Below are 136,072 nucleotides of genomic sequence, written 5' to 3'. Positions count from 1 at the left end.
CTTTCGCTTTCCTTTCACTATATTTCTAAGCTTGGCTTATACCAGCTCATGGATCCCTTCGATTTGGTGCAAAAAGGTATTGCTCCGCTTCGGATCTTTCACTTGGCTTTGGGATTGATTTCGGTTAATCTTCGTTTTGGATTTTGTGCGTGGTTTTGTGATTTTTGGCATTGAATTTGATGAGATCTATTGAATTTGATTGGTTTTATGGCTGCGGATTTGGTTTCTGTGCTGCTCTTGTTTTTTTTAGCTTGATTTTGTTTGGATTTTCGGTGGAAAATTGGACTTGTTTTAATGAAGTTGGGAATTAAATTTTTCTGTTACCGTATCTAGCTTTGTTTGTTTGAAAATTAATATGTATTTTTTGTTTCAACTTCGGGGGGTTTAATCGGATTTGGAACTTTGCTTCTGTGGAGATTGTCTTATCTCTTTTGCACAGAATCTTGAAAAATGGATTGGTTTTCGGATAATTGTACTGGTGAAAGAATAAAAGGAATTTCGAAAGTGCTTTTGAAATTTGGTTTCATTTTTGCTATTTATCTCTTGAAGGTCAGTAGCTAATTATGCATTCAATACTGTCGAAATTTGATCATGCTTAGTAGCTTTAGCTGAGAAATTTTGGTTGAGAAATTCTGAGGGTCAGTACCTTTAGCCTCATGTTGTCACAGGTTTTGGCATGGGTAAGCTATAATGACCTTGTGTTGTTTATTTGTTTTGCAATTTGGTGGAGCTGTACTGATCCTAATTTGTTTGTTATTTCTGCAGGGCTCAGCAACATTTTGTTTGTAGGTCAGTAGCTATAGTATGATTATTAGTTTTGTATTGAGGGTCAGTAGCTTTAGTTTGTGTTTATGTTAGTTTTTTATGGTTCTTTGTTCTTGCAAGTTCATGGATTAGTTGCAAATTTTTCTGCTTGTATCTTCTACTTCCTTTCGTTTTTTTCTTTTCCAATTTTTATCTTGGAAAGAAATAGAAGAAACTATAGAGATTAGGCTCTAAGTTTAGTGACAGTTTTTATGTGTTTGAATGCTGTGATTTTTGAAGTGAAAGGATTAGAGTTGTAATCGCCAAAGCATTTTTGGGCACACTTTGTCATCCCTTATGCTCTGTGTTGCCGGTTGACTTGCACGATGGAGCTAATGAAAGCAATGCTGATGTGAGCAAACGCAAGAAGGTCAGGCTAGTATACTACTGGGGGTCAGTATACTACTGGGGATCAGTACACTACTGAGGGTCAGTATACTACTGGGGCTAGTATACTACTGGGGGTCAATATACTACTGAGGGTCAGTACTCCAGGAAATCCTGCTGGAGAAACTTCTTCACCATGAGAAGATGTGAAATTCAATGCAACTTGTATGTGCAAGCAGCAAAGCCAGAAATAAATGATATATTGTTCAAGTTTCATATTGTAATATTTATAAATAGTTTTTGGAATTATTAAATAAATGAGTTTTTATAAGAAAAACAAAGATGGAATATAGAAATATTATTTCTTCACAATGCTACTGACATTCAGCAATGTTAATTCACATTATCAAACTCAGAAGGGCAGATTCGTATATTACTTACCAATAGAAATAATTTCAAAAGTGAAGGAGTCTGACCGCATGTGCCATGAACAGTACCGCATGAGAATTTAAAAAAATAGGCCTGTTAATGGTAATTTATGAACTAAAAGTGTAGGTAGTGGTAATTTGCTATAATATAAACCATGGTACAACGAGTAATATGATAGAATCGGATGCCTAAAAAATCTAGCTAGCAATTATTATTCAAGTGAGGGACGGATTTACAATCAAAATATGGGATAAGTCAAATTATTTTTTGTTAAAATCTTTCGATGATTAGGCTGTAAGCGATCTGGGGACTGAGAAAAATAGGGATTGATATAGAGAAATGGAAGGTCAATGAGAGTTAGATTGAAGGTGGGAGAAACAAAAATTGAGCTACTGAAAAACATTTTTCTTTTATATGTTTGAAGTTGTCGAAGACTCGAAGATCTAAATATGTTTAATATATCTTTTATGTGGTGAGTAATATAGTAAGAGGTTCTGTACTTTAAATAAATTTTTTTAACCAAATTCAGCCCGCTACATTTGCACTCTCTTTTTCTTTTCTTTTATGTGGTCATTTGCACCGTCGGTGCATAGAATAATTTCCAGCTACATAAATCCGGCACTTTTACTTGGAACACTCGTTGCAACCACGCTTGCTTCTCAATAATAGTTTTGTCGAGCCAGCCACAAAATCCGCATGAAAAACTTGTAACGCCACCTATAGTACGAAAGTAGCACAATTTAGAGACATCATCATTGGACTTGCATGAAGAGTAAGACCCTCAAAACATAGAGCAAACAATACATGCATCGTCCTCATAGGCAATTAGGCGTTACTTTAAAAGAGTCACTATATAAGAAACCTCACATAAACTCGAACGACGGGCCTTAGGACCCAAAGTAAACTTGGGCCTCAGAGTTCAGAAAACCAATTGAATTAGGCCCAAATCCCAACCTGCATCGCGTCGTATTTTTATCTTCTAATCGAAACGATTTTAGGGCAAAGTCGTTCGATTTCCCGGATTCAAACTCGGAGCCCAAAATCCCAACCGGAGCTCGGAATTCTCAGCCTGAATTTGCCCGGCGAAGGTTAGTGCTTCCACCACTTTATTACTTCAACAAAATCACTCTCAGCTTTCTCCAATCTGATTTGCGAAGCCAACTCGGGGGGGGGGGGGGGGGGGGGGTTGCAGACATGGACCACCGCAAAGAGAGAATGAAGAGCGACTGCAAGAAGATCATGGACAGCATAAACGCAATGTGCTTCGAAAACCTAAACGACGAGCAGGTGCACTCGCTCGTGATGATGAGGGAAATCGCGCGCGGAGTTGTGGACAATCGAGTCGGGAAGGTCTCCAACAGCGACGTCAAGAAGGCTCTGTCTTCCAGCATTGAGAAGATGGTGAGTGCTTTTGATTTTGATTTCGATTTCGATTTCGAGAGTTGTTGTTAGGATTTGTGTTGAATTGGAATTGTGGTGCGGTGCGGTGCAGGTGGAGTCGTGTAGGGATGTGGTGAACATATTGGGGAGGATTTCGTGTGAGGGATTAGGTGAGGAGGAGTTTCAGAAGCTGGTGAGGATGAAGGAGATTGCAATGGGGATTGTGTTGAAACGATCCACGGCCGTGGCCGCCTTGGGTGGTGAAGAACAGGTATGAGTGTATGATATTGAGCTATAATGTGAGTTTCGCGTTTGGAATTTGTTGGTTTTCGTGGTTGTTGCTTATTTGATGAGTTTCGCAGGCTGATGGAGGCGATGATGTTGGAAGCGAGAAGGATATGTACAGTGGAGGAGTGGAAGTTGAGTCGAGGAGTGAAGATGATCAGAATGAGGTGCGGCAGGGCGTTGTGGATGGGGAGACACACACGTGGAATGGGTATGTACCGATTATTGAAGGGGCGGGAGAAGAGAGGAAGATGGTGGTGGATTATCATGAAGTGGTTTTGAGAGATGAAGATGCTTGGAATGTGGGGCGGGGAAGTGTGGTTGAGGGGATGAGGGATGCTGGCCATCAGGAGCAGAGTAGGAGGGTAGAAGGGTTGATGTTTGAAGATGACTGCCTCGTGGTGGTATCGGAGTTTGAAACTCAAGATGTGAAAAGTGAGGTGCAAAAATCTTGGTCACCGGAAACCCCTCAGATCCCTATTTCATGGCCTTCAGATGACGTGATAAACTTACAGTGGGTGCAGGACATGATGTTTAATATTGAGCAGTCTTCGTATGGTGGTGAGTCACCAATGAGATTTTGTGATTTAATTCCAGTTCCTTTGGTGGATAAATTAATCGACACAGCTACAAGTATCCTTTGCAAGGAGCCAAATTGTGTGCAAGTTGATTGCCAAGGAGAGGATTCAAGAGTTGTTGTAGTTGGCGACATTTATGGACAGTTTCATGATTTACTGCATCTCTTTGAACATGCCGGGTTGCCCTCTGACAACCAGTTGTATGTTTTTAATGGAAATTATGTTGACAGAGGAGCACGGGGCTTGGATGTCTTTCTCGTCTTACTGGCTTGGAAGGTAATATGAGGATAGTGATATGTGTAACTTTTTGGTTTCTTTTACTATACTTTTATAGGATGTTGTTAGTTAATCTTCGACGTAGAAGAATTCATGTATGACTTGTCATATGCTCATGGGCCTGCTATGATGGCTAAGTTGCATGGTATTTTCATTTCTTTTACGTTTTCTTTGCTATATGGTGATCTCGAGAGAGTTGCATGTGATCTTTATTTGAGATTTTTGAAGCATCTTACTGCACTTACTCTTGGAAAACAGTTAAGCAAAAGATTGTTTTCTTATGAATATCAGGAGCATGACTTTAATAGCATAGTTGACTTTATGTTCAAATGATTCATTTTCTTTTGTTTTATATTAGGTCTTGATGCCCAGTAGAGTATATCTACTCCGTGGAAACCATGAATCTAGATATTGTACATTTCTGTATGGTTTTGAGGAGGAGGTCAAGACTAAATTCGGTGAACATGGTGAATATGTCTATAATAAATGCCTCGACTGCTTTAAAGAGCTTCCTCTGGCTTCAGTCATAGCCAATTCTGCATATACCACACATGGAGGTCTTTTCCGGAGTATTACCTCTTCGAGAAAGTCGAAAAGAAAGAGGGAGGAAAGCCTTGAACTGGGTTCTCTAGAAGATTTATCTAAAGTTAAAAGATCTCTTATAGATGCGCCTGATGTAGGTCCGAATGTATTACTCACTGACGTACTATGGTCAGATCCATCAAAGCAAGATGGTCTAGTTGAAAAGACATTTCGAGAACGAGGTCTTTGGTGGGGTCCTGACTGCACTGAGGCTTTTCTAAAACAATCCAACTTGAAGGTAATATTTTCATTTACTTGCTTGTGAGTTCAGCCTACTTATTTTGTTACTTGCCAGTCTGCAATTGGCATTTCTCATTTTGTCATCATAGTTTCATACTAGATGTTATCTATTCACCAATTAATACTGCAGATTCAGAATTGGAAACTTAATGATATATCATGATACAAAGTATCATAACCGAATGCCATCCTCTACGATTAAGACATTCTTTTGCCATGCTTATTTTCTGGTTATTATGATCAGTTAGTTGTGCTTTTGTAACTTATATGCACTTATAGATCAATTATTAGCTAGTACTATGCATACATTATTAATATGGAAGTAAGTCAATATTTGACTTGAATTAGCACCTTTTAATATATCTTTTTGTTTATTTTCGGGAATAACGTCTGCATCTAGGCAAATTTTTTATTTTTTACTATCTTCGCTTCATTTTGGGAAAAGGATCACTTGCTACTTTCAGAAGGTTTAAAGATGAATATACTTCATTCTAAGATTTGATATTCTGGCCTTGTTGCTACAGCTGATCATACGATCACATGAAGGTCCAGATGTAAGGGAAGATCAAGATGACTTTGGTGACATGCTAAGTGGTTATAGTGTGGATCATGTAGGAGATTCAGGGAAGCTATACACTTTGTTTAGTGCTCCGGATTACCCACAGGTTACAGTTCCTTGCCGTTAGACTATTAATTTTCTTCTCTTCTCTAATAAGCTTAAGAAGTTGTGGACCTAAGTCATTAAATTTTCTAATATGCAGTGTGGTGAAAAGAGATATAACAACAAAGGAGTCTATGCTGTATTGAAACCTCCTAATTTTGAAAGTCCTTCATTCCACTCATTCAAGGATGTAGGAAGGCCACAGGTATGGGTTAGACTATTTTTTAATATTTATTAGTTTTCTTTGTTTTCTGAGAGAGAAAAGGAGGGAGAAGAGATTAAAATTAGAGAACAGTAAATACTAAATAACTCTGGTTTTCAGTGACACGTCATAAAACATGGGATCTTAGAAGTGAAGTGCTATATCATACTAGGACATTTGTGTCACTTAGGATTTAAGAGGCTACTTGAGCTGTTTACAAGTGCTTGACTCTAGCTTGCTTAGAACATGTTCATTGGGCACAGGCCTGGGTGAGGACCAATACGTTTTTCTAAAACCCAAAAATGTTTATTACTTTCATTTATATCTCTTCTACAATTGATTTGGTGGAATTTGTTCTCAGGCCGATGCTGATGGAGATAATGATCTGGTCATTGTTGATAAACCAAGCTCAGTAACATCGGTAAGTTGGTTATAAATTTATAGCTAGTGGAAATTTTTCTTTCTTTTTCTTTTTCCACATTAATATGTCATTGTGATCACTATGAGTTTGCTGCTGCGTGTTCAAATAATGTTATTTCAATTGCGCTTGTTATTGGTAGAAATAGACAATGAAGGGATGTGTATGGTCAAATACTATCTTACATTCTCATTCCTTCTTTCAACTGATCTAGAGAACAGTTTTAGTGATATGCATCTTATAACATAGAAATATCCACCGTGTTACTTTGTCTAGAACATATTTTCAGTGTAGAATCCACCTAGAAGTAAAGGTTTTTTGTGCCCTTGGTTGTAATAGTCAGTTTCAAATTGACCAAGACCTTAGAAAGGCCCTTCAATAAAACATCGTGTGCGTCCCTCTCCTGGTTCATCTGATTAAGCACTTCTATAAATATCAGCTATGTTCATGTGCTCGAGTGAGATTTTGATATCCATTAATAGGTTTCATAGCTCTAAATAACGTTTAACATATACAATGTCTATTTGTTTTTATTGTATTGCATCGGCAGCCTGCAACTGGTGCCGCTTCTTTGTCTCTAGCTTCTGTTAGTTCTGAGGTTGACTTCAAGACGTTAGGCATTTCTAACCCCCCTTCTTCAAGTGTTATGATGGGGGATGGTGCAGGCGGCACTGAACTTGTCCAAGTTCCGAAGGCTCCTGTGGTAGAAGGATTGCCTCTGCCTTCGGAGTTACAGGTGGTGGATGTTTCAGGTTGCGATTCTTCCTTTATTAGCAGAGGTCTAAATTAATGGTTCTCACGCAGGAGCCTCACAAGGCTGCTTACAAGTACTTCTTGGAGCTTATTGCTGGCCTGAAGCATATGGTTTCAACAAGGGTGAGTAAGCTGCAATTCACCCTTTGTGCTTCTTTCACTTAGAAACTGACGTTATTTTATCAAGCAGGAGGTTCAGACCCGGCCCATGAATGAGCCATGCAAAAGTGAGCTCGACATATAGAGGGGATGTAACGGGTTGAGGTAAACTTGAAGCCAGGAAGTAGACATGACATGCTATGAATGAATAAAGAGAACAGTCACTATGAACAAGAGCTTGTATCCAATATTATTTCTGAAAGAGAAATGCACAGGAAGGAGATATGATTAACATATTGGCTGCCGACGCTTGAGAATTGTATTTAGATTTCCTAGCTTTCAGAAAGAGGTCCCTAAGCAGGTTCTAGCCTACCAGTTACAGTTACTAAAAGTGCAATATATGGATGAGAGATCAAGCAAGCCATGCTGGTGCAAAGGTCCACCATGTTCTAGTGGGTGAATCAAGAAGCTACTAGACGTTGAGAGGCAGGTCGAGGGATTGAAGTTTGCCTTTACTGGTGCACTGGTGTCATATGGTATTGGTATCCAAGCATTGCACCCACCATTGCTCGTGAAGATCTCATCGAATTGGAAATCTTCCACGCCTATTGAAGTCTCCTGCAACAACAAAACAGAACTCGTTTTAAACTCTTCAAATCTTAGTTAACTTGGTCCCTCTTGGAGGATGTAAGATGTTGAATACAGGTTGACTACCTTTCTTTGCATGGTCAAATGTGGTTATCCAAACAATTGCTTACCAGATTGATGCGAACAATTGTGATTGTTTAAAGTTAAATTCAGTCTCAAAATGTCATCACTCAGTTTCTTGAATCCGCTCCCTCTCTCTCTCTCCAATTTTTTTTTTCTCAATGTTTTGGTCAATGTTCCAAGGATCATTGAACTTCACAACTAAATGCACTGAAAAAAAAGAAGGCAAAATCAAAGAAAAGTGGAAGTAACCCCATCAATTAGACCTTTGGTCTGTGTTCAATATTTTCCTTCTTCCAAAAAACATTTAGTATTCAACAGTTCTAACATCCATCAATAATTCTCTAGCAACACCCAAAATTTACCAATCACAATGCTCAAAGATCTACTCATATAAATATGAATATGAATATAGATATAACTTGAGAAAACCTAATGACAACCAAATTAATACTGTTATAGTCCATCTATCTAACACTAATGAGAGCACTTCCTTGCAACCAAATGCATTTGCCAGAGATCCCGAAGAGCATGTTTCATCTGATTGCCAAAGCTGCTACATCTTGTGTCACTTACTTTGGCCGCCCACTCAGGTTAGATTATCCTCCCTCCCTCTTTCGCTTTACAGGATTCTTACACCTACCCTTTTTTGAATTTCCAACGACATCATTAAAACATGTTTGCAATGTGCTCTTGACTTCAGCAAGCAACTTCCTATCTTGGGAAACCATCTCTGCCATTGGCAATGAATCAGCTATATTTTCCATGTCTCTCATAGCACTAACCTGTAAAATAATTAATAGTGAAACGTGAGTATGATTTTAATGATTATTAAACATTATTGGATAAATACGCTATGCTTACCATTCTCTGAAACTCGGATTCTAAAGATTCAGGCCTTCCAACATATTTACGAGTAATATTCTCATACCACTCCATGTACTCGCTTTCATCCGCACCTTCCTCGTCTTCCAGAATATAGAAACCACGCTCTAACCATTCCCTAATTTCTGAGCGTATTTTCCCTTTCAGTTCCACCTCCATCTCCTTTGAAAAGTCTAATCCCTGATCAAGAGCAGGAATCTTCCTCTCCCATTTCTGAGGATGCTCTGGGATAGGTTGAAGCATGCCAAACTGCCTAAGGCAACGATCAGGGAGGTGCCTTTCTGCCTTACCAAAGCATATCAACATAGTTTTTGATGTCCGTAAAATTAGATTACTGTTTATATCTTCAGGTATAACTGTAGAATCCAAATCTTTGTATGGATACCACTTAACCTGTATGTCAACACCATATCAGTTTTCATCATCACTATCCAAGAAAATAATACTTCCTACAAAATTACAACAGACAAACATGTATATGGACTTACATCATAATGTTGAAGGGAATCCAAGGCCTTGCGGTAGGCAATTATGTTAGTTTTCGATCTTGTTCCACTAGATCGTCCTTTCCACCTAAGAGCAAATGGAAAACAACCCTGGTTTGGCTCTTCATTGAACTTTGGTTGGCCAACATTCAGATGATAATAACTCCAACACTGCAATGGAAATTTCTAATCAGTTGATCCAATACTTTATCTGAAAGTCATTGTGGCAGAGAAAGCTGTCCATATCTCCCTAGGAGAAAAAAGCATTTTATATATGTTACCTGCAGTAGTGTCAAAGAGCCACTAATTGTGCCTTGAGATTTAAGGGAAGCGTTACCAAGAGCTCTATAGAGGAACGCCAATGCTGCTGCACCCCATGCAAATCTTCCAGCTTCATCAAAATTCTCAAATAGTGTGAGAAATGAAACAGAGACTTTATTCCCAGTAGTTGTGGAAAATATTGTACATCCCACAAGATATAGGAGGTAAGCCCGCGTATGGCGCGCCGTCTCTTCAACTGATGCATTGTCAGGACATTTGGAAAAGAATTCTCTCAACCAATTTAGCTTCAACATTCCCCCATTTAGGTCCTTTGGTACTTTCCCCAGTAACTGTTCACACACTATGCTGGGTGTCCTCACTGTAGGGCCTATAACAGGATTTCCGTCAACTGGTAGCCCCAGTATAAGTGCAACATCTTCAAGTGTTATAGTCATTTCTCCAACAGGCAAATGAAACGTATTTGTTTCTCTCCTCCACCTCTCAACAAGGGCCGAGATAAGTGAATTGTCAAGAATAATTGTCGGAATTGATCTGAAGTACCCAAATCCAGCCTTCTCCACCAACTCAATTTGTTGAGGCGTGAGTTTCCAGTGCTCAAGCATTGAAGTGTGTTCATGACATCTAAGCACACCACGCTCCTATAAAGTTTCAATTGATTTATCAGCATACATGATGATCATACAAGTACCCAAGAAAAAAAGACAAGTTTCAGAAACATCAATGACAGAAGTACTTGTGTAACCTGTCCATCCCAAATTGCTGAACTGATATGATTGTCTTGATCGTAAAGTAAAGACTTATCAATTGGTCCAGGATCCACATGTGACTCCATTTGGGTCACTACTACGAACAACCCTAAATTCAGGAAAGGTAAACATCAACTTAAATTGTACAAATAACCAAGTTTTTAACAGCAATAAATTTTGTGGGATGTAGAAAATAACAATTGGAATGGAAAGGTTTGCAACTAAATTACTACAAATGAGTTCAAAGTTTGGCTTTGTGGCTTCAACTCAGGTCATTTGCCTAAGGTTCTTTACCCCTCTGTTCTCCATTTCAAACTTTATGCTCTACTACTTCAAAATTGCTGGGCAAATTCATTTATAAGAAAACAAAGGGCTGCTGCTTGCATTAAAAAAAAAAAAAAAAAAAAAGTGGTGGAGCCAACTATAAGATTCAACTATATCACAAGTAAGGCTATTTGGACACAAAACGACAAAAACAAAAGTAGTATGTCAACAAAAGGAAAAGATTGATCAAAATGGATAATGTCACCAAAAGTTGAAGGTTCATTGATATTGAACAAATGGGAGCCATAGGAACTCCTCAACTCCTTTACTCTCCTTTTCTTCTAGGGAACAAAAGCTTTTTGATAAATATTGTGGCTTGGAGACACCAATGTGAATTTTTCTGATTGCAAAATGAAAAGAATAAGTCGTTTCTCTTCAAACAAATAGTGCAGGGCAATTATATTCAAACTCCAAAGCTCATGACTTTAGAGAATTCTTAAATTAAAAAAAAAAAAATAGTAGAAATTGAAAACTTGAAAGCTTAAGCCATCAACATAAGCATCAACCCAGATTATCACTGACTCTAAACTCAACAAACCCAAAAATTTTCAGCCAAAATAGGAAAAATTTATTGCTCTTCATGAAATATGATAAAAATGAAATCTTCACGAAACAAACAGAAACAGTGGGAAATTGTAAACAGAAATTACAGCAAAAATTTCCTGACCTGAGATTGATTGTGTGGCGAAATTAGGGTTTTCTGATTGGATCAGAAATCATAGGAGGAAGAAGATGAAGAAACCCAGAAAACGACGACGGTGAAGGTGTCGTCCAGGTTCAAAGAAGCTTGGAGATGGGGGGATGTATCGACCAGAGTAGAGTCGTTTTCGTAATGTTTGTGAGGCTTCACGGCGATGGCTGTCGTAGTCTGCTCAAAACCATCCGACGGTGATAATTAAGGAGTCGTGTGTGTCATTTATGTTAGGTTATAATAAACGACAATCGAAATTCTGTTTTTTTTTTTTTTTTTTTTTGAGATGAATGAGAAATTTATGGGACTAAGTTGAATTTACCTTATTAGTAAAAGTAAGTTTATAGGCGGTGATGGTTATATTTTGCAACTTTTCATAGAGAAAATTTTAGGAATTACTTTTGAACAGTAAAAGAGAAAATAAACATGTTTCAAGAAAAAAAAAACAAACAAACAAACATTTTCCCCTGAAGGTAAGCAAAACACATCAATAGCATTTTGCACCTTGTTGAAAATTGAATTTGAGCTCTAAAACTGAAAGTAATTAATCACCTCAATCACCATTTAGATATTTACGTACACGTATGAAAATAAAAGAAATGACGTTTCGTGGTGTTTATTAACACAAAAGGAACAAGTAGTTAAATGAGTTCACATTAAAGTAATTATTTAAGTTTTTATGTGGTGGAGAGGAAAAGTGCACCACATTGGGTGTACCATATTGAAGCCACTAAAACCACTTGACGTAGCATTTTATGTGCTAGTTAGACATTGAAATGGTGAAAAGAGCAAATCATACATCACTATTTAACCATGACAAGTACATCAGTTCTCATATGATGTGGTTTAGACATGCTTCAACAAAATATAATTCATCTACTGAACTATCCAATAGACTAATACGCCATATCATGAATTCTTAATAAACACAAATAGGGATAACCTTTTTTTTATAAAAGATAAAAGATAAAAGAGGCTTGTTTTCCCGGAAACGGCAATAGATAACTTCTCGTGCTCCATCACAGAGAAAAAGAACCAGAAATGCTTTTGAAACTCTCCCTAAAATCGGCTCTTGGCGTACATTGTTGCGGAGAAAGAGAAATTCATAAAGGCCTAGGGCAATAATTATACATCCATGGATTAGGATTACAAAATTGTGACGAGAGCCAGATTAATTGAACGTAATTTACATCCTTTCGGAAAATGAGGATGCCAATTGGAAGCAGACTGGAAGTGCATGCACATCCCAGGGGGTTTTGGTATTCCAAACAAACTAGTTAAGAATTTGCAATATGAGCTAAATTCTTTACCATAACCATGGGGAAACAACATATATAGGAAATAAATATTTATGATGGTAAGCACACACATCCACATTTCATTTTAGGGTGGCAATACGTGTTAGCTAGCAAGTCTTTTATGTGGCGTGTTATTTTGTATCTTAGACTACATATATAGGATGGATCTAGAGTTGATGTTTCATAAATTTGAAAAAGTTAATCCATCGTCTACACGTATATGATGTCTATAGCATCAAAGGGAAAGGAAAAAAAGGAACTGTTAAATGGTATATGAATGAAGTTGATGCTCAAAGTTAGCATGATGCTGACCATTATATATTTCGCATGACATTTCTTTTGAGAGTATTTCATGACTTTGTAATTTAAGTAAGGTCATCCATGACATATATAGATGTAAATGGCAGTTCTGTGTCGAGATTTTGTATGTAGGTATTAGGCATCGTTATAGTTCCTTATGGTTACAGTTGATTGTCATCACACTAATACATACGCATTATTTTGTTATGAAGATATTGAAGTAAATTAATATGTGAAATTATAAAAGCTAAATTTAGTTGTGACTGAATGGTTAGAAATTCTGCATAGTTTTATCATTGTTGAGGTTTAAAAGTCACATCTTCCAGCTAATTAGAAATGCTGTAGCTGTTCCTGTTTCACTTACATTGGTGTAAGCATTAGGTTTGGCTTATAGGTGTTCTGTACATGTGCTTGTTTCACGTACATTGGGGTAAGTATTAGGTTTGGCATATAGGACTTTTGCTGGTGAGGATTCCTTGTTTGACCTACCCAAAGAAATGCATTTCCTAACATCCGAAGATGGAATTATGTCTAACGCTGAATTTTTTCATTGTTAAAAAGTTTCAAAGATTCTGTAACTGATTCTTTCTTAATCGTCTTTAAATGATGCATATCTTTTGTGATAATATCATTAAAATGCTACTGCATTCAATTTGATTCGTGGTTGATTTATTCTATAAACATGATTTTACCTTTGAAATAAAAAACATGTGATTAGTCATCAACACAAACACAAATGGAATGGAAAGATTAAAAAATTCATGATAAGTCGCAAAAGTTTTTCTTACAACTGTGACCAGAAAGGAGGAAAATGGCTGCTTGAAATATGCAATAATATAGATTTTTTCTTTGTTGGATCTCCTCTTGTCCTTTCAAAATTTCAAAAACAAACTAAACAAAACCATATTTATTGAAATTTCTTGAGATATCTCGAATTAAAAAACTAGAAAGAAGAAGTGCCATCAAGTTTGGAGATAAGGGGTGACTAATACACCAAGGTTGGTCGGAAATTAAAATTGAAAGTGACTCTATCCTGTTACTTGTTGTCCTTAATAGAGGATTTGAGGATCTCTCTGAAGTTGGTCGAGTTCTAGAAGATTGTAAAGCATATATGTTTGCTTTTCAATTTATCCGTCCATATATTCTGTGGTTTCATTAATCTAGGTTTGAGGGCAGTCGCACCGACCCTTATTTCACAAAAAAAAAAAAAAAAAGCGCCAATTCTGAGTACAAAACTGAAGCAGGGGGTAGAATATAGTTTTGGTGCCACGTGCCTAACACGTGGGTTGGAACTAAACAGGCAAAGCAAAGCTCAAAGCTCAAAGCCTCGAAGTTGCCTTCGAATTTCAATTTCCCACTCTGAGAGCCTAGGCTATGGAAATCGAAGTTGAAGACCGCTCAAAACTTGTAGTGGAGAAAGGTCAAAAGGCCGTGTTTGGAAGAGGAAATGGGTTCAACACCACAGACCGAACAGTTTCTCGCCGTCATGTTTTGTTCGAACTCCAGCACATAAACGCGACCCAAACAGAGCCCAGAATCTCATTCGAGGTTCTGGGGAGGAACCCCGTCTGGGTCCGGAGCCAGAAAGACGGGGAAGTCAGGGTTTTCAGAAGGTCGGAGAAGGGTGAGCTGGCCGCCGGTGATTGGCTCTGCGTGTCTGGGAAGAGACCCATTTGGTTTAAAGTGAGAAATGTTGGGGTTGAAGAGGAAGTTAAGAGGGTTTTGGAGAGTGAGAGTGAAATGGCTGAGGGTTTGCTAAATGGGTCTGAATGGGAAGGCGTTGATGTTTCAGGCATTGACCCTGTTAAAGGTTTGGCTCTAAATTGCTTCATGGTCTTGCTTGTTTGAGAAAAATGATATATTGAATCAGATGAATGTTTTAGATAGCTTTGTTTCTTTGGATTCTTTGTTTATTATAATGATTAAAGAATTGTGCAATTACTTTGAGGGACTGTTTTAGGTGGGAGACTGGTGGAGAGATGAAATCTTGAATTTGTGAACTGTCACTGTTTTGGGAACTTTTGGTGTTTATATGTATCTCTACAAGATTCTTGTTGTTCTGTGTTTAATTAGTTATGAGGCAGTAAGGCACTGCTGATTTGTAATGAAATCTGATGGATTACGGAACAGAATTCTTGCGTAATTTCATGCATTTATTTTGAGCACTCTGCCACTCTGGCATTTGGAAGCGCTTAGTTAGTTAGTTTATCAAGTATTGAAGAATTGTGTTCAGTTTAGCTTTTGGAAACATGAAATGTGCATTATTGTCTAGGAAATGAAGCCTGGATTAAGTTTTTCAATCTCCTGTACTATCTTTGTTAATGTCACTGTGACAAAGATCCACACTTCTACAGAGTACAGACTTTGCTGTAGACTATAATGAGTACTGTAGCTGTTAGTTTTTTCCTTGATAAATTGATAGTAGCTAAGACTTGGATTTCAGTTGTTGTGTTTTTCTTCTTTATTGCTCGTGATATTGAGAATTCTCAATTATGCTTATGACGATATCGTACTCTTTATGGGATGCAGAGTTTGGTTTCGTTGTAATGGGGAATGAGTTTGATCAGTATCCCAAGCAAATGATTTGCGATGTAAAGAACTGGAACTGGTTTCTTGAGGAACCTAGAAAAGAAAGCGACGATGATGAATATGAGGGAAAGGAAAGGAGGGGTGGGAGGAGAAAGAGGAAAAAAGGTGAAGAAAACGATAATGAAGAGTGGACAGGGGATGGTGAAGCTGATGAAGAGCTTGTTGCAAAACTTAGAAAGGTAAATAAGCCAAAATATTCTACAAGATCGAAGGCCCATAGTGAACCTCAGAAGAAAGCAAAAGGTAGTAAACATTCTGATCAAAAGAAGACGGCTGCTGTGGATGAAGAGGGCATAAAAGACGATGACAAAGATGAAGACGAAGATGATGAAACACTTGGAGGCTTCATTGTCGGTGAGGACGACTTGGAAGAAGAAGAAGACCCTGAAGGAACTGATGAATATGAAGAAGAGGAGGAATTTGTTGAAGAAGAAGATGATGATGATGATGAATGAATGAATGAAGTAGATGATTGATGCATGCAGCAAAACAGTTTTGATTTCTGAATGTTGCATAAGATGTGTAGCTGCTGACACTTTTTGGTGAATACTTATTTTAACTTCCAACTTCTTGTAATTAGTAGCTGTGTCTGTGTAGTACAGTAAATCTGCTTTTGCTTTCTGTAGTCAAAATAGGAAAATATAGCATCATGTACCTTATGTTTTCTAGCTGGTAACTTTTTATGTTGTTTGTGTTCTGTTGGGGTTGTGTTGCACACTATGTTAAGCAGACACTAGTTAGTGTTGTATTAAGCAAAATCTTTTTTTGGCCAAGTATTAAGCAAAACCCTCAATATCAAGGTTAGTAGCTAAACTTAGGTCAAACAATATACTTGGCCCTAAACCCTAATGATAACTAAGATCATTTTAATGTGTTATTTTAGATCAAGTCAAACAATATAATTTATGTTAATTCAGTCCATCTCTTAGCAACATGACATTAAAAATAACATATATTACATTATGCCATTGTTTCTCTCCAATTTGACACCAAAATCTCTCCCTCTCTGAGGAGAGAATCTTGCGTAGGGCACCCGCACGGGACACGTGGTAGGGAGGACCAATCATTGCCCAGCAGGGGGTGTTTTGGGTATTTCACTTTAGGGAGCACGGGCAGTTTCGGAAAAGATGGAAAATTTGCTTGCTTCTGATTGGATGGCCGTAAGGCCACGTGGTGGGGAAACCCCCACCTAAGTATTTGTCCTCTCTGGGACCACCTCGCTCGACACCATGTCCTTCATCACCGATACCGAGAAGGATAAGGAGTAGTGGATCTACTCAATCAGATGCAGAAGCATCACTAGAACCAAACCTAGGTTGCTCGCCATACCTCCCCCCATTAGCAATGATAGGGTCGCCGGATCCGCTTAACTTATTTTCCTCTTGACGGCGTCGTCTTGGAGCGAGCGCTTTAGAGATGTGGTCATGTGGGTGTTCTACCTGATCTCGCTGCCCCTGACCTTGTAGGTGTTCTACCCTGATACGAGACATTACAGAGTTCGTAGTATTTGTGAGGCGAAAGCCTTGAGGTTTGGAGGTCGAAGAGCATTTGAGAGCGTCTCTGAGATTGTTCGAATCTTGATAAAAAATGATATTGAATTAGGTTTCGGAGATTATGAATTGTATGAATCTAATAGAAATAGGATTAGGAAATGGGAGTACCAAAGCTCAGATGCATGTAGAAGGCGTGGTGTTGAATGCCGAAGATTTCTTTTACCAGCCATTTGTCCTTGTCTCTGATTCCTTTTAGTATCAGTTGATAGGAGCATAAAATGCGACGAATTTATAGTTTAATCCTTTACACTTTTGCTTAGTTATTTCGTTAAAAAGATCAAACTAACTTTGTTATTTTCTTAGGAGGTTTGTGGATCAACCATGGAAAAATAGGAGCTCAATTGTGGCAAGTTAAGGCTCAGATGTATAATACTGATGCAAAAGATGAAGGACAACCATTTATGTGGTCAGAAACAAGAAGGGAAGCTTGTGGAAAACTTCGTGCAAAACAGTTGCTGAGAAGCAAAATATGAAAACTGGAATCTGCCTTATTTTCTTCTATATTTGGACCCCATTTTGAAGATATTTTGAGTGCACCATGGCAGCAATTCTTGACTACATGTGAAAACCAGATATTTCACTACAATAAAGCCAAATCAAGTGATCATAATAGTCAAGGATCAAGTCAGAAACGTTGCACAAAGTAGGCATCCTGATCAGCTTTCCACCTTCAGTCTTATCTATGAAGCATATTGGAGCTGTCTTTTGGAGACTTTGTTGGAAAGTCTTTTGGAAGGATATTGTTTGGACGTCAATAAATGATATCATAGGGCATTATAGGCCTAAGAAACGTTCAGAAAGATAGCTACAAGGTCGGTGTACAAGCCCATAAAATTGACCAGAAGATAAGGAAAATCTGGAAATTTCTGACAGACCTTATCTTGAAGGTTTTTCAAGGCTGCTTTTGGGCAGCAAGTTGAGGGAATTTTTAGAAGATCTTTATACACTCTTAAAGATCAACATCAAGGCTGTTATCTTGTTAAAAATCACATTCAAAGCTGAAATGAAACCGAGTTAAAAGAAGGGCTAAAAAGGCAATCCTAAGTGAGGCAGATAAGGAAGTCACCTTCCTTATCTCTTGGCAGTTGTTTTGAGGCTTCTTGGGGATCCTTTGCTGAGTTATACACGTTTTATATGAGCTGTTAGCATGTTTTATATCAGCTGTAAAGGATCTACAAGTCAAAGAATTCAGCCTAAGAAGAGAAAATCAAATAGAACAAGTAAACAAGCTTGGCCTAATTGCAAGAGTGCCCTTGAAACTTGCAACTCCTACATAAAGGGGCCTCCTTCCATGTTTTATAAATAGAGTGACCAACCACATACAGACCAGATCACATAAAAAAGAACCAGAGACACACCAAAGAAGAAGAAGAAGAAGAAGAAGCAAGACTGCAAAATCACACCAGAGACGATCGATCACTGTTTCTCAAAGATCGATCATTGATCGTATTTTTCCCAATTTCTGATTTTTGTTGTCTTCCTTTCTCATGAACTCCTTTGTGTTTTTGATTCCAATTATGTGTAACTAAATTTCCAGTAGCTAGGGAGCTGTTGAAGCCCCTAGACATGATCCATAACATGCTTTGATTTTCGGTTTGTTTTCAATTAATAAAGTTGAGGTTTTGTTTACCAATTTCTCATTGATGAATTCTATGTTTGTATGCTTTGGAGGACTACTTAGTATGCATGCTAGGGTTCTAATACTTTGATGGTTTGATGCCTGGATCAATAGTTGGATTCCTCAAATTATCTAGAGAAGTAATTGGTAGTTTTCACTAGCAAGTAAACAAAATCCTAGGTTTAGCAAGGCTCTAAGTTATTTGCGATGCCTAGTGATTGCTCAAACTCTTTTCAAACTTAATGATCTCTGCATGTTTAATCTAATAAACGTACCTTTAGGTTGCATTGCTTGGGAATAGTCTAGGTGTAGAGCACTTCCTGCCTTGCGTACAAGGTAAGAAAGAGTAATAGGTTGTGTTCAAGCGTACCGAGCCAATCTGAGTATCTTCAACTAAGTTAATTGGTGATAAATTGGACAAAGTGTGTTGTGTGTTATTGTTGGGGGTGGATACTTCCTTCCTAGCTAGTTTCATTATCTTGATCTCAACCAACTTCAAATCTGCTTCAATTTCATTTTTCTTTCTGTTCTCTGTTTTTCTGTATTTTATTTCCATAGCAAATCAACTCCAAAATTCACCAAATTTTGTGTGCTAGACTCTTTACGTGTCTAGTATATCTCTGTAAATTTTCGTATTTTTCTGGGTTGTTTTAGTTAGGTTTTTAGTTTGTTTTTCTACTGCGGTTCAGTAGGAGCTGCAGTCACGTTTTTGTGACTTTTGTTGAAGCCTTTAGTTTATCTTAATCCTCTGCGGGAGACCCTTATTTCCCTATATTACAATCGACATATTTGCAGGAGAATAAGGAAAATCAATAGCTTTAAAAAGAGCTATCATCAGTCTCTCTCTTCTTTCTCTTGGTAAATGAAGGTTGAATTTTGGATCTGTGAGATGAGTTTTAGTCTATGATCTAGCTTCATAGACTGATAGTTGATACAATCACAAATTCATTTTATCTTCTCTTAATTCTCTAAGGGCTTCATCATTTCTCTCTAGTTCAGTATGTGATCTTCTTTTCTCTTCTTCCGAACTGAGTTTGCCTTCCCTTAGTTTTCTAAGTCAATGACTTTAACTGTGACATGCAATATGACATGTACTGTAACATCAACTGTCACTTCAAATTACACAATATGAATTCACAGTTCATGTCATAGTTTATTAGTTCATGTCACAGTTCATGTCATAGTACATATATGTCATGTCATAGTATGTCGTTGACCATGTCACTTTTCGATGCCCCATATGTCAACTTCAATAAAGAAAGCAAAACTTTCATTCGATGATCAAATGAAACAAGGCAAGTGTTTGGGCATGGATTCCATGATGGAACTCAAACAGAAAGACTTGGGCATGGATTCGTTTTCTTGCTTGGAGGTAAGGAATGGATTTGAGAGTGATGACGGTGGACATGGTTGGGCTGTGCCGGAGGTGAAGGAGAGTATAGGTGGTTTTGGTTGTGGGATAAGAAGCCACGAAAAAGAAGAGAGGGATTGATTTGAAAAAGGGTAAAATTGGAATGAAAATTTTGACAAATATATAAAAATGACCTGATTTAACATTATTTTTAAAATGTACGTTGTGGACTATTTTAACATGGAGAAGTTTGAGAGTCTGCTAAAAAGAGAACCAACAAGACCAAGATAGCAACTACCTCTGAGGAGGCCAGTTGAAAAGAACATGTGAGATCCAGCAAAGGACCAAAGAGAGGTACTGATAGGAAACACACTATCTTGTTGCATCACCAAGGCTCCGTTTGGATAGCAGGAAATCATCATATGTAATAAGAATTAATTTCATTTTCCATTTAGAGATGCCGTTTGGTTGTAATTAGAGATTAAAAAGGAAATAAAAAATGAGGATCTGACTGGCAATTGACTCCCTCATAAAGCCTTAATAGAATTACCTAGTCAGGGGTGGTATTCTAATTATATTTTCCATTGTCAAAGGAAAAATTGCATAAATTATCCCTCTAAAAAAATTATATTCCCCCGCCAATATTACTTATAAGTTGAGGCCATATTTGTACTTTAATTTTTTTTTTTTTTTTTTGAAGAATATCATGTCGATATATTAATATTACTTAGGCCAGAAATGACCATTACATATCCTCCCTCTACCATCTCTGGGCAGATAAAGAGTTTGTGGTAAAACCACAGCGATACATAGATTAGGTCCGATCATTTGACGGTACCCATGCTCACTTATTCAAGAAAACCTATTTAACTATGGACAGTAATGCATAGTAATAGGCAAGCAAATTCGAAAAAAGACTAACTAAATAATGGGTAAAGAAACCCATTAGTTATTCTGGACCCAAGAGAGAGCAGACCCAAAATCAGTTCCATAGCCCTAGGCCCAACCATCAGCCCACAAAGCCCATCAAGAACAAACCCTAGCTGCCTCCAAGTTGTTCTTGCCGCCATCAGCAACATTGGCGCTGTCCGACCAAGCATCCATGTCGACCAATTCGAGGGTAGCCACACATCCACCTCCTTCGTCGAACTTCCCAAGGTCTGGGCTTGGATTTGAGCCCAAAGACATCCTGACCACATGCTCTTTGATCTGGATACCCAAACTCTTTTGCGCTCTATTTGCAGCTTCAGCAGTATCTGCAACTCCGGCCACGACCAATCCGCAAGCGCAGCATGATGACCAATAATGTCGCCACTCATGGACATCGCAGAGGAGACCCTATCATTGCCAAGAAGAATCGACCTGATAGATGGAGTACAGGCAGCTGCAGCGACGAGATTGATGGCCTCCACGGGGAGAGTACGAGCGGCAATGAAGTCTCCGATGGAATGAATAGTATCCCCCTTGGGTTTGGCTTCGTTGGCTATATCAGATGATTCTGTCAAGAAACGCAGGCCATCGTCTGGGTTTAGGAGAAACCAAGCAATCTGTCGGCCATTGACGGGCAAGAGACTCGGCCATGGCCAAAGCCGACCATCACAGTCGCTAGAAGATGCAGGGGACCATGTATGCCTAGGACGATCAGAGGAAGGTGATAAACGAAGTTGTTCGGAATTGGGATGGCCAGATCCATCATTGTTGTCACCGTAGGACGGTGGCGATGCTAGGATGAGCGCAAGTGTGAGCGCCGCTAGGGGGAATAGAGTGCTAGGGTTTCTCATGGGAAGATTGTAGGGTTTACCCCTCTAATACATTTATTTGTACTTTAATTAGTAAAAGGGTGTTCTTAAAAATTATAATTTTATATTTCATTCTTACGACTTATCAATTAAGAATGGAAAATAAGATCACGCAACTAAAAAAGGAGGCCTCCAGGGAATTCGGAGCGACCTCGATAGTGAAACCTAGGGTTTCGATTGCTGGCGGCGGTGATCTCTCGGTCCCTAGACTAGGCAGCGACGGCAAGGGCACGGAGCGGCGGTGTAATCCTCTGGATTCGTCGGCGGAGCTGTTTTCAGATCGATTTTTCGGCGGAAAGTTTGAGACGCTAAGGGCTCCGATTTGGGGCGGGTTCGACTTCGATAGTTGAGGGTGCAGACTGGGGGGTGGAGAGATCCTTCTCGTATCTGGTTTTGAGTCGTCGAAGGTCTTTTGCGACAGCTGCAACAGAGGTTGTTTTGTGCATTGGGGCGGCCGTTTCTTGGTTTTGTAGAGGTCCAGGAGATTCCTCTCTAGATTCGACAATGGTAGAGAAGCGTAGCTGGCCACCGGACTGGTGATCAGAGGCTAGTCCCTCGACAGGTTGCTGTAGGCGGGTCTGGGGAGGAGGGGGAAGGAGATGGGCTATGGCTTTGGGCCTTCGTCTGCCCGGGCTGCCACTTGTGGCCTAGCTGGGCTAGCCCACTCTCTTTCCTCTTTCCTTGGTTGGATTGGGCCTGTTTGTGGGCTTTTGGGAGAGTAATTCTCTAATTTTGTTTTAGTTTTGAATAACTGAGCTTGGCTCAGCTCTTACTCTATTCTGCTTTGGATCGTTGCTGTGTGCCGACTTATGAGTAATGATGTACACCATTGTAGGTCTTAGGCGTCTTTGCTTGTCATGTTAGTTGCTTTGATTTAGGGTTGGATAGCTGTAGGGTTTTTTTACTTTCTGCATTTTCTTTTTTAGTTTGGTTGCTCTGCGCTATGCAAGCCGATTTGTACTTCGAGATGTAATATGAGGGATTTTCGAATCCCTCTAGCTTGAGCGAGTGAGGTCGTTATTATTAATGGAACCTGATTCCATTCCCCTAAAAAAAAAAATTAGCAATGAAAAATTAATTTCAAAATTTAATTTTTAGTAATGTTCCAAACACCCACATGAAAATACCAAATCCTATTCCATTCCATATTGGTCTGGAAAGGAAATAAATCCTTTCTCTATTTTGACACTCCTGCCAACTAAACGGGGCGAAAGTGCAATAGTGGGCAAATCCCACTTTGAACGAGGCTTCAAGGAGCATAGAAGCCAAACATGACAGAGTAGCTAAACAACCTAGTAGGGAGGATGAAGACAAAAGGATTTGAAAAAAGAGAAATCAAGAAGAAGAGGAACCAAATAGGGCCGGATCGGAGAGGAACTCCGGGCAAAACTGGCCAAAATGGTAGGTGGGGAGAAAACGGAAAGGAGAAAAACGATAATAGATACATAAAGCTTCAAACAGAGTTAAAACTAAAATCAAAGGCTCCCCTGACTCTTAGGCCGAAGATCCACATAAAAAATGATCGAGATTTGGCGAGAGAGGCGGGAAGAGGAGGATGAGGAAAACTGTTTCGATGAGTTTTCTAGAGAAAAGGGGGTCTTTCTCTCACTAGGAATTGGGAAAGCTGTTTGAACTGTTTGATAGTTGGAGGATACAAAAAACAACAAGTTTTCAATTTTGAAAATAGACCTTGGTTAAGCTTGCGGCAAGACACAACAGTGGTTTTCACTTGATTAATAACTGATTAAGGAAATCATAAATTATCTTTAGATTTACATCCAAGAAAAATGAAAAACAAAACAAATCAATTTAAAAATATCTTTCCACTGATCATGTGAACATTATTATGTGAAACAAATACGAATAATCCGGGGTCACACAAACTTAGGCCTAACTCAAACATTTGACCAACAACAGAGTTAGGTTTGACCCGTAAAAAAATACAGGGTTTGGACCAAGACCCAAGACCATCCGATGTACGCCGCCACAACGAATTGTCTTTCTTTTTATCACTGTTTGACACAAAAACCAGTTGGCTTGCAAACTGTCTCTTTTGCTGCTGTGATTGCGCGGGCGTGCCAGCACCGTGGGGTGCAGTCATTGGGGAATCCCTTGACCTGACTTCTTCTTCAAGCGTTGTGGACGAGGAGAGCACCAACCTCGTCACAAGGCTCTTTTCTATGCCTTCAGGAAAAGGACTTCTTTCCTTACTGATAAGGGCTTTGGTTGTGATCTATTCGCGTCACCGAATCGATACTCAACGTTGTAGGTTGAGCAGAGCAATCACTGGGAAGTTCTGAGAAAACACGGGTTTTGCTAAAGCTTGACTTTAGCTTCGCTGGGTTGCGAGGGCGTTACCCTTGCTTCGCTGGTAGTATCGGTGGCAGTAGCACTAGTAGTCGGCTCTTGGAGAGACTAGGACTGGAAGTACGGTCGCTGGGTTTCAACGAGGTTGAAGGTTTGCTCCGGGGAGGCTTGATAATCTGTGCGATTAGTTGATTGAGAGAGTCGTCCTTGATTCGTCCTTGAAACTTGGTATTTATACCTAGGGTTTCGACTGTTCCTTGCCATAGAAGGATTATTGATTGAAGTTTCCTATTCAATCTCTGCTATTTGATTCCAATAAGGTTTCGTTTTCCTTATGGATCACGGAATGGGCGAAGCTGTAACCCAAACCCAAGTAGGCTTATTTTTGGGCCGCAGGTATCGGCCCGCTGTGCTAAATCCATTAAAAGATCTTGCCAAAATTACTTTTGGGCTCAAACAATCACCACCCCACATATCACCATATGCCGGCATTAACTGCCTACCAAGTTGGCCAACAGACCACTAAATTACCTTACCAAGTCGGTCGGAAACTTGGAACAAACTTTTTGCATGCCATGTTACAAAGGAAACTAAATTTATAGTTTGCGAAAGAACCAAATTAAGAAGCTATTAAGCAGCCACAAAACCACACAGCTAAGAGCTTGCCGGCTAGCTGCCAGTACTGTCCGCCATAACAAAGCCGCATGAACCCATTGCCATCCATTCGACCACACTGATAGGCATATTGGTTGGAGAAGAGCCTCAACACAACTCCCACCCTATCGAGCCCAAAACCAATCCAAACCCTCGCTCTCCGCCCCAATAACCATTCAAAACTGCCACTGTCCGAAGATCAACCAACTGAGCATAGGTCTCAGAGACTGGGTACTACAACAGAAATATAAATTTGGCCCTGCACAAAACTAGGTACCGTTACATTTAATATTCTAAGAGACTAAGAGCGTGAATAACATTTTTTCTTTTTTTTCTTTTCCGTTGTAACATTAAAAGAATTGTTATTAATGAAGTCAAGAAACATTAATATTCTTATTTTCTTAGCTCCACTTTTTCCCATAAAAAAAAAAGAAAAAAAAGAACTAGACATAGACATAGACATACTATTTTGATTTTCCTTCTCACGAGGCTTTTGCTGCGGTAGCGTTTGCATGAGGAGCACCACCACCAAAAGAAGCTTCAGGCTCAACCCTCAATATAAATACCCCAAAATGCGAAATTGAACTTTTAAAACCAGCCCCCACGGCGCCGTTTCAGACTTAGGGTTTCTGCAACTTCACTCTCGCTGTCGCTCTCTCCGTCCTAGCTTGATAAGGTAAATCATTCACCCGAATCCTAGGGTTCATCACAGTTATTGATTCCCTCTTGGACTTTTATGCCAATCCAATTTTGTGATTCCAGACCTAGGTTAGGGCTCATCACCCACATAATAATGTTGATTTCTTTGCAGGTTTATAGGTGTTGTTAAGATTGAGAGGTGATAGATTCTCAGGAATGGAAGATTTCTCGGAGCAGAGTGGATTTGATGACAACCAAATCGGTTATGATGGGGAGGAGGAACAATTTGAACAGCCGCAAGAGCAGCAGCAATTCGATTCCGGGCGTGAGTTTGAGGCGAACCATAACGTAGTCGTAGATAGTGAAGGCAATGAGTTTAGGGAGTCTTCATTCAGGGCTGATTCGGCTGCGGGGTTAGTTAGGTTTTTCTTTGTTAATTGTTCGATTTTTGTTGATAATTGAGGTTTAGGATGAGAGAGTAACATTTGGGTTTTGTTTTTTTTTTTTGATGTGGTAGAAAACTATTTGTAGGAGGCGTTTCATGGGAGACCACTGAAGGTACTTGGTTAAGCTCTTGATTTTGTATTGGAATGGATTTAGCGTAAAATTGGCAGCCGACCTGTTTTGTGTATAAGTTGTTGCAATTTAAATGATATTGGATTTATTTGTTTGGATTATCCAAAAGTTGAAGCTTGTTATTGTTGCTTAATGTCATGTCTGTAGACTTAGTTCTGCGTAAAACATATACTCACTTAGTTGTGTTGAAAACGGTGTTCTGGTGTACTTTAGTGTGCACAATTGCTATGTTAGGATTGCAGTCATTTGCTACTATCTTTATTCTTTGTCATCTGGAGGCATGTTTGAGCTCTTTGAAGATAGATTGAGGTTCTAATCCTTCGAGTGCTAGGTTAATTGATAGCAGTATCCTTTTTAAGGGCTCTGGTAAAACTAGGCTAAACTTCAATAACTTTGTGGCTAGAGTTTTCCAGGGAAATTGTGAGAATGTACAAAGTTGTAGCCCTTTTATTAATTTCTATTAACTATGGAAATGTTCCGATACACTTGACGGATATGATCGCCATAGGTTAAAGCATGCCATTGATATGTCCTCTGTTTTCTGTTCCTATTAAGGCTGTTTATTAGTCACCCCTCAACCTAATTGCTGCCTTGCTGCTAATGTACATCATAGAACCTGGCCATGTTGGTTATGTATGGTATAATATTTTACTAGTTTCATTGAGCTGTTGCATTTCAATTTCTTTCTTAAACCACGATTTTCTTTTATGAAAGAAAAGCAGCTGCAATCTGATCACCTTCATTTAGTTGCTCGGTGTTCATAATACTGTTATCAGCCCCCTTTAACCTTACCATACTATACAAATATGGAGCAGGCACTTGTTTTCATCATGACTGAATTAATTTCTGGCTAGCACTCACCAAAATTTATGATGATTTTCTTTACAGAAACCTTTACTAATTACTTCAGCAAATATGGAGAAATAGCAGATTCTGTTATAATGTTAGACAAACATACTGGGAGGCCAAGGGGGTTTGGATTCGTAACATTTTCTGATCCAGTGGCTGCTGATGCAGTTTTGGAGGAAGAACATGTCATAGATGGCAGAGTGGTAACATTCAATATCCTATTGCCATAAGGCATTTGTCACCGCAAAAGTTCAGATAGATTCATAGATAGTTATTTCACTCAGCTCCCTGATTGCTGGTGAAATTTTTGTATGTTAGGTGGAGGTGAAGAGGACCGTTCCCAGGGAGGATATGGGATTTAAGGGGGGATCAAAAAGAAAGAAGATTTTTGTTGGTGGGATACCAACGTCTTTGAATGATGGTATGGTAAATCCTACTCTTTATAGTATTACAGCTAAGTTAGTTTTTGTTTTCTTCTTTGACACTATGTAAAACTTTGTAGAGGAATTGGGGGAATATTTCTCTACATTTGGTAGCATTGTTGAACACCAGATTATGGTAGATCACAAAACTGGGAGGTCTAGAGGATTTGGATTTGTCACTTTTGAGAATGAAGATGCTCTTGACAAGGTATTCTCAGAAGGAAAAATACATGAACTTGGAGGCAAACAGGTAAAATTGAAAGAATGTTTTATATTCTGCTGATTTCTTCAAATGAAATGTTTATGAACTCTGGACTTTGATTTTAAATGTAGGTGGAAATAAAAAGGGCTGAACCTAAAAGGCCTGGTGGTGATTTTAGTGGTAGTGCTGCAAGGTCGTATGGTGGCTTAGGTGGCCCTGCAGCTGGATATGGTGGATATAATTCTGGAGGTCGTTTCAACGGAAAAATGGGCAGGGGCTATGGCGGACCTGGTGGTTATGGTGCTGCCTATGGGAATTACAACAATTATGCTGGAAATTATGCTGCGAACTATGCAGGTTTCTATGGTGGCTATGGTGGATATGGATATGGTTTTGGGTATGGCGGACCCATGTATGGCAATGCTGGATATGGAGCGGGTGGTTATGGCATGCCTGGTGGTTATGGTGCTCCTACTGGTTATGGTGGTGGTAAAGGGTATGGAAGTGGTTCTGCTGGTCGGGGTCAAGGTAGGGGTCGGGGGCGTGGTGGTAGTAGTTATGATGCTGGTAGAGGATATGATAGGAGTGGTGATTCCACAACTGGAAGATATCATCCTTATCAAAATTGAGGAAAGATTTTGTTGACTGCATTCTTAATCAATGCCTGCCGACTGTTGGAGCATAGTGAACTTTCCTCGGGCACTGCATGAGAGCATCAACAAAGTTTGCTGTAATGTGAAAAAGAATTCTGATCGTATTTATTAAGATTTGCAGTACTTTGCCTACCTCAACGGTTACTTTGGAAGAGAAGCAAATGACGACTTAGCAAAGCATCCATGCGTCTCCAACAGGAGGTTTTTAGTTCTTTACACATACTCTGTAGAGAAAATGAAGTGCAGATCAACTTTTTGCTAGCCGCTTACAATTGCTACTCCCTTATTTATGACTCACTTTTAAATCCAGGGATTTGAAAGAGATGTGTTTGATTGAAATGTCTTAGCAGTTGCTTGTAGTTATAAACATCCTTTCTACAATAGAAACATATAGGGTTGGTCTGTTTTATCTGTTGCCTCTTTTTTCTTTTGGAGCTGAACAGAAAGTTAGAATAGCAAAGTGTAGATCAGCACTTGAGAACTATAGGCTCAGGATTTTGGTTACCTATGAACAAGTCACAATTGTCATCTACATTTTGCTCTCTGACCTGTACGAAAATGGCAATGAAATTTTCCATATTGTGAGAGGTGAATGATGAATCATTACTGTGTAGTCTCTCCACACCTATTATGTTTTGATAGATTCATGAAGCATGGTCTACAAACTCAATAGTCATTTTGGAATTTGGAGGAAATAAACATGAAAATTGTCGACATATCGTATGTTAGACATTGTTTCAAAGAACATCTTTGAAATAGCTCGAGCAGATATTAATCGAGTTAGCTAATTGTGATAAAACAAATGGACAAAAACAATATTTTTACTAAATCATTGAAATGAATATTATTTTGAATAACTAATTTTCCAGTCATAATCTAGAAGTACAAATGTTATATTAGACTGTAGTTTGTTATGTAACTGAGTGAATTAGAGCTTACCGCCAATAATTATATAAGTGTAATTTAAATGATAAATCTCTTGTTTGTATTAGGAAATCTTAACTATATAAGTGTAACTTGAATGATAAATCTCTTGTTTGTAATAGGGAATCTTGAGTTTGATACAATAATTAGTTGTTATAGAATAAATAATATTTTTTTATGGTTCAAAAATCTTAGAGTGGGCCTCTCTAAATGAGATCTTGTTTTATAATTGAGTGAATAATTAATTATGTATTACGAAACTAACTAGTTCATTAATTATGTGACTTAAATGATAAATTTTTCGTCTGTAATAAGAAATCTTGAGTTTCAATCTTGAAGTGGGCCTTAGATATTCTCATATTGTCTCATGTCTCAACTAAAACAAGTTTCCAATGTGCCCAAAACCCTGCCATGCCTCTCTTCTCTTTTTTTTATCCAAACACCTGGACGATACGAAGCATAGAAATGCGAGCTTTCCCAGAAGTGGTCTAGTTTCTAGTGAGCATGTCCTTCTTGGTCAAGCCTAGTAACTGTCACCACTTATCTTTAACTGCCATGGCAATGTCCTCAAGCTTCTGCCCTCATATCCCAAACCACTTGAGAAGTAGACCCATTTGCTCATTCCCTACAAAACCTCTCTCTCTTTCTCTCAAGGCCTTCTCTTCCCAACCATCCAAGGCTTCATCCACAGGTAACTTTGTCCGCATTTCTTACTGTTATTGTTCTGGGTATCCCATATTTTTTCCATTTATAGTTTTCAATGGGTTTTTGATTATAAGCATAAACCACAAAACCAGCAACTTGAATTGAGCATGCTAATGGGTCATGGAAGATAAGGATTTTTACTGATCCAATAAAATGTAAAGGATAGAACTTTTTCCCAGTTTAGTCTCAAACAGAATACTGCAGAATCACTGGTGTAGTAGATACTATTTAGTTTCTCCATATATCTTATGCTGAGGTATCAGGTATGATTTCATGGGCTTCATGCAGATGAATTGCCAGCACGTGTGGGTTTCCTTGGTCTTGGAATTATGGGTTCTCCGATGGCACAGAACCTTATAAAATCTGGGTATGGATTGAACATTTCCAAGATTGATGATGATGTTCATTCATTGAAGTATCTATCTCATATGAATGGTTAGGATGAGGTTACCTTTTAAGGTTGTATGATTCATATACTATGGAGTATGGAAAGACTTTGTGTCTAGGATTCTTAGGATGAAGTATCTAAGTTGTCTGCTTCAGTTCAATCCCCTGTTAACTATTGACATTTTATAGGTGTGATGTGACTGTTTGGAATAGGACGAAGAGCAAATGTGATCCACTCATCAGCTTAGGTGCAAAGTAAGTACTTAATGTACATCATGTACTTAATTACATATCACAATTGCTTTGTGCTCTTGCTCTTTTAGAATACCCTTGTAAATATGATTTAGGTATTGGCCAGATTTGAACAACAGTCTTCAGACCTTTGACGCCTTTAAATTCACTGCATTGCTCTCATTAGTAGTAGAATTCACCCCTGCACAGTTTATATCTCATTCAAATTTGATATACTTGGGAATTAGCTGTTTATTTGTAGTTTTGTTGCTGTGTTCTATGCCATTCAAAAGCCAAAAGTGGAAAAGTTCAACTTAGAGCTCTGATTAATTGCAATGATTATGCAGATATAAACCCTCTCCTGCAGAAGTAGCTGCATCTTGTGATGTCACATTTGCTATGCTTGCTGACCCTGAAAGTGCTGTGCGTATGTTTTTAATTAGGGTTTCACTTGCTTACTCTGCTATGACAGTTAGAGGAACTTATATTTGCTTTAATTCAGGTTGACGTTGCCCTTGGGAAGCATGGAGCTGCTAGTGGAATGAGTTCAGGAAAAGGGTAATGTTTTTATGTATGCATCCCTTGATGTAAGGATTTATATAGTCCCATATTTTGAATTGGTGCTTATGGCACCATAAACACCAAATCTTTTGAATGGTTTGAGATCATTGTTTACTAATATCTATGCAACAGTTTCTACTTCTCATTTCAAAGTTTAAGTGCATTCTGTTTGTTTAGGCATCCTTAAATTCTTGGTTCACCTTCTGAAAATTACTTATTCTGGTACAAATGAGATCAGATGTATACTTCCATCATATATGTTCTTCGTAAGCTGATCAACAACATTTATATTACCCTATATGGACATCTGCAGGTATGTGGATGTTTCAACTGTTGATGGTGAAACTTCTAAACTGATTGGTGGTCATATCAAAGCTACTGGGGCATTATTTTTGGAGGCAAGTTACTTTCAATTTTTTTTTTCCAAAATCTGTATAATCATGTATACAATTTCATGTTAAATGTGTTAATTTAAGTTTATTTTTCCTGTAGGCTCCAGTTTCAGGCTCAAAAAAACCAGCAGAAGATGGGCAACTAATATTTCTTACTGCAGGCATGCAACCTTGTCCTTTACTTTATGTTCATATACTTTCGGGTTACCATTCATTTACTTGTTCCTGTCACCAATATGAATTAAAGATGTAATAAGCACATTGAAAATTTGGGATGATTGTATTCCCTTTGGAATAACAAGCAAAAGGAACCTCAGAGAACTGAATCAAGTTGAAATCTTTTAGGTGACAAATCTTTGTATGAAATAGCAGCACCGCTTTTGGACATCATGGGGAAGGTATTGGCTCTTCTTCACCTAGCCATCCAGTTACCTGTCTCTATTCTATGCTTATGTTAACAATTTCATTCAGTCAAGATTTTACCTTGGAGAGGTTGGAAATGGTGCTGCCATGAAACTTGTTGTCAACATGATCATGGGAAGGTTGTGCTCTATTTTATTCTAGTTAATTCCTCCTAGTTCAGTTGAGTTGATTGATATTCTGACTATCCTTTAACGTTTTCCTACAAATTCCAGTATGATGGCATCATTTTCAGAAGGGTTGGTTCTCACTGAGAAAATAGGACTGGACCCAAAAGTACTAGTTGAGGTAATCTCCACAACATACACTATCTCCCTACCTTACTTTTTCTCTATCTGACCTATGAAGCTCCTCATGATTCATGAATCAATATTATTCTTTAATTGGGAATTCTGGATTGCAATTGCTTAAATGTCTCCTGCTCCTGAGATTTTTGCGTCCTATAATAGTGATGAAAGATTTCTTGGGTTAGAAGGGATGCTTGATCTGAGAGAACTAATGAGAGATTGTTCTTTCTATACAATGTCTTCTTTCAGCAATAATTTAATTTCATAGTATTATTGTATGTCCCTGATAGAGACAAGTTATTGTTCTAAAATTTCAAGTCTTTGCATCCCCATGGTACTGCAGGTGGTCTCACAGGGTGCCATTAGCGCACCAATGTACTCACTCAAAGGCCCGTCAATGATTCAATCTCTCTACCCTACTGCATTTCCCTTGAAGCATCAACAAAAGGTTTGTCAAGTTGCCTTCATTGCCTTGCACACTATATAACCCCTTAAGCCCTAGACCTTAAGCTGCACGGTTATGACTGGTTGCAGGACATGAGGCTTGCTCTGGGATTAGCAGAATCTGTTTCCCAATCTACGCCGATTGCAGCAGCTGCAAATGAACTTTACAAGGTTGCAAAGTCACATGGCCTTAGCGATGAGGACTTTTCAGCAGTCATTGAAGCATTGAAACCGAAGTTGAAGCAATAGGCAATGTAGATGATAGCCAATTTTCAAAATAAAGTGATTAACAAGTGCATGATTTGATTGGAATTTGAGATAGAAAGGAGTCATTATCTTACAATTCTCCCAATTGTTCTGTTAAATCAATTTCAATGGTTAAGCGCATGTTGGGCATTAGGTGTCCAATCAAAAAGATTACTCAGGGGCGCACGGTTTCTTTCGAATTTTACTTCCAAATGGTGCATTGCTAATTTGGTAAACACTTGAATCAAACAAGAATTTTAGGCTATTGGTATTTCTCCCAACATTATCCAATTGCGGTAATTGGAAATGTACATCATACATTTCTCCCAACATTATTTAATTGTCAATGATTAAGCAGCATGTTGGGCATTAGGTGTGCAGTTTAAATGATTAGTCAGGCACAAGATTTGTTCCATTTTTACTTCATCAAATATTAATGCATTGGTTTCTTCTAAAAAAAAAAATTTAATGCATTGGTTATTTGGTATATAATCGAATCAAGGAAGGAAAGTAAATAATAAAAAGCCAAAGAATTGGAATGTTATTTTGGAGAGGTGTACTTGACATAAATAATTTCTATCGATTTAAAAAGCCAAAGAAATGTTCAATTTGACACGCAGCATTTTCAAAGTTCACTTCTTTCCCTCACTCTGTTCTTCATTTTTCTAGCTAGCTTTCCCTTCAAAATGAGTTCCTCTAGATCTGGCTTCATTGGCTCCGACCACAACCTCAATTCCGGTAACACCCTATCAAAGTCTCATGGTTAATATTGGTTCATAATCTCATTTTCCATCTACAATTTTGCTTTCATTGGCTGCTGCTATTCCATTTTTTCTTAACTAGACAGACATGAAGGTCTGATTTGAATTTGATATTGGAACCATAAAACCATATTATAAGACCCTCTGAAAGTATGAATATGTATTGTGTGCCGGACGTAATACATTTATCATTACTTCATTAGTATTGAATTACATTAAATTTGAACTCATTGCTTGTTTTTGATCAACAGAGGGAAGAGATCCTGGTCTTACTGCTCAGAAGCAGGTAAGTTTCTTATGGAAATTGTAATAGAAACTAATTGGATACAGGTTATGGGAAGCAATTTAAGCCAAAGGGTTGAGGTCTCTTTTCATTTTAACTCTTATTTTGAATTTGTCCAACGACATGCTTCTTCTATGGTCCTATTTTTGTGTTGATAAACTTTTCAATCACTCTGTTTTTCCTTTTTCTTTTTTCTAGATTAAGTCTCGGATTACACCCAAGATAGTGAAGCGCGTTCATGTTTTGAGACAGATGGAGGTTGGCCTGATTTCAAAACTTATCTTTCTCAAGTTTCAGTGTGTTCAGAACTTGATTTATTCTTTCTACATTTAGCCTATTTTTCAGATACAATTTCTATGCTTACTGTGAGAATTAACCAGAGTATGTGCTTAAGGCTAGTTGCTACCCCTACACGTTGTTGTTTTGCAGGGGCAGCATAAGAAGCTGGAACAACAATTTTTTGAGGACAGAGCTGCACTGGTAGATAAATACCATCAGCTTTACAAACCTCTCTACGAAAAGGTTTGTACGTACGATCTTAACAACTTGTTATTTTGGTCTGATACGATTATATGCCTTGGCAGCCTTGCCATCTCGGAGTTCACAAACTTAAAGAATCGGCTTGAATGTGTTGTTGATATTGATATTTAGTGTACGTATTGATTTCTTTCTGATTAACGTGTGACGATTGCAGAGATATGAGATTGTTAATGGTATCACTGAAGTGGAAGGAGTGAAAACTCCAGACCAAGGACAAGAAGCCACTGAAGGTAGTTGTCAAAATCTCAATTCTTTTATGACTCTCATGCATTACACTTGATTTTGATGGTGGATAATCTTTTGTCATGCAGAGAAAGGAGTGCCTAACTTTTGGCTGTCCGCACTGAAGAACAATAAGGAACTTCTGGTGGGGGATTTGATAACCTTTTTTTTTTTTTTTTTTTGGTGCTCGTTTTCTCAAGTTAAATGTGGAATTCTGATCGATAAGTTGTTTCCTGGAATAGATAATGGAGCATGACGAACACGCTCTCCAGTATCTCAAAGATATCAAGTGGTCCAGGATACATGATCCTAAAGGATTTAGGCTGGAATTCTTATTTGATCCTAATCCTTACTTTCGAAACTCCGTCCTGACAAAAACATATTACATGATTGAAGAACATGAGCCCATATGGAGCAAAGAAATCGGGTAATACAAATTTCTGCGGTGTAGTGATTTTCGCCCCTTCTTTTGTTTTATTCTGAAGTTCAGAATTGGGATGCTTTGTAGGACGGAGATTGATTGGTATCCCGGGCAAAGCTTGACAATCAGTCCAAGAAAGGACCCAAAGAATGCCAAGTCCATGACTGCAGCTGATATTTGTTACAGCTTCTTTACGTTCTTCAAACCTCCCCAACATGATGATTATACCGGCGGGGCAGATATGGTAAGTTTGGTTTCATTTGAGATCTCAAGGCTATTGACCTGGCCTTGGTCAATAATCATGATAAAGACTTTTTTAATCTCTCTGATGCATCTGTTGACAGGTTTCTATGTTCAAGACTAGGATAGAAAACGACCGTGAAATGGGGTATGTAATGATTACCTTTGCTTTGCTTCTCTAATTCATTTAGTGTAGCTCAATTAACCATTTATAGGCAGTACAATTTGTTGAAACAAGGAATTTTATATTGTGGATAAATTATAAGTACGGAGTGGATATGAAAGTGGCCAATGATGAGATTTGTGAGGTGATCTTGTCAAACAAGTCATGGACAGCTCGATTAATATATTCTTAACATTTCATTCGGAAGTCTGAATACTCATAGTTGATTATGCATGGGAATCTGTTTGTCATCTCTATCTAATGTCACTACGTACAATGTTTCTGGTGGAATGTATAGCTTAACAATTCGTCACTACGTACAATGTTTCTGGTGGAATGTATAGCTTAACAATTCGAGACAAGATCATCCCTTACGCGGTGTCATGGTTCACTGGGGAATTAAGCTGTTAAAGGATTCGAGTTTGAGGATGACGATGACAGTGACTATTATTTTTACTCTGATAGGTGATGATGAGGACGAGGAGGGTGCTGCTGCTGATGACAAAAACAAAGAGGAGGAAGATGGCAAAAGAAAGGTATATATATGTATATATTTCTTCCTGGTTTCCAGCCCCTTAGTTCTATATCACAATGTTGTATAAGTCTCAAGTTGTCAAGCACTCAAGCATGCCTAGATGAGATGAGTTAGCAGTGGTATGCACTTTTATTTGTATCCTTTTTTTCATTACACATGTATGATGTATCTAGCCAGGTTAATGAACTATATCGTTCATCAATTGCAGGAATTAAGTGGCTGGACTAATGCTGAGAGAGCAATGGCTGGGCTAACGCTGCAATAGCAGTACCTGAATTAGAAGAATCCGCGTCCCAATCTATGCCAAGTGCAGCAGCTGCAAGTGATTCATAGTGACGAGGCTCGACCAGAGGCTGTTGAGGCATTGGAACCACAGTTGCAGCACTAGGCATAGTCGTAGTCAATTCTTAAAACACAGTAATTTTCCAATTGTATAACTAATGGATATTTTAAAAATAAAAATAAAAATAAAAATAAAAATAAAAATAAAAATAAAAATAAAAACTCACAAAATCAAAATTAAAATAAATAAATTAAGCCAAAGGTGTTCAAGTAAATCCAAAATATGTGTTTAGCCCAAACTCTAGGTTACTTGACCTAGTTGTAATAGAGTTTTGAATTAGAGATATTATCGGAGATATTCATAGATATCCGATTAATTGTACGATTATCTTTCCTTGTACAACTCTGATTCTATGTCTTGTAATCCTCTCTATAAAGATGTGCCCCTATTATCAATGAAAGTACGACTCAATTCTCTCCTAATTTCGGTTGTTCTTAAACACGTTATCAGCACGAAGCCCTAACCCTGAAACCCTAAAATCGTAGCCTTCAAACCCTAGCAACCACCGACCCCCGCCTTGGAGTTCTCGATCTCAGGAGCCCAGAACTGCCGGCGACATCACCGGAACCGGCCGGAAAAGCACCGAATCGGCCCCCAGAAGAAAACAAAGTTTCCTGCCCGGTTCGCATTTTTCTAGACCGCCTTCCACTGTCATATTTGGCTACCACCGACTCCCTAACTCCAGATTCCGGGAACCAGAAACGCAACCCCCGGAATTGGCGAGAAAGTTGCCGGACCGATTTGCTGAAAAGCTGCACGACCTTGAGCCACCAACTCTCATATTTGCCACCACCTGCGCTTGTCCTCTAATCCTGCCAGCCCAGCCCAAGAAAAATAAAGGAGTGGCCCATGTCAAAAAAAAAAAGAGGCGGGTCCATAAGAAGAAAAAAAAAGGAAGAAAAAAGGAAAGAGGCGGGCCCAGCAGAAAAGAAGAAAAGAAAGAGAAGAAAAAAAGGGGAAGATGCGGGCCCAGCAGAAAAGAAAAGAAAAGAGAAAAAAAAGAGGAAGACCAGCATAGTGACAATGTCCACTGACGCGACGCGGATAAGAAGAAGTCAGGGCCCAGAAGTAGAAGAGGAATAGGGTCGAGAAAAAAAAAAAAAAAAAAGAATAGGGCCTGGGCCGCAGCTAAAAGAAAAAAAAAAAGGGAAAGGAAGGGCAGCCCACCGTCAAATCAATTCCGGCCAACCATTGTCAAGCTCCGGCCACTTTTTCCGGCCAAATTTTCCGGCGACTTGTTTCAATGCATTTTTTACTAAAAGTTCCCGTTTTTTGAGTTTTTATTCAATTTCTCTTCTTTTTCTCGGGGACTTGTAAACTCCCTTCTTCTACCCCCCTTTCTTCATCATAGGGGAGACTTAATTAAGCCGAACTGTGGGGGTTCGTGCTCACTCCAAGCTTGGATCCAAGCTTGGAGCTCTTAGAGTCCTCCAAACTTAGAGTTTGTTAAGAAGTTATGATCGACCACAAACACATCATTGTTTCGATCTAATCAAATTCCTATTGGAATCGGATTTCTTGGAAGCGACTACGCTCAGAAATCCCTAATTTCTTGGAAGCGACTACGCTCAGAAATTCTATTGTTTTCGTGGTAGCCTTTTTTCGCTCCGAAACTAACCCTAATTTCTTGTTCTCTTTCAGGATGAGTAACCTGAACAAACTAGACTTCGTTCCATTGGGAACAACTAGCTGTGGATATTACAAGTGGGTTCGTGATGTCCGGCAGCATCTCAAGGCCAATGGAATCTTGGATATGATTCTCAAGCCTAGCCAGGACATGCTAATTGTTGAGCAAGCTCAAGCTTTGGAAGCAAATGGAGCAGCCTTGGAGGCAAATAAGGCGAAAGCCATCATCCTAATGACTCGTCATATGGATGATTCGCTCAAGTACGAGTATATGAATGAAGAAGACCCCAGAAGGTTGTGGGTCTCACTCGATGAAAGATTTGGCAACGTCTGTGACTCCCTGCTTCCTGACCTAGAAGTGAGATAGCATAGCCTCTGCTTGTGTGATTTCAAGACAGTTTTTGACTACATCTCGGAAGCACTTCGAATTAAATCCTTAATGGAATTCTGTGGAAAAGATATCACAGATGCGATGTTGATTGAGAGGACTCTCTCTACCTTCCCCATCTCTGCTTTGATGGTTGCAAAGAATTATCGAATCGATGTTACTGCAAGACGGATCACAAGGTTTCATGAGCTCATTGAAGCTATGAATGTCGCTGAAAAGTATGACAACATCCTTGTGAAGAACTATAATTTGAGACCCGTTGGAACAGAGCATATTTCGGAGCCCAATTATAGTCGCACCCCTAAGGGAGGGCACTAAGAGCGAAACCCTAAATCTAGGGACAATTCTGGACGTTCTGGTCCATATTCTCGCTCTAATGAGGAAGGTAACCGCCAAAATAGACGGACACGGAACCGAAGAGGTCAACGTGAAAAGAGAGAGAGGCAACGCCTCTGGCCATGTTGGTGGTGCCACCAACACTAAGAGTCATCCTAATGACGCTTTCAAAGCGCCTCAATCAATGGAGTTTAAGCACAGAGATGTATGTTCCCGATGTGGAGTGTCCGGTCATTGGGCACACATTTGTAGAGCTAGTGGAAATCGTCATCGCCTACAAAGCATATTGTGAAGCAAGAGAAGCTTACTATGTGGAACAAGAAGATCAAGAAGATGATCTAGAGTGAAGGGTTGAAGATTTCAAATCTGGCTGGGATCAATAGATCACCAATTCTGTTTAAGTCTTTATTTTTTCAAGAGATGTAATAGGCAATTGCCATATACTTTGTAGTAAATGCCATTGGTTTACTTTTTCTTCACATAGGCTCATCCAAAATGAGTATGATGTCTATGAAGGTTTTGAGATAAGTGGTACTTAAGCGAGCTTTGCTCCACCGACATCTCTCAACTCACCTGGTCATATTTATTTTGGAGTTACCGAAAGAAGTCAAACGACTACCTTTGTTTTGCATTAGCTAGCATTTGGATTAGATTCTCCTAATGGTTAACAGACAATGATGTACTCCATTGGCTTATGAATAAAATTTCGAGTTCTTTTCATTATGACTTCATTTTGATTCTGAGCATATTACTTTGTGACTACGATGGTTGGGTCATCAATATTAATTCAAGGACATGGAATAGCCCAAGTTCCCCTTGCCAAAAGGCACCTTAATTACTGTCACAGAAACTCTCTACGCTCCTAGGGAAAATCGCACCTATGAATAGCCAACGGATTCCATGCAGAACGCATGTAGAGAACTAAAATGAGTTCCTTTGTAGTACCTCTAATGATTGCATCTTAGAGAAGTTTATGTGTCTCTCTAGTAGATTCTATGTCACTATTCGAGCCATTAAATCCAACAAAGTTATGAGAAAAGATCTCTTGGATTTAGACACATATTGGTTTTGTCACGACAGGATAGGTCATCTTGGTCATGATATGATGATCTGTCTGCTAAAGACTTCACACGGACATCCATTCTCTCGAGCGAAACGAAGCATGAATAAAAAGTTGATTCCTGGACTAAGTGTGACTGTCGCCGTCCACCACCAGCCTAGGGCTGACACAGTCCCTATCCATGACGCCATGGATGACATCCATCATGGTGATGCTGCAATCACCAACTTTGCTTCAAATAGCGTTTCAAACGCTCAGGCCCAACCAAAATCCTCATTGGTTGCTTCTAAAGTCTCTCGCTCGTTTTACAAAGCATGTTCCTTAGGGAAATTAAAACTGAGACCATCCTATGCAAAGGATATGAAAATACTCATTCTGTTCTTACATAGAGTCCGTGGGGATTCTGTGGACTAGTTTAACCAACTTGCGGACGTTTAATTATCTTATGATGTTGGCTAACAAGCAAACACGCTAGTCACGTGTTGTGCTATTGTCCATTTTTAATGCTATTTATGCTACATTCCTAGCACATATCATATGACAACGGGCTCACTCCCCGGATCATCCTATTTAGTCAATTGGATTTGACGATGCTAGAGAGTTTACATCGAATACTTTCGATGGTTATTGCAATGAGACTGTTGTTTCACATCATATTCCCATGAACACACCTAAATGGACTCACAGAAACGAGTACGATGGTAGCCTGTATATTGGTAATGCGCACAAATCTCCTTATATCCGCTTGGGGTGATGCAATATCGCATGCATCTATGTTAATTCGTCTACGACCCACTGCCACTCAATCTATCTCTGCGTTACAGCTAGTGACTGGGTACAAGTATTTCGTACTTACGCACATTTGAGTGAGCCATTTATGTGTCAATTGCGCCGCCACAGCGCACTATGATAGGTCCTGACAGACGAATGAGCAACTACGTTGGATTTGAGATTCTAACAATCGTCCCCCACTTAATGCCCTTGCTAGGCGTTCTCTTGACCGCATGTCTTGCAGATTGTCACTTTGATGAGACAGTCTTCCCGTCGTTAGGGGGAGATAAGAACACGAATGTTCAGCAGGAACGACAGGAATTGTCGTGGTTTGTCCCCACTATGTCTCATCTCGATCCCTGTTAAAGTGACGAGATCACACATCTGCTGCAAATATGCCTGCAAGGAAGGACGTCCCTACGAAAGGACGTAGCACCACCCTACACGGAGGTAGGCATGGCGCCAACGCCATAGAGAGTGGCACTTTGGCATTACAGGCCATGGCCCCAGCTAGGATGCGTGGGAGGCCCGTGGGTTCGAAGGATGCTTTGGCACAACCCAATCCTTGGATCATCGATACTCAAAATCTGTCTCATGAGAATCTTCCGGATTATGGTTATCGTTGGGGGACGCCTCAACGTCAAAACCTATTCTTGAGAATATAGAGCTCTATGAAAATTACACTGGTGTACATGAGACGTGGGATAGAAACTCCATCATAATTGATGATGTAGTCACGCATTTCGTTGCGCATAAGTTTGTTGAATCCGATGATATCGAACCACGCTCCGTTGATGAATGAATGCTAATGTACAGAAATTTGGCCTAAACGGAAAGATGCGATCCCGGTTAAGTTGGATTCTCTAACGAAAAGGAATGTTTTTGAGCCAGTGATGCCAACATCTCCTGACATAAAACCTGTTGACTAATGGGTCTTCGTTAGAAGCGTGTTGAGAAAAAAGATAGTAATCTCCCCTTATGGTGCAAGACTTCTCACAAAACGCCCTAGAATCAACTACGATGAGACATATTCTCTCGTAATGGATGTCATTGCACTCCACTACCCTGTCAGTTTGGTAGTTTCTGAATAACTGAACATGCAGCTTACAAATGTGGTCACTACGTATCTCTATAGGGATCTAGATATGGAATATACATGTAGGTTCTTGGTGAACTTCATTTACCCAAGTTAAGTGGCTCTAGACCACGGAGCGCGTTTTACAAAGAGGTTGAAACGCTCACTAAAGTGACTAATTGATTGGGAAGGGATATGCCCACGCATTTCCATAACAAGTTTCGGACTTTATCGCGTTTCATGTTGGACATGATCTTCATTAGAAGCCCTTAAAGAGTTAAGGTAAACCGCTGAACACTTGAAATCCGAGTTTGAGATGAAGGATTTTGGGAGAACACGATTATGTCTCGGTTTGGAACTTAAGCATCGTATTGATAGATGCTTAGGCATTTTGACAACGTCAAGCCTTCAAGCACTCCCATGATCGTCCATAGTCATGATCCTGAAAAGGATCCTCTTCGTCTAAAGAATGATGACGAAGACGTGTTAAAGGCAAAAGTGTCATGCTTAAGTACAATAGGCGCATTATTGTACTTAGCTCAATGCGCAAGACCGGACATCTCATTTGCAGCGAACTTGTTAGCTAGATATAGCTTTGTGCCAACGCGACGCCATTGGATTGGTGTAAAAGATATCTTTCGGTAATTGAGATGTACGATTGATATGTGCTTGTTCTATCCCTACAGAGAGACGATGGATTCAGAGCCATCACACACCAGGAACGCCACCAACACTGGCCCGCGTCCTCTATCCCCATCCCAAAACGATAAGTTTTTTAGATGGTTTTGCTAATGTTGGGTATCTCTCTGACCCACACAATAGTCATTTCCAAACTGGTTAAGTGTTCACCATGGGTAAGACCGCGATATCTTGGAGGTCTACAGAATAGGCCCTAGTCGCTATATCTTCGAACAATGCAGAGATTATTGCTCTTCACAAAGTGTTTTATGAATGTATATGGATTGGATACATAATTACTCATGTTCGAACAATTGTGGTTTGAAGTCTATCACAGATGAGCCTACGAGAATTTAGGATAATGCTACTTGTTTTGAGCAAATTAAGTAAGGCTATATCAAATGCAACAACACCAAACATTATCAGCAAGAACAGACTCTCCTCAAGATCAAAGTGAATTAGTTTCGATCGATCTGAGGACCGTATGGTAGACTTGCTCACTAAGTCATTTCCTAAATTTCACTTTCGAGAACACATGTTGGTAGCATCATTTGCGGAAGTTATCCGAACTCCCATGACCGTAGTCATCAGGGGGAGATGAAGACATCAGGGGGAGATGTCTACATGTATGGTTTCGAAACGTGAAGGGTGTGTTGTGCTCTTTTTCCCCTTCGACCGAGGTTATTTTTGTCACACTGGGTTTTTGTTACTCGGCAAGGTTTTTAATGAGACAACGAGAGGAGCACCACATTTGGGCTACACAAAGGGGAGTGTTCAAGTAAATCCAGAATATGTGTCTGGCCCAAACTCTAGGTTACTTCTAGTTGTAACAGGATTTTGAATTAGAGATACTCTCGGAGATATTCATAGATATCCGATTAATTGTACGATTATCTTTCCTTGTATAACTCTAATTCTATGTCTTGTAATCCTCTATATAAAGAGGCTCCTATTATCAATGAAAGTACGACTCAATTCTCTCCCAATTTTGATTTTCCTTAAACAAGTACATTTTAATACTTATTCAATTCCCCTCGAATATTCCTATATTCCAGCCGTTAATATTGTTCATAAACGTCTCCTCGTTTATTCATGTAATATTCCATTGGACTCCTAATCTCTATAGACCTGGACTTGCTTTCTCCCCCTATAAATACCGTCCACTTTTTCGTCCATTTGCATTAACAACAACAACCACTACTTGCATCGCTAGAGACTATCTACAGTTCATATATAAAACCAAGAGCTTGTTTTTGTGCTTCTTGTTCTTGATAAATGGCCGGAATTGTGGTGGTTTTCGACTTTGATAATACCATCATCGACAGCGACAGCGACAATTTGGTGGTCGACGGGTTGGGTGCCACCGACTTGTTCAATGAACTCCTCCTCACCATGCCATGGAACTCTCTCATGGATAGGATGATGAAGGAGCTTCATTCACAAGGAAAAACTTACGAGGACATTGTGGAGGTGCTCAAAACGACTCCAATTCATCACAGAATTATGGCAGCCATTAAAGCAGCTCATGCTTTAGGATGTGATTTGAGGATAGTGAGTGATGCAAATGTGTTTTTCATTGACAAGATTTTGAAGCATCTTGGTCTGGAGGAATATTTCACAGAAATCAACACTAACCCAGGTTATGTTGATGAAAAAGGAAGGTTAGGATTTCACCTTTTTGTGATTTCACCAGTTCCCCTCATGGGTGTAACCTCTACCCTCCTAACATGTGCAAGAGTAAGATAATTGAGAGAATCCATGTGAGATCCCGAATTTTGAAGTTAGTCAAATTTTGTTTTTGAGGTTGGAAATGGAAAGTAGACATCGCCACGAGTTCGCGGCATTTTTCGGTGAATTTTTCGGGTTTCCGAGCTATTTTTAAGAAAATTTTGAAGTTTGGATAGAAATTACAATAATTGGCGATGTGGCGCGTTGCTATTGGTGGATATGTATTACTTGGAGACCAAGTACCAGCAGCCAAACGTGTCTTGCATGTGCAAGATCAGATTGACATATGTCAAATGGTGGCATCATGTCTTTGTGAGCTTGACAAGTGGCATGGGCTTGTTGGTGTTTGATTTAGAAGTTGACAAGTGGCACCAAACCAACCATTCATGTCTTGACACGTGGCAGTTCTCTCCCTATAAATAGGAACTCAGCCACCCCATTCTTCCGTACCCATTTTTTCGGAGAGAGCTTCTCTCTCCTCATTTCCTCTCTCTAACTTTCTCTCTCTAAAACTTCGGTAGATCATAACTTTTGATCCGTAAGTCCGATTTAGGATCCGTTTTCGCCTACGGATTCGTCTTGACGAGTTCTTTCTATTGGTGGAAAGAAAATTCAGATTTGGTGAAACTATTTTTTGACAACCTAGGAGGCTTGATTTTATTTTGTATTGTCCACGATTATCGGAAATAAGGTAGGGGATCTCGGGGAAACTTTTTATGATTGGATGTTGATTTTATGTGCTTCGTGTATATGTTATTCTTGTTAATATTATTTTTGAATGATTTATTTGATGATATTTGAATTACATGTACTAAATGTACGCTGATCGATGTATGTGCATGTTTTCATGAAGATTGTTATTTATCTAGTATAAAGGAGTTAGGGAGAAATTATGGTTATTTGGTGATTTTGGGAATTATTCTTTGTGTAGTTGAGTCTCAACATTGTAGGGATCAAACTCAGGCGAGCCCGGGTGCACAATTAGGTTTAGAATATCAGCGGTATAATTGTCGATATATTTGGGTGATTTGGGCTTGGAGATCAATGTTTCGGACAAGATGACTAGCAAAAGGGGTTTTGGGGGATTTGATTGAGTCAGGGGATTAATTTATATGTTTGGATATTCAAGTCACAGTTGCAAAACTGTAAAGTACATGGTATGGGACGTGTAGGCTTGCGTATTCTGACATATGAATTAACGGGTATATAAATGGAGTTGGATTGCATCATTGTTTGATATGCATGTTATAATTGAAATATATGATGGTATTATCTTTGGTAAATTATCCATGAGGAAGTTTTATGTCCCTACTGAGCCGCTGGTTGAGCTCGTGATTACACGCATTTCGATGCATGTAATTATATCTAAAACACTAGAAATAAGTTAATCCTCAAGTTAATTATTATGTAATTAATTCATTTTTATTTATTGTGTAGGAAATAAGCGGAATTGCGGAAACGAGAGAAAATCGAAGGAAATTGGAGTCCCGACAAAATGACGAAATGGGCAACGTCGGTCAATGACAACAAAAGTGTGATATCCGACATCATGACGGGACTAAGGAATAATTTCGGCTTTTGGAAAAGAAAAGAAAAATGGTAATAGAAGAAGAAGTAAAAAGTGGTTGTTTAATTAATTAATCAATATTGATTGATTAATTAAACAAGTTAGGAAAGAGTATGGTGTTGCACGTTTAGCCTAGTTGATGGGCTCAATTAAACATTGTGGTTAATTAAGCAAGAATGGGAAGTTGGAAACCCACATGCCAGAGCCATACCACTTTCTCTTCTTTTCCTTTTTCTCCCCAGCCAGTCACACGCTGACACCTCACCATACCTATCTATCATTCTCTCTTCTTGGCATCGCCGCAACGCAAAAAGGGAAAGAGCTTTATCAGACCCATTCCTTCCCTTCTTCCCACAACAGACCACCACCATTATTTCTCTTCTCCTATACCCATCAAGACCACAATCTCACACCCAATCAATTTTCATCATCTTCTCCAAGATTTGGGGTTTAGGTATAGAGAAAGTATAATTCCAAGCTAGTCATGCTCACTCTCTAGTGTTGTTGTGACTAGTGTTGGTTTCTCTCTCTTTTCTCAACTCTATACTCTCTTAATTTATTGTAATTTGATGAATTTTGTTGTGGGTTTGTTGATGGGTTGTGAGTAGTGTATTTGGTAACTAGGATTTGAGCCCTAGCATGGATTTAATGTAATAAATATGTTTTGATTTAATGGTTTTCAATTTCGTGTTTAGCATATGTTCTATTCTATAATATTTGGCTTAGATGCATGCTTAGGAGCTTGATTAACTCTTGAATGTGTAGATGAGCATGTCTAGAGCAAGTTAGGGGACCTAATCACTTCTCTAATTTATGGCTAGGACACTAGTTTAGAACATGGTTAGTTACAATACCAATTTCGATTGCCGTATTGGCTAGCTTGGGAACCTTGATTCTAGGACTCTTCACCTTTTGGTGCAACTAGAGGCCCTAACAAGGCTCTAGATTGTCCCAATTGAGTTTCTACGGCTCTTGATCCGGAGTAGGAATACCCTTTAAGGAATCTAATGATCCATGAGCCTTGAAAAGCCTTGGGTACGGTTCTTGATGCTATTATGAATTGAATGACCATTGTCGGAATATATTTGTGCATTGAATTTGGTTAGGAGGATACCCTAGTAACCTAATTTCCATTTCTCACTTTTCTTTTCTTTATTTAATTTAGTTGTTAGCTAAGGCTTTCATTTAAATTCTTGCAATTTAGTTATTAGAAAATTACAATCACAATTTTGAATGACAATTTCTACCTCATTGTAAATAGCCACCACTAGGCTCTTAGTTTTGATTAGGCTTTGGTGAAAACCAAAGCCGAGCATTGCTAGGGCTTGGTGCCTTAGATTAGCATTTTTATTTATTTTCCTTTTCTTTTGCTTTTGTTTGCTTAGTGACTTTAGTTCCGACCACCCAATGATTGTGGGTTAGCCACTAATCCCCATGGTACGATAATCTTGGGTACAATTCTTCCTTATCTTAACAATGATACGTACGCTTGCGTAAATGTGTATCAAGTCAATGGCGCCGTTGCCGGGGATTAGGGTTTAATAGCCTTAATCCCTTGGTGAATCGGTTCTTTAGGTCACTTTAGCATATTTTTGTTTCTTTTGAAAAAAAAAAAAAAAAGGGAATATTTGTTGATCTAAATAGTTTATTATGTTTTGTGTAGTTATTTTTCTATTTTCTTTTTATGTTTTGGTTACTTATCTCATTCTTGGGAATCCATAGGTACTTATTTTCTATTACATTGAGCTATGGATCGGTGGAACTATGGATGGGAAGACCTATGGGGATATGAGCAAGAAAGTTTATATGGTGGAGGTTATCAAGCTTATGAGCCTATGAAGGAATTCGTTGACGGACTACTAGCTCAAATGCAAGCCTCCCAAGCTAGGATTTCACAAGAAACCACGGTTCCCGAAGCATATCCTCATGAGCAAGCATATGAGTCTAGGAAGCCTTCCCTTGAAGAAATACTAGCTCAATTGCAAGCCTCTCAAGCTCTATTGCAAGCCTCCCAAGCTCGATTGCAAGCTTCTCAAGAGATGCTTATACATTCCAATGAGCAACTTAAGGCTAGTCTTGCACAAGAGCCACCCTTCACCATTTATGAGCATGAATCTTTCTTTGACCAAATGGAGCCTAATTCAAGAGAAGAAGTATATTATGAGCATCATGAGCAAGAGTTTCCTATTCAAGATCGAGATGGTGATGTTCATGAACAAGAAAGTGAGCTTGGTTATGAAAGTTTCAATGCAAGTGGGGTGAGAGACTACACTTCGTAGGAATGGGTGCAATATTGGAAATCTAAGCTTCCTAATGGAGGGGAGATATTTGAAGATGATTTTGAGGAAGAAGATGTCTTTTCTAGTGAGGAGTATGCGGCGTTCAAAGTCATACACCATAATCCTTTGTTCATTGAGGAGGATGCGGAGCTTGAAGCCATACATCATAATCCCTTATTCATTGAGGCCGAAATTCCCATGGAGGATGATAGTCCTTCAATACCTTGTAATGATGAAGAAGTTGAAGAGCCGAGGACTTTCTCTCCTCCCACATCCAAAGTGATCCATCATGAGCTTCCCAAGGTGGAGAGTAGGACATTGAGCACTTACATTCTTAATGAGAGGATTGGGATCAAGGTACTTTTACCTCCCAACCCACCATTAAGTGGTCAATGTTTCTACAATGAGGTGATGGATTGGAAAGGAAATGGAGCACTTGCACTCACCCTTCCCCATCACTCTCAAAAGCTTCTACCACCTATTGTTCCTATGAGCATCATTTCTACACCACTTGAGAAGGAGAAGGCAAGGAGATTGATTCATAGAAGAAAAATCGAGAAGAAGAGGAAGATTAAGAAGCTACCCTTTTGGCCACCAATTGGAGTATTCTTATGTAGCTCTTGGTCTTGCCTATATGACACGTCAAGGAGTCCCTTAGCCCCAAACAATAGGGTGGTAGCACTTGAGAAGTATCCACCTTAACAAAGATCACAATCTACGGACCGGCAATGAAGTCCTTAAACAAAACGCTCGCTAGGGAGGCAACTCTAGCACATCATCGGTACTATTTCTTCTTTAGTAGTTTGTTTTCGTAGTGAATAAAGCTTTTTGGTTATTTTTGGGAGGAATGGAGGTGTACGGAGTTTGAAATGTGAAGGAGAATTAATTTGGTAGTGAGCAGTTTCTATCCAGAAATTTTAGTTTACTTTGGGTGACTAAGATTTCAGATCTACATTCTATTTTGAGCTGAATTTTTCTGGAGACATTTCTCTGTGTGCCTGCAATGTACCGCCCAAATTTCAGTCCCTTTAAGTCTCTGGAATTCAAGTTACTTAGTGGTCAATGAAAGGAGGTCAGAACAGAGATAGCTACTGTAGAGTGATTTTGGGAAGCTACACCCTCTACATATTAAGTTATTTGGAGCCCAAACTTTTCAGAGATGTATCTTCACATGTCCTCTATATATTGGTACAACATTTTTTGATTTGAGCCTCTCTAGCTTCAGATATGGTGTTCCAACCAACAGGGGCCAGAAACAGGGCACAGCAGAAACTGCAGAACAGATCAGTGAGTTTGGAGGCCAACGATTTTTGACTCAGAATTTATTTTTCAGTGAAATTTTAATAGAAGGTAGCTTCATGATTCTAGTTTTATATCCATTTGGTCTCACCCTCTTTGCACCTATGGAGCTTCAGATATTGTAGTTTTGGTGACTGAGGGTCAGCAGAAGACTTCATGACAGATCATCAACTTTGACCAACTATAGTTTTCATCTCAATTGGAGATAGGTGGCTTCCTTTATATGGATAGAAATCTCTCTGAGTCTACTCTCTATTCCATGAAGTCTCACTTACTTATCTATTTCTGAGTATGAGATATGGGCATTTGAAGACAGAAAGGTCATTGCTGAAAGTTATCTGCACTCACTAGTTTTGTTCACTCGGGTTGGTTGAACTTCTTGCACTTCAATTCTTCAATGGATAGTAATATATGGGCATTTTTGAGGTGTGTTGGATGTGGTCAAGGCCATGTGCTTAATGGATGACTCTTTTCCTTATCCTTTGAAGTGGTTGTAGTGTGATGCATTGCTCAAGGACATTATATCTTTCTCGATGGAGGTGATCTTTATATGAGCACCTAGAGCTATTATGGAGCATATGTTAAGGAAGTCAAGGCCTTGTGCCTTGAAGTTGGTGTCTTATTTTAGTCTTCTCCGAAGGTCGTGAGCAATGGAGGTTCAACAAAGGGGGTTTTCCGTATCTTTTCTCCGCATTTAGATTTTCATTTTCATAGTTAGTTTTTGTGCCTTCGCCCAGACTTCACTCTCATGCCTAAATTCAACGTGGATTTAGCTTTCGAGCTCACTTTGCAACATTGAGGACAATGTTGATTTTAAGTGTGGGGGTGAGGGCTTGGGCGCCTATGAAAAAAAAAATTAGATTAGCTTTATGTAATTATATTTTAGTGGTTAATGTCTTTTCCAACCCCAATGACGAGACATGGACTTAACTTGTTAAGATTGTGGATAGATTAAGCATGATCTAGGACTTTGAATTTGTTTTGTGATTAAGTGTATATGTGATCTATGCTTGACTATATGTGTGCACATAGCCTATGGTTAGGTTGGTTCATCATAATTAGAGAAGCATATAGATGATTTGATTGACTTGCATGCCCTTATTTGTGAGCTTTTGTGCCTATATCTATAGTGTATGCATCGTTCATTCACTTATTCTTTCATGTATGTACAATTTCATGACATTGCGTATCTAGAACTTGCTTGAGACCTCTTGAGGCTACTTTTAGCTTGCGACATGATAGAAATGATTGAGGCAATTAGGTTAATACCACCATGGCCAAAGAAGCATGTGCCCAAAAATATTTACCACTAGATTGCCACTTTGAGCCTATTTATTTTATTTAGCCTTTTTATTCATTTGCACCACAAATTCCTACCTAGCCTATACACTTATATCCTACCCTTCCATGGTAGTTGGTGAAGCGATTCGAGAGAATGATTTTATGTTTGAGTGCTTCAAAAGAAAAGAAAAGTCAAAAGTGTGAGGTTACAAAAGAATAAGTGTGGGGGTGAGTGATTTTGTATAGAAAAGAAAGTTTCGAAAGAGTTCCGAAAAAAAAGAAAAAAAAAAGAAGAAGTTGTGAAAATAAAAAGAAAGTTCAAGGAAAAGAAAAGTACAAAAGGAGAAGAAAAAAAAAAGGTTCAAAAAAGTAAAAAAGGAAAGTATTACGTAGTTTAGTTAGTGGGTTGTACATTGGGATTAGAGTGAGTGACTTAGCATTTGAAAGCAAAAGTCTTAAATCTCTACAAGAGAGAGTTGCTTCATCGATTTCTATGGACTTTGTATTTCCTTATCCTTCATTTCTTATAGCCACTCGCCCTTAGCCCAATTACAACCAAATAAAAGACCTCTTAATCTTAAATGTTGTGGGTTACCTAGCGGAGATGAGATCGAAGAGCAAGCCTATGGCGACGCATGTTGTGAAATTGTTTTTTTGAGTGAAACACATATAGCCCCTAAACACTTGAGTGGTAATATTTAGTGAACCTTTGTGAGTTTAGTGGGTTATATCGGGTCTTCTATATGCCTATTTGATTGTGGTGGATTGATTTGACACATGGTCAATACATGAATATACTTTAGCATTTCTCACATGTGCATCTTAATTGCCTAACAAATTCAAAAATCTTATGTTGTGCTTTGTCAACCTCATGGTCATATACATAATTAGTTCTCCGAGGGTTGTGGTTGGAAAGGCTAATACTACACTATCTTTATGTTTGTGAGTTAGTAGGTTTTCGAATTTGATTCAATTTAGTTTGCTTGAGGACAAGCAAAGTTAAGTGTGGGGATGTGATTACACGCATTTCGATGCATGTAATTATATCTAAAACACTAGAAATAAGTTAATCCTCAAGTTAATTATTATGTAATTAATTCATTTTTATTTATTGTGTAGGAAATAAGCGGAATTGCGGAAACGAGAGAAAATCGAAGGAAATTGGAGTCCCGACAAAATGACGAAATGGTCAACGCCGGTCAATGACAACAAAAGTGTGATATCCGACATCATGACGGGACTAAGGAATAATTTCGGATTTTGGAAAAGAAAAGAAAAATGGTAATAGAAGAAGAAGTAAAAAGTGGTTGTTTAATTAATTAATCAATATTGATTGATTAATTAAACAAGTTAGGAAAGAGTATGGTGCTGCACGTAGGCCTAGGCCTCATCATATGGCCCTTGGGCCCTAAGCCCGCCCGGCCCGACCCTTCCATTAGGGCGGGCCGGCCCGACCCTTTTTATTTAGGGTAGGGTATGGGTCACACAAATAAAGCCCGGCCCTACCCTACGGCCCGGCCCGATTGAGCCCGTAAGGGCTAGGCCCGGCCCGGCCCTAACCCGGCCCTAAAATTTATATTTTATTTTTGTTATTTTCTATTACATGTGTTATATGTATAAAACTATGGAAGTGTAGAAAATTATTTCAATCTGCCATATTAGGAAATGAGTCTTTTAAATTGAGCCATATTTTGAGAAGAAAAAAATAATTTTTTTTAAAGAATTAACCGTTAATTCGGCAAAAACGCCGCCGTTTTAATATAATCTTATGGGTATTTTAATATTTACCAATAATTACTGTTAACTAATTAACTGTAATAATTACAAAGCTATTATTTCAAATTGGACAATATATTCATGTAATACCAATTTTGAAATAAATCAAGTAATCAACATAACTAAAAATAATCAATTGGTCGAGTTGAAACCATTTTATCAATGTAATGTTAACTTCTTAATGAGCAAAATGGGGGACGAAATGGAATTTTTTAAAATGCACCGCTGGATGTTATTTGCATATGAATATATGTTAGTGGTAGAAATTTCAGCAATTTCCGCCTTCGTTTGGACCTCGATCTACCCGGTCAACTCAATACCCTAAATAGAACATAAAACAAATATGCTCTTAACCGGTCCTTGGCAATTCACTTTTTTCGATCTTTCAGCTCCCACACTCTCATGGGTAGGGGGTCTACTTATGGATGTCAAAATTCCGCAACGTTTGTCCGCGCATGGTGCCGCTCCCCTTAGGGAAGTTTGCTTGTGCAAAGCGTTGACCGCTCCGTTAGGTGCCTTATTCACGGCGGATCGGCCTAATTTCTTTACACAATACCTATCACTATTGTATAAACATATAAGAATTTTCCGATTGATCGATTTTCATTTCAAAATTTTTGGATCGCACATACTCCTTATATGCCTATTAATGTAGTATAACTAGTTTATTAGGCTTGTTACCCTCCATGAGCAAAATGGGGGACGAAATGGAATTTTTTAAAATGAACCGCTGGATGTTGTTTTCATATGAATATATGTTAGTGGTAGAAATTTCAACAATTTCCACATTCGGTTGGACCTCGATCTACCCGGTCAACTCAATACCCTAAATAGAACATAAAACAAATATGCTCTTAACCGGTCCTTGGCAATTCACTTTTTCCGATCTTTCAGATCCCACACTCTCATGGGTAGGGGGTCTACTTATGGATGTCAAAATTCCGCAACGTTTGTCCGCGCATGGTGCCGCTCCCCTTAGGGAAGTTTGCTTGTGCAAAGCGTTGACCGCTCCGTTAGGTGCCTTATTCACGGCGGATCGGCCTAATTTCTTTACAAAATACCTATCACTATTGTATAAACATATGAGAATTTTCCGATTGATCGATTTTCATTTCAAAATTTTTGGATCGCACATAATCCTTATATGTCTTGTAATGTAGTATAACTAGTTTATTAGGCTTGTTACCCTCCATGAGAAAAATGGGGGACGAAATGGAATTTTTTAAAATGAACCGCTGGATGTTGTTTGCATATGAATATATGTTAGTGGTAGAAATTTCAACAATTTCCACATTCGGTTGGACCTCGATCTACCCGGTCAACTCAATACCCTAAATAGAACATAAAACAAATATGCTCTTAACCGGTCCTTGGCAATTCAATGTTTTCGATCTTTCAGCTCCCACACTCTCATGAGTAGGGGGTCTACTTACGGATGTCAAAATTCCGCAACGTTTGTCCGCGCATGGTGCCGCTCCCCTTAGGGAAGTTTGCTTGTGCAAAGCGTTGACCGCTACGTTGGACGCCTTATTCATGGCAGATCGGCCTAATTTTTTTACACAATACCTATCAATGTTGTATAAACATGTGAGAATTTTCAGATTGGTCGATTTCCATTTCAAAATTTTTGGATCGCACATAATCCTTATATGCCTATTAATGTAGTATAACTCGTTTATTAGGCTTGTTATCCTCCATGAGCAAAATGGGGGACAAAATGGAATTTTTTAAAATGCACCGTTGGATGTCGTCCGTATATGAATATATGGTAGTGGTAAAAATTTCAGTGACTTCCACCTTCGGTGTGTGTATTAAATATGTTCAATAAAAAACAATGAGTCTTTTATTACCAATATATACCATTAAGCCATATTTTGAGAAGAAAAAAATAATGTTTTTTTTTTGTTAAACAAAATAAGGCCTTTTTTTGGCCCATTTCGGCCCTATTTGAGGGCCGGCCCGACCCGGCCCTTTCGGCCCTAACGGATCGGGCTTTTCGGGCGGGTAAGGGTTAGCATATTTAAGCCCTGGCCCGACCCTACCCGGCCCTAAATTTTGTTGACTTTGACTAGGCCCGGCCCGGCCCGACCCTAAGCCCTAAAATTTAGGGTAGGGCCGGCCCTAGCCCGGCCCATGATGACCCCTAGTTGCACGTTTAGCCTAGTTAATGGGCTCAATTATACATTGTGGTTAATTAAGCAAGAATGGGAAGTTGGAAACCCACGTGCCAGCTCTTTCTCTTCTTTTCCTTTTTCTCCCCAGCCAGTCACACGCCATACCCTATGACCCTATCTATCATTCTCTCTTCTTTGCATCAACGCCTCCATATATATTGCTAGACCATTCTATTCGCACGGGGAGACAGAGCGCCGCACTACACCAAAACAGGGGGCAGCCTTTGGGCTGCTCCCATTCTCTTCTCCCATCATCTTCTCCTTCATTTTCCATATTTTCTTTAGTTTTATTTTAGGGATTTGAAAGATTTACTCACCCAAAGCTTCAAAAATTCATCAAAGACTTCTCCTCTATAAGATTCAAGACTTGGGTAATTGTGGGAGTTGTAAATCAAAACTAGTCATGCTAGCTTTTTAGCTATTTGTGACTATTCTTGTTTTCTCCTACACTTCTCTTCTCTTTTGTATTTGAATTTTGTAATTTTGATGTCTATAATTATGAGTTGTGAGTAATTTCCTTGTTGGAGGTTAGGGTTGTGTCCCTAACTCAAATTTTGTGTAAAAGATGTTTAATTTAATGTAATGATGCAATTTTCATATGATGGATGCTTATATCTATTTTTGTTGGGTTAAAATGCATGTCTAGGAGCCTAGTCAACTCTAGGGTGTGTATTTTGAGCATGTTTAGGACAGAGTTAGAGGCTTGACCCCCTCTAATTCCTAAGCTAGAAACCTTCAATTTCGTATTCAAGGGGTTATAAGCATGGTGATTTACACCCGTTGCATGATTGCGCGGGCGGGTCGCTTAGTAGTCTAATTCCTCGATCTCTACGCCTCTTGATGTGAATTAGTGACCCTTGAACCGGCTCTAATTCATGCCAAGTGAGTTCCTACGGCCCTTGAACCAGAGTAGGAATACCATGAAAGGGAATTTCGGTCCTTGAGCCTTGAACCGCCTTGGATACGACTACCGCCAAAGTAGGAATTTGCATCTACATTAGATTAGCTTCCGACACATAGAATTTGGGTGAACGAGCCTCCCTAACACCCGACATTCCCATTTATTTGGTTACACTTTTATTAATTTATTTGCATTTTTATTAATTGCTTTACATTTCATTATATTTTTTGTTAATCTAAAATCATCTCTCAAAATATTGAATTTCGACTCATTGTAAATATTCATCACTAGGCTCTTAGTTTTGATTAGGCTTTGGTGAAAATCAAAGCTGAGCATTGCTAAGGCTTGGTGCCTTAGATTAGCATTTTTATTTGTTTTACTTTCCTTTATTTTATTTGCTTAGTGACTTTAGCACCGACTACCCAAGGATTGTGGGCTAGCCACTAATCCCCGTGGTACGATAAACTTTGGGCATAATACTTCCCTATCTTGACAATGATACGTACGCTTGCGTAAATGTGTATCAAGTCAGCTCACCCCTTAACAGATTTTGCAGGTATGGAATCAAGATACTAGAGCAAGAAGTTCCGATATGTATATAATGTCAAATGGGTTGTGAAACTTGTGTTTTCTTTATGTTTGTTTCAAATAAAGAATGGGTACTAGTGTACTATGTATGATAGAGATTATGTAATATATGTTTCCGCTGGAATTTTGAGATCTTGTTATCTAGTTGTTTGTTCACGATTTATTTATTTATTTATTTTGGTCACATTTTGATTATAGAGATTTTGGTTCTATAATTAAGATGTGATTCACACCTTAACTCGAGATTATAAGAATAGCTCGAGTCAGGGCGTGACAATCCAAGCTTCAACTGAAGGAAGGAAAATGATGATCTACTTGGGTGATGAAGTTGGTGATTATTGCCCAAGCTTGAAGCTGAGGGAAGGAGATTTTGTGATGCCAAGGAAGAATTTCCCTCTTTTCAATAAGATTTCCCAGAACACTCTAACTCTTAAGGCTGAGATTCAAGGATGGACTGATGGGGAAGAGTTTGAGCACATCTTGCTAAACTTGATCCGCACAATCACCATCGAAGAGAATGCTGCTGCTCAGTTCAATAAGACTGATTGCGTGTTACAGACCACCTCTGTTTTTGGTCATGAGCCCTTCCTTAAAGCTCTCCTAGTTTAGCAGTAGTGGATTAGAATGGTCATTTCGTATTGTTTAATTTTTCTGGAAAATTGTTGCAGTAAGCTAGCAAAATGTTGCAAATTCAGAGAATCCCTTGTTTTCTTGGTCTAGAAATAAGCTAGCCTTCCAAGTTTGTGATTTCTAATTGATCAAGAAAATTGGATCATTAAAGAAGAAAAACCGTATGTTAAGGGAAGGGAACCACTTTGCACATCAAGAGTCGAGATAATGGTCTCTCTGTGATGCACTGATGCCAAGTTTGTCTACCCAAGTAGATGCAGGGTTTCTCCTTGCTGACCACTTGGCCTGAAATTCCACCATATGCCACTTTTGATGACTTGATTCTGATTCCCACTTGGAAAGAATTAAGGTTTGTTTGGCCAAATAAAATAGGCTGTCCAGGAAGGAATCCATGAAGTAGTAGCGTATCCCTGAATTTCAAGGTAGGGGGGAACCAATATGAGCATTCTGTCACTAATCAGACCCACTACTTTGACCACTTTTGGTTAAACCAAATGGGTGATACATATTTTCGTCCAAACAGAGAGCAAAGCAAGCTGCATTGGTAGTAGCTGCTGTTGTTGCAGGGCCGGTCCTGACTTCTTAGAGGCCGCACAATGAAAATGTAGTTTCACATGAAACTAAAAACTACTATTTAGACTTTTGTTTTTCAAATAAACATATAAAATCTATCAAAAAGGTTGAAAATAATGAGAATAAAAAGTGCCGAATAGCAAAAGAAAACAAGTAGTAATGTAATAAAAAATAATTTATGTAAAAAGAAGAATACAAGGAGTCAACTACCAAAAGAAATAGAAGAAAACAAGTCAGAATGCAAAATACACCCGCGAGAATCGAACTTGGGAATTCTAAGAGACCAAAAATAGCTCTAACCACTAATGCTGCATTTGGGGCAGAAATTAGATAAAGTGTTGCCAAATTAAGAAAAATCCAGATCGGAGCCTCGCCGGAGATCCGTGGCCTGAGGCAGCTGTGTCAGGTTGCAAAATTCAGGGCCGGCTCTATGTTGTTGATTATTCTGAGTCCCTCCTTAGTAAGAAAAAACATTGGTTTGGCCAAGTAAGACAAGGCTCTCCACAAAATAATCCATGATCGAAGAGGTAGTAATACCCCGGATTTCCAAAATCTCTAAACTGTTTGTCCTTAGGGTCATAAGACTTGAAGGAATTGAACTTAATTTCCGTCACGACCCATTCTGACCACCACCTAACCACTCTTTGTAAAACCAAATGGCTTGATACAAGGTTCTTCTTCCGGAGATCCTAGCAGACGCACATTGAATAATTTAGTCCATGATTCGGCCACACCGTACTCTTTCATCACCCACAAGTCAAAGCAAGAGTTTCCCTGCATCTTAAATAAGGCAAGCCATCACTGATCCCGATCACCATGGTACCTTGAAATCATGGATAGACAGTCGCTTCGTAAACATTGGCGAATCTCGACATTGCGAAATGATTCATCAACCATGTCCAATGCCACAACGGAAACAGTAAGCTCATGATCATCCTCCTAGTAGGCGGGGTGGGGGGCTGTATTGAACCCAGTGAAACGCACCGTTGACAAAAGCATGATGACTTGTAATAGGGTCAAAAATTCCTCAAGTAAAGAAGGCTTACTTAGAGGCTACACAAGTAGTAAAAAACTAAAAACTAACTACAATCTCCGGTTTTTAAAAAACACAGCAACACATATAATGCAAACCAATAGAGGACGACAAAATATACATGCAAGCCCAGATTGAAGAAAAATACATGAACAATGTTTAATAAAGGACGCTTAGAAAACAATAGTTGGGTAAGTGCTAAAGGAAGTAGAATATCAAGTTACTATGCGTAGCTGGTTGAATATAAAATCAAACAAACATTCAAAAGTTCAATGAATATGCAAAACACGTCAGTTGGTATACCCACATTTTGTAACAGTAATATTAATGTTAAGTTCTTTCTATCTCTTTCTCATAAAGATTTCATTTTTCATGTACGGAACACTTCCATTGGCAGACGTACTATCTATTAATTCTACTGGGGCAAGAAGTTGGCTCATCTCTCTCTCTCTCTCTATATATATATATATATATATATATATATATATATATATATATATATGTTAAAGTAAAATGCCAATTGGAATTGGTCTACTCATTTCATTTCATAGTCCCTTTATATAGGGATAGAATTACAACGGAAATATCGATTACATTAATGATACTAAATGCTGATTGATCCGTAATTGTGCTGATTGATGGTAATCACTGATTCCTTGATTCCCTCTCCGTCAGTTGCTTTGATGAAGGCACACAATATGTTTTTCCTTTAACACTCCCCCTTGTGCCAAGTCAAAGCGAAATGGTGCATGAGTTGTTGCCTCACTAAAAACCTTGCCAAGTAACAATAAAAACCCTGTGGGACAAAAAATACGCCTTGGTCGAAGGAAAAGAGCACAACGCACATTTTACATTTGAGGATGACATGTGTGTGTTAGACTCCCCCTGACGTCTACACCTCCCCCCTGATACTTACATTAATCAGGGGAGCTTGGAAAGTCTTCACATTCCTATGCTTTTCACATGTTTCTCAAATATGGCCTCAGGCAATGATTTGGTGAACAAATCTGCCACATTCTCCTCAGATCTTACTTGATTCACTTGAATCTTGAGGAGGGCCTGTTGTTGCTGATTGTAGAAAAACTTTGGTGATATGTGTTTTGTATTATCACTCTTGATATGCCCTAGCTTCATCTGTTCGATGCAAGCTGCATTATCTTTATTAATGCAAGTAGGCTCTTTAGTGGTAGAACTCAAACCACTAGTCCCTCGAATATGTGTGATGATAGCTCTTAACCATACACACTCACGAACCACCTCATGTAGAGTAATGATCTCTGAGTGGTTCGAGAAGGTAGCCACAAGGGTTTGCTTGGTTGATCTCTAAGATATCGTCGTGTTCCCACTGGTAAATACATAACCAGTTTGGGAACGACCTTTATGTGGGTCAGAGAGGTACCCAGTATCAGCAAAACCAACCAAAACGTCATTTGGCGTTTCGGTGTAGGGAGTGGCGCTTTCGCCATCAACATTTCCTTTAGGGATTCCAGTTCCATCTGCGGTCCCTCTTGTCTCTCTGTAGGGAAAGAACAGTCCCAAGTCAATGGTTCCTTTTAGGTATCGAAGATGTTCTTGATACCATTCCAGTGACGCTGCGTTGGCGCTGAGCTAAATCTAGCTAACAAGTTCACTGAGAATGCAATCTCTGGTCGAGTACATTGGGTTAAGTACAATAATGCGCCTATTGCACTTAGATAGAGAATTTCAGCTCCCAACACTTCTTCGTCATCTTCCTTTGGACGAAATGGATCTTTCCTTGCATCCAAACTTCGACCGATCATGGGAGTGCTAGCAGGATGTGCTTTGTCCATGTTATATCGCCTGACTTTTGGACATATGCAGACTGGTGGATTAGTATTCCACAAACTCGGTGTTCTAGTTCAAGGCCTAGATAGGATCGAGTTTTCCCAAGATCCTTCATCTCAAATTCAGATTTCAAGTAGCTCGCGGTTTCTCTTATTTCATCAAGAGTACCTGTTATGTTCATATCATCGACATATACAGCTACAGTTGCAAATCCGGAACTTGTTTTCTTTATGAATACGCAGGGGCATAATTCATCGTTCTTATATCCCTTCCCAATCAAGTAGTCACTTAGACGGGTATACCATGTCCGTCTGGATTGTTTTAATCCGTAAAGTGAGCGTTTAATTACAAACGCACTCCGTGGTTTAGAGTCACTTGACTTGGGTAATGTAAGGCCATCAGGCACTTTCATATATATCTCTGAATCTAGATCCCCATAGAGATATGCAGTAACCACATCTATGAGCTGCATTTCCAGTCCTTTGGAAACTACTAAGCTAACTAAGTAGCGGAACGTTATAACGTCCATTACGGGAGAGTATGTCTCCTCGTAGTCAATTCCAGGGCGTTGTGAGAAACCTTGCGCCACAAGGCGAGCCTTGTACCTCAGGACTTCATTCTTCTCATTACGCTTTCTGATAAAGACCCATTTATGTCCTACAGGCTTTACACTTGGTGGGGTTAGCACTACCGGACCAAATACCTGTCTCTTTGTCAGAGAATCTAATTCTGCCTGGATTGCTTCTTTCCATTTAGGCCAATCTGCTCTTTGCTGACATTTTGCAACAGAGCGTGGTTCGATATCATCGTGCTCTATGATTCCTTGAGCGACAGTATATATCATCAATGTGTATGGAAGATCTTTCTATCAACTCATACGCACTCTCATAATCCTTTGAGATTTCTTTGTTCTCTGGAATCATTTTTAACATCGGAGCGTCCTCCAGTATTGATTCATGGACATAACTATAATCAGAGACAATCTCATGAGAGGGATTCTGTACATTGATGATTGGTTTGTGCCTTACTCACCCTCTTCTTCCTTGGGTGAGTGTCAATCGAACCAAGTGGCCTCCCCCTCTTCCTTGGGGAGCCACGGCCTCAACCACACCTCCACTAAGTGTGGTTGCAGTGCCTCTATCTGCGGCACCGTGCCCCTTGTTGGGGACTTCTAACCTTGCAGACACATTTGCAGCTGGTATATGTGATCTCGTCACTTTTACGATATCAGTAAACGCATCAGGCATCGAATCTGCTACGTTCTGAAGATCGATTATTCTTTTCACTTCACTTTCACTTTGTGAAGTGCGGGGATCAAAATGAGACAGAGTGGGGACAAACCACGACAATTCCTGTCGTTCCCTTGGAAAATCCTTTTTCCTATCTCCCCCTAACGACGGGAAGACTGTCTCATCAAAGTGACAAACCGCAAATCTAGCGGTAAAGAGATCGCCTGTCAAGGGTTTCCAAATAGCGGATAGTTGTTGGGGATTCGTATCCAACATAAATACTTAATCGTCTCTGATGACCCATTCTGGTGCGCTGTGGGGGCGCAATAGGCACATATACTGCTCAACCAAATATGCGTAAGTGTGAAATGTCAGGCTCATATCCAGTTACCAACTGGTACGCAGAAAATGGTTGGCTAGCTGTGGGTCTTAAACGAATAAGTAAAGCTGCGTGCAATATTGCATAACCCCATGCAGATATAGGCAGGTTGGTGCGCATAACCAATGCCCTAGCCACCATCTGTAGCCTTTTGATGGTGGCTTCTGCGAGACCATTTTGTGTATGCACATGGGGTACAGGATGCTCTACATCGATCCAAATAGATATGCAATAATCATCAAATGCTTTTGATGTAAACTCTCCAGCATTATCAAGCCTTATAGACTTGATAGGGTGATCAGGGTGGTGAGCCCTTAAACGTATAATCTATGCTAGGAGTTTTGCAGCATTTCTTGTGGACACTAAAGCGACATGTGACCAGTGTGTCGAAGTATCCACCAGAACCATAAAGTACTTAAAATGGTCCGCATTCTGGATGGATAGGTCCACAGATATCTCCTTGTATCCTTTGTAAGAATGGAATGTTTTGTTTTGTATCTTTAGCATAGGAAGGTCTCGATCCTGTTTTTGCTAAAGAGCAGGCTTTGCAAAACGAGTGATATGCCTTTGAAATAGTCAATGAGGCATAATGGGAGGGAGGTAGTGCTTCTGGTACTTCAGAAGGCAATGACTGCATTTGAGCAATACTAGAACCGACACCTTGCAGTGTGACGGATTTTTGTCCCATTTTATGTTTCACTCGAAAGAAGGGATGTCCATATGAGTTCTTTAAAATACGGATCATCATGTCACGACCGGGGTGCCCTAGGCGGTCATGCCAAAGCCTGTATGAGTCAGTGTCCCACATTTCATTGTTGGTGACAGCATAGGATTCAATGATCCGAATCGTAGTGAGGTACAGTCCACTAGATTGACTCATAAGTTTCTCTAAAATGCGTTTCCTTCCACATTCATTAGAGGTAATATAAAAGTATTCAGTTCCATTCTCACAGTTTGTTTTTACATGATAATCGTTGGCATGAATATCTTTGATACTTAACAAGGTTCGATTAGCTCTTGGTGCATATAGAGCTTCTTTAAATATATCTCATATTCTTTAGAGTATTTCTATTTTAGTAGAATGATAATCTTTTCATTCTAATAATTTTTCTCTAGATGTATTGCTTTACATCTTTATAATGCTATTTCGAACCATGTAAATATGTGTATAGTAAATAAATTTGAATAAATTCAGTGCTTCAGAATAAAATTCAAAATTTATTAATAAGCCAACGATGATCAAATTAAGGTCTTGTTCTAATTCATCAAACCAGTATTGAAATAAACTTTAAGACCAAGTAGTAGTCTAATTAAAAATGAGGCATTATGCCTTCACAACTGTCTTTGGAAAATAAAATGAATAAAGCAGATCAGTCAAGATTGAGAGCATCCATTGACTTAGCAAGTTCCTCTTTGCCATTGAAGTCTGCAATTGTAAGGTTGACGTCTAGGTCATGACCTCCTTCTTCCATATAGTGAGCCTCTTGTTCTTTAGACTCTCTATACCTCTTGTAATTGGCTGCTACTCTGTTTTGGCAGTTCTTGTACCAATGCCCAATGAATCCACACCTATAGCATGGTTCATTGTCAACTCTTTCCTTTGGCATCTTGTTTCCATGATCCCCATGTCCCTTTCCACGTGGTGCATTGTTGCCACGTGGGTAGGGATCAGCACGTCTAAACCCCCTTGCATTGGAGTTATTTCCACCTTTCATTTTTCCATAATTAGCCTCGGGAATTTTCTTTGTCCCAGTGGGCCTGGCATTGTTATTCAAGAGAATCTTATTTTGTCTCTCAGCCACTTGCAGTAGGCTTATCAACTTATTGAAGGTTGTGATTCTTTTGTTGTCATAATCCAACTGATACTGGTTCGCTAGTATAAAAGCTGAATTAGGAAAGGTGGTAAGAGTCTTGTAGATCATATCATCTTCTGTGATTTCCCTTCCACAGAAATTGAGACGTGCCTTTAAGCGCAACATGTCCTTGTTGAAGTCATTGACCTTTTTATAGTCAAGAAAGCGGATTCCATTCCACTGAACAGCCAGTCCTGGGAGCAAAGTATCGTGAATGTTCCCAAAACGTCCTTTAAGGGCATCCCACAGTGCTTTGGGTGTCTTCAACTGAAGGTACTCCCAGCGTAGGCTAGGATCAATATGTCGCCTCAGAAACATTAAGGCATCTGCTTTCACCTTATTAGATAGTTCATCATCTTTGGGGTCAGTAATGGTGGCAGTGTAGTCTTTTGCCACAAATGCAGTTTCCATATCGGAAACCCAACGATGGTACTCAAGTCCTTCTGAGTCCAAAATGTCAAACTCAGGTCGAGTTGGATCAGCCATCTACATAAACAAGAGAGAAGAAATAAATTACGCAGTCATAAAGACATCCACGTGAATTATTTTCCAAACGTATGAATTAGATTTCAAGACCAAGATTCGTAATGGTCACATTTTTTTTCGATGCTATGTGAAAATACTTTATCACAGTAAGTGAGTGTATAATGCGCATGAATTTTCATTATCATGGCCAAACGGTATTGATATGTTGCATTAAAAATAATCATAGTACATTTAAATATATCATATAAAAATAAGCTTCATGCTCAAATTTCACAAATATACAACAAATTATATACTACACATAATAATAGCAATAATATATCATGCATAAAATAAAATGTAAATAATAGCATAATATAAAGCATGCGTAGGCACAATTTATATAAGTGTAAAATAAAATAAAACATAAGCAATAAAACATAAAGCATGCTTAAACATAATTCTAAATCATGCTTAAAAATAATCATATAAAACATAAATAACAAAACATGCTTAAAATGATTAATATAATCTAACTAAACATGCTCGAGAATTTTATAATAAAAGCGTATATAATAAAATCTAAAGCATGCTTAAAAATAGAAAAGATAAATCAAATTCACATGCTTGGTTAAAAAAAAAAAAATAAAGAAAACATACTTGATTTCGATAAAACAATCCTAGCGCACGCGCGTGTTGATGCAGGCGTGCGTAGCGATGTTTTTGTGCTTGAGAAAAAAAAAACTGGGCCGCTTTCTTTTCTTTTCAGCAGTAGGCCTTATTTTTTTTTTACGTTTGTTTTATTTTTTTTCTCTGGGCCGGGTCTCTTTGGGCCTTTTTTTTTCTGTCTTCTTTTCTGGGCCACAGGGGCCTTGTTTTCTTTGTCTGTTCCTCTTTTTTCTGGGCTTCAAGGCCTGCTTCTTTTTTTTTTTTTTTTTTGTTAGGCCGGGTCCTTTTCTTTGGGCCGGGTCAGACCTTTTTTTTTTCTCTTTCTTTTTTTTCTTTTCTTCTTCCTTTTCGCGTCTTCTTCCTCTGGATTTCTGCTGCGTGTTTTTTTCTGGTTTACAGATAGGCAGCGGCGAGTCAAGGTGGGCAGGGGCCGTGCGAGGCTAGGCAGCGGCTAGGCGAGCGCTGGGATCGGCGCAAGCGGGGCTGTAGTCCGGAAGATCGATCTGGCTGTCCGGCAGCGGTGGTGAGATCAGAGCAGTAGGCGACCGACTGGGCTTAGGTGTGGCCTGTGGGCTGGAGGCCGGTGGCGCTGGGCTAGAGGCAGCGATGCCGGGAACTGAAGGCAGGCTGCTGCTGGGTTGTGCAGGTCGGTGTATTGCAGGCGGCGATGCAGTGCGGGGGCACGGGGCTGCTGATGCAGGTCGGGTCGGAGTGTGAGAAGCAGGTGCAGATCGGATCGCCGAAAAAACCTGCTGGTCGTCTGAAGATGAATGCCGGTGAGGTCGAGATCGAGATCGGGTCTGGTTCTGGACGTGGTCGATCTGCTGCTGCTGGGAAGAGATTTTTTTTAATTATTTTTTTTTGGTTGTTGGTGGCGGCAGAAACAGAAGAAAATATTGTTTTCTTCTAGGGTTTGTTTCTTTTCGTTTAGAAAGAAAACTAGAAAATTAAGATTTTTTTTTTTTTTATTGGCTATTTGCTCTGAGCGTGCTGATAACGTGTTAAAGTAAAATGCCAATTGGAATTGGTCTACTCATTTCATTTCATAGTCCCTTTATATAGGGATAGAATTACAACGGAAATATCGATTACATTAATGATACTAAATGCTGATTGATCCGTAATTGTGCTGATTGATGGTAATCATTGATTCCTTGATTCCCTCTCCGTCAGTTGCTTTGATGAAGGCACACAATATGTTTTTCCTTTAACAATATATATATATATATATATATATATATATAGATCCTATTTTTTCATGTACGGAACACTTCCATTGGCAGACGTACTATCTATTAATTCTACTGGGGCAAGAAGTTGGCTCATATATATATATATATATATATATATAGGATTTTTCTCAGGTAAGGATGTCCTTAGTTTTTCTTATGGAACGGATTTACTGTTTTCACCCACTTTCCGATCACATTTTCACATCTTAACCGTTCAATTTTTAGGTCCTAATGTATGGATCACCTCTGCAAAATTTCAGCCAATTTGGTGATCGTTAAGGCGTCCAAAACTGCAATTTACACGAACGAACCGAATCTGTCGAACCGGAACCGTTCGTTTACATTGTTGTAATTTGCAGTTTTGGATGCCTTAATGATCACCAATTTGGCTGAAATTTTGCAGAGGTGATCTATACATTAGGACCTAAAAACTGAACGGTTAAGATGTGAAAATTTGATCGGAAAGTGGGTGAAAACTGGAAATTCGTACCTAAGAAAAACTAAGGACATCCTTAGTGTAGCCGGACTGTATATATATATATATATATATACAGATCCTATCCAGAGTGGAGCTCCGCTTTGAAAATTAATGTGTGAAGTTCGAGTTTTCGGTCGCATATCCACATCTCGCAGGTCGTCTAGTGATTTCTCTTCATCTTCTGCAAATCTTGATGGAGGCGAGCAGATTTCTCAATGGATTTGTATTTATACCTAGGCCCTAAAAATCCTCCATAATCCAACATTCAATAAAATCCTTGAGAATCTTTAGAGTTTTGAATATCTCCAGATTTCGATGGATATTTTCAAATCTTGATTGAATACATCAGGATTTTAAAGTCCAAAAAAATCCTACAAACTCTCAATTGAATACACCCCCCTAAGACTCTTCCAAGCACTTGCTGAGGCTAAGGACCAAATGCAAATCGTCTGATTCGCAGGAGATGAGTAGGAGGAGCTTCGAAACTCCGTCGTCGGTTTGGTTCTTGAGGTGGGTTTGAATGAAGTTAGGGTCTTTGATGAGAGGGTTCCATAACTTGCACACGGCGCTGCATCTGATTACGTCTTTGACTGGCAACTTCAACAGGATTTTGTCTATGATTTCTTCAGGAAAGTATTTTTCGACTCCCCATTGTTGTTTCTGGATCTTCATGGTTGGAACCGCTACGCCAATGGGACTCTGGGCTTGTATCTGATCGGATTTGCGGATAAAGGACGCTGTCGAGTTTGAGATGTAGTTGGGTTCAGTTCCTCCTCTCTGAGTCTCTGACTACTTCAAAACCGAATCCAAGTTGATCTTTATCTACGCCTTCCAGAGGTCTTTGAAGCATTGAAACCAAAGTTGCAGCGCTGCACGACAATAACTAGCACTAGGCAACTTTTAAATTGAAGTAGAGTAATTTTCCAGTTGTGTTTTAACTGTTGATTATTTGTTTTTCCTACTAGCAGCGATGATCGTCTATATTACAAATTTTCCGATTGATTTAATTTTTAATGATTTGTCACATAATTTTATCGGTAATATTAACAAATAATCTCATACAATTTGGCGCATAATAAATGCATTGTGCAATTTGGCCCAAGTAACTAGTTATTGTCGTGCAGTATGTCATATTACCGTTATCCAATTATTTTGGCGCGTGAAACGTCTCATACAATTTGGCGGGTCTTCTTGTTTTGGACCGTTACATTATCAGATAGTCTCATATGATTTGGTGCATAATGCAGTATTATGGTTGTACAATTTGATGCGCATAATAAGTTGCCGTACAATCTGTTATTTTACCGCTATCCAATTGCGGTAATTGGAAAGTACATCTTATATTTCTCCCAACTGATCTGTTATTTCATTTTCAATGATTAAGCAGCATGTTGGAAATTAGGTGTGCAGTTTAAATGATTAGTTAGGCACAAGATTTAATACAATTTTTACTTGATCATATATTAATGCATTGGTTATTTGGTATAAAATCGAATCAACGAAGGAAAGTGACGGCAACAATTTTAGGCTGACGGGAAAAAAAATGGAATGTTATTTTGGAGAGGTGTACTTAGCATATAAACTGGCGCGTGAATAATTTCTATCGATTTAAAAAGCCAAAGAAATGTTCAATTTGACACACACCAGTTACTCGAGGATTTTCAAAGTGACTCACTTCCTTCCCTCACTCTGTTCTTAATTTTTTTAGCTTCCCTTCCAAATGAGTTCCTATGGATGTGGCTTCAATGGCAATGACCGCAATCTCGATTCCGGTAACACCCTATCAAAATTCTCATGCTTAATATTGGTTCATAATCTTATTTTCCATGTACAATTTTGCTTAACTAGCCAGACATGAAGGTCTGTTTTGAATGTGATATTGGAACCATAAAATAAGACCCTTTGATATTGGCACCCTTTGTAGTGTGTGCCGGACGTAATACATTTTACTAGTTATTGAAACACGTTAAATTTGAACTCATTGCTTGTTTTTGATCCACAGAACGAAGAGATCCTGGTCTTACTGCTCAGAAGCAGGTAAGTTTCTAATGGAAATTGTAAGAGCAGAAACAAGTTTTTATAATACATCACTAGATCATTTGAAGTATGAAGTTTGGGGGGTAATGTAATAGAAACTAATTGGATACAGGTTCTGGCAAGCAATGTAAGCCAAAGGGTGACATGTTTGATCTATAGTCCTATTTTTTGTGTTGATAAACTTTTCAATCACTCTGTTTTTTGTTTTTCTTCTTTTCTAGAATAAGGATCGTGTCTTCATAAGAAAGCCTTCCCTCACAACCAAGATCGTGAGGCGCATACAGGTTTTGAGGGGGTTGGAGGTTGGCCTGATTTCAAAACTTATCTCAGTCCAGTTTCAGTTTGTTCAGAACTTGATTTTTTTCTTGTACATTATAGCCTATTTTTCAGATACAATTTCTATACTTCTACTGAGAATTAACCAGAGTATGTGTGCTTAAGACTACCCTTACACGTTGTTGTTTTGCAGGCCCAGCATAAGCAGTTGGAGAAGAAATTTTTCAAGGACAGAGCTGCACTGGTAGACAAATACCATCAGCTCTACAAACCTCTGTACGAAAAGGTTTGTAGGAACTTAACAACTTGTTGAATTGGTCTTATACGATTATTTTCTCGGAGTTCACAAACTCAAAGAATTGGCTTGAATGTGTTGTTGATATTGATATTCAGTGTATTGGTTTCTTTCTGATTAATGTGTGACGCTTGCAGAGATATGAAATTGTTAATGGTATATCTGAAGTCGGAGTAAAAACTCAAGAACTGTTAGAAGATGAATTGGTCTTATACGATTATTTTCTCGGAGTTCACAAACTCAACAACTTGTTGAATTGGTCTTATACGATTATTTTCTCGGAGTTCACAAACTCAAAGAATTGGCTTGAATGTGTTGTTGATATTGATATTCAGTGTATTGGTTTCTTTCTGATTAATGTGTGACGCTTGCAGAGATATGAAATTGTTAATGGTATATCTGAAGTCGGAGTAAAAACTCAAGAACTGTTAGAAGATGACGAAGCCAATGGAGGTAGCTTTTGAATCTCAAATCTTTTATGACTCTCATGCATTACACTTGATTGTGACGGTGGATAATCTCTTGTTATGCAGAGAAAGGAGTGCCTAACTTTTGGTTGTCTGCGCTGAAGAATAATAAGAAACTTTTGGTGGGGGATTTGATAATCTTTTTTTCTTTCTTTTTTTCTTTTTGGTGCTCATTTTCTCAAGTTAAATGTGGTATTTTGATCAGTTGTTTTCTGGAATAGATTATGAACCATGACGAACGCGCTCTCCAGTATCTGAACGATATCAAGTGGTCCAGGATACATGATCCTAAGGGATTCAGGCTGGAATTCTTATTTGATCCTAATCCTTACTTTCGAAACTCCGTCCTGACAAAAACATATTACATGGTTGAAGAACATGAACCGATATGGAGCAAGGAAATCGGGTAATACAAATTTCTGTGGTGTAGTGATTTTTCCCCCTTCTTTTGTTTTATTCTGAAGTTCAGAATTGGGATGCTTTGTAGGACGGAGATTGATTGGTATCCCGGGCAATGCTTGACAATCAATCCAAGAAAGGATCCAAAGAGTGCCAAGTCTTTGAGTACTCCAGCTGATATTTGTTCCAGCTTCTTTACGTTTTTCAAACTTCCCCAGCTTGATGATTATACTGGTGCAGATATGGTAAATCTGGTTTCATTTAATTGAGATCTCAAGGCTATTGACCTTCTCAATAATCATAATAATAAACAAGTCTTTTTAATCTCTCTTATGCATCTGTTGACAGGTTTCTATGTTCAAGACTAGGATAGAAAACGACCGTGAAATGGTGTAAGTTATGGATTACCTTTGCTTTGCTTCTTTGATGCATACAGTGTACGTAGCTCCGATTAACTATTTATAGGCAGTACACTTTGTTGAAACAAGAATTTTGTATTGTGGATAAATTAATAGTAGTACGGAGCTGGAAGTCTACCATAGGTAAGTGGATATGAAAATGGCCAATGATGACAGTTGTGAGGTGATACATTAATTCATATTCTTGTCAAACAAGTCATGGACTGCTCAATTAATTTTAACATTTCATTGGGATATCTTAGTAGTACCCATAGTTGATTATGCATGGGAATCTGTCTTTTTTATCTCTATCTAATGTCATTAATTCCAATGTTTCTGGTGGAATGTATAGCTTAACAATTCGAGACAAGATCATCCCTCACGCAGTGTCATGGTTCGCTGTTAATATAGACGAGCTTGATGATAGTGAAGACGACGATGACAGTGACTATCATTTTGACTTTGATAGTGATGATGAAGATGACACGTACAAGAAGTATGCTGCTGCTTATAACAACAACAAAGAAGAGGAAGATCGCAAAAGAAAGGTATATTTGTGTATTATATATTTCTTCCTGGTCTCCAGCCCCCTAGTACTATATCACAATGTTGAAACAAGTTTTAAGTTGTCAAGCGCTAGATAATATGATTTAGCAGTTGTTTACTCTTTTATTTCTCTCTCTGTGTTTTTTTTTTTTTCATTATACATGTGTCAATTGTCAAGCTTCACACGTGGTTAATGAACTATATCTGAACTGATCGACTTCATCAATTGCAGAGAGAGAGTGACTGGACTAATGCTGAGAGAGCAATGGCTAGGCTAACGCTGCGAGAGCAGTAACCGAATTAGAAGATCCGCGTCCCAATCTATGTCAAGTGCAGCAGCTGCATGTGATTCGTAGTGACGAGGCTCGTTTAGAGGTCATTCAAGCGCAGACGCCAAAGTTGCAGCACTAGGCATAGTCATATTCAATTCTTATAACACAGTAATTTTCAAATTGAATTACTATGGGATATTTTGTTTTTCCCTAAAAGCGGAGATTATATTTTACGATTTGCCAATTGTTTTATTTTCAATAATGAACAAGGGTTCAATCTCAACATAGACTTTGGTAGCTTAGATTTATATAAATTTTGGATGTCGATAGAAATTTTGATATAGTTCCGTCAATATAGAGGTGGATTTGATAGGGCTCGAGTAAGGCATCTTATATCTAAACCTTGCTTAAATTGTCAAAGCAAGACTTTTCAAAAAGCACAAACTTTTAGTGGAAGAACCACCCTCAAATGTGCTTCAATATTCCTTTTTAAAGGTGGAGAAGTCGAATACAGTTTGAAGCGATATACAATGTGGTATAGATTAGTCCGATAGTCTAATACAATTTGGAGTGTTATATGGTTTATCGCATTGTCCAATATGGAGTAATAAGTTGTTGCCGTATGTCTGTTAGATTTGCTATGGGCTAAAGTCTGTTTAGTCCCTGTATTATGTCTCTCTCATCGTTTTAGTCCCTGACATTCCAATTTAATCTGAACAGTCCCTGATGTCTCAATTTCCGTCTAATAGGTCCTTTCCGCGGGAAATTAGGAATTGGTCTTGGTTGAAATGTCTAATATACCCCTCAGTTATTTCTTTTTTCTTTTTTTTCCTTTTTAATTTATTTTTTTCCTTTTTTCCTTTTTCCATTTTAATTTCCTTTTTTTTTTCTTTTTTCTTTTTCCTTTTTAATTTCTTTTTTTTCTTGTTTCTTTTTTCTTTTTCCTTTTTAATTTCTTTTTTTTTTCTTTTTCCTTTTTTTTTTCTTTTTTTCCTTTTTCCATTTTAATTTTTTTTCTTTTTCCTTTTTAATTTCTTTTTCCTTTTATTTTTCTTTTTTTCCTTTTTCCATTTTAATTTCTTTTTTCTTTTTAATTTCTTTTTTCCTTTTTTTTATTTTTCTTTTTTCCTTTTTAATTTCTTTTTTCCTTTTTTTTTTTCCTTTTTAATGACCATCGTATTCTGCTGCATCAGTAGCGCCACGTCAGCGAACCAATCAAGATCAACCCGAAACCCCAATTCTTGTTCTCCACGCGAGCGGCCATTTTTCTTTTCCATCACTATTCTTCTTCTTCACTTCTAGTTTTTGTCAACTTGGCCATCAAAAACCACCATTCAACCAAACCCAAAATCCAAATCACGATTTTGAGCAAGACCCAAAAACCTCAGAGTTTGAAAAAATGGTAGTTTTAAGTGAAAAGTTAAAAAATGGTAATTTTTAGTGAAAAGTTTCCAAATTGAGGCTTGATGTGGAGAGAGAAAGTGGGATTTGAGTGGGAAGAGAGAGAAGTAGGCTGTGAAAACAAGAGGGAAGTGGTTTAGCGGCGAATTTCAGAGCTGATTGGGAAACAGATGGGTTGTGGAGTTTGATCGGAATGAGATTGGTGGGTTGAGGAAGTAGAAAGTAGGCAAAACGAAAAAGAAAAAAGAACTTAAAAAGGAAAAAAAATTAAAAAGGAACAAGAAAAAAAAAGAAGAAATAGCAAAAAAGAAATTAAAAAGGAAAAATAAAAAAGGAAAAAAAGAAATTAAAAAGCAAAAAAGAAATGAAAAAGAAAAAAGAAAAAAGGAAAAAAAGAAATTAAAAAGGAAAAAAAATGAAAAAAAAAGAAATTAAAAATGAAAAATGAAAAAAAAGGAAAAAAGAAATTAAAAAGGAAAAAGAAAAAAATGAAAAAAAGAAATTAAAAAGGAAAAAGAAAAAAGAAAAAAAAAAGAAATTAAAATGGAAAAAGGAAAAAATAAAAAGAAAAAAAAGGAAAAATGAAATTAAAAAGGAAAAAGAAAAAAGAAAAAAAAGAAATTAAAAAGGAAAAAGAAAAAAAGGAAAAAAATAAATTAAAAAGAAAAAAAAAAGGAAAAAGAAATAACTGAGGGGTATATTGGACATTTCACCCAAGACCAATTCCTAATTTCCCGCGGAAATGACCTATTAGACTGAAATTGAGACCTCAGGGACTTTTCAGATTAAATTGGAATGTCAGGGACTGAAACGATGAGAGAGACATAGTACAGGGACTAAACAGACTTTAGCCAATTTACTATTATTTAATCATTTTGGCACATGACATCTCTCATACAGTTTTGACAAGTAAACATAATTTATTGCGTTATTTAATTGGAGATCACGTTACATATTTCATATAATTATTGTGTAATTTTGACGCGATACATTATGGTACAGTCTCATACTATTTGACGCATATATATGTCGCCTAATTTAACGCGCTTAACAAGTAATATAGTCTGTTATATTACCGTTATCCAATCGCTTTATGTATTAAGATAATTAATAATCATCATTTAAATTTTATTTAGCACATAGCTTTCTTCCCTTCTTCTCCACTGTAACTGGCCACGCCCAACTGGCCGAGACGAGTTTCAAATTTCGAGTACAGCGACGTGAGTTGTCACCTATAAGGTGGTTCGTTTTCAAAACTCAAGCTCCCCCGCGGGTCCAACTGACCCACGACTTTCCCTTCCCCCCAATTGGTGCGTGCACTCCACTCTCCCCACCGGAGCGTGACACCGCACATCCACGCTCGCAGTATAAAAACCCGAAAGTCCTTTAGGTTTCGGCCTCTTAAGGAGGAGAGAGGGATAAACACAAATCGTCCACTCGCTTTCTGAATCTCCCTCCCTTTTTCTTCTTCTTCTTCTTCGTTTTAGGGTTTTGAATATTCTCGCCCTCGGAAAATGAGTAGCAACAAAGATAACTTCGACATGTCCGACCTCGGCACCTCCCTTCCGGCCGCCGCCGCCGGTAATACTCTATTTCCACTACTCTTGATTTGAGTTTCTGATTAGGTTGAGCGAGAGCTCCGGTGTGGTTGATTTTGTTTGCTGTTTCATCTCTGCAATTGCGATTTGATGTGTTTTTCTGTGGTTTTATTTCGAATTGTTTAGCATTTTGTTACTGAAATTGTGTTGATTTTGAAGTCGTTTGTTTGGTGTTTTGTGTGTAGCTCTTAGTGCGGAGGATCGCGCTGGTCTTGTTAATGCGCTCAAGGTAAGTTTGAGTTGCTAATTTTACTTTTGAAGTAGAAAGGAGAGCTGGTTTAGGTTTTTGGTAGTTCTGATGATGGTCATGATGTGATTAGGTTCAGTTTGGTAGTGGAAATTGGAAGAAATTTTGTGTATAAGCTTATTGGATAATTGCATGGTAGATTTGAAGTTTTTGTTGTATTTGAACTGAATTGAATTTAGGACAAGGAACAATGTGCCAGAAGATACAGTTTTCTTTCCAGGGTTCTTTGAGTTTTTTATTTTTTATCTTTCATTCACTTGTTAGTGGTGTATGCTAATGTACTTGTGCTACTGTGATATTTTGCAGGATAAGCTTCAGAGCTTGGCTGGACAGCATTCCGACATATTGGAAACTTTGTCACCAACGGTCAGGAAACGTGTTGATGTATTGAGAGAGATGCAGGTTGGTCTGCTTTCAAACTTACAGTCCTGCTTCTAATTTAATTTTCATAAGCAATTCATATTGTTGCTTTGCGAATGAATCATAGGGTCAATAGTAGTGATTTTGTGCTTAATCAAAGAGCTTAAGGGTACCTGCACACTTTTTCGTATTTTGCAGAGCCAACATGATGAGTTGGAAAAGAAGTTTTTTGAAGAAAGGGCTGCATTGGAAGCAAAATACCAGAAGCTCTATGAACCTCTCTACACAAAGGTATTGTAGGCACTCAACAGGCACTAAGTTATGCTTTGACATTTTGTCATCATAGTATATGCTCTATGATGTCTTTACAGATCGCTGTTCAAAATTAAACTGAAATTGGTGTTTCTGAATTGGTTGAATGTGATATGCAATGATGATGTTTGCCTGTCTGATTAATATGATGGTTGATTGCAGAGATACGAAATTGTCAACGGTGTAACCGAAGTTGAAGGAGTGAAAAATGAATCTGCAGTGGACCAAGGAGATGATGCCACTGAAGGTACCTCTCAAAAGTCAAATCTTTAATGACTCATTCATTACTCTCAGAGTGTGATACTGATTGTGTCTGTTATTGTAGAGAAAGGAGTGCCTGACTTCTGGCTTACAGCAATGAAGACCAATGAAGTTCTTTCTGAGGAGGTGGGGAAACTTTTTAATACCTTCTCTGTGCATTCTTCTTTGAAAAAAAAAAATTGCAGAAATTTGACCAAATGTGTACTGGAACAGATTTCAGAGCGTGATGAAGGGGCTCTGAAGTACCTCAAGGATATCAAGTGGTATAGGATAGAAGAACCGAAAGGATTCAAGCTTGAGTTTTTCTTCAATGCCAATCCTTATTTCAAAAATTCTGTCCTGACAAAAACGTATCACATGATTGATGACGATGAACCTATTTTGGAGAAGGCAATTGGGTAATTCTAATTACTGCTGCTGTAAATTATTTGCTCCCTCTCTTATTTTCTTTTTTAAATTTATTTTTCATGGATTATCTTGTAGGACGGAGATTGAATGGTATCCTGGGAAAAGCTTGACACAGAAGATCTTGAAGAAGAAGCCAAGAAAGGGATCAAAAAATTCTAAACCCATAACCAAAACTGAAGATTGTGAAAGCTTCTTTAACTTCTTCAACCCTCCTGAGATCCCTGATACTGATGATGGATTTGATGAGGAAACTGTAAGTTTGGCTTCAAGCACAAACGAGTTTTTTGCTTGATTAATATTGATGTGACCAAATGTTCTGATTCTCTTTGATGTAAATAATGTCAGGCTGAAGAACTTCAAGGTCAGATGGAGCAGGATTATGACATTGGGTACGTTGGCGATTTCTTTTACTTTTGTCTAATGAATATACTCTGTTTACTGTGGCCTTCCGCAAGATAAATTGGTGAAACAATGAGATATATATATATATATATATATATATATATATATATATATATATATATATGTCTGATCAGTTGGTTGGATAAGTGTTTTATTATTGCAGTTCATTTGCAAGTGACAAACATATGCAAATAGAGATGTAGATAAATTGTCTATTTTGTTTTTAGAACCCTTGCAGAATGAGGTTTATGTCACATTCTGTATAGTATTTATAACTTGTCTAGTTCTACATTGTATTCAGATGTGTCAAATGCTTGTAGTTGATTATTTATGGAATTTTGTATGCCATCTCTATCTATTGTTCTTCCAATAACATGTTGCTGGTGTCATGTGTAGTTCAACAATAAGAGACAAAATCATTCCCCATGCGGTGTCATGGTTTACTGGGGAGGCTGTTAAGGATGAATTTGAAGATATAGAAGATGATGATGATGATGTAGATGAGAATGAAGACGAAGACGAGGAGGAAGATGAAGAAGACGATGAGGATGATGATGATGATGATGACGATGAGGAAGAGGAAGAGAAAGGAAGGAAAAAGGTATTTGTATTCTATACAGTCTATATTCATTTTTTATGATATACGAATATTATATATTATTTTAACTTGCCAGTAAGTCTAATAATATCCTCTTTCCATCGATTTCGTGGATTTCTGCAGCCATCTGCTGGAGCTAAGGTGAGATGATTTTACAGTGCTATGTTCTTTTATTTGTGTTTGTTACAATCTTTTTCACCGCATGGTGTTGATAAGTTGTATCTGAATTAACTTGATCAATTACAGAAAAGTGGTAAGGCACAAGGAGCAGAAGGTGGCGAGCGTCCTCCAGAGTGCAAGCAGCAGTAGTGGCAATCGATTTGCATAGATGAGCTTCTGTAGGTGTCCTGTTTCTCGGGAGTTCAGTGTTTGATATTCAGCCTTGCTAGTGTTGGGGAAAATCATTGTTCATTACCTCCGAGTGAATCGATTTTATTGATTTTGTTGGGATGTTTTGGGTTGGCCAGTGCTGTCTTATGTGTATCGAAACCAACCGAAGTATATTGATATTTATTTTCATCATGTTTTCATAATCTTGTCAAATTTCTTTGGATCCAATTACGTTTTATGCATATTTGCATATTATTATATTACACTGTACGGTATCATAAAGGCAGATTATTGGTCCATGACATCAAAGGTTAGTAACTTGCTCTATTTTGTTAACATACTATAGGGTGTTATAATCTAACAATGATGGAAACTGGTTCCCTAAAATTAGAGATCTGAACATATTCACTCCATATATAAACGAGGGTCCGGTTACCTGGATGCAAACCAAGTTTGAGCTTTTGGGAGTGCAACTACAATGCTTCCTTTCTGTCGTGAACCAAATATTGATGGTGCTCTCTCTATAGATGCTTTCAATGTGACTCCAGGTTAGGCGGGGTTGCTGAAATTTAAGCACATAATAAGCCGAGGGAAAGTAACTTATAAGATTCCCCTACAAGTGAATCTCTTAGTAATGGCAATGTCAATCTGATTCAAAGTTTAAAAGTGCATGATCTTTGGAATGCAGCTGGATGAAACTTGCATAAACAGCAAGCTGTTCTTCCTAGCTGATCATAATGCAAACTCTTGAGTGCAGCTCTGACACTTTCAAGCTTGTTGTTTACATATCCGTGTAGTTGAGAGCTTATATGAAATGCGTTGATCAATGATCGACGAAGGTATAGTATTTTCTGCAATTGTGGCAATTCATAAGCGAAATAAGTGGACTTAGTATGAAGTTACATGCAGTTCCAGCTTTCTGAGTGCTAGCTGATGTGAGTATTTGCTATCCTCATTAAGCTTTTCATAGCCAAAACCAGAAAATGTGGCATTGAAATCCTTATCAAGCCTTTGATTCAATCATTATTAATTCTGATCTCTAAGCACGCCACCGTCACAAAGTTTACCAGATTTACTTACTCGATCTAGCTCCCTCCATCCACATTTAACTTTGCAACACTTGTAGTAGGTATCTTCCAGTAGAGAATATTTTAACTATAACTATCCACCAACTCCATTTTGGCTTGAGCACACTTCCATTCAACAGAAGCATTGGGTAACTAGAGCTGTTTTATAAAAAACTGGCATCAAACACATGTTTTCCACACACGCGTATCATATATAAAAAAACCTACATATCTTTGCTCTCTCAAGCTTTAGTTACAGCTAATTTATGAGTTACTGAGAAATCTGGTTATGGTTGATCATGAGTTATTTCAAAAATCATCTCAAGCAAATCCATTGATTATGAAATGTCAATCCGGTATGCAGATGTGGTAACTTCTCAAGTTATATGCAAGCATAGCGATTATGTTTTCACAAAGGTGCCTAAATGTGAATCATGAAAGGGTAGCTTGTTTTTCTGCTAATGACTACAAAACTGGTTTTAGCTGTTCTTATTTGACTACAGTTGCATGATTAATGACTCAAAATGATTCTTTATCCTCCTAATCCCATTGTTTTCAGATAAATGACAATATATTCTACTGAAGAAAGAAAATTCTGGCAGCTGAAAGTTGAATGGGATTAGTTTACCACTAGTTTAGCTGATTCCGCTACGGTGGCTGAAGTGCTACTAGGAGTTTCCATCTAATTACCTTGCTTCTTTATGTTTAATCATACAATACTAATATAAAGAAGTTCGTTTTGTGGAATTTTTCTTATGATGGACTGGAAACTAGTTAATGACAAATAGCATTTCATCTCTGCTTCAATTTTCTTGTTTCAAATCTGGTAAATATTTTCTAGGTTAATTTTAGATATTGATGGTGATTAGAGGCCTTCCTTTCTGGAGCAGTTATCAATTCTAAGTTAGTTCAAGTTATGCACATGCATTAGGTTGACCTTACATGGTACTCTAGCATTTTGACCATACCCCTTGATTTCAGAACTATATGCTCATAGATAAAGCATTTGCTGCTTCTAGATTATAGACCTGTCTCTACCTATGTGTTTCTTTTGACCTTTTACAACTGCTCAAACTGCAATTTAATTATTGAAACAGAATAAGAATATATAGTTATGTGGGGTTTGATGTTGAAGTTCTGTTTTTTTTTCTTTCCTCTTTCTTACCTAATTTTATCGAGTGTATGCAATAAGTGATTAGTGGGAAACAACACTATCTAACTAATGAAATTGTGATTGCATCTAAAAAACTTATGAAATTGTGATCTTATTCCATAAAATTAATAAATCATGTGTGTCTCTTTCATTAGATAGAGTTGACAAAGAGAAGAAAAAAGAACTCCAACATCAAACCCTAGTCAAATTTGTGTTTTCAAACACACAAGAAATCAAATGGTTGGAATCTACATATAAGCAAACTATGCCATTTAAAGCAAAGCTTTCCCATCTGATTGACTATTCTTATTTTGTTGTGTCCCCTAAGGAACACTAATTGCCAAAAAAAAAAAAAAAAAAAAGATCACTAATTGCAATTTTTGTTTACTTATCTCCATCGATGTCAAGTCTCAAACCCAATTACAAAGTAAAAAATAGAAGAATTAAGGTCTGGGTTCTTTGCATTTCATCAGTAGCTACATAGTAAAAAGGCCATTAAGTTTCATCTTTAAAACGTGACCTTTTACTAGCTTATATGTTATTGTTGATTCCACAGAGGCAAAGACCAATCAAGAAGCAATGCTCATAGCATTGCTTAAAGGTAGTAAATATATATCTTACAAAAAATTATATAGCTGCACTCACATTGTATCAAGAGGAAACGTGGATATTCTTGCTCTTTACTCTTTAGCTCGCAACAATGTAACCTTGATGTTTAGAAAATGATGAGTACATTGCATTTTGTTTGTCTGGTACATATATCATATATGTTAAACCATAGCATCAAACTAAATTCAATTGGTATTGTTGGAAATGATTAGCTGACATCATAAATCTTAATTATCACGTAAGGTTAATTAGAAATCTTAATTGAAGTTTTTGATAGGCTCAACATGAAGCGTGCTTTCGCGTCAAAATAAAGATTTTTATTTTCAAATACTAACAATGTGTTTAAGGAAAACTGAATTGGGAGAGAATTAAGTCGTGCTTTCATTGATAATAGGGGCCTCTTTATATAGAGGATTACAAGCATAGAGATAGAGTTGTACATGGAAACATAATCGTACATTGATTGGATATCTCCTAAGATTCTCCGAGAATATCTCTAATATAAACCCTATTTCAACTAGAGAAAGTAACCTCGAGTTTGGGCCAGACACATATTCTGGATTTACTTGAACACTCCCCCTTGTGTCGCCCAAACGTGGTGATTCTCTCGTTGCCTCATTAAAAACCTTGCCGAGTAACAAAAACCCAGTGGGACAAAAATAACCTCGGTCGAAGGGGAAAAAGAGCACAACACACCCTTCACGTTTCGAGACCATACATGTAGACACCTCCCCCTGATGTCTGCATCTCCCCCTGACGACTACGGTCATTGGAGTTCGGATAACTTCCGCAAACGATGCTACCAACCTGTTTCTCGAAAGTTGAATTTAGGCAATGACTTAGTGAGCGAGTCTGCCACACTGTCCTTAGATCGAACCTAGTTCACTTTGATCTTGAGGAGAGTCTGTTGTTGCTGATTATGCTTGGTGTTGTCGCTTTTGATGTAGCATTTGCTTCTTTATTCAAAATAAGCAGCAATATCTTAAATGCTCGTAGGCTCATCTGTGGTAGACTTCAAACCACAATTGTTTCGAACATGCGTAATTATGGATCCAATCCATATACATTCACGAACCACTTTGTGAAGAGCAATAATCTCTGCATTGTTCGAAGATATAGCGACTAGGGTTTGTTCTGTAGACCTCCAAGATATCACGGTCTTTACCCATGGTGAACACTTCACCAGTTTGGGAATGACCTTTGTATGTGTCAGAGAGATACCCAACATCAGCAAAACCTTCCAAAACACATGTCGTTTTGGGATGGGGATAGTGGACGCAGGCCAGTGTTGGCGGCGTTCCTGGTGTGTAATAGGTCTGAATCCATCATCTCTTTGTAGGGATAGAACAAGCCCATACCAATCATACATCTCAAGTATCGAAAGATATCTTTTACACCAATCCAATGGCGTTGCGTTGGCGCAGAGCTATATCTAGCTAACAAGTTCATGACAAATGAGATGTCCGGTCTTGTGCATTGAGCTAAGTACAATAATGCGCCTATTGTACTCAAGTAAGGCACTCCTGCCTCTAGCACATCTTCATTATCATCCTTTCAATCGAAGAGGATCTTTTTCAGGATCAAGACTACGGAAAATCATGGGGGTGCTTGAAGGCTTGACCTTGTCAAAATGCCTAAGCATCTATCGACACGATGCTCAAGTTCCAAACCGAGACATAATCGTGTTCTCCCATAATCCTTCATCTCAAACTCGGATTTCAAATGTTCAGCGGTTTCCCTTAACTCTTTAAGGGCTTCTAATGAAGATCATGTCCAACATGAACCGCGATAGAATCCGAAACTTGTTATAGAAACGCGTGGGCATATCCCTTCCCAATCAAGTAGTCACTTTAGTGAGCGTTTCAATCTTATTGTAAACGCGCTCCGTGGTCTAGACCCACTTGACTTGGGTAAATGAAGTTCACCATGAACCTTCATGTATATTCCGTATCTAGATCCCCATATAGATACGAAGTGACCACATTTGTAAGCTGCATGTTCAGTTATTCGGAAACTACCAAACTGACACGGTAGTGGAGTGCAATGACATCCATTACGAGAGAATATGTCTCATCGTAGTTGATTCCAGGGTGTTTTGTGAGAAGCCTTGCGCCATAAGGCGAGATTGCCATCTCTTTTTCTCATCACGCTTTCTAACGAAGACCCATTAGTCAATAGGTTTTATTTTAGGAGGTGTTGGCATCACTGGCTCAAAAACCTTCCTCTTCGTTAGAGAATCCAACTTAACCTGGATCGCATCTTTCCATTTAGGCCAAATCTCTCTACGTTGGCATTCATTCATCAACGGAGCGTGGTTCGATATCATCTGACTCAACAAACTCATGCGCAACGAAATGCGCAACTACATCATCAATTATGATGGAGTTTCTATCCCACGTATCATGTACACTAGTGTAAGTTTCATAGAGCTCTATATTATCAGGAATAGGTTCTGACGTTGAGGCGTCCCCCAATGATAACCATAACCCGGAAAATTCTCATGAGACGGATTTTGAGTGTTGATGATCAAAGGATTGGAGTGTGCCAAAGCATCCTTCGAACCCACGGGCCTCCCTCGTATCCTAGCTAGGGCCATGACCTGTAACGCCAGAGTGCCACTCTCTTTGGCGTTGGCGCCATGCCTACCTCCGTGTAGGGTGGCGCTACGTCCTTTTGTAGGGTCGTACTTCCTTGTAGGCATATTTGCAGCAGATGTGTGATCTCGTCACTTTTGTAGGGATCGAGATGAGACATAGTGGGGACAGGCCACGACAATTCATGTCCTTCCTGCTGAACATCTGTGTTCTTATCTCCCCCTAAAGATGGGAAGACTGTCTCATCAAAGTGACATCCGCAAATCTAGCGGTAAGGAGATCGCCTAGCAAGGGCATGAAGTGGCGGACGATTATTGGAGTCTCAAATCCAACGTAGTTGCCCATTCGTCTGTGAGGACCCATCATAGAGCGCTGTGGAGGCGTAATTGGCACATAAATGGCACACTCAAATATGCGTAAGTACGACACTTGTACCCAGTCACTAGCTGTAACGCAGAGGTATGTTGAGTGGCGGTGGGTCGTAGACGAATTACTGAATTAGCATAGCTACATGCGATATTGCATCACCCCAAGCGGATATAAGGAGATTGGTGCGCATTACCAATGTCCGGACTACCATCGTAGACATTTCCGCGAGACCATTTGGGTGTGTTCATGGGAATGTGATGTCCAACATCAATCCCAATGCAATAACTATCGAAAGTCTTCGATGTAAACTCGCTAGCATCGTCAAGTTCAATTGACAGAATAGGATGATTCGGGGAGTGAGCCCGTTGTCATATGATATTTGCTAGGAGTGTAGCATAAGCAGCATTACAAGTGGACAATGGCAAAACATGTGACCAGCGTGTTTGCGTATCAACTAATATCATGAGATATTTAAACGTCCGCAAGTTGGTTGAATCAGTTCATAGAATCCCCATGGATTCTATGTAAGAACATAATGAGTATTTTCATATCCTTTGTATAGGACGGTCTCAGTCCTAATTTCCCTAAGGAACGGGCTTTGTAAAATGAGTGAGAGGCTTTAGTAGCAACCAATGAGAATTTTGGTTGGGCCTGAGCGTCTGAAACGCTATTTGAAGCAAGTTGGTGATTGCAGCATCACCTAGGGCGCCATCACCATGATGGACGCCATCCATGGCATCATGGATAGGGACTGCGCCAGCCCTAGGCTGGTGGTGGACGGAGGCGGTGCCCTAGCCAGCTGCGTCGGTCACACTTAGTCCAGAAATCAACTTTTGATTCATGCTTTGTTTCGCTCGAAAGAAATGATGTCCATGTGAAGTCTTTAGTAGACGGATCATCATATCATGACTAGGATGATCTATCCTGTCGTGACAAAGCCAATATGTGTCTAAATCCAAGAGAGACACATAACTTTATTGGATTAATAGCTCGAATAGTGACATAGAATCCACTAGAGAGACACATAAACTTCTCTAAGATGCGCCTTTGTTCGCAATCATTAGAGGTATTGCAAAGGAACTCATTTCCGTTCTCTACATGCGTTTTCGCATGGAATCCGTTGGCTATTCATAGGTGCGATTGACCCTATGAGCGTAGAGAGTTTTTGTGACAGTAATTAAGGTGTCATTTGGCAAGTGGAACTTGGGCTATTCCATGTCCTTGAATTAATACTGATGGCCCAGCCATCGTAGTCACAAAAGTCATATGCTCAGAATCAAAATGGAGTCATAAAAAACTCAAAATTTTATTCATAAGCCAACGGAGTTACATCATTGTCTCTTTGACTAAACAAAATCTAATCCAAAATGATAGCTAATGCAAAACAATGGTAGTCGTCTAACTTCTTTCGGTAATTCCAAAATAAATGTGACCAGGTGAGTAGAGAGATGTCGGTGGAGCAATGCTCGCTTAAGTACCACTAATCTCAGAAGTTTCCTAGACATCACTCTTACTTTGAGTGAGCCTACTTTGAAGAAAAACTAAACCATTGACATTTACTACAAAAATATATGGCAATTGCCTATTACATCTCTTGGAAAAATAAAGACTTAAACAGAATTGGCGATCTATTGATCCCAGCCAGATTTGTAGTCTTCAACCCTTCACTCTAGATCATCTTCTTGATCTTCTTGTTCCATATAGTGAGCTTCTCTTGCTTCACAATATGCTTTGTAGGCGGTGACAATTTCTTCACGAGCTCTACAAATATGTGCCCAATGATCAGACACTCCACATCCAGAACATACATCTCTTTGCTCAAACTCCATTGATTGAGGCGCTTTGAAAGCGTCATTTAGATGGCTCTTAGTGTTCGTGGCGCCACCAACATGGCCAGAGGCGTTGCCTCCCTCTCTCTTTCCACGTTTACCTCTTCGGTTCCGTGTTCGCCTATTTTGGCGATTACCTTCCCAAGTAGAGCGATTATATGGACCAGAACGTCCAGAAGTATCCTTAAGATTAGGGTTTCGCTCTTGGCACCTTCTCTTAGGGGCGCGACTATAATTGGATTCCGGAATATGCTCTATTTCCATAGATCTCGAATTATAGTTCTTCACAAGGATGTTGTCATGCTTTTCAGCGACATTCATAGCTCCAATGAGCTCATGAAACCTTGTGATCCGTCCTGCAACAACATCGATTCGATAGTTCTTAGCAACCATCAATGCAGAGACGGGGAAGGTAGAGAGAGTCTGAGAGTCTTCTCAATCAACATCGCATCTATGATCTCTTTACCACAGAATTCCATTAAGAATTTAATGCGAAGTGCTTCCGAGTTGTAGTCAAGAATTGACTTGAAATCACAGAAGCGGAGGCTATGCCATCTCACTTCTAGGTCAGGAAGCAGGGAGTCACGGACGTTGCCAAATCTTTCTTCAAGTGAGACCCACAGCCTTCTGGGGTCTTCTTCATTCATACACTCGTACTGGAGCGAATCATCCATATGACGAGTCATTAGGATGATGGCTTTCACCTTATTTGCCTCTAAGGTTGCTCTATTTGCTTCCGAAGCTTGAGCTTGCTCAACAGTTAGCACGCCTGGCTAGGCTCGAGAATCGTATCCAGGATTCCATCGGCCTTGAGATGCTGGCGGACATCACGAACCCACCTGTGATATTCAGAGCCAGTTGTTCCCAATGGAGCAAAGTCCAATTTGTTCAGGTTACTCATCCTGAAAGAGAACAAGAAATTAGGGTTAGTTTCGGAGCGAAAAATGCTACCACGAAAACAAATAAAATTTCTGAGCGTAGTCGCTTCCAAGAAATTAGGAATTTCCGAGCGTAGTCGCTTCCAAGAAATTCGATTCCAAGAGAGGTTGGATTAGATCGAAACAATGATGTTTGCGGTCGATCGTTTTATCTCAACAAACTCTAAGTTTGGAGAACTCTACAAGCTCCAAGCTTGGAGTGAGCACGAACCCCCACAGTTCGGCTTAATTTGGTCTCCCCTATGATAAAGAAAGGGGGGTAGAAGAAGGGAGGTTGCAAGTCCCCAAAAAAGAAGAGAAATTGAATTTAAAAACTCTAAAAAAACGGGAACGTTTAGTAAAAAATACCTTGAAATAGGTCGCCGGAAATTTTGGCCGGGAAAAATCGCCTGAAAAGTGCCCGGAAAATAGCAGGAAAAGTCGCCGGCGGCGGCCGGAAAGTTGACCGGAAACTGTCAACGGGGGTTGACGGTTGACCGATCGCTGACTGTTGACAGCGTTGACCAGGAGTTGACCGAGCTGACGTGGCAGTGGGTCCCCAGATGCTGACATGGCTGGTGCTGACGTGGCAGTGGGTCCCTTGATGCTGACGTGTCGGCTGACTGTTCTGCTGACGTGGCTGTGGGGTATGGTGCTGATGTGGCTGTGGGCCTCTGCCTTGGGCTTGGGCTTCTTTTCCTTTCCTTTTTTTTTCCTTCTTTTTTTTCCTTCTGCCGGTTTTCTGCCGGAAGGTTCAGTCTTCCGGTTCACTCACTTTTAGGCCGGTTTTTGTGCTTTTTCTTCCGGTTCCTGAATCTTCTGATTGAGAGGTATCTGGTGACATAATTTGGTTGAAATTGAATGGCCGGAAGATGGTGAACCGGTGGAATATTTGCTGCGGGTTGTATGGAGCTTCCGGTGGCCGGTTCAGTATGCTTCCGGCCGGTTCTGGACTCCTGGGATCGAATGCTTCAAGGTGTGAGGTGGAGGCAGAAAAGGCTTCAAGGTTTTGTATTCGGATTCAAGGTTTTTAGTTTCTTGAATCAGGGTTTGGCTATTTGTTTCAGGGTTAGGGCTTCGTGCTGATAACGTGTTTAAGGAAAACTGAATTGGGAGAGAATTGAGTCGTGCTTTCATTGATAATAGGGGCCTCTTTATATAGAGGATTACAAGCATAGAGATAGAGTTGTACATGGAAACATAATCGTACATTGATTGGATATCTCCTAAGATCCTCCGAGAATATCTCTAATATAAATCCTATTTCAACTAGAGCAAGTAACCTCGAGTTTGAGCCAGACACATATTCTGGATTTACTTGAACACAATGTTCTTTTTTTCCCCTAATTCTTTTATAGTGAAGGCAACATACATAACATAATTGAAACCAGATCCAGCTAAAAATTCCTTTTTATTTTTCTTAAAGCTCAGTCTATTACAATGATTAGTACTGAAGTAAGAAGCATCACTCAGGGCTAAAGTAAGAACTAAGGCCACCTCCAACCCATGTGTTCAAAGTGCTAAGGGGCAAAAAATAGCCAAATTCAACTCCAACCCATGAGGTTAAGGGGCAAAGTGCCAAATTTGAGGGGCAAAGGTGAGGTTAAAGGGCTAAAAATAGCCCTAAGGAGAGCCCTTTGGCCCTTGACAAAAATTGGATCAGAAGCATGCTGGCCCACGTCTGGTAGTAGAGGCTGACAAAAGCATGACGTCGGCAACAGCTAGTTGCTGACGTTAGCTAGCCGTTGGTTATTTTTTATTTATTTATTTATTTTTTTAAAAATAGCCGTTGGTTACGTTTTTTTTTTCACTTTGTTGTGTAACTTTTAAATGCTTTTGTCATGAATAAAATAAATATTAAAAATATGATTCCAGTTTTATTCCATTTCAAAATTAAAAGTAATCATGCTCTCATAAGATTACGAAAGTCGACTAACGCAATGCGTGAAACTGACAGAAGTTTTAGTACTTGTCCGATTCATTTGAGCCCTAGTTTCTTTCATGAAATGCCAAGATGTTGAAAAGTATCCAATATTTGAAGCTAGTTTAAATGTTGTTGTTTCCAATCAACGAAAGCAAATTTAGCTAGCTTATTCTTAATTTACGACTCTTTCGTTTTTTTTTTTTTTGGTATAAAAACTGGTGGCCAAGTGATGAGTTGCCACTCCGGGGCCGAGAGCAACTTGGGCATGGCCCCTCCCCAAGGGATGTTTTTCACAAATTGAAGTTCGAACCAGAGACCTCCTATTACCAGGAGAAGCCCTGTAGCGTTCGCCCCACTTGCAGCCTAGCATGCTTCCACTAGACCAACCCCATTGGGTTACGACTCTTTCATTTTTTAAACTAGTTTAAATGAAGTTGTTGGGTCCACCACCATGCATGTATTATATTCGTCCAGCTACCTAACATCATCTTTGTATCCCGAGTATCAAAATTTTCACCTAGCTTGTTTGGTTGTGTGTTTGTTTAGGGCAGAGTAGTCGAGAGTAACATCTATATGGTTTAGTAATTAATTAAGTTCAAGTAATTAAGGAATGAAAATAAGTAATTATTGCTGGTAAAATTATAAGCTAATCAATTTAGAATAATATATGGGAGAATATATAAGACAAGATAACTCGATATGTAACCCGATTATAACGTAGGAAATAGAGTCGCCAGTACAGCGCTCTTTGCTAGTTGGTACCTAGATAGTTGAATACAGTTATTTGGTAGAGACTCATGATAATATTTCAGGACGTTCTCTAGATGCTTTTGTAATCAAGGGGTTTAGGCTTAATGTCCCCCCTTGTATTCAACAGTTTTATTAATTAAGGTTGAGTGCAGCCGCACTAGCTCTTTATTCAAAAAATCAAAAAAAGAATATATAAGACAAAAGAGATTAATTGGGAAAACATTTAATCACTACAATATTGGGAAGACAGATAAAATGTCAATTAGGATGATCAATGCATGATATATAGGCAAATCCTCTTAGCTATTTGTCTTGTATTGGTGTCATAAATCACGATATCAAATACAGTAGTACCAATACCAAGTCTTGATCACAGATATATAAATTAAAGTCACCCTTTGCAAATTAAGTCATAGCTAGATTTAAAGATTTCCATTCATATTGATAATTTCATGGGTATATATATGGTATAGTGTACATAAAAACCCGCATGGAATTGGTACGCGGATAGACCTAGTTAAATTAAGGGCATATTTAGCAGACTCTCTTTTGTGGCTCCTTAGCTATTTTGGAGAGCATGTTTAACTTTTCATCTATTTTAGCTGCTGCACCAGACTCCTAGTGGCTCTCTATTATAACTTTTAGCTATGTCTCTCCTAAATATAGAGAGCGGGATGAGGCTCTCTATAATTTAAAACATTCATTTTAAGTTATTTTATGTAATTTATAAATACATTTAAATTATTTAATATTCATTTAAAAAATAATATAAATTCATGAGTTAATGACCAATAACTACAATATGATCACACTATTATTTACCAATAGCAGACTCCAAAACATGGAGCCCGTGCGGTCAACAACCATTAGCCCATCATAAAGAAAGAACACTCAAATATTAAGAAATTACGAAACATGCCACTGACTAATATAAACCATTTCTCCCAAAATCAAAGCGACCCCAAAATCTAAACCGTCTGAAAATCAAAACATCTAGGGCTCCGGTGAAGCAAGGGCGTGACCCGGCAGCAAAGCAAGGATGCAACCCAGCGGTGAAGCAAGCGCGCAACCTAGAGGCTAAGCAAGTGCGCGACCTGGCGGCGAACCAAGCGCACGACCCCGGCGGTGAACCAAGCTAACAACCCCGGCGACGAACCAAGCGAACGACCCCGGCGGCGAACCAAGCGCGCGACCCCGGCGGAGAACCAAGCGCACAACCCAGATGACGAACCAAGTGCGAGACCCCGGCGGAGAAGCATGGCCACGACCCCGACGGCGAAGCAAGGGCGCGACCCTGGCGGCAAAGCAAGGGCGCGATCCCGGCGGAGAACCAAGCAAGCGACCCCGGCGGCGAAGCAAGGGCTCGACACCGGCAGGTCAGTAACTATAGTCTTGAAGGTCAGTAGCTATAGTCTGATTATGCATTCAACACTGTCGAAATTCGATTATGCTTAGTAGCTTTAGCTGAGAAATTTTGGTTGAGAAATTCTGAGGCTTTTGCAATTTGGTGGAGCTGTACTGATATTAATTTGTTTGTTATTTCTGCAAGACTCAGCAACATTTTGTTTGCAGGTCAGTAGCTATAGTCTGATTATCACTTTTGTATTGCAGGTCAGTAGTTTTAGTTTTGTATTTATGGTACTTTCTTATTGGATCTTAATTTGTTTGTTATTTCTACAGGACTCAGCAACATTTTGTTTGCAGGTCAGTAGCTATAGTCTGATTATCAGTTTTGTATTGAGGGTCAGTAGCTTTAGTTTTGTGTTTATGGTACTTTCTTATTGGATTGGTGGTTTTGTGTAATGCTTTAGTTTTGTGTTTATGGTACTTTCTTATTGGATTGGTGGTGTTGTGTTAATGTTAGTTTGACAAAAAAATTGTTGCTTTTTTTGGTTCTATGTTATTGCAAGTTCATGAATTAGTTGCAAAATTTGCTGCTTGTATCATCTACTTAATTCTTTTTGTTTTTTCTTTTCCAATTTTTGACTCAGAAAGAAATGGAAGAAACTATAAGGATTAGGCTCCATGTTTAGTGATAGTTCTTATGTGTTTGAATGCTATGATTATTGAAGAGAAAGGATTAGAGTTGTTTCAACATATGTGAAGAGAAAAGATTAGAGTTGTAATCGCCAAAGCATTTTTGGGCACACTTTATCATCCCTTATGCTCTGTGTTGTCGATTGACTTGCAGGATAGAGCTAATGAAAGCAATGTTAAAGTGAGCAAACGCGAGAAGGCCAGGCTAGTATACTATTGGTGGCCAGTATACTACTGGGGATCAGTACACTACTGAGGGGTCAGTATACTGCTGGGGGTGATATACTACTGGGGATCAGTACACTACTGCTTGTATGTGGAAGCAGCAAAGCCAGAGATAAATGATAGTGTTCAAGTTTCATATTGTAATATGTACAAATAGTTTTTGGAATTATTAAATAAATGACTTGTTTCTAAGAAAAACAAAGATGGAATGTAGAGATATTTTTTCTTCATAATGCTACTGATATTCAGCAGTGTTAATTCACATTATCCAAACCACAAGGGCAGTTTCGTAATTTACTTGTCAGTAGAAATAATTCAAAAAGGGAAGGAATCTGACCGCAGTGGATAATACCTTGCACATGGGCCTTGCACACTAGCATATGGGAATTAAAAAAAAAAAAACTTGCTGATGGTAATTTATGGGCTAAAAGTGTAGGTAGTGGTAATTTGTTATAAAATCAAAACTAACTAAAATAGAGAGCATTGATGCAGACGTAATTCTAAAGTGACTAGCTAAAATGACTTTTTAGCTACTTTAGCTAAAATTTGACTCAAAAATAGCTAGCATTGCTAAAAATGTTTTATGCAACAAAGACATTGATTAGGAGCGTACGTATGAATATAGGGTTTTGCCAAGAAAATGAGGTTTAATTGAGCAGTAATTTTTTTGGTGTGAAGACTACACACAGATAACCATGATGCGTGTATTGTAAAAAAATCGATCGTATTTGAGTCGTAATTCATTATCGAGTCTATTAAATCGCGGCTGCTTCCTCCATAGCACATTCTGTGAAGCATAGTCCGCTAATCACATGCATCGATCATTAAAGAGTAGATATCAAGGATAAGTTCAGGGCAGCATTCCATATCAATGATATCATACGTTTTGGTACCGTCGATCGTATATTGGCCAAACTATAAGACCAATCTAGTCCTCACCAAAAGTAGGTCACCATACCACAGAAACCAACTGACCAAGGCCCAAACTATATTGCTCTACTTGGTTTTTACAAAGTCAAAAAAAAAAAAACACATCCGACATTTTTTGGTGTGCCTAAGCTCGCTACGATGAGCACTGTTAGCATCATCACTTGCATGGACGTGGACATGAGCACTTGCTAAGGGCATCATGAGCCTCACTTGACATGCTCATTTGTTATGGGCATCAACAGCCTCACTTGTTATGATCACCGTTAATTAGTCTCACTTGACATTGACACCTTTTGCCTCAGTTAATGTCGACATACATACTGCAAAATGTCGACATACATACTGCAAGCCTCACTTATCATGCCCATCGTTAGCCTCACTTGTATAGTTTTGGGAGTGTGAAATGATACCAACACTTGCATGTCTATTAGTATTGTTAGCCTATCTTGCATTGACGTGAACATCGTCAGCCTCACTTTTAGCAAGGGTGAGGGCGAGGGTGAGGGCGAGGAGGAGGACGTGATTATCGAATATGTGTTTGGAAAAATGAAGAAATTAAATTGAAGTTGAAAAAGGTTTTTCGTTGGAGGGCCAGGAAGATGAAGTTTTTCCATTGAAGAGGAAGATAAAGTTGATCACCATCGTCAAAAAATGGGGCTACAGAATCTCTTTGGACAGGAGGAGATCACCTCTAATTAATTAATTTTTGTTAAATAAATAATAATTTTAGCTAACAGAGTTAACTTGGTGTTAGTGGTAAGACGTGTGGCGATATTATACAAGTACAAAATTGGGACACAGTCTCACAGAAGTAGTGCCCCCATGTAATAAGAGAGAGAGAGAGAGAGAGAGAGAGAAGGAATAATTATTTAAGAAGAAATGAATGTGTCGTTGGACCCTCTCTATAGAAAGCTCTTTAGTCTTTACGGTCTTACCTATAAACTGGGGGTATAGCTAAGGTTTGGGCCGGGATATCTTATTAGCTATGGTAAGCAGGGTTTGATGCAACAAGATATACACTCATTCCTTAAATGAGTTAAATCACAATCATACCCCTCTCTATTTCAGAAATTTGAATATACACTCAATCATATGAGACCGAGACAGCATAATTTGAACGTATATCAAGTAATTTAATTTTAAATTTCTCGTGAGAAAAAGATATATATTTTTTTAAATTAATATTCACTGCCCAGATTAAAATCCATGTAGTGACTATAAATTACTGGTGGCTATAATTAAATTCCACAACAAACCAAGCGCCAACGTTCGCTTTCCATATATATCGAACAAAAAACGAGTCCGCTTTCCATAATTTCTTTTCTTTTTTAATTTTTCGAGTTTGGTACTTCGGTATTAAAAATTAATTTTTTCTTCCATTTTGTCTTCTGCAGTTCCAGTGCCCGCAGCCCTGCATGTAAATAGCAGAGAGAGAGAGAGAGAGAGAGAGAGAGAGCTATCATATTATTTAACAAGGAATCAATGTGTGGTTGGACCCTCTCTAATCTCTATAGGAAGCTCCTATGTGTGCAGCTCTTCCTTCTATTTTAGGGTTACTTGTGCTTTATCATGCAGGCCATGCTAGCAGCTAGCTAGGGTATATTTGTCAATTTCACCTCAATCTAGTAATACAATCTTTAATTTCACTAGTTTTTAAGAAACTAAAGTTCCTAGCTATAGGCATGATGATCTGATTTCCTGCAGAAAATTAATGACCAGCAGTTTAAAACATGTATTCTCATTAATGTCCAGACTACGTACTGCAGAGGGAGACTGGGGCTTGGTAGCTAGATATCATTATTGAAGGGATAAATACGTGGTTGGCATCAACAACATGACAATTAACCCTCTTCCTTATGGGGGTTTACCTATATGGGTTTGATGCTACAAGAATCATATTGGCTAAGCTACAGTTAATCCCACCCACTCAACACAGGATACACACAACTACAACCGAACTCCTCCCTATTTCTCACACACAATTAAAATCTCTAATACTCTATACGAAGAGGTGATGAAGATTTAATTTCATCTAGCTATGAGTTCCGAGATCCACATGTTATATATAGCAAATGTGTATCAATGTCATAAATCTTGATGCATTTCCTGTGTGTATCCTGTAGGGAGGAGCATCCTAGAGAAATGATCCACGTCTCAATCCCAGAAAGCTGTTAAAGTTACTATTCCATTCAGTAATTTCTTTGTTACTCTACGTGGTAATTACTTGTTGATTAAGCTGGTTTAGTTGTTAGCTAATTGTTAGTTTATTAGCTGCCACGTGTAGAATTTCTGCATTCTGCAGCTCCTTGGCTTAATATAACTAGCAGCTCCTAGTCATTTTGTGAAGATAGAGCACAGATTGTTCCACATCTAACCATCTCTTTAAAACCCTCCTTCCTTAACTTCCACCAAAGAAAAAAAGAAAAAAAGAAAAAAAAGAAACGAAACAAAAGATCACCTCCCTTGACAAGTGTTTCTGGCCTATAAACACCCACATTGGGTACCCTTATTTTCCAAACCTCCACAAAGCCAATATGGCGATGATGATATCCTCTCTTTGGCAATTCTGCTTTCTTTCACTTGCCCTTTCTTATGGTGTTGTTGAGCTTCAAGCTTCCCACCATGTCCATGACAACCTTCAAACTACCCAACTAACTTCAACACAGCCCCAAGCTAAAGAGCCTTATAGAACAGGCTATCATTTCCAGCCTCCCAAGAACTGGATCAATGGTATGTATATCTTCAACGTATCTTCAATTTTCTCTCTGCATTTTCTGTAGCTTCTTGCACCTGTCCTTGTCTTAGTTTATTGTTTACAACTCTAACAGTTTGTTCTTTGCTTCTTGTTTTTCACATTTGACTTGTTGTAACTGTGGAAATGGACAAATTGGCTTTTTCTCACAGATCCAAATGGTTAGTTACTTTCTCCCTCCCTGAGCTCTATTTTCTGCAGTGATTTTTTGTATAGTTAATTGTGTTTTCTGGGCTTCGGCTTGGTTCTCATTTTCTATGAAAGTAATGTGATGGACTGATTTTGTCTGACTTGCCTACCATCACAATCTATTTAGATTTCAATTATCTTAATTGTCTGCATTGTGGGTGAATTTGTTATCTTTGGAATGTGCTTAGGAAATGATATTCTCTCTCTAGATAAATGTAAATTGGTTGTGTTTGGCAAGATTGATGATTCAATTAATTAGATGTGTGAAATGGGAACTCCTTAATTTTCGTGAACTTAAATTTTTTGAGGCATAAATTAACTTGTCTGACTTGCCCACGAACGTAGTATATCTTTATTTAGTTCTCCTAGTTGTTTGCTATGTTCGTAAGATCGTTATTTTTAGGTAGCTTTTAAGTTGATGTTTGAAATGAGTTTGGCAAGAGGGTGATTCAATCAGATGTGTGAAAAGAGAAATCTATTTTTGAACTCAATTGTTTGAGGCATAACATGTCTGACTTGCCTAGCATCATTGGTCAATCAACTAAATTTTGTTCTTTGAGTTCTGTGTTTGTGATGGTTGCAGTAGTGCTCTTCGATTCCGGAATGCCCTTATATCATGGGTTAGCTTCAAACTCCAGAGTAAAAACAGAGTTCATATATGAACGTGGAATTTGATACTAAACTACGATACAAAATGTGTTGTCTTCTTGAAGTTATTTTGTTGTCTTGTAGACATTCCAACCTAGTTCTTATTCACAGTCTACACTAGCTGTAAGATGTTCATCACCAGTCTATATGATATGAGGTAGCAGGTTGACAAACTATTGAAATTAATCATGTGTTTAGCATAATTAGTGAGTAATCTGACTTTGAATTGTCCGAAGTGTGGAGATTCTTAAAGTTAAGATATTCTGCATATATATGCTGATAGTAAATTGCATACAAATTCGAATCAGTGAATTGGTAAAAGGATTGTACACAAGCTAAGAGCCTAAGAACTGACTTCATAGTGTCAGCTCCTGGATTCGAATCAATATAAGGTTCCTGAGGTGGCCATTTTCTGCATAGGATTGGTGTTTTGCTGATGAGTATTTAGAGAGTTTACTGAACTACTACTAATTTACAATGTGCTATTACTCTCTTAGTCTCTTATTGGAGCTTTGATATTGTAAAGCTTTCGCTAATAAAATTAGTTTTTCTTTATTTTCCTCAAAATAAATATGATGCATTAATTGATGTGGTCACGTAGAGGAATGGTATAACAAGTCAAACAGTACTGATTGGTGGATTTATATGCTTGGCCCGTTTATCTTTGGCCACACCTTGTACTAACGTCTTGCCTATTACTCTCTTTTCAGGGCCATTGATTTACAAGGGAATTTACCATCTTTTTTATCAATACAATCCCAAAGGTGTAGTTTGGGGCAACATTGTTTGGGCACATTCGACATCAACTGATCTTGTCAACTGGATCCCACATGAAGCTGCTATCTACCCATCACAGCCGTTCGATATCAACGGCTGCTGGTCGGGATCCGCCACAATCCTCCCTGGAGGCAAGCCAGCCATTTTATACACCGGAATCAACCGCCAACACCAACAAGTCCAAAACTTGGCATTTCCTAAAAACCTCTCAGACCCATTTCTTAGTGAATGGATCAAAATCCCACAAAACCCTCTGATATCTCCAACCCTAGCCAACCAAATCAATGCTACTGCTTTTAGGGACCCCACCACAGCATGGCTTGGTCCCGACAAGCATTGGAGATTAGTTATTGGGAGTTTAAGGAACCAAGCGGGAGTGGCTTATTTGTACAGGAGCAAAGATTTTCTCTACTGGGTGAAGGCAAAACATCCACTTCATTCACAAAAGAAAGCTGGCATGTGGGAGTGCCCCGATTTCTTTCCGGTTCTAAAAGATAGTTCTACTGGTGTTGGTGTTGACACATCCACATATGGTCCTCATGTCAAGCACGTCTTCAAGATCAGCCTTAACGATACTCGAAAAGAGTATTATGTAATTGGTACATATAACCCGAGCAAGGATATCTATATCCCAGATGAGGGATCAGTTGAGAGTGATTCTGGTTTGAGATATGATTATGGCAAGTTCTATGCTTCAAAAACCTTCTTCGACAGTGCTAAGAACCGCAGGATCTTGTGGGGATGGATTAATGAATCCTCAAATCCCAAAAGTGACATCAGGAAAGGATGGTCTGGACTCCAGGTATTGTTTCCTTATATTTTATAATAGCTTTGCATATCCAATTACATTTAACAATTGGTCAATGGTGTAGACCTACCAAGTATGGAAATGGGGTATCATAATCAATGGTTATTATTGGCATAGAATAGTCTTCAATGAGCTAGCTTATGAATTAAGACTTATTGTATTCAAATTGGCTACTCTTGCAGGCAATTCCAAGGACCATTGTGCTTGATAAGTTTGGGAAACAGTTGGTGCAATGGCCTGTAGTAGAGCTTGAAAAGCTTAGAACAACTGAGGTCAAGTTGCCAAGCATTGTGCTTAAGGGAGAATCACTTAGGGAAGTACTTGGTGTCACAGCAGCCCAAGTATGACTATTTTATCTTATTCTTCTTTTTTGCTTCTGTTTAGGTTTAGCCATTTAGAGTATTGGGTTTCTGCTACGTGTAGTAAAAAGCACAAAATTGATATATCTAACTTAATTGGTATAAACTCTTTAACTTTTGGTGTTCTTTTGCTTTTGTTGGGTGATCTTTGGTTTTACAGGCTGATGTAGAAGTCGCATTTGAGATAAGTGACTTCAGGAAAGCAGAAGCGTTGGATCCAAGCTGGATTAATCCACAAATTTTATGTAGCAAAAAGGGTGCCTCGGTGAAAGGTGGTCTTGGACCATTTGGATTGTTCGCTTTGGCTTCAAAGGACTTGAAAGAAAACACAGCAGTCTTCTATAGAATCTTCAAGTCTCACAACAATTACAACAAATATGTGGTGCTTATGTGCAGTGACCAAAGCAGGTCTCTTTCTCTCTTAGTCATTCTCTAGTCCCATTTACAAATTTATATTTTCAACCCCATATCATCAAATTTTATTTTATTTGGTTTGTGTGGCAGGTCTTCCTTAAATCAACATAATGATAAGACTACTTATGGGGCATTTGTAAATGTGGATCCTCTTCATGAGAAGCTGTCGCTAAGAAGCTTGGTAAGTTGCTATGAAGCACAGTTTAATATATGAACTGGTATTTCTTTATTGAAAAGTTGAGTTTTTCCACCATTATCATGACTTCCATATATAGTCTTCCAGTTTAAAAGTCTTTCCCACCATAACTTTGTGCATCAAAGTTTTTGAGAATCTACACATTTTCCTTGTAACTTGAACACTCATGCAACTATCCTGCCTTTGGACTTTTACATCTTGCATATTGTATTTGATTTTCTAAGAAAATATAGCTAGAATTATGTAAACTTATCAGAAAATTCTAAAGCTTGACGTAATACATTAGTCTGTGAGTCACTGCCGTATGCTTTATGTGTTTCAGAATATTCCTATTGCATGTTTTTGATAAGTTATGATAACAGTAAATAGGTGTTCTTGGACCACTAACAAATGGGTTATATTCCAAAAAACTATATAGGTGTCCCTTTCCCTTGATCAAAACAGTTCAACTCTTCACGATAAGGGAAGGGATGTAGCTAGCATATATGCAAAAGGTCCATCCCATTTTTTGTGCACGACTGATAGTTGCATATATATATTACACTTTGCACTTTATACATGGTTCCCTTCACTCTTTTCTTTTAAACCCAATTCATGAAACAAATTTGTATCCTCACGCACTTGAAAATGTTGCAGATTGATCACTCTATAGTGGAGAGCTTTGGTGGAGAAGGCAAGGCGTGCATAACAGCTAGGGTTTATCCTACATTGGCTGTTGATGGTGATACCCACTTATATGCTTTCAACTATGGAAGTGAGAGTGTCAAAATCGCAGGAAGTGTGTGGAGCTTGAAAACCGCTAAAATAAATTGAGAAAGATTAGAAAAGTAGTGGAGTGGAAGTGTGGAGGAAGTGCTGATTGTTATACGTGACTAAACTGCTTGTAGTGCCTCTTAAATTAGATGATTGATATGAGAGCCGAATGAACTTTTGCGGGCCAGTTTTATGTGCTTGCCATTTCTATGATCAAAGTCCAATTATATGTGTATATCTGTGTCATTTTAATTGCTAACAATATGTATCTCATTTCTTGTTCAATAGGAAATTTATTTTATTTACTAACTGTTTGAGTAATAATGCCAATTAAAAATGTATTAGTGGTTACGATCAAAATGACTCTTAAGCTCTAGTGAATGAACATCGACCCTATATACGTATGTATGTGTGTGTGAGTGTGTCGAGCAAATTTTGGATGCTTGGCATTGCTGATTGAATTGGGAAACTTTGCTTGTGATTTGTGTGCGGATTGATGTAATTGCTTGGTGAAGCTGGAAGAGGGGAGCAAGCCACGACTGAGCACTTACAGGAGCAGAGGTGAGTGCTTTGTTCAGTTTGTTCGGTTTCTCATGATATCTTTCCTGCATTTGATAATTGGGTGAGGTATATGGTGTTAGGAATACAATTATGGCTTCTACTGTTCTTTTGTGTATGGTAGTGTTAGGAGTACAATATATCAGCAGGACCTTAGATCACCACATTGTTTCTTTGCAGCCTATCGTAGTCGACCTTAAATCACCATTTCACAAACAATAACTAAACGAATACCCCTACAGCAGGTTGTTAGTTATTGGTTGTGTTTTAGCAAATCAAACAACTGACCATAAACTGATGATTTTCTGAAGTTTTAAGTTCTACTGTTAATATATTGCATGGAATTCAAAATGATAGTTTGAGTTTGTTTAGGATCATTTTCATTGAAAAGGAAGATTGAAGATGTTGTTCTATGCGCTGAGATGTTGTTCCCATTGGCATTGGAACTTGAAGAAGAAAGATGGAATGAGCAGGAACAACTGATACGCTAGTATGTGTTGGCGTGAGTCACTCTCCATAATTCTAGAAATTGTAGTATAATTAGGATTGTATAGTTAAGGAGAATATTATGTAGTTAAGGGGGAGAATATCATGGTGTAATTAGTTTCCTATTAGAATTGCGTATACTTTGTATATGTACTCCGTCTTTAAGAAGATCAATACATCAGAAATTCTCAAACTTCCTCTTTGCCTTTGTTCTGTTTAACTTGGTATCAGAGCAGAGATCCATCTGGACTCTGTTCGTTTGTTTCCGCTACAAATTTGTCTTTGTACTCTTTAAGAGTTTGTCCTTTGTTTTCGTCCTCTGTTCCTTTTGCTCTAAAACACTAAAGTTAATTTGCAACACCTTGCCATTAGCCTCTCCTTTCTTAGTCGTGTCAAAGTTTGTGATTTGTGTTACTGTTTGAAGAAGAAGAATGGCAGATTTGCCCCTTAGTTAACTGTTCAATGGAGGAAACGAGGCTCTCCTTCCGCCCCTCATGATGTTGTGATTGTTCAAAACATCAACAATCAAAGGTATCAACCAAGTCAGAATTATAACAGGGGGCCAGTTTCATTCATGAGTTAGGGGAATTGCAACTATTGTAAAACTATTGGCCACTACAAGAGTCAATGCCCCAAGTTGCTAAGACTCAACTCTAATAACTCTGGTTGGAAAGGGAATAACATTGGTCAGAAAAGCAAGGCGGCAATCCAACTGGTGCAGGTGCAAGAACCTGAGTTCTATGGCGTGGAGGGCCAAGATCAAACTATGGGTAATGTTTCCCTAGCTCAGGAAAATCGAGGTAAAATTGGTGTTGCTTTAAATGTTTCTGGCTTTACTAGTAGTAATACATGGATAATTGATTTAGGTGTGTCTGATCATATGACCTATGATAAGTCTTTCTTTGTTAAGTTGTCATCCCCATCCATAACAAATGTCTCTAATGCCAATGGTGAGTCTTTCCCAGTCTTAGGAATTAGGTTTGTCCAGGTTACACCTTCCATTACTCTTCATAATGTTATCTTTGTACCATCTTTGTTGCATCATCTCTTATCTGTGTCTCAATTGAATACACAAAACAAATGTTCCGTAACCTTTTATCCTATGTATGTCATCTTTCAGGATATGTGCACTCGGGTGATAATTGGCAAGGGAGACCTGAGGAAGAGACTGTTTCACTTGGATTGCATGTACGTAGGACAGACACAAGCACCGACAAGTCTACAAAACCCTGTTGCCCTGACATTGAGTTCTGATCGGTTGAATGAGTTGTGGTTGTGGCATCGCCATTTAGGCCATCCATCCTTTGGAGTTATGAAGAAGTCCATGCCCTCTTTGCTTTTGGGAATAAAGGAGTCTAGCTTGCATTATGAGACTTGTGATGTAGCTAAGAGTCATAGGTCTAGCTATCCTTCCAGTTTTCATTCTAGTACAATGCCATTTGAATTGATTCATTCGGATTTATGGGGACCTTCCAAACATTCAACCCTTTCTGGAATGTGTTATTTTGTTTTATTCATTGATGATTTCACAAGATTGACTTGGATTGTTTTACTTAAGTCAAAAGATGCAGTCTTCTCTGCCTTTATAGCTTTTTATAATCTTGTCCGTACCCAATATGATGCTTGTATTAAGATATTTCGGTCTGATAATGGGGGGGAGTTTGTTAATCATTCATTTTGTGATTACTTTCAATCTCATGGAATTGTTCACCAAACCACTTGCCCACAAACACCAGGACATAATAGGGTCTCTGAGCGGAAGAATCGTCATTTGTTAGACATGGGTCGCGTCCTTCTCCTTAGTGCCAATATGCCTAAATACCTTTGGGGAGAGGAAGTGTTGTGTGCCTCCCATCTTATTAATCGTCTCCCATCTTCCTCTCTTCAAGGTCGTATTCCATTTGAGGTATTGTCTAGTTATGTCTCTATTCCTTCTCTTAATACCCTGCTTCCTGCTTGTGTCTTTGGTTGTGTAGCCTATGTCCATCTCTATAAGAACCAACGTTCCAAGTTAGATGCAAGGGCTCTCAAGTGTGTCTTTATCGGGTATGGGACCCAGCAGAAAGGATACAAGTGTTATCATCCTCCCTCTCAACGATTTTATGTCACCATGGATGTGACATTTAGTGAGGATACATGTTATTTTCCACCTTCTACGACTCATAGTTAGGGGGAGCAGGGTGTTTTTTTATGAAGGATAGTACCAAACAGGGCCAACGATCAATCGCTTTATATCAAACGATTGATCGTTTAGTGAAGAGGAAATGTCCAGTGGCCCATAAACCAACGACACTCCTGCAGAAACAGAAAAGGCAATTGCCGAACAGAGCGTTGCGAGTTCCGAAATAGAAAAGGCAATTGCTGAATTGTCTACCCTTCGCAATGCAACTGCCGAACATAACATTGCGAGTTCTGAAACAAAAAAGGCAATTGCTGAATCGTTTACCCTTCGCCATGCAACTGCCGAACAGAGCATTGTGAATTCCAAAACAGAAAAGACAATTGCCGAATCGTTTACCCTTCAAGAAGAAGATCCTAATCATTCAATCTCTCCCTCTCCATCAGTGGTCTCCCCTGTTCAATCTTCATATGAGGTACGTAGTAGTTTGCCTTTGTCCCATAATCCACCTTTGTCTAATAGTGTTACTCCTTTAACTGATTCTACACATGTTCAAACACGAGACTTACCAGAGCGGTCCAATCGTGGTCAGCCTGCCAAGAAATATGAACCAAGTTTGTGTGCTAAGACCAAATATCTTGTAGTTAATTATGTGTCTACTGATAGGTTGTCTAAACCATATGTAGCCTTTGTGAATCAATAATCTTCTGTGTCACTTCCTAGTAAAGTGCAGGATGCAATGAAGGACGAGAAGTGGGCAAAAGCAATGGTTGTGGAGATGGATGCACTTGAGAAAAATCAAACGTGGGAGTTAGTATCACTACTTCCTAGAAAGAAAACAGTTAGGTGCCAATGGGTGTATACAGTGAAGCACAATTCAGATGGTTTGGTGGACAGATATAAGGCAAGGCTAGTAGCAAAGGGTTATACCCAGAAGTATGGTGTGGACTGATGAAAATTTTGCACCAGTAGCAAAGATCAATACAATCCGAGTAATTCTGTCTATAGCAGCTAATCTTGATTGGCCTCTGCAACAATTTGATGTTAAAAATGGCTTCTTGCATGGTGATTTGAATGAAGAAGTATACATGGACTTGCCTCCGGGATACGGTACTTCCACTGGAGTCAAGGTGGTGTGTCATTTAAGGAAGTCCCTATATGGCCTCAAACAATCTCCAAGAGCTTGGTTTGGTCGATTCACGACATTCATGAGGAGGATTGGGTACATGCAGAGCAATTAAGATCATACCCTATTCCTTAGACATCAGAAGGGTAAAGTTACAGCTTTAATTATTTATGTGGATGACATGGTGGTGACAGGTAATGATCTTGAGGAGATTAAGAAGTTGCAGAGTGCATTGTCAGCAGAATTTGAAATGAAAGACTTGGGGAGTTTGAAATATTTCTTGGGAATTGAAGTTGCTAGAGGAAAAGATTGTATTATGTTGAGCCAGAGAAAGTATGTCCTTGACCTATTAGTAGAGATGGGTATGCTCGATTTCCAACCAACTGACACACCCATTGAGCAGAACCATCGGTTAGCTGAGTATCCAGATCAAGTACCCACGAATAAGGCAAGATATCAGAGGTTAGTTGGAAAATTAATTTATTTATCACACACTAGACTAGACTTAGCTTATGCAGTTAGTGTTGTGAGTCAGTTCATGCATAATCCTATTAAGGCTCATATGGAAGATGTAGTTTGGATCTTGAGGTACTTGAAGTATGCTCCTGGAAGGGGGTTGGTGTTTTCTAAGCATAGGCATTTGGATGTTTTGGGGTATACAGATGCAAATTGGGCAGGTTGTATAACCGATTGACGGTCCACTTCTAGATACTTTACGTTTTTAGGTGGGAATTTAGTTACTTGGAACTTGGAAGAGTAAGAAGCAGAAGGTTGTGACCCGTTCTAGTGCTGAAGCAGAATATAGAGGAATGGCTCGTGGAGTTTGTGAGATGTTGTGGTTAAGGCACTTGTTGAGGGATTTGGGTGATACGCTCAAAGCAAGCATATAATTTAACCCTAAAAATATCATCATTAGTATAGGCAAATAGGGATCGATCTAATCCGGGGATTGAGGGTACACCTGTCATTGTCAAACAATTAAAGAATTAAAATAAAAACAAAGTATAATATTTACAAAGATATTTACAAGTTCACGAAATAAAAGGAGGGTTTAGGTTTTAGGAGTCCGAAAATTAAAATAAAAAGAAAGAAAATATACAAACACTTATACAAGAATGAAACATAAGAAACAAAGATCAAAACCAATTCCATAATCAAATTCGATTCAACCCTACAATTGTTCTTCCAAGTCATGAGAAAGAAGTTGATCATGTAAAACATTTGAAGCAAATGATTTTCCATATTTTACTTTCCTTTACTAATTAATCTAAGTGAAAGCACCTAGATCAATCCTATCAAACATGCAATCAAAGTCTAGAAAGCTAGCTAATCAAAACATGTTCAACGCAATAAACAAGAGAAATGTTATCAACTTAAGTGCACAACTTAGTATGAATAAGTTCATCTAATTGCAATCCTTTTCAATTAAATTCAATTCTTGTCCAAAACATTTACTACTTTTGATTCAAGTTTACAAAACTATTAGGTGAATCATAAACTTAAACCTAGCACCAATTATATGCAAACCCTAGAAGTTTCGAACCATTTAAGACAAACATATAAAAGATATCAATCAAACAAATTTAATTGACCAATCTCACAAAAGCAACTTAGAATCACAATCAAAGGAATCGAAAATATCATTCAATCATAAGAATTCGGATTTAAACTTTGTTCAAACATTGTTGTCAACTAGAACAATTCCAACGAAATCAAACAAGGTTACAAAGAAAGAGATTGAATTACACCGTGATATGGAGATGGGGATGGATGCTTGGCATTTGGATTCTTGAATCTTGGAAGCAAGTCTTCAAGGTGGAGGATGGATGGTGATGGTCATGGCTTCTTCTTCTTCTTCTTCCTTGCTTGAAACGTTGAATGCACTAGAGGATGGAGAGAGGGAGAGAGAACTTGACGTTATGAGGGAGTAATTTCTGAATTATGGGGAGTGTGGAACCCTAGACACTACTAGAATTATGTTATTAGACATTGCATGTTTTAAATCGGTCAGACTTGCCCACGATGTAAAAAAGTAATCTAACATCGTTTTACGAAAATACCGATTTAAATGTATATCATTAACATCAGTTCTTAAAATGACCGGTGTTAAAAGTTTTGTTTGAAAATTTGCGGGAACCTATTTCTGCAAAAAGCACTAAATATTTTCAGTGAAATGAAGAAGCGGGGACTAAAACTCAAAACTTTCGTACTTACAAAAAAAATTGCACCCAACCCCAAAACTGAAACAGAAAACCCTAACGTTAGTCTCGCGCGACACCTTCATTCTGAGCTTTCATTCCCTCCAACACCTGAAACTTTTTTCACTTTCTCTGAAACTTTCGAACCCTAATGACTCTCACTCCTTCCAAATCCTATCTCTCTCCCTCCCTCTATCCCCCTCCCTCAAACCCAAGGCCCCCCCCCCCCCCCCCCCGACTCTCACTTTCTCTCTCTATAAACTATGGAGAATATGTTGAACAAGCTACGGACCAACCCCAAAATCAATGAAGATTTCGACAGTGGTAGCCTTCCCGGCGGCGTCATCACTCTCGCCTCCTCCATCGTTATGCTTCTGCTCTTCTTCGAGGTCGTACCACAGCATCCCTTATTCCTCTTTTCCCTTTGTTTTCTTCTCTCTCTCTCTCTCTCTCTCTCTAATCAAAAAGGGGTTCTGAAACGCGTCGAGCCTTCCTCATCGCCTCCGACTCTCCGATCCCTCTTCGACTTGGTTTATGAGGTACCTTTTCTTTCTCTGCATTTGCTTTGCGATCTCTTTGCCTTTGCTTCCTTTTCTCTTATGTAAAGTTTGCTCCTTTTGATTACATGTTATTGGGTCACAGATCTGGTCCTTTATCTAATTGGATTCTTTCAACTCTTATTGAGACTGTTGCTTACTCTGCTTAAGATCTTCAATCTCTACAGAGTGTCTGTATCCTGTGCTTATCATGTTCTTTTAACTTATGATTATTCGGTTTTCCCCCTCAAAATATGAAACTAATTCGTAATGTTCGTTGTTGTTTATAGGTGTAAAGGAGTTTGAGGCAAGGTGGATTGGATGGGTAGGGGTAAATGTGCCAGATGATATTGGACAGAGGGCACTTACTAAAGCTCTAGCTGAAAAGGTTCAAATTCTGTACATGGATTTTTATTTCTCTATTCATAGACATAGATCCAGCTCTTTTTCACTAATTGCAAGGTGATTGTGCTTGAACATTGTAACACACTGTTTCACTCGTACTGTTGGCTGCAGAAGTGTATCCCCGTCTTCCTTGATGAGAAGATTGTTCATCAATATTACAATGGCTATTGCAACAATATTTTGTGGCCCCTTTTCCATTACCTTGGGCTTCCACAAGAAGATCGACTTGCTACCACTCGGAGTTTCCAGTCGCAATTTTCTGCATATAAGAAGGCAAATCAAATGTTTGCAGATGTAGTTAATGAGCACTATGAAGAGGGTGATGTTGTTTGGTGCCATGACTACCATCTTCTGTTTCTTCCAAAATGCTTGAAGGAATATAACAACAAAATGAAAGTCGGCTGGTTTCTCCACACTCCCTTTCCTTCCTCTGAAATTCATAGGACACTGCCATCACGATCAGAGCTCCTGCGCTCAGTTCTTGCAGCTGATTTAGTTGGGTAAGTATTGATTACATTCTGCTCAATATGATTTACTTTGCTTAAGATAGTTGATACAGAGTGCCGCTTGGCAGCTGGCATATCCTTTGATTTCTCAAGCTTGGTAATCTGTGAATATACATTGGGAAAGTATTTCATGTTTCCACTAGCATAATGTGCATACTATCTATATTAACTGCCAAAATCACTATCAGTGTTGGGGATTATGCCATCTGTCAAGAATATCAACAAATAACTGATAACTCTGTTGCAAGGCTTTGATCCTATCTGACCATCATGCTTGATGCATAATATTAACGTTCAGCCATGATAATTGTTTGCTCTTAATGTGCTCAAACTATATTCTATTGCCACATAATTTTCTATTACTGACCATGATATGTGGGCATCACATGGCTAGAAGCCCCTAATTATATTATTCAACATGTTCTTATTTTTTTTTTTTTTTAATCAAGTAAACTAATACTGTTGTTTCTCTCTCAAATAATGTTATGATTTATGAAAATCTGGAATAACCATCGATGAGTGGTAACCTGTAATAGGTTCTGTACTGTTATATTGTCAATCCATTTTTGTTTCATCACATTATGAAATGAGTTTCAAGGCAGATATTTTCAGCCCTATTTCAATGACCAAAATGAAGAAGCAATAATTAGCATCCAATAACTAGGAAAGGAATTTCTGTTGTTGACTGCACAAGTTAACAATTAAGTCATTAATTAAGTTAACAATCAAAATTTGGAGGGAAATTTTGATTGTTTCTCTTGTTGGGTTTTGCTTGTATCAGATTATTGGTTCAATTTATTGATCTTATCTTGCTGTATCCTATCTAATTTAGCTCTTTGAAGTCGTATTATATGGTCATCACACAAGTTTTTGTTTGAAGTCGTATTGGTTACTAATTAAGTGATTATTTGCAGATGACAACAGCAATAGCTATTGAAGATGTCTGTAGAGAGGTAAAAATACTGAAAGCATTATCTAGACATAAGAATCTGGTCAGATTTTATGATGCATTTGAGGATGCCAATAATGTCTACATAGTCATGGAGTACGTGTAATTTTTCTTTTAGTCTTATTCCTTCACACCAATTTATAGGAGTCAGCCTTGTTGGGACATCATTTGTATTGTTGTTTATGGTTTAGTTTTATGAACACACACACACACACACACACACACACACACACATATTAAGCCTAGTCTTTTTTTTTTTGAAATAAGGGCCGGTGCGGCCGCCCTTAAGCCTTCATTAATGAAACCATGGAATACATGGGGGGGACATGAGACCTAAACCCCAAATAACAAAGTACATCAAGAAAACTTCCTGAGATAATACCAGGAGCCTCAACTACAAACATGTATCCGAAAAAGCACCAACTAGCAACGAGCGCACTACTGGCATCTCGAATTGCTTTGACATAACGGTGACACGACGGAAAAATAACCTGATCTGTAACGCGATTACAGCTTAGCATAATTTCCATAAAAACAGATTTCCCATCATGTTGCCGCTGGAAAAAACATCCAGCGACACTAGGTTTCCACCTACCACTAGGAGGCAACGACCATTTGACAAAGCAAGTAACTCGCCACCAACCTAGAGCAGACCAGGCATAAGAGATGCACATACCGGCACAGAGGCCACTCCAAACTACCCTTACTCGAAAGAGAAGGGACTTATTTGAGGTCAGAAAGACCCAAAACCTGCAGGAAAGTAAACAACTGAAGCAAACAAACTGAACAGAAAAAACTACACACAACAACCCAAGCAAACCGCGAGGCCCAAACAGATCGACCCGGCCCAACCACCACCGCCCCCAAGGATGCCTCCGGTGACTGCACGCCAGAAGCAGCCGGCAAATTGTGTCCTGCAACGCCCCATCCGTGTCCCAGAGCCACTCCAACTGCCCCAGAAACAACACGGAACCACGCCTGCAGACCCACGTCCTAACCCTAACCCAGATCGAACTCAGATCCACCCAATCCCAGATCGAACCAGTCTCCACCCACCTTCTAACCCAACGTCGCTGCAACGCCCCAGCCGTGTCCCAGAGCCACTCCGACTGCCCCAGAAACAACACGGAACCATGCCTGCAAACCCACGTCATCGACCTCAGATCCACCCAAACCCAGATCGACCCAGTCTCCACCAACCGTGGACCACGCTTCCAGGAATCCCTGCCAGCACCCACCCACGCACGACGGAGAGAAGAATCCGATCTGGAAGAACCGCCCCGATCCAAGACAAAGCAGTCGACCTCCTTCCCCGAGCCAGATCCCCGCCAAAGAGCCTCGCCGCTAGTCTCCATCCTCATCCCCTCCCGGACCGGAACGCAGCGGCAGGGGGCCCGCCGGCGTTCGGCCGGGAGAAGCTCGATCTCTGTTTTCTGTTTTGGTTTCCGCGCGTGAGGCGCGTTCTTCAAGTGGGTTTTTTTCCTTTTTTTTGTTTGCTTTCTATTAAGCCTAGTCTTAGAACTGAGATGAATGAACACTTTTGTTGGCAGAAAAACCTGTTTTGAAATTTGATATGATTTTCTCTCATTTCTTTCACTTTCAGGTTGTGTAAAGGTGGAGAACTACTGGATAAAATTTTGTCCATGTAGATTTATATTCTTTATATTGAAACTTGTGGTTGGGCACTTTCAGATTTATGATTTCAGTTTGATTTATTCTCAGTAACTCCTTGTGGCAGGGATGGAAGATACACAGAAGAAGATGCTAAAGTTATTGTTGTGCAAATTTTAAGTGTTATTGCCTATTGTCATCTTCAAGATGTTGTGCATTGTGATCTAAAGCCAGAGGTACAACTACATTCAGAGTTTCTACTTTCCACTACTTTCTTGTATTTGGATGGAATAGTATTGAAAGTCCCCTCCACATGTAGTTTGTTTACATCTTCAGTTCTCGTCCGAACCTATTACCAATAACTCTTTTCATATGACTGCTTGGCAGAATTTTCTTTTTGCCACAAGAGAAGAGGATGCTTCAGTGAGGGTTATTGATTTTGGTCTCTCCGATTTTATAAGGCCTGGTAATGCTTCCACATACTATTTTTCTTGGCTTCAAGAATGTGTTACTGCACTTTGATTCATGCCTTGGACTTCTTTTGTAATAGGCTAATAGCTTCTTGCTTATATTAGTTGTGGTTGTAGTGTTTTGTTATTTTCCCCTCTGAAGGTAATTCCATTCATGACCCCTCTTTTGGATCCAATTGGTATTGTCTTGCATTAAAGTTTTGATTTTTGGTTTTTGATCCGGTTCAGATCGTGTGATTTTGTGGTCTTATTGTGATCTTATTGGATGGTAGATTTGTATTATTATGATGCTTCTGTACTTTTTTTTTGGAGTTGTGGACTTTATCCTTTGAAACACACAAAGTCTTGGGTTCATTGTCTTCTTCAGTGTGAATTAGGAACTCATGAATTCTCTGCATATATAATACATTGCTGAGATGTAGGTCTTCTCTGTTTGCTTTGACTATGTAGGGTACTCACTATGATTCCTCTGTTGCAATTGTTTTGCTTCTCAGGGAGAACATTCCTGCAGTGTTACATGGGCTCTAAGTTCTTTTAATTTACCCTATATGTTCATGATTTGATTGATCGATCTCAATATTTATGTTTTCCATTGAGAAACCTCTACTGCCTAAGAAGATTGGAAATTGTAAACCTGCATAAGTCTTCCTATAGGAAATAGTAGATATGAAAATGACCAGCAGAAAAAAGTAAAAAAGAGAAAGAAAGAAAGAAAGAAATTGCAAGGAAATCTTCCAATATGTATGGAAAATCATAGTTGTTTTGAGTATGAATATAAACAAGGGAGACATGAGCATTTGAGGATCACATGGTTCTGTCTTCAGATCGGGAAAAAAAATGGCATTAGTTAAGTCTTCCACTTAAGAAATGGGGACCAGCTAGCTTGTTATGTCTAGTATGTCTTGTCAATTACATAGCAATGATATTTGTAGACCTGATATATAGTAAGTAAATTATATATAGACTTCTAGAGAGAGATATATCTATTTGAGTAAAATAATAAGGGATGTTGATTGGACTTTGGGTTTGGTATAAGCACAAGGCTGAGAAAGAAAAAAGAACAAAGAAAACAATTAATCACAAGGTCGTAAGAACTTACATCCTTCTTTGTTTGCAGTGTGTTAAAATTACTTATGTATTGATTGTTCATCTTATATTTTGTTCTCTTTTACACTTGGCACATGATTTTGACAAAATACTTTATATTTCCAGAAAATATGAGGAGATCTATGCACACCTGGTTGAAGAATTTTGTTACTGTACATACTAGGGAAGTCTTAACTAAGTTTGGCACTATCGGCTGGGCCCAATCGGTACTCCCATGTACTATGCCATGGGCCGGGTTCACGACCCACCATGGCGGGGCTCATTTGGGATGCCACCCTGGGCACCCAGGGCCCTGGGCAAGGCCAGCACAGCCCAACTATTTACACAACAGGAGGACTGATATGGCATCAGAAGAACAACTAGTGTCCCACATCGAAGATGGGGGAGACTTCCTTCACATGCTCGAGTATAAAGGCATTAGCACAACCACCTTTTACGGGTAATAACTCCTTTTGTCCACTATTTACTTGATACGCATCTATATTAGTTTCTCATTCAAGCATCGGAGAGGCGTAAACCGTCCGGTACGGTTTACCCCTCTAAGCGTGTGTTATTGATACAGGATTTAGGAGTTGGATCGGTACCCCAGACGGTATAGCATTCTGTGTGAGGTACCCGGAAAAAGCCACCAGAAACAGTTACATTACTTATAGGGTCCCTTATTGATAACACATGTTTTAAGGAAAGAGGCAAGACTTTATCCTACTTTGAGTGAACTGTGGGATTTTACCCAATGATTGTGACTTATATGTTGTTCTATACATTTCTAGTGGGCAGTAAAGGCGCGCAAATCATATAGCCAAAATGATATTGACGAGGTGTGCATTGAAGTGGCTGATTATATACAGAGTTTGGTTTAAGACTTTTGGCTTCCATGATTTTGAGTAAGGCTAGTTTTTGCTTTGAAGCAAAGTTTGGTGTAGAACGTACTTTTGTAGTTGGTTGCTAATATGTTTCTAAGCTAGCCTTTGTAGGTTTTGGGTTTTATTTTGTGAATTATGTTGAATCATGAATTTGGAAAGAAAATTAATGGAAAGCTCCAATTTTTGGGTGATGAGAAATGTATTTCTTTTTCCAGCAACTAGATGAAATCGATGACCTATGATTATCAATATATCGAATTGTAACTCAAAACCGATGTAATCAAAACTACTGCACATCGACTTCTCGATTTCTAATCACCAAACCGTAATCTATTTTGAACATACAAATCACCTACCATGGAACAAACCGATGTGTGGTCAAAAGGTGAACATCGGTTTTGGAAAGCAAAAACGATGTCTTCAATGAATTAACACATCAGTTTGAATAAAAATAGCCGATGTACATAATACCATTGAACATCGGTTTACTTAATTGGAAACGATGTTCTGTCTTAAAGGAAACATCATTTCTGAATAAAAAAACGATGTGGAATAAAGATACAGACATCGTTCCTAGGAAAATAATGTGGCAACCTACATGTAAAAATGGCCACGAACAAACAATACTCATGGGAACTGATGTCTACAAGTGTACTGGACATCGCTTCTGGAATAGAAATCGATGCAAATGTTCAAGTAGGTATTGTTCGACATATACTTTTTTAAGCATAAAATGTGAAAATATGAAGAATTAGACATACCTAACATACAAAAATATGATGATTATAACGATTATACATCGATTTGTTTTTTAGAATCGATGTTGGTTGTTGTCTGGGACATCGGTTGAAAACGCGTTTATACTGATGTCTATACTTTTCTCTACACCCACTAAGACATCGGTCGAAAATTAGTTTAACATCGGTCCAGAACCGATGTCTATGAACAAAATTCTAGTAGTGAGACGTCAAGAGTAGGGGAGTATATATAGGGGACGGCAAGAGTGCTCTCCAAGTTCTTGATTCTTCTTTTATTTTCCAAGGAATTAGTTTAATAATTCCACATAGCTTCCACCAATCCCGTAGCGCCAAGTAAGCCCTGGTGTGTCATCCAACCAATCAAAACTCTCCAAATCAAGTCTAGATATAATATTGCCGAAATATATAAGATACTTTCTGATTTTCTTCACAATATTTCGGCCAAAAATCCTTTAGAGAAAATAGGGAACGTATCTAGACTTGTTTTGCATTTTCTTGTTGTCCACACTTCTTCTTTCCTTAAAACTCTCCCTAAATCTTCTCTTGGCGTTATCTCTTGATTTCCTTCTTGATTTTCACGCCAACTCCTTCTTTTCCTCTTGATATTTCACGGCAAACACTCCTCCTATAATGCTTTGCGTCACAAAACCCTAATTCCATGGGCTTTTGTCCATTTGCCGAAATCCACAAAGGTCTAGAATGCTCTTGGGCCTTCTTGCGTCATCTTCAAGCCTTATAGTCTCCTAGTGCCATCAGGAATCTTATTTTAACGTCACATCTCTTAATCTTCCACTCATGTTTCCTTTTTGGCTCCGGAGTCTTGCTTTGGCAGAGTTTCCTTTTCTGAGCAGGGTTTCCTAGTTGAAACAGGATTTCCTGGCTGGAGCAGGAAAACTTCATTTCTTCATTTCAGCTCATTTATGCATGCCTTGAGCTCCCTCCAATGTTGGCCAGCTCTTCTTTCCATTTCCGAGCTCATTTCAGCTCATTTATTCCAAGGACCTGAAAATAGAAACTTTCTAAAGTAAGAAATGGAAACTTTCCTAAACTAAAATAGAAACTTTCTAAAAATAGTAACTTTCCTAAACAAGAAAGATTTATTTAAGGAAATAACTAAGTAAATATGAGGAAATAACACTTAAAACGTCGCATTAAAATGCTCCTATCATTGGCGTTCAAGCAGAAGAAAGCCATGCCCTTGTTCTGTGATAACAAAGCTGCAGTTGAAATTACTCATAATCCTGTCCAACATGATCGCACAAAACATGTAGAGGTTGATAGACACTTCACCAAAGAGAAGATGGATCAACAAATCATCTCTTTTCCCTTCGTACCTACTGAGGAGCAGCTGGCGGACATTCTTACAAAGGCAGTCTCTAGCAAGGCGTTTTATGACTCACTTGACAATGGGCATCCCTGATCTGTATGCTCCAACTTGAGGGGGAATGTTGGCGTGAGTCACTCTCCATAATTGTAGGAATTGTAGTGTAATTAGGATTGTATAGTTAAGGAGAATATTATGTAGTTAAGGGGGAGAATATCACGGTGTAATTAGTTTCCTATTAGAATTGTGTATACTTTGTATATAAGGTAACACATTCTCCAACTTAGTCAGAGATAGATGCTATCAATTATGCTCTTGATGGGATTGTTGATACTTGCAAAAGTAGACCTGGAATTTGGTACTGTGGGTTTTGAGTTGTTTTTCAATGTGTTAGGAGTATGTACATAGTTTCAGTATCTTCTTGTTTAATGGCTACTTCTTCCTTATTGAATCGACTGTAATTTCAGAAGAAATTAATACAAAGACTATAGATTATTGCCCTGAAACTCTTAAGGATGCTAGATAGCTACTATTACGGTACTGTTTAATTAGTGAACCACTTTCTTCATTCCTTAACTAATTAGTGCTTTTATATGTTTGTTAGAATATGGGAAAAAAGGTTTGATTCGTACAACTGTAGCAAAAATTGTGGTTGATTATTATGTTGCAAGCTCTGCATTGCACACTCATAATTTAAGCTCTGATGTTCAAGATATTCAAATTTGGTGAAATGCTTATCAAATATTCAATATTTCCTGGTTTTATTGACGGATGATAAACTTATATAGGATTAGAAGCTTTTCAAAGGATGATACAGAAAATGATGAGGCTGGGCAAGATAGGATTGATGATGAGTTGCGTGGAAGTGTTAAAATTACTCAGACTGGTACAGAAAGTTCATTTCTGGCTAGCATAGCAATTGCACTGGGCATAGCTGCAACGGTTACATTGATATTTATCACCATCATGGGTCCCACTATTGGATTATCAAATGGGCTTCAGTTCTAGCCAGAAAGCTCATCCTCTTCAGCAATGGGGGTGGCCCCTGTTGGTTTCAGTTTCGAAGTTTTTCGCTACAACATTGTTCTTCCAGAATATGCACCGGGTATATGATTTGTTCTGGCTAGAGTACCCTAAACCCTAAACCAGTGTAAATATTACATTTATGATATGCTTTTGTTTTACTAGAGTACTTGAGGGCTCTGCCTTATTGGTATGTAGGTCAGGCAGTTAAAATACCATGCATGTTTTGTCAATTACCAATGATGCACAAAGATTGCAGTACTTTGTCATGCATGTTTTGTAAAGAATATATGTACCAGACAGCCAATGAGAGTTGGTTCAGTTGGCAAGGGTGGATTTGAGGTGTAAACCCACACAAGTTCGATCCCCGCTACCAACAATCTCTCATTTGGTGGGCAATCTAGAAAATGTCCTGCATAATTCCATATCAATGGGCTGGGCTGGGACACTGACCAGTTTCGTAAGTCCTGGAGTTGAGGTCGTAGGTTTGCCCTGGCCCTGGTAGTGTAGGGAAACCTCCCTCTTACCTAAATTTTTCAGCATCGAGAATATATGTACCAGACAATGTGGTACCCCTTGAGTAGTGCACTTGGGCTTCACATGTGATCTGTCTTTGAGCAATACTCTAAAATCTCCACTTTAATTGAAACTAGTTTGTTTGAAACCAAAGTTCTAAAAATCACTAGGCGGTAGTCGAGCGGTGAGCAAGGGAGTACCGCCCAGGGGCCTAAGCGGGAGCCTAGGCGGTTTTCTAATTTTTAATTTTTATAACATATATAATTATATGAATAAGATATTAATCGTATTATTATTGCATATATAATTAAACAATGAAATATAATAGTTGAATTTGTAACCAAAAATAAATATATATAATTGTTGAATTGACGAAGGAGATCAGCCCATAATTTTTGCTTTTCTTTTTGTTTTTTTTTTTAAGTAAAGATAATCATGATTGGATCCTCACGTGAGCTTAGCATTATCTTATAGTTAGTTATTATTTATTAAGATTGCAAGCTCCCAAGACGAGCATATCCATTCAATATGATAAAGTTTTTAAACAAACGAAGAACTGTTCTCATCTTCTTCGTCCTTCTGCACTTCATCGCCATCACAGCCATTTTTAAAGACAGATCTTTCCAACCTTGAAGCCTGCAAAAAATTGAGGTGTACAGCTACCCACCCTCGCTCTCCCTTAAATCTGCCCTTGGCGGTGGGTGCTGGAGACAGAGGAAGAGGAAAGAAAAACAAAGATGGTAGAAGGAATGGGTCGCTGTGAAGACCGCTTAGGCACGCCCAGAGCCGCCTAGGATCGCTCAGAGCCGCCTAAGACCGCCCAGACCCGCCTAACATCCTCATCGCCTAGTTCCACCGATTTCCAAGAAATCGAGTCGGTGCTCTACCTCCCAGCGCCTAGGCGGGTGCCTAGACCGATTTTTAGAACACTGTTTGAAACTGAGACTTTTGTTTGCACAATATTTTAAATGGACTATTGCTCAGCTTTGAACAAATTAAATACGCATTCTGGTTGATGAGTATTTACATTTTCCTTTATATTATCCTTTTCTAGCCTACTTCCTCTTAGAAAGAACAAAAAGCTTTTGTTGGTGACGAAAAATTCCGTAGCGGAGTTTGGCTCACCAATGAATGCGGACTGGAGCAGGAGAAGACCGGGAACAATCGAGTAGCTTCCTTGGAGCGTTGACCGTTCAACCGTCGGGTCGAGGAGGAGGGGGGTACCTGCAGAAATCCCTCCGATGCCTAAGTCAGTACGTTTCTTAGTAGTGGAGTAGAAAGAGTCGGAATGAGATGGATTACCTTGATGTCGGGCCGCCTTTATATAGGCGATGACTTACTTGGAGGACAAACCGCTATTATTTCTGCTTTTATGGCTGCATTTATTTATACATTTATGATGACAATTATTGCTGCATTAATAACGGTTAATCATTGCGTACTTATGACGGTCATTCATTGTGCACTTATAATCGTAATCATTGCGTGTTTATTACCGTAATAATCGCCATCTTCATGACCAATATTTACCGCCAAAATAATGACTGAGTTAATTGCCATAATGAGGGGTCCAAAAATAGTTTACCACTCCACAATGCCTCCAAATTTTCTCTTTGGACACTCGTCCTAAGAGGAAATTTCCAAATCCCTTGCTACGTCAAATCTTGCCTTGAATATTTCCTCGAGCCCTGGCCGCCTCGATTCTTTCCTCAGGCCCTGGCCATCCTGGCCGCCCCGAATCTTTCCTCGGGTCTTGGCTGCCCTGAATCTTTCCTCGGGCCCTGGCTGACTCTATTCTTTCCTCGGGGTAAAGAGTCATTTTCAGCATGAGATATGGAATTGCCCCCATTTCCCTTTGAATATGATAAACAACGTTTTATTCGTTTTGGCCACCGGCCTTGGGTATTTACTTTGGCCACCAGGCTTACACATACAATTCGGAAACACAGGCCACAAATATATTTCGAATATAAAAGGAAGCAAAAATCAGAAATATGATTACTAAAAAAAAGGAACGCTAGTTTACGTTACCCGGACTTTTGTCTCTTTTGGGCTTGTATTCTATCACTCCCAGTCCTTAATGACAGAAATGAGATTTCTAATGGTGCAGCTCCCACATACGGCGCCACTTGTTGGAGGTGATGGGGCTTGTATTCCATCATTCTCAGTCCTTAGTGACAGACGAAAAATTCTGTAGAGGAGTTTGACTCACCGATGAATGCGGACTGGAGCGGGAGCTAACTGGGAACAATCGAGTAGCTTCCTTGGAGCGTTGACCGTTCGACCGTCGGGTCGAGAAGGAGGGGGGGGGGGTACCTGCAGAAAACCCTCTGATGCCTAAGTCAATACGTTTCTTAGTAGTGGAGTAGAAAGAGTCAGAATGAGATGGATTACCTTGATGTCGGGCCGCCTTTATATAGGCGATGACTTACTTGAAGGACAAGCCGCTATTATTTCTGCTTTTATGGCTGCATTTATTTATGCATTTATGATGATAATTATTGCTGCACTAATAACGGTTAATCATTGTGTACTTACGACGGTCATTAATTGTGCACTTATAATCGTAATCGTTGCGTGTTTATTACCGTAATAATCGCCATCTTCATGACCGATATTTACCGCCAAAATAATGACTGAGTTAATTGCCATAATGAGGGGTCCAAAAATAGTTTACCACTCCCACGTACAGCTTTCTATTCATATATTTGTATTTAAAATGGCCATAAATTTGGTTTACAGTAATATGTTTGATGCAGATGAACAAGGTGTATCAGCACAGAAGAATCGGGACAGAGCAATTCTCAGGGTAGTAATCTTGGGTTAGTTCTACGTGTTTATCTGAACACCTTTAAGTTGACGCCAACTGCGTACATCTTTAAACAATGAGCCAACTCTCATGATTTATTGCAGAATTTATATACACCTCTGACCTGTTTGATATAGGTAGAGTTGTATTTAATCTGATATAGGTGAAGCATGCTTATAAAGTTGCTTTTAAGATATGCTGTGTCATTGATGAATTGAAGGTTGCTACTAAAAGACTTTTTTTTTTCCTGCTCAATGAAACACTGAGAATGAGAAAGACCATGGAGTCGAACGTCTTCATGCATCCAAAACTGAAGTGCAAACATTTCCTGAGTTTATATCTATCATTTCCATGTTTTTTAGTTTACTGAGTGCTTCCATTAGTATGATCATTTGTGCACGTTTTTTGCAGAAAAATCACATGGCTGGTGAGTTAAAACTAAGAATCTCTAGAAAACAAGAAGCTTTAGAGGATGAATACTCTCACACTTTCATTCAATATGCAGAGGCATATTTATACAACCATATACAACCCTAATTCTAGACTAACAAGGAAAGTAATCAAATCACAATTACAATCCTGATTCTATACAATTAGTATAATTCTATTCCTAATAATAATCCTAAAATATCTATGACTCACAACACTCCCCCTCAAGTTGGAGCATACAAATCTCGAATGCCCAACTTGTCAAGTGAGTCATGAAATGCTTTGACTGATATACACCCTTAGTCAGAACATCCGCTAACTGCTCCTCAGTTGGTACAAATGGGAAGGCAATCAGGTTTGCATCCAACTTCTCTTTGATAAAGTGCCTGTCAACTTCCACATGCTTCGTACGATCATGTTGTACTGGGTTATGTGAAATTTCAATAGCCGCTTTATTATCACAAAACAACTCCATAGCCCTTTTTGGCTTGAACCCCAAATCACGCAATAAATTACGTAACCATAACAACTCACATACTCCATGTGCCATACCTCTATACTCGGCTTCTGCACTAGACCTTGCCACCACCTTTTGTTTTTTACTCTTCCAAGTGACAAGGTTCCCTCCAACAAATGTAAAGTAACCCGAGGTCGATCTCCTATCAGTAATACAACCAGCCCAATCAGCATCAGTATAACCACTCACCTCTAGGCAATGATGCTTTGAGAACATAAGACCCTTCCCAGGAGCTTTCTTTAGATACCGCAGGATCCGCACGACTGCATCCATATGATCTTCACTAGGATTATGCATGAACTGACTCACCACACTCACTGCATATGCCAAATCAGGTCTAGTGTGACCCAAATAGATTAATTTGCCAACTAACCTTTGATATCTTGCCCTATCAGTCGGGACTTGATCAGGGTACTCTTCTAACCGGTGATTCTGTTCAATTGGTGCATCAGCTGACCTGCAATCTAACATGCCCGTTTCTGACAGCAAGTCTAGAACATATTTTCTTTGGCACAAGAAGATGCTGCTACTCCCCCTGGCTACCTCTATCCCAAGGAAATATCTCAAGTCACCAAGGTCTTTCATTTCAAACTCTGAAGCTAATTGCTGCTGCAACGTCCTAATTTCCTCTCAATCCTCACCTGTGATCACCATATCATCAACATAGATGATTAATGCTGTTACTTTACCCTTCTGATGCATAAGGAAGAGAGTATGATCCGAATTGCTTTGTTTGTAACCAAATCGCTTCATTGCCTGAGTAAAACGCCCAAACCATGCACGGGGGGATTGTTTCAAACCATAGAGTGACTTCTTCAACCTACACACAACATTCGTCTTATCAGCAATCTCATACCCGGGAGGTAGGCTCATATACACTTCTTCAGCCAAATCTCCGTGTAGAAAAGCATTTTTCACATCAAGTTGCTTGAGAGGCCAATCCATATTAGCCGCCAAAGAGAGAAGCACTCTGATAGTATTAATCTTGGCTACAGGTGCAAACGTCTCATCATAGTCTACACCATACGTCTATGTAAACCCTTTTGCTACCAATCTCGCCTTATACCTACTAACTGAGCCATCTGAATCATGTTTAATTGTGTAGACCCATTTACATCCAACTGGCCTTTTCCCTTTAGGTAACACCATCAATTCCCAAGTGTTATTCCTTTGTAGAGCTTCCATCTCTTCTTCCATCGCTTTTGACCACTTTGGATCTCTTAGAGCATCCTGCACTTTGTTAGGAATAGATACAGAGGAAATCTGATGCGCAAACGACTCATATGACTCTGACAACCTATGTGTAGATACATAATTGGAAATCGGGTACCTAGACTTAGCTTTGAGACTAGGTTCATATTTCTTTGTTGGCTTACCACGAGTAGAACGAGAAGGTAAAATAGACAAATTGGGTTCGGATATTACCTCACATTGACCTTCAGGACTTTGGAGAGTTTGGCTCGAGGGAAGAGACGAGGAAGAGGGAGAAGTTTCTGGCAATCTTGCACCTCCCTCCGTTTCTGTTTCTTTTCTTTCTTTTTCTGCTCTTTCTTTTTCGTTTGTTTCTTTTCCTTCTATTTCTTCTTTGTCTTTTTCTTCTCTTTCTTTACCTTCAGTCACGTTCCTTTCTCTTTCTTCTCTTTCTTGTTTGTCCTTTTCTACTTTTCCTTCTCTTTCTTTTTCTTCAATTACGTTCCTTTCTCTTTCTTCTCTTTCTTTTTTGTCCTTTTCTACTTTTCCTTCTCTTTCTTTTTCTTCAATTACGTTCCTTTCTCCTTCTGATCTTTCTTTTTCTTCTTTGTCTTTTCCTCCTTTCTCTTCTTCTTCATCCGTTGCGTCACCTTCCTTGTTTTTTCTTTCTTTTGCTTCTTTTTCTTCAGTTGCGTCAACTTCTTTTTCTTCTGCCTCTTTTTCATCTTTGTCCCTTGTGCTGCTGCCACTGCCACTGCCACTTACTGTCTCTTCAAAATAACCATATGGCTCCCCTTGAAGAGAAGCGTGTGTGACAGAAAAATAGCAGGCGTCCTCGAAAAATGTGACATCCATTGTCACATAAAATTTTTTGGTAGGAGGATGAAAACACTTATACCCCTTCTGATGGGCCCCAAACCCAACAAAAACACACTTCAAGGCACGAGGTTCTAATTTTGAGCGTTGGTTTTTAGGAATATGAACAAAGGCAATGCACCCAAAGACTCGAGCAGGAAGCTTATGAAAAGAAGGAAGAGATACATGGGATGAGAGGACCTCAAGTGGAATCTGATTTTGGAGAACACTAGACGACATCCTATTGATAAGATGAGAGGCAGTGAAAACTGCTTCTCCCCATAAGTACTTGGGCATATTTGCACTAAAGAGAATCGAACGAGCAACTTCAAGAAGGTGACGATTCTTACGCTCAGAAACACCATTTTGTTCTGGGGTTTGAGGACATGTGGTCTGATGTATGATACCCTGTGTACAAAGATACTCATGGAACTCATTGCTCATATATTCCCCCCCCATTGTCAGACCGAAAGAGTTTGATCTGACCATTGTACTGTGTATGAATCATATTTTGAAATTTTTTAAAAGCTGGAAACACAGCATCCTTGGACTTCAGCAAAGCAATCCAAGAAACACGAGTACAATCATCAATAAAAGACACAAAATAGCGCATACCAGAAGGAGTAGGATCCCGTGAGGGTCCCCATAAATCAGAATGAATCAATTCAAAAGGTACAAGACTTTTATTTGAAATACTCAAAGGGTAGCTAACTCGATGGCTTTTGGCCAAAACGGAAGTTTCACACTTAAAAGATGACTCTGAAATTCCCAAAAACAAAGAGGGCATAGACTTTCTCATATTACTAAAGGAAGGATGACCAAGACGACGATGCCACAACCAAACTTCATTCAATCGCTGCTCAGAACTTGTTAATGTCTAAAAGTCCGGCGGTAGCTGAACCTTTGTTAACGCTGATCCGATGGGCGGATCGATACTTGTGATGTTCTCAAAGCCTCCACTACCTGTCAAGTAAAATACAAAGGGGCGTCAGAGGGAGACCGCGTTGGGCGGTCTTCAACTCTCCGATGCCTAAGTTAGTCAATGTATTTATGTTGACAAAGTAAAAGTAGGTAAGTATTGAATGCGTAATTAATGAGGAGAGAGGAGAGAACCTTTTATAGGTGAGGCCTCCTCCTTATTTTCGATGTGGGACTGACATGCTTCAGTTCCCAGTTTCAGAAGCTTCTGACGCTATCTTGGCGCGGCGCGTGGCGGCGCGTCGGCGGTGATCTGGAGGTGATCCGACGCTGAGGCTGTAGCCCTCCTGGCGGTGTGTCTGCATGTCATTCCTTTGGTGGGAATTAGTACCTTTGGCGGTACAATGAGCGTGGCCCATTATAGCTAATTATGCTTGCAAATGTACATGTATGTACAAGTCCCCCAAGTCCCCAGTCAAGGAGGGCAATCTTGGTTGGGGAGTTGCTCGGCGGTTTGAAGCGTTTTGTTCCGCTAGTCTTGCAAGAGCATAATTAGCGTCAGTGCATTGTCAACCATGGATTTTGTGAGCAAACGCTTTATACCCTTTCGGGTGGGCCCCTGCTAGGCCCCCCAGGGAGTCCCCCACTCCCCGGCTAAGATAGACCTCCGGATGGTCGGCAAATTGTTTGTTGAGGGGGAGCTGCACGGAGCAGAGGGTGTTAGGTAGCGAACCCAATCTTAGTACCCGAGTGACGGGGGTCAACGTGCCTGATCAGGGCCGTCGTAGACTGTTGACAAGTCCCCGTGTCCCGTAGGGACCGTCTGACCGTAACACCGCGTGGCGGTCGTTGTCAGAGTGAGGCGTGGCCTCGGGATCCGCCGCTGGCGGATATCCCCCCACTGACTGCAGCAGGAAAAAGCGTCCAGTAGATGTGCCTGGCGGTACTTCATTGAGCGATATTGCGCTGAACAAAGCACGCAACTTGCAAGGTGAAAAAGGGGGTCCGCCAGATGTGTATGGCGGAAGACGCCCCGCTTGCAGGATGGCAAGGGAGAAGTTTCGCTGGCGGTGTTTCGCTCAGCGGATACTTCGTCTCTTGGAAGATGACAAGGGAGAAGTTCCGCTGGCGGAGTTTCGCTCAGCGGAGACTTCGTCACTTAGAAGATGGCAAAGGAGAAGTTCCGCTGGCGGAGTTTCGCTCAGCGGAGACTTCGTCACTTGGAAGATAACAAGGGAGAAATTCCGCTGGCGGAGTTTCGCTCAGCGGAGACTTCGTCTCTTAGAAGATGACAAGGCAGAAGTTTCGCTCAGCGGAGACTTCGTCACTTGGCAGATAACAAGGGAGAAGTTCCGCTGGCGGAGTTTCGCTCAGCGGAGACTTCGTCACTTGGAAGATGACAAGGGAGAAGTTTCGCTGGCGGAGTTTCGCTCAGCGGAGACTTCGTCACTTGGAAGATAACAAGGGAGAAATTCCGCTGGCGGAGTTTCGCTCAGCGGAGACTTCGTCTCTTGGAAGATGACAAGGGAGAAGTTCCGCTGGCGGAGTTTCGCTCAGCGGAGACTTCGTCACTTGGCAGATAACAAGGGAGAAGTTCCGCTGGCGGAGTTTTGCTCAGCGGAGACTTCGTCACTTGGAAGATGACAAGGGAGAAGTTCCGATGGCGGAGTTTCGCTCAGCGGAGACTTCGGACGGTTGGAGAAGTCATCCCTAATGGTTACTTCCACCAGACGCTTCGTCTGGTGGTGGTTGACACGTGTCCAACCCGTAGAGGGTTAGCGTGCGGAGGTTTGTCTCCTAAGCCTGGCCGTCTTCTCGCCATAAATGATAGTAATTATGGATTCCGTAACCAAGGCGACGCCTCGGTTAATCCGGAGAGTAAGTGGAGGTCTGCGACACGTGTACGGCTGTTGTGTGATGTCGTTTTTTAGCGGACGGCTGAGAACGCGCTGATGTTGACATAAAAGGGGGGGAAACTCAGCGAGATTTGACACTTTGGTAAAAGTTTCAAACTCACAGTCGTCGTCTTCTTGCTCTGTTCGTCCGAGACTGAAGAAAGAGGTTGCCGGAGCTTTGAGATACCGTTCCCGGAGAAACGACGATCTCACCCCCCTAAGATTGCTGCACACCATCACATCGTCGGCTTCACCACCGAGGTTGGTATCTGGATTCCCCTTTTCCTGTTTCATTGAATCTGCCATTTTCTGGGTTTTGTTGTTTTTGGGTTTGGGAGGGTTTCTGTTCTTTGGCGTGTTCTGAGGTGTGAAGTGAGATTTGGGGGGGTTGGGTTATGGTGGTTGGCAGAGAGTTGACGTTTAGGGATTTGCTAGATGGTCGAATCTGGGTTGAGTGTGCTTGTTCTTATTTTGGCATTTTCTGGGTAAATTGTTCTTGATGTTCTTGGTTATAACTGATGTAAGAATAGGATAGATCTATGTTTGTGCTAAATGGTGTGGGTTTTAGGGTTTGGGATGGCTAACGTCATAGAGATTTCGAGCAGTGAGGATTCCGGGTCTGACGTGTCGTTCAGCGCGGCGGATAGGGTATTTATTGACTCGTTGCGTCCGTCTGCCCATGCAGGAACCTCACTGCCAGAACCGCTAGAGGTTGAGCCGCTACAGACCATACCTTGGGAAGTAGCAATGGGTCGTGGTCCACGTCTAGAGAGCTCTAGGGCGGGTGAGGCCGCTGCTGCCAAAGCTAGGCGCGACGAGCGTTTGGCGAGCAATAGTGCTGCCAGCGGCTCCGCTGGGGAAGAAGAAACAGCGGGGGAGAACGCTGAGTCGGCGTGGTTCCTCCCAAATGGCATCGCCGTTGACGAGGCAGGAGGGCGGATGAATGCCGCCGCCGTCACTCGAATGAAGAAGACGTTCCGGTTGCCGGGCTCAGTGAAGCTGCGCCCGCCGTCGGTGGATGAGAAAGCGTCGATTCTCCTAGAGGGATTTGCGGCGGTACATGAGGCGATATTCCGCCAAGGAGTGACACTTCCGCTGGTGCCCAATCTGCAAATCTTGGTGTGCGAGTTTGGCCTTGCCTTTGGTCAGATTTGCCCCAACATGTGGCGGTTGATGCTGGCGATGAACTCACTGTGGCTGTTGTCTGGGTGCGAGGGGCCTACTGTGGCGGAAGTGCTCCACTTCTACGAGTTGGTCTACGTGAAGCGCCAGGGTTGCAGAGGGCAAGTGAACCTGAGCCGCCGCCAGGGAGCGCCCAAGCTGATCGAGAATCTAAGGGATTCAATGTCCTACTGGCGGGGGACCTTCTGCGTCGCCACAGATGGGTGGGAGTATCAGGCTGGGGCGAACGAGGAAGGGCCGACGTTTAGGATTAAGTCGAAGTTCCAACCTATTCGAGGTTGGTAACCAGTTTCCGCTGAATGTAGTTGGCGGGTGCTTGTATTTTGCAGATGTACGTTTACTAATCGATTTGTGTTTGTGCAGCGGGATTGCGGTACAACTTAACGCGCGAGGAGGAGTGTCGCGTGGCACGGATCAGAGGTTGTTGGCGGAACCGCAACCTGCTGGACTTCCGACTTCTGACTGGTTGGGAGTTGCTAGTCCAGCAGAAATTAACTCGCTGTGTTGGTAAGAAATTTCCGCCATACTGCTCTTTTTTGTAATAAGTAGCCCAGACTGACTGGTTTATTGTTTTTTTTTTTTTTTTTTTAGAAACGCTGCCAGGTAACAAATCGAGCCGCGACGCTTTCGAAAAAGCAGTGGACCGCGCGGAGATTGATAACTTCCTGGAGACAATGTACGCCGAGGGGTTGGCGGCCCAGAAGACCGTAGTGAACCCCGAGACACTGGCGCTGAGCCAGTCGGAGGTTCCGGTGGTGTTACAGATGCCGCTCCACTCTCACCTTGGCGACGACGGCCTGCCCGTCGTTCAGGCGGGGGTCCCCGTAGCAGGCGGCAAGAAGGGGGCCGCAACAGCGGCTGCTGCAAAGGAAAGGGTACCCGCCAACAGGCGTGGCTCCCAGAGAAAGGCCGGTGCAGCCGGCAGGGACTGTCACCGCCCCAAGGGAGGAACCGCCGCTGAGGGTGACGAGGGCCGCTGGCGGGAACACAAGGGTGCTTGAGAGGAAGCTCCGGCAGGTAGAATCCCCCGATGAGGAAGAGGGGGAGGACGTGGAGATTGTCGGGGGCCGGCAGCAGAAGAAGGCCCGTCAAGCCCCACTCAAAGTTGCTGTGATGGAAGGGGAGGCGCCCGCCGCCAGTGACCTGGACTCCTTCGCCGCCTACGCGGAGTTTATGACAGATGGCGAGAGGGAGTTCCTCTTCCATCTGTGCGAAAAGCTAGGGTTTGGTGGCCTAGCGGGGATCTCACGCCCAACCGCGATTGACCAATCGCCCTACAGCTCGGCGTTTGGTCAGATTTCAGCTGACCTCCACGACATGTTTGAGGCGGCAAAGAAGCAACCTCTGGTCGAAGGGGAGCTGAGGGAGGAGATTCAAAGCCTCCAGAGGGAGCTGGCGGAGGCAAGGGAGAAGCTGGCGGAGACAGAGAGGCGGCTGGCCAAGGCAGAATGCGACTTTACCGACGCCCGCGGTAAGCTCCACGTGGATATCAAGCGGGATCTGGAGAGGAATGAACGCGTCTCTCAGCTGGAGCAGGACGTCGCGCTGCTGAAGAAGCGGATAGCTGCTAAGGACAAGAAACTTATTATTGTGCAGCGGGAGTCCGCCACCAGGGCGACGGAGCTGAAGCGGCTGGAAGGCCAGGTCACCCGCCTGAGGGCTGAAGGGAAACTGTCGCGGCCGCCGCTGTTGAAGCATTCAAGCAGTCGGCGGAGTACGCGAAGGCGATGACCGAGTCCGCGAAGGCTGGGGCCTTGGCAAACATAGAAATGCTGAAGCGGAAGGGCGCCATCGACTTCGTCAAAGCGTCACAGCCCGATGCGCCGCCGGCCAAGAGTGCCCCGCCGGAGAAAGAGGTCGTGCCTGCCCCAGCGGGAGGTGCCCGCTCAGGCAGTGGGGAAAGCGGCGCACATCCGACGGAAGGGTCCCAGCAGACTCCCAATCCCACCCCGTCGGAGGTGTCGCGTGCTGGATTCCTGGCGGCGCACACCCGGGCGGACGGCACCATAGAGACCCCAAGTCCGACAGCCCGAGGGTCCGATCAAACGAGTCGAGCGATCGTGCCGCCGCCTGCTGAAGCAGAAGATGCCGAGGGCAACCCCTGAAGCCAGCTGGGACCGCAATAGATTCTCTTTTTTTTTTTGTAGCCACTGAGGCATAATAACTTGTAACAAATATTTTGAAATGGAATGAAATTTTCGAAGTTGTGTTTGCTATGATGTGTTTGCGCCGCTAGTACTTTGATTTGTATTTTTCTTTTGCTAATCAATGAAACATTAAAGGAATTAAGATTGGTCCAAGTGCACCACGTAGCGGACGAGGTCCGCTGACGATTGCTGGCGTTGCCAGTTGCCCTTAGTGCTAGACTTGGTAACAATGGTTTGAATAATTCCTCGTTTCATTGATAGCTGATTGATCAGCGTGTACAAAAGTGGGGTAGTACCCGTTGGGTAGCTTCCCTTAGCTAAATATTGAACAAAAATTTAGCTAAGTCAAGATGCTCCTGGGTAGCGGATGACTATTTGTAATAATACCGAAGGTGTTCGGTATTCCAAGGGTGGGTCGACGTGACGCCATCCTTGTCCATTAAGTAGAAGGTGCCTGGGCTAACGACTTCCACAATTTTGTATGGACCTTCCCAAGTTGGGCGGAGTTTTGTTGGCGGTGGAATTACTTCCTTCATTACCCAGTCCCCCAATTGGAAGTTCCGGACCTTGACTCTGGCGTTGTAGAAACGCGATACCCGTTGTTTGTTTTGCAAGTTGCGCAAATGGGCCTTGTGTCTTTTTTCTTCTAGGAGGTCCCAGTCCAGGTTGACGCCGTCGCTGTTGGTCTCTGGGCAGTAGCCTTCGACCCTAGCGGTAGGCTGAGTTACCTCCACAGGTAGGACAGCCTCTGTTCCGAACATCATACAAAAGGGTGTTTCGTCGGTGGCGGAAGTTGAAGTTGTCCGGATAGCCCATAGAACTTCTGGCAGCTTCTCCGCCCATAAACCCTTGGCGTCGTCGAGCTTCTTTTTTAGCAGCTTCTTGATTATCTTGTTTGCTGCTTCGACCTGGCCGTTGGTTTGGGGATGGGCGACAGATGCAAAACGCAACTTGGTGCCAAGGTTGGCGGTAAAGGAGATGAGTTCCTTGTTGTTGAACTGTGTGCCGTTGTCTGTAATGATTGTATGTGGGACACCATAGCGGCAATAGATGTTCTTCCAGAGGAAGTGAATTACCTTGGCGGTGGTTATTGCCGTCAGTGGCTCCGCCTCTATCCACTTGCTGTTGTAGTCGATGGCGACAATGATATACTTGAACTGGCCCTTGGCGGTTTGGAACTTTCCCATCAAATCGAGGCCCCATGTGGAGTGAATCCATGGGCCGATGATGATGGACAGCGGTTCTGCCGGTGCATGCGGGAGATCTGCAAATTGCTGGCATTTGTGGCAAGACCTCGAAATCCGCCGGGCGTCATCACCAAGTGTGGGCCAGAAGTAGCCCTGTCGCATTGTGCGGTTGGCCAAGGATCTGGCGCCCGAGTGGTTTCCACATTCTCCGCCATGGATTTCTGCTAGGACGACCTTTCCTTCCTCTGGGGTTAGACAGCGGAGGTTGGGATGAGTGAATCCTTGGCGATAAAGCTTGCCATTCTGGATGTTGTAGCGGGTTGCTCTCCGCTTGAGCTGTCTCGCCTGGACCTTATCTTCTGGCAGTGTGCCGTTGCACTTGTATGCAATGATCTCGTCCATCCAGCTGGGACTGACCTCAATGCTGAAGATCTCCGCCAGGGTCTTTGTGATACTTGGCCTGTCAAGGCACTCCACCCTTGTGTCCGCTGGACTTTGATGTGGTTGGGCGGTTGCCAGTCTCGCCAGTGAATCAGCCTTAGCGTTCTTTTCCCTGGGGATTTGTGTGATGGTGTGAAATTTGAACTTTTTGAGCAACGTTTTGACGTACCCCAAATATGCCGCTAACTGCTGGTCCTTGGTCTGGAAGCTGTCGTTGACCTGGTTAACGACTAATTGAGAGTCGTTGAATATGTTGACGCTGTCAGCCCCATGTTGTTTGAAGCTTTGAAGTTGAACTTCAACGCGTACTCCGCGTTTAGTCCCTCGGGTCCTGTTAAGATGACTCCGGCGCCGCTGGCCTTGGCGCTGGCGGAGCCGTCCACATGCAGGTTCCAATCTGACTGTGGGGGAGGAGCTTCCTCAGCGGTTACCATTTCTGTTCCGGGCCCTGTCTCGGCATCGGGTTCCGGCTGACGGTCGGTGAGTTCAGTGATGAAGTCCGCCACTGCCTGGCCCTTCATGGCGGTTCTTGGCCTGTAGTCTATGTCGAACTCGCTGAGCTCAATGGCCCACTTGCTGAGGCGCCCTGAATGTTCAGGGTTCTGCATCACTTGCCTCAGTGGTTGATTGGTTAACACATGGATGGTGTGAGCCTGGAAGTATTGGCGGAGGCGTCTGGCGGCAACGATGAGTGCGAGGGCTAGTTGCTCCAAGGGAGGATATCTTGTTTCTGCTTCGTTCATGCCTCTGCCGGCGTAGAACACTGGGAGCTCGTCTTGGCCTTCCCGCCGGACAATGGCGCAGCTTACCGCCGACACCGAGACCGCTAGGTAGATGAACAGTGTCTCTCCTTGCACAGGGACAGAAAGGAGAGGGACTGCCGCCAGGTATTCCTTCAGGCCCTGGAACGCAGCCTGACACTCTGGGTTCCAGTTGATGACTTTCTTGTGAGTCGTTTTGAGGAGCTTGAAAAATGGGGCACACTTATCAGTGAGTCTGGAGATGAATCGAGAGAGGGCGGTTAACTTGCCCTGGAGGCATTGGACGTGCACCTTATACTCAGGGTCCGCCAGGTCAAGGATGGCCTGCACCTTGTCTGGGTTAGCCTCGATGCCACGCTCGCTGACGATGTACCCCAGAAATTTGCTGGCGGTGACCCCAAAGAAACATTTTTCTGGGTTGAGGCGCATACTATAGGCCAGGAGAATGGTTACTATGATCTTGAGGTTGGCCACATGTCCGCTGGCCTTTATGCTCTTTACTAGCATGTCGTCCACATAGACCTCGATGATTTTCCCCAGATGCTCAGCGAACATGGCGTTCATCAGCCGTTGATAAGTTGCACCGACGTTCTTCAGACCGAAAGGCATGACATTGTAGCAGTAGAGGCCTTTGTCTGTGGTGAAGGTGGTGCATTCCTGGTCGCCGGGATGCATCTTGATCTGATTATATCCGGAGAAAGCGTCCATCATGCTGAGGAGCTCATGTCCGGCGGTTGCATCGACCAGCTGATCGATACGAGGTAGCGGGAAACTATCCTTTGGGCATGCCTTGTTGAGATTTTTGAAGTTGACGCACATCCGCCATTTGCCGCTGGGCTTCTTGACCATTACCAAATTGGAGATCCACTGGGGATAGATGACCTGGCGGATGAATCCAATGCCCTGGAGCTTGGCAACTTCCTCTCCAATTGCCTGGTACTTTTCCTCATCAAAGGCCCTCCGCTTCTGCTTGATGGGATAAACGGAAGGTTTGATGGTCAGCTTGTGAGTTATAATTTCAGGGGAGATACCTGGCATGTCAGCGTAGGACCAGGCAAAGACGGCGGCGTTATCACGCAGGAACTGAGTGAGCTCCGCCGCTACCTCTGGGTCAAGCTGGGCGCCTATGCGGACCGTCCGCTCGGGGTGCTCGTCCGAGATTGAGATGACCTTCAACGACGTCTCTGGGTTGACCGGTTCCTTCTTTACATACTTCTTCTCCTCATCTCTAGGATCCTCAAAGATGTTTAGTGGCGGTGCCCGATTACCCACCGTCAGGATTTCATGGCGGCGTGCCGACCGCGCCACAGTCGTGGAATAGCACTCTCGAGCCAACTGCTGACTTCCTCTCACACAGCCCGTGCCGTTGGGTGTGGGGAACTTCATGAGAAGCATGTACCCGACGATGATGCACTTGAGCTTGTTAAGCGCTGGTCGTCCAATGATGGCGTTGTACGAACTGAAACAATCGACAATAATGAATTCCGTATGTACCTCCGCCATGCATCGACTAGTACCAATAACCAGTCGCATGTAATCCGACCCCAGCGGTTGGGTGACGTCGCCGGAGAAACTGAGCAGTGGCTCGTGATCCTGGAGTAGTTTCTTGTTCCGCTTGAGGTGATTGTAGCAGCCGTTGAAGATGACATTGACAGCGGATCAACTGTCCACCAAGATTCTCCCTACTGAGAATTTGCCAAGGATGGCGTCGACCAAGAATGGGTCGTCATGCGGTAGATGCACTCCGCGCTCCTCCTCCTCCGAGAAGGTAATAGGTTCCCAACCTGATTTCGGGAGCTTGGCGGACCTCTCGTAGCGGATATTGCAGACCTCCTTTGGGTGATTGGCGCGTGCATAGCGCTTTCTGGCTCTGTGAGACATGCTGGTGATTGGAGCGCCGCCATCGATGGTGTTGATGCGGCTCAAGGTCTCAACGTTGGCAATTACTGGTGGTGGTTGGCGTACCTTGAACTGCTCCAGCTTGCCGTCACGGTACAGGGTCTCAATGGCCGTTTTGAGAGCATTGCAGCTGTTGGTATTGTGGCCGCTGTCCTCGTGGTATTTACACCACTTGCCGGTGTTCCTGGGTTTACCCGTCTTTGGGTACTTTGGAGGGGGTGGCGGTAGAATCTGATCCTTGCAGTGATTGTAGATGTCTTCATATGAGGCCGTGAGGATCGTGAACACTGCGTACCGCTGCGAGGACTCTGCATGCTTGTTGCGGTTATCCCCATGGGTTGGGCGGTTGCCCTTGTTGTAATTCTGGTCTTTCTGCCGCTTGTTCTAGTGGTGGCCCTGCTGCCACTCCCTCTTCTTGTCAGTTGGCGGTGTTGAAGGGGTCTTGTTAGCGGTTTCCTGATGACTGGGGGATGGCCGTGATGATTTAGTTGGAGTTGCTGGTGGCGGTGGGGTTTCTCCATATGTAATGAATTCCGCCTGGGCGTGGATGACCGCCTCACTCATGATGTGGTCGTACGCCGCATTTGGGTGATTGTAATTGAGGTGATAGAGGAATGGCCCCTTGAGAAGTCCCTGCTTGAAGGCCGCCGATGCCATTGTTTTGTCTAGGTCACGGCACTGAGATGCTGCCGCTCGCCACCTTGTGACGAAGGCCTTAAGTGATTCGTCCTCCCCTTGCTTGACGCTGAACAGCTGACTTGTGTTGTGATGCCCGGCGGACAATAAGATGAACCGGGAGAGGAAAGCGTGTGATAGTGCATGGAATGAGTTGACAGACCCTGGCGGACACTCAAAGAACCAGTTCATTGCCTCGCCATCCAGCGTTTCGCTGAACAAGTGGCACAAGGTGGCGTCGTCGAATCCCTTGTTGTTGGTGACCTTCTTGAAGGTGTCCATGTGAACGAAGGGATCAGACATTCCGCCGTAATGCGACATCTTCGGGGTTTTTGCAGACGCTGGTCTGATAGCTTGCAGGATCGCAGCGGTGAAGGGCCCAGGTCTGGAAGCGAAAAGTGGATTCTGAGTTGGCGCTGGGGCGCCCGACTCCGCCCGGATCAATCTCTGCTCCAGTTGGTGCATCCTCTCCAGTATCTGGGCGGTTGCATCGCCAGCGGAATCAGCCTGAGTACTCCGCTGGACCTGCCTGCGCCTAGGCGCAGGCGGATTGCCTTCAGTCCTCGCCCTGGCCTCCGAGCGGTTGGTATGCGGCAGTGATTCCGCCTCCTGCTCTATCATTAGTTGGGGGATGGGCGGTGGTCCCATTCCCAACAATTCAGGTGGGTCCAGCGGTACCTGCATCTGTATGACTGGCCCCGACACCAATGTGCCAGTGCCAGGCCGACTACGCCTGGTGCTACGTGACTGTTCGCTCTGTGCTGGGCGGGCAGTGGCCCCCAGTGCCCTCTGTAGCTCTTCAAAACGTGCCATGAGCGTAGCCACCTGTCTTTGGGCCTCAGCCTTTTCCTTGCGCTCCTCCTCACGTTCTCTGTTTGCCTTATGAAGATCCGCCAGTGCTATCTCATACATAGTGACGAGATCTTGGCCCGGCGGTCGGCTGCTGCTTGGATTTGCCTCACCGCCGGGGTTGGCCGGGGTTGTGAATAGTGCGCGGTTAACGCCTACCGCTGGGTCGGAGGGTTGGGGAATGGTGGACTAGTCCGCCTGTTCCCCAGCGTTTCCTCCGCTACCGTTAGTCATGGTGGATGTGGTGGGATGACCTTTTGTTCAAGGATTCCCACAGACGGCGCCAATGTTAATGTCTAAAAGTCCGGCGGTAGCTGAACCTTTGTTAACGCTGATCCGATGGGTGGATCGATACTTGTGATGTTCTCAAAGCCTCCACTACCTGTCAAGTAAAATACAAAGGGGCGTCAGAGGGAGACCGCGTTGGGCGGTCTTCAGCTCTCCAATGCCTAAGTTAGTCAATGTATTTATGTTGACAAAGTAACAGTAGGTAAGTATTGAATGCGTAATTAATGAGGAGAGAGGAGAGAACCTTTTATAGGTGAGGCCTCCTCCTTGTTTTCGATGTGGGACTGACATGCTTCAGTTCCCAGTTTCAGAAGCTTCTGACGCTATCTTGGCGAGGCGCGTGGCGGCGCGTCGGCGGTGATCTGGAGGTGATCCGACGCTGAGGCTGTAGCCCGCCTGGCGGTGTGTCTGCATGTCATTCCTTTGGTGGGAATTAGTACCTTTGGCGGTACAATGAGCGTGGCCCATTATAGCTAATTATGCTTGCAAATGTACATGTATGTACAGAACTCGAAATCAAAGCTACTGGGGCCTTCTTCCCTGGTGTTATCCCCGCATACATCCGATCCAGATGAAATAACCTCCCCCTCAAATCTCCTCGGCCAATTATCTCCCTTGTCTGAAGATCCTGAAAACCACATACATGGGAAAAAAGGTCACAGAGCACTGAGATTCAGTATTTAATTAAGGAACAGAGATTAAGTGATGTGACAAATCAGGAACATATAGCACATTCCTAAGCTCTAAGTTTGGTGTGACTTTAACGGTTCCTATTCCTAATACGGGAAAGGCTGCACCATTAGCATTAGTTACTTTGGACACTGGTGGGATTGAGAGAGAGGTAAGAATGATTTATTGTAAGTCATATGATCAGATGCACCAGAATCAATAATCCAAGTATCTTCCCCAACAAAGTCAGAGACAAATAAAGCCTTACCAAACTTACCTCTTCCAACAAAAGAGACGGAAGCATTACCTGGCTTCTGATCCGTTTCCTCCATACCCTGGTAGTCCGGGTTCTGAATTAAATTTGCAGCAGTGGTACGCCCCTGTTGGTTAGGTCCCGATTTATTCCAAGTATTTTGTTGATTCGGATACCCATTCAATCGGTGACACTTAGTCCTCCAATGCCCATAATTCTTGCAGAAAGTACAGTACGGTCGTGTTCCTCCTTGAGAACTTGGTTGGGATCGAAGTTATTGAGCAGTGGTACATATTTTGACGGTGAAGGCTTAGTTTGGACAGTGAGACTTGATAACTCCGAATGGATTGCTTTGGTGCGATCAAGTTGAGTCTCATCTTTGCGTATATATGCAAAGGCATCCTCAAGGGTAGGTGGAGTTCCACGTCTGAGCAACTCACCCTTTGCACTAGCATGCTTGTCGTCGAGACCATGAAGGAAGATATGCAGCCTCATTAGATCCTTCTCTTCATTGTGTAGCTTGATGTCATCAGCATTCTTCATCTTGTTGGGACGCCTTTGATCAATTTCCAGCCATAGACCTTTAAGGGCAGCATAGTATACTGCCACAGGCCGCCCATCCTGCCTCATCATGAACACCTTGGTATGAAGCTCATGTATTTGAGCAAAATCTGAGTCATTCAGATACAATTGCTTCAGAGTACTCCAAATTTCTGCTGCAGTTTCACACCCAATAATTAATTGTACTACCTCATCCGTCATGGCTTTGTAGAGCACAGACATCACGGCACCATTATGAGTTTCCCACTTTGCATAACCCACATCTTTTTCATCCGGTGTTTCAATCAATCCATTCACATATCCCATCTTGTCCAGACCGCAAAGATGAGCAGTCATCATCTTCCTCCAAGTACGATAATTCGTGCCATTCAGCTTGGCACCCCCAAATCCCCCTCCTGAGGATTCTTGATTCACAGATACCTCTACCTTCTGCACATCAGAAGTCACAATCTGCTTGGAACTCTCTTCTCCACCCATGATACTTGAACTGCAACAATCTTCTCACTTTACACTGCGGAAGCAACGAACAATAAACCAAGACCAAAAAATCCAAGATCGGATTCTTGGCTCTGATACCAAGTTAAAACTAAGAATCTCTAGAAAACAAGAAGCTTTAGAGGATGAATACTCTCACACTTTCATTCAATATGCAGAGGCATATTTATACAACCATATACAACCCTAATTCTAGACTAACAAGGAAAGTAATCGATCAAATCACAATTACAATCCTGATTCTATACAATTAGTATAATTCTATTCCTAATAATAATCCTAAAATATCTATGACTCACAACACGGTGGTACTGCAATGGTTGAAAATTATGTACAGCACAGTATTCTTCAAGGCTTTCATTGCACACTCGGATGCAAAAAGTAACGATTTAGATCATTTCTGTATTGATTGTCTTCAACCTATATGTCTGAACTGTCTTGCCCAGCACATGTTTCATAAGCACGTTAAGGTATATAGTTTATGTACTTGAACCCTCCTAGTGAAGATCCTGATTTTTGGGTTACATATCTACAGATTTGGAGATATATTTAGTTATTTACAGTGATGTGATTAATCGCGAGACTTATACAAGCTCTTCAACTGTTCTGGCATACAAGTTTGACAGCCGTACACAGATATATTTTTGCTCGCAAAACCTGTAGAATCTCACTGCTAAACAGAATAATGCATGTTAAGCTATTAGTTTGCCTTTATCTTCATCCTAAGTTTTCTGAAAATGACACATGTAAGGTTACTTAGATATGATATGTAGATGTTATGAAACTGTTATTTGATCAATCTAATCCTATTATATGTGTATGAGCTATCCATATTTTGTTTCTTCATCAAGACATGAAGATTCAATGACACTGATTTATGTAAAGATAGAGTTTGTTGTTTACAGACATATCACACAAACAAAGCCAAAGTGGTATTCTTTTTTAGGGGAATGGATATATTCCATTAATCAAAAGATCATACACGACCTCACTCGGTCAATCTTCAGGGATTCGATGATCCTTCATATTACATCTCAATGCTCAATTATTCAAAAAAAAAACTACAATCTAAAAAAGAAAATGCAAGACTAAAAGCCAAATACAGGAAATAAAAAATCATCCCACTCTTATGCAACTCTAGAACAAAACCACTGTCTTGAGTACGTTTCCAACACAACAAAAAGCTTCAATCCAAGACATCATAGGGGTGTTGAGGCCAGCCCACAACAAACCCACCAAAGCCCAGCCCATTCCCACTACCCTCACCAACAACATAATAACAAATTTAGGGAGTACATGTGTACCATCTGCCACAAGATATTGCAAGCAGTGGCGGAACCAGGATCAAATTCCTGTGTAGGCTAATTAGAAGGGCACAATCACCAAAACTCAACATTCTGCAATCTGCAACACAAAATGCACATCTTTAAATAAAAAATAATCACTACATCACTAACATAGTAACATCAGTCAGTAATTCGAACTAAAAAAGTAAAATTACAAATATACAAATACAATCATCATTCATGAATCATCAATTCATCAGATAGCCTCTAACCCCCTCTATGACTCTATTGGTCTATCCTGCATTCCTGCTATCCACCGACTGGGCGACTGAGTGGACTGACCGTGACCGACCATCAGA

At 40.2% G+C, this 136,072-nt stretch overlaps 11 protein-coding genes, 1 long non-coding RNA gene, 2 other non-coding genes and 1 pseudogene across 18 annotated transcripts; 13 read left to right on the top strand and 2 right to left on the bottom strand.

The window, feature by feature from the left end:
• Positions 1-2,494: 2,494 nt before the first annotated feature.
• LOC133725435 (serine/threonine-protein phosphatase 7-like) lies at positions 2,495-7,865 on the top strand. 2 transcript variants are annotated; one of them, XM_062152696.1, is made up of 11 exons: positions 2,495-2,648; positions 2,753-2,961; positions 3,053-3,211; positions 3,303-4,079; positions 4,438-4,899; positions 5,426-5,566; positions 5,663-5,767; positions 6,126-6,185; positions 6,733-6,918; positions 6,987-7,058; positions 7,126-7,865. In XM_062152696.1, the coding sequence occupies exons 2-11, from the start codon at positions 2,755-2,757 to the stop codon at positions 7,177-7,179; spliced, it is 2,223 nt and encodes a 740-aa protein (XP_062008680.1). In that variant the 5' UTR covers positions 2,495-2,648; positions 2,753-2,754; the 3' UTR covers positions 7,180-7,865. The 2 variants fall into 2 exon arrangements, with proteins under 2 accessions (XP_062008680.1, XP_062008681.1); XM_062152697.1 differs by lacking the exon at positions 6,733-6,918.
• Positions 7,866-7,973: 108 nt separating this feature from the next.
• On the bottom strand, positions 7,974-11,348 carry LOC133725436 (protein MAIN-LIKE 2-like). Of its 4 annotated transcripts, XM_062152700.1 has the most exons (7): positions 11,132-11,348; positions 10,670-10,804; positions 10,137-10,249; positions 9,394-10,032; positions 9,116-9,283; positions 8,607-9,020; positions 7,974-8,527 (listed from the first exon to the last, which is right to left on the bottom strand). In XM_062152700.1, the coding sequence occupies exons 3-7, from the start codon at positions 10,224-10,226 to the stop codon at positions 8,342-8,344; spliced, it is 1,497 nt and encodes a 498-aa protein (XP_062008684.1). In that variant the 5' UTR covers positions 10,227-10,249; positions 10,670-10,804; positions 11,132-11,348; the 3' UTR covers positions 7,974-8,341. The 4 variants fall into 4 exon arrangements, with proteins under 4 accessions (XP_062008684.1, XP_062008682.1, XP_062008683.1 ...); XM_062152698.1 differs by lacking the exon at positions 10,670-10,804; XM_062152699.1 differs by lacking the exons at positions 10,670-10,804; positions 11,132-11,348 and adding an exon at positions 10,371-10,626.
• A 2,707-nt stretch (positions 11,349-14,055) lies between these two features.
• LOC133740947 (transcription elongation factor SPT6) lies at positions 14,056-16,039 on the top strand. The gene is made up of 2 exons (XM_062168887.1): positions 14,056-14,563; positions 15,283-16,039. Exons 1-2 carry the CDS (start codon positions 14,128-14,130, stop codon positions 15,795-15,797), a joined length of 951 nt encoding a protein of 316 aa, XP_062024871.1. The 5' UTR covers positions 14,056-14,127; the 3' UTR covers positions 15,798-16,039.
• A 9,044-nt stretch (positions 16,040-25,083) lies between these two features.
• LOC133725434 (heterogeneous nuclear ribonucleoprotein 1) lies at positions 25,084-28,568 on the top strand. The gene is made up of 7 exons (XM_062152695.1): positions 25,084-25,300; positions 25,436-25,676; positions 25,781-25,821; positions 26,728-26,891; positions 27,007-27,109; positions 27,191-27,360; positions 27,444-28,568. Exons 2-7 carry the CDS (start codon positions 25,480-25,482, stop codon positions 27,939-27,941), a joined length of 1,173 nt encoding a protein of 390 aa, XP_062008679.1. The 5' UTR covers positions 25,084-25,300; positions 25,436-25,479; the 3' UTR covers positions 27,942-28,568.
• Positions 28,569-29,288: 720 nt separating this feature from the next.
• Positions 29,289-32,736, top strand: LOC133740941 (glyoxylate/succinic semialdehyde reductase 2, chloroplastic). Its single transcript, XM_062168875.1, has 12 exons — positions 29,289-29,580; positions 29,883-29,961; positions 30,171-30,236; positions 30,560-30,635; positions 30,715-30,770; positions 31,087-31,171; positions 31,266-31,326; positions 31,511-31,563; positions 31,637-31,707; positions 31,801-31,873; positions 32,216-32,320; positions 32,407-32,736. The coding sequence occupies exons 1-12, from the start codon at positions 29,394-29,396 to the stop codon at positions 32,563-32,565; spliced, it is 1,071 nt and encodes a 356-aa protein (XP_062024859.1). The 5' UTR covers positions 29,289-29,393; the 3' UTR covers positions 32,566-32,736.
• Positions 32,737-33,248: 512 nt separating this feature from the next.
• Positions 33,249-35,992, top strand: LOC133730424 (nucleosome assembly protein 1;3-like). The gene is made up of 10 exons (XM_062158019.1): positions 33,249-33,300; positions 33,575-33,609; positions 33,805-33,864; positions 34,036-34,128; positions 34,301-34,376; positions 34,458-34,513; positions 34,611-34,795; positions 34,877-35,033; positions 35,537-35,728; positions 35,936-35,992. The coding sequence occupies exons 1-10, from the start codon at positions 33,249-33,251 to the stop codon at positions 35,990-35,992; spliced, it is 963 nt and encodes a 320-aa protein (XP_062014003.1).
• A 7,210-nt stretch (positions 35,993-43,202) lies between these two features.
• LOC133730416 (inorganic pyrophosphatase 1-like) lies at positions 43,203-56,206 on the top strand (annotated as a pseudogene).
• A 6,352-nt stretch (positions 56,207-62,558) lies between these two features.
• On the bottom strand, positions 62,559-64,298 carry LOC133725432 (uncharacterized). Its single transcript, XM_062152693.1, has 2 exons — positions 64,226-64,298; positions 62,559-63,586 (listed from the first exon to the last, which is right to left on the bottom strand). The coding sequence occupies exon 2, from the start codon at positions 63,584-63,586 to the stop codon at positions 62,618-62,620; it is 969 nt and encodes a 322-aa protein (XP_062008677.1). The 5' UTR covers positions 64,226-64,298; the 3' UTR covers positions 62,559-62,617.
• A 445-nt stretch (positions 64,299-64,743) lies between these two features.
• On the top strand, positions 64,744-65,200 carry LOC133725433 (uncharacterized). Its single transcript, XR_009854446.1, has 2 exons — positions 64,744-64,880; positions 64,935-65,200. It is a non-coding gene; the product is annotated as an uncharacterized LOC133725433 (long non-coding RNA).
• A 2,464-nt stretch (positions 65,201-67,664) lies between these two features.
• On the top strand, positions 67,665-70,657 carry LOC133730407 (nucleosome assembly protein 1;4-like). Its single transcript, XM_062158007.1, has 12 exons — positions 67,665-67,716; positions 67,947-67,981; positions 68,094-68,108; positions 68,203-68,283; positions 68,451-68,543; positions 68,927-69,005; positions 69,086-69,141; positions 69,241-69,425; positions 69,507-69,663; positions 69,767-69,810; positions 70,169-70,364; positions 70,595-70,657. Exons 1-12 carry the CDS (start codon positions 67,665-67,667, stop codon positions 70,655-70,657), a joined length of 1,056 nt encoding a protein of 351 aa, XP_062013991.1.
• A 2,771-nt stretch (positions 70,658-73,428) lies between these two features.
• LOC133725431 (nucleosome assembly protein 1;4-like) lies at positions 73,429-76,754 on the top strand. Its single transcript, XM_062152692.1, has 12 exons — positions 73,429-73,616; positions 73,819-73,862; positions 74,187-74,282; positions 74,439-74,531; positions 74,715-74,799; positions 74,878-74,939; positions 75,027-75,211; positions 75,297-75,474; positions 75,567-75,610; positions 76,020-76,224; positions 76,345-76,362; positions 76,468-76,754. Exons 1-12 carry the CDS (start codon positions 73,550-73,552, stop codon positions 76,528-76,530), a joined length of 1,140 nt encoding a protein of 379 aa, XP_062008676.1. The 5' UTR covers positions 73,429-73,549; the 3' UTR covers positions 76,531-76,754.
• A 16,564-nt stretch (positions 76,755-93,318) lies between these two features.
• On the top strand, positions 93,319-98,156 carry LOC133740933 (beta-fructofuranosidase, insoluble isoenzyme CWINV1-like). The gene is made up of 7 exons (XM_062168866.1): positions 93,319-93,685; positions 93,860-93,868; positions 95,255-96,123; positions 96,312-96,470; positions 96,649-96,896; positions 96,993-97,083; positions 97,735-98,156. Exons 1-7 carry the CDS (start codon positions 93,490-93,492, stop codon positions 97,909-97,911), a joined length of 1,749 nt encoding a protein of 582 aa, XP_062024850.1. The 5' UTR covers positions 93,319-93,489; the 3' UTR covers positions 97,912-98,156.
• On the top strand, positions 94,125-94,233 carry LOC133727575 (small nucleolar RNA Z266). Its single transcript, XR_009855256.1, has one exon. It is a non-coding gene; the product is annotated as a small nucleolar RNA Z266 (small nucleolar RNA).
• On the top strand, positions 94,328-94,421 carry LOC133727574 (small nucleolar RNA Z266). Its single transcript, XR_009855255.1, has one exon. It is a non-coding gene; the product is annotated as a small nucleolar RNA Z266 (small nucleolar RNA).
• A 4,342-nt stretch (positions 98,157-102,498) lies between the features above and the next one.
• LOC133730399 (alpha,alpha-trehalose-phosphate synthase [UDP-forming] 1-like) lies at positions 102,499-106,040 on the top strand. Its single transcript, XM_062157999.1, has 4 exons — positions 102,499-102,817; positions 105,165-105,262; positions 105,391-105,779; positions 105,974-106,040. Exons 1-4 carry the CDS (start codon positions 102,499-102,501, stop codon positions 106,038-106,040), a joined length of 873 nt encoding a protein of 290 aa, XP_062013983.1.
• Positions 106,041-136,072: the final 30,032 nt, after the last annotated feature.

This window comes from Rosa rugosa, chromosome 1 (assembly GCF_958449725.1).
Source record: "Rosa rugosa chromosome 1, drRosRugo1.1, whole genome shotgun sequence".
Classification (NCBI taxonomy): Eukaryota; Viridiplantae; Streptophyta; class Magnoliopsida; order Rosales; family Rosaceae; genus Rosa; species Rosa rugosa.
This window is presented reverse-complemented; position numbering and strand designations above follow the sequence as displayed.

What these genes read in the sequence shown, in the direction of transcription:
- LOC133725435 (XM_062152696.1), top strand. Translation starts at nt 2,755, where the DNA reads ATGGACCACCGCAAAGAGAGAATGAAGAGCGACTGCAAGAAGATCATG. An exon ending in GTGCTCCGGATTACCCACAG is followed by an intron (nt 5,567 to 5,662) that starts GTTACAGTTCCT and finishes TCTAATATGCAG; the next exon opens with TGTGGTGAAAAGAGATATAA. An exon ending in AGGATGTAGGAAGGCCACAG is followed by an intron (nt 5,768 to 6,125) that starts GTATGGGTTAGA and finishes ATTTGTTCTCAG; the next exon opens with GCCGATGCTGATGGAGATAA.
- LOC133725436 (XM_062152700.1), bottom strand. Translation starts at nt 10,226, where the DNA reads ATGGAGTCACATGTGGATCCTGGACCAATTGATAAGTCTTTACTTTAC. An exon ending in GCTCTTTGACACTACTGCAG is followed by an intron (nt 9,284 to 9,393) that starts GTAACATATATA and finishes TTTCCATTGCAG; the next exon opens with TGTTGGAGTTATTATCATCT. An exon ending in ATTCCCTTCAACATTATGAT is followed by an intron (nt 9,021 to 9,115) that starts GTAAGTCCATAT and finishes GTTGACATACAG; the next exon opens with GTTAAGTGGTATCCATACAA.
- LOC133740947 (XM_062168887.1), top strand. Translation starts at nt 14,128, where the DNA reads ATGGAAATCGAAGTTGAAGACCGCTCAAAACTTGTAGTGGAGAAAGGT. An exon ending in AGGCATTGACCCTGTTAAAG is followed by an intron (nt 14,564 to 15,282) that starts GTTTGGCTCTAA and finishes TATGGGATGCAG; the next exon opens with AGTTTGGTTTCGTTGTAATG.
- LOC133725434 (XM_062152695.1), top strand. Translation starts at nt 25,480, where the DNA reads ATGGAAGATTTCTCGGAGCAGAGTGGATTTGATGACAACCAAATCGGT. An exon ending in ATGTCATAGATGGCAGAGTG is followed by an intron (nt 26,892 to 27,006) that starts GTAACATTCAAT and finishes TTTGTATGTTAG; the next exon opens with GTGGAGGTGAAGAGGACCGT. An exon ending in ACCAACGTCTTTGAATGATG is followed by an intron (nt 27,110 to 27,190) that starts GTATGGTAAATC and finishes AAAACTTTGTAG; the next exon opens with AGGAATTGGGGGAATATTTC.
- LOC133740941 (XM_062168875.1), top strand. Translation starts at nt 29,394, where the DNA reads ATGTCCTTCTTGGTCAAGCCTAGTAACTGTCACCACTTATCTTTAACT. An exon ending in ATCCAAGGCTTCATCCACAG is followed by an intron (nt 29,581 to 29,882) that starts GTAACTTTGTCC and finishes GGCTTCATGCAG; the next exon opens with ATGAATTGCCAGCACGTGTG. An exon ending in TTTTGGACATCATGGGGAAG is followed by an intron (nt 31,564 to 31,636) that starts GTATTGGCTCTT and finishes AATTTCATTCAG; the next exon opens with TCAAGATTTTACCTTGGAGA.
- LOC133730424 (XM_062158019.1), top strand. Translation starts at nt 33,249, where the DNA reads ATGAGTTCCTCTAGATCTGGCTTCATTGGCTCCGACCACAACCTCAAT. An exon ending in ACAAACCTCTCTACGAAAAG is followed by an intron (nt 34,129 to 34,300) that starts GTTTGTACGTAC and finishes TGACGATTGCAG; the next exon opens with AGATATGAGATTGTTAATGG. An exon ending in ATATGGAGCAAAGAAATCGG is followed by an intron (nt 34,796 to 34,876) that starts GTAATACAAATT and finishes GATGCTTTGTAG; the next exon opens with GACGGAGATTGATTGGTATC.
- LOC133725432 (XM_062152693.1), bottom strand. Translation starts at nt 63,586, where the DNA reads ATGGCTGATCCAACTCGACCTGAGTTTGACATTTTGGACTCAGAAGGA.
- LOC133730407 (XM_062158007.1), top strand. Translation starts at nt 67,665, where the DNA reads ATGAGTTCCTATGGATGTGGCTTCAATGGCAATGACCGCAATCTCGAT. An exon ending in ATTATACTGGTGCAGATATG is followed by an intron (nt 69,664 to 69,766) that starts GTAAATCTGGTT and finishes ATCTGTTGACAG; the next exon opens with GTTTCTATGTTCAAGACTAG. An exon ending in GAAAACGACCGTGAAATGGT is followed by an intron (nt 69,811 to 70,168) that starts GTAAGTTATGGA and finishes TGGAATGTATAG; the next exon opens with CTTAACAATTCGAGACAAGA.
- LOC133725431 (XM_062152692.1), top strand. Translation starts at nt 73,550, where the DNA reads ATGAGTAGCAACAAAGATAACTTCGACATGTCCGACCTCGGCACCTCC. An exon ending in ATGAACCTCTCTACACAAAG is followed by an intron (nt 74,532 to 74,714) that starts GTATTGTAGGCA and finishes GGTTGATTGCAG; the next exon opens with AGATACGAAATTGTCAACGG. An exon ending in ATTTTGGAGAAGGCAATTGG is followed by an intron (nt 75,212 to 75,296) that starts GTAATTCTAATT and finishes ATTATCTTGTAG; the next exon opens with GACGGAGATTGAATGGTATC.
- LOC133740933 (XM_062168866.1), top strand. Translation starts at nt 93,490, where the DNA reads ATGGCGATGATGATATCCTCTCTTTGGCAATTCTGCTTTCTTTCACTT. An exon ending in AAGGATGGTCTGGACTCCAG is followed by an intron (nt 96,124 to 96,311) that starts GTATTGTTTCCT and finishes CTACTCTTGCAG; the next exon opens with GCAATTCCAAGGACCATTGT. An exon ending in TTGGTGTCACAGCAGCCCAA is followed by an intron (nt 96,471 to 96,648) that starts GTATGACTATTT and finishes TTGGTTTTACAG; the next exon opens with GCTGATGTAGAAGTCGCATT.
- LOC133730399 (XM_062157999.1), top strand. Translation starts at nt 102,499, where the DNA reads ATGGGTATGCTCGATTTCCAACCAACTGACACACCCATTGAGCAGAAC. An exon ending in TACAGATGCAAATTGGGCAG is followed by an intron (nt 102,818 to 105,164) that starts GTTGTATAACCG and finishes TGTTGTTTATAG; the next exon opens with GTGTAAAGGAGTTTGAGGCA. An exon ending in CTTGCAGCTGATTTAGTTGG is followed by an intron (nt 105,780 to 105,973) that starts GTAAGTATTGAT and finishes AATCACTATCAG; the next exon opens with TGTTGGGGATTATGCCATCT.